Source organism: Esox lucius, chromosome 19 (assembly GCF_011004845.1).
Source record: "Esox lucius isolate fEsoLuc1 chromosome 19, fEsoLuc1.pri, whole genome shotgun sequence".
Taxonomy (NCBI): Eukaryota; Metazoa; Chordata; class Actinopteri; order Esociformes; family Esocidae; genus Esox; species Esox lucius.
The window spans coordinates 29,838,114-29,942,110 of record NC_047587.1 but is presented as its reverse complement, the minus strand read 5'-3'; the positions used below and the strand labels follow the sequence as shown (position 1 = coordinate 29,942,110).

Here is a 103,997-nt window from a genome sequence, read left to right as displayed (position 1 = left end):
GTCACGACTGAGCTTTGCCAAAAAACACCTTGAAGATTCTAAAGCCACGTGGAAAAAGGTGTTATGGTCAGATGAGACTAAAATTGAATTATTTGGCCTCAACGCCAAACGATATGTCTGGCAAAAACCCAATATAGCTCACCATCCAAATAACACCATTCCTACAGTAAAGCATGGAGGTGGTAATAATATGTTATGGGGTTGTTTCTCTGCAGCAGGGACTGAAGCACTTGTCAGGATAGAAGGAAAAATGGATGGGGCAAAATACTGTCAAATTCTTGAGAAAAAACTGCTGTTCTTTGCCAGAAAGTTGTCAATGGGAAGAAGATTTACCTTCCAACATGACAATGACCCAAAGCACACAGCTAAACTGACCACACAATGGTTGAAGGAGAAAAAGGTGAAATATCCTTGCATGGCCTAGTCAGAGCCCAGACTTAAACCCCATTGAAAATCTGTGGAATGACTTGAAGACAGCAGTCCACAAACGGTCACCACCAAATTTAACTGAACTTGAGCAGTTCTGCAAAGAAGAGTGGTCAAATATTGCAACGTCTAGATGTGCAAAGTTAGTAGAGACATATCCCAACAGACTAAAGGCTATAATTAAGGCAAAAGGTGGTTCAACAAAATACTGACACAAGGGTGTGATCCTTTTTCCAACTGTTTTTCTGTTTTTTTCTGACATGTTGGTGTTATATCTTTCACTTGGATGTTATAAGTTATAGAGTAAATACAGCTCAATGAAACAAAAACTGTGTCTGTCTTCATTTCAGGCTGCGAAGCAAAAATAAAAATGATTATTTTAAAGGAGGGTGATTCTTTTATATACCCACTGTATGTCATGCAGTAAAATGCAAACTAATTATTTAATTCATTTAATTGCATCTACCTTACTAGCCACCTGTCTTACATGCAGCAACAATCATTGCTAATCTAATAATGCAGGCTATTTACTTCACATGCTAACACTCTGAGTCATTGTTTTTGCTATAATATGTGATTACCATATATTTGTAATGTTGTTGTTTCCTGTGTTGTGCGTGCCATAGAATGAGTAAATTTAGATAAAAGCAGAAAACTCGAGTTTCTTTGAAAATGATTAAATATTGAGAAATAATGAGCTAATTTAAAATGAGTACCTGCTATTTTTTTAAGGTAATTAATAGGTAATTGTATCTTGGCCAATCTATATTTTCATACTTCGTCTTTTTTAGTTATGCAAGTCCGTTTAACACATTTTTGCCAATAGTAGGCTATCCACATTAAGTAATACAAAAAGAAAATACATTTACATGTACATTTAATTGTCTATTGTATTGTTATTATTGTTTGAATAATGTTTGAATTTACAAAGTAGGTACATTTTATACTGTATTTCTGATGCAGATTTTAAATCACCTCCTATGACATTTCATGTAGGAATGAATCATATTTAGCTAATGTTAAGTTATCATTATTTCTGAATAATTTGTGTTCTAATTATTGTGACACATTTCACAAGTATTACTATAGACTATAACTATAGAGTTAATATGAAGCCAATACAATAATACCATTATTTGGCCTTTTGTGTTGTTACAAACCTACGACTAAGATCTTCTGCAAATTGAACTTTGTCCTATTTATAAATTAGATGGTGTCACAGGATGGTGAAAAAAGTATTTGATCCCCTGCTGATTTTGAATGTTTGCCCACTGACAAAGAAATTATCAGTCTACAATTTGAATGGTAGGTTTATTTGAACAGTGAGAGACAGAATAACAACAAAAGAATCATGAAAAATGTATAACTGTATTTTAATGGGTGAAATAAGTATTTGATCCCCTCTCAATCAGAAAGATTTCTGGCTTCCAGGTCTCTTTTATACAGGTAACGGGCTGAAATTAGGAGCACACTCTTAAAGGGAGTGCTCCTAATCTCAGCTTGTTACCTGTATAAAAGGCACCTGTCCAGAGGAGCAATCAATCAGATTCCAAACTCTTCACCATGGCCAAGACCAAAGAGCTGTCCAAGGATGTCAGGGACAAGATTGTAGACCTAGAATGGGCTACAAGACCATCGGCAAGCAGCTTGGTGAGAAGGTGACAGCAGTTGTTGCGATTATTCGCAAGTGGAAGAAACACAAAAGAACAGTCAATCTCCCTCGGTCTGGGGCTCCCTCGGTCTGGGGCTGCAATAATCATGAGAATGGTGAGGAATCAGCCCAGAACTAAATGGGAGGATTTTGTCAATGATCTCAAGGCAGCTGGGACCATAGTCATCAAGAAAACAATTGGTAACACACTATGCCATTAAGGACTGAAATCCTGCAGCACCCGCAAGGTCCCCCTGCTCAAGAAAGCACATGTACAGGCCCGTCTGAAGTTTGCCAATGAACATCTGAGTGATCTTGAAATGATGAAGCTTAGACTCTTGAATATAGGCCTATCAGTAAAACTGTTATGATTTGAAAACTATTTATCAAACAGATCACAATGTGTGCAGGGATTGGGTGTGGGACCACTCCTCTTTACAATTTACATAAATAACATAGGCATAGATGTACCCCAAGCTAACTTTCATTTCTACGCAGAAGATACTGTGATTAACTTTTCGTCACTCTCCAAAATTCAGGCCCTTTCTTTACATTATATTCAAGATTAGGTTGAAGATTACATTCTTAGTTAGTGTGCTTTCAATATTGTTCAACAAAGATTTCATTATCTGAAACTTGTCCTAAATACTGCTTGTTTTCAAACTCAAACTCCATTATTTACTACACTGCATGGTAATATAATTGAGTCTGTACCTGTATACAAATATTTTGGGATTTTAATAGATGACACTCTCCTTTAAGACACATTCTTTATTTGGTAAAAAACTGAAGCTCGAAAGACACTTGTTCTTGCAACTTTCATGCCTGTGTTATTACGGGGATGTCATCTACACGCATGCTCTTTGTCAGTCCATACATGCTCTGGACACCATACCATAGTGCTTGAAGTGCAGGGGCAGCGTTAGGGGCTAGCTTGCGATTCCTCAAGCAACCCCAAGTATTAGCAAACAGGGACATTGCTAGGCCTATATTTAAAATATTAATTAGCCCCCCCTAAATAAATCAATATATCAGTCAATATATTTTCTCTGTGAATTCTTTGTTTCGTCAACCTTTCCATCGCATCTAAACTTCTTACAAATTGTATAGAAATTGTATAGAATCGTGTTCATTTGGCGGCATGTTCGGTTGAGTTTTATGCTTTGAATGTAACTCGCTCATCTGAAGCGACCTGTGGTCAGTAAACACTGTAGTAGCTAAATCCTCTCAAGTTCAAAATGAAAGCACACTGGAAAGCAACGGTACGTTTTGCTAATCAGTACAACCTTTCAGCTAGCCCTCCCAAATTGTTATTGAAATGTTTCTATATTAATAAATGTTAGAATTGTTAGATCTCAGAGATTGAGTCAAGACCACAACCATGGAGACCAAGACCAAGACCCAAACCTTGGAGACCCAGACCAAGACCCAGTGGGTCAAGATCCTTACCAAGACCATTTTGAACACAAAAAACAAGACCAAGACAGAGACCAAGAACTCAGACCGTCCAATGTTTCCCAAACATACAACAATGAGAAAATTAATAAAAGGAAATACATTATTTTTTGTAGGCCTCAGCATAACATTGTTCTATAGAACTAAACATACTTTACTAGATGAAATTATGTTACTGATTATAACAGAAATAATTAGGTTGAAATTAGTTTACAAAGACTGAAATAAGAAAAAATGTGAAACAGCCTTACATGTTATAGATAATTTTCACACTGCTGTGCTTAGCTAGCTAGTGAACACGTTAGCTAACTGGCTAGGTAGTTAACTAGATGGCTCACATTAACTTTGCTCAGTCAGGTTTGTTCTGGATACACATAGTATTGAAATCAATGGCTGTGGGTACTTGTCAAAATTGGTAATGGCATTTTCATGTAAAGTTCCTGGCCAAAATGAAGTTTTGTGTCCATCACATCACATTGTTAACGTTGGCCAAATTAGATAGTGTAGTTACCTAGCCTAGCTAACCAATACCTTAGCTTGGTAATGTATATTAATTTAATATTACAGCAGCCTGTAATGAGTTTTCAGCAGTATAACTGAACAAATCATGACAAGTTAAGATAATGAGGTGCGTATTAGCTAGCTAGCTATGATTTATCTGCAGACATTAGGTGTTGCAGGCGGCTGCGGACCTGTTTGGTGCCAGTTCACATGCAGTTCAACAACACATGATAGAAAATGCCTGGATACAGTACTACAGGTGCGCAAAGGGACTATCTAGCCTATATGAAAAATCTGTCTCATTTGGGGACACTCTGGCCTTGCTAAACTGGTCTGGTTGGTCTCTAATAAACATATACTTTATCAAATTAAATTACTTTTTTTCACATGGACTTGATACATCAGATATAAACGTTAAAGTTAAATTAGCTTAGCAGCAGGTTTCATGATAAATAGGAGCAGCAATATAAGTGCAGATAGTTTGAGTGCAGGTGGACAGCCACTGAGCCATTATGGTTATAGATTATGCATAATCTCACACACCTGGATGAATGACCGGTCAATCAGGTAGCTTATCAAACTAAGTGACGTGCTCAGTTTTGTGAAGACTATGCAAACAACAGCTAATCATAATCACACACAAGCTAGAAACCAGCAAAGGTTAGCTAGCAGGTTAAGTTAATGTTGTTACCTAGCTAGCAAACGTTAACAGTAACGTCAGTAGCTATAGCTAGATGACTAGAAATACAAACGATTACGAAAACTTTTTGAAAAGGAATTATCTGTAGCTAGTTAGCAAACGTTACACTTACCCGTATACATGTAGGAGTGTTTTGCGGACTGAAACATTTATATATCCTCTGATTACATACAAAACCATTGTTTGTGTTTAGTCTGTTGACCTTAAGTCTATTGACAATTGTTTACAACGCGTGTTTTTGCTACCGTTCACACTAAAGGCGTTCAATACTCCAAGAATCTATGCATCTTTCATTGTCGCTATCATAACTGCCATGGTTATCTTTTTCTTGTAAATGTAATCTGCGGACAGTTGTTTTATAGAAAAGGAGCTAGGAGCTTCCTCATGTCGTCCGATTAATCCGAGTCATGGCATCATTGTACTCCAGAAAGTAGTATTTCACAACTACAGATATGTTGATAACACCAGCAAAATTTAGGGCAGCGATGTGATTCACAGCTGTTGCAATGCGATTGTAGCTGTCCATTTTAGAAAATCCAGGGATCACAATAATTTACTGACCAAGCAGTCGCGTTGTTGACAAAAGCCGGTTACTTGATAGACCAATCAGAACTCAGTATGTCTGCATGTCCAGCCTCTTCATTATCTAAGCCCCTTCATTATTTTCCGCTGGTTAAACAAAGATTTTAGTTTTACATTTACACTTCGCATATTAACTCGTTTGCTCGTATGCGAGCGCCTGGTGACCGGGCCTTTCCCCATGGGGCACGGCCAGGCTCAGCCCGAAGGAGCGACGTGGAGCCACCTTCCCGTGGGCTCACCACCTACAGGAGGGACCATAAGGGGTTGGTGCGGAGAGGATCGGGCAGCAGTCGAAGGCGGGGGCCTCGACAACCCGATCCCTGGACAAGGAAACTAGCTCTAGGGACGTGGAACGTCACCTCGCTGGCGGGGAAGGAGCCTGAGATTGTGCGTGAGGTTGAGAGGTTCCGACTAGAGATAGTCGGGATCACCTCTACGCACGTCTTGGGCTCTGGAACCACACTCCTTGAGAGAGGATGGACTCTTCACCACTCTGGAGTTGCCCATGGTGAGAGGCGGCGGGCTGGTGTGGGTTTGCTTATAGCTCCCCAGCTCTGCCGCCATGTGTTGGAGTTTACCCCGGTGAACGAGAGGGTCGTTTCCCTGCGCCTATGGGTCGGGGATAGGTCTCTCACTGTTGTTTGTGCCTACGGGCCGAATGGCAGTGCAGAGTACCCGACATTCTTGGAGTCTCTGGGAGGGGTGCTGGAAAGTGCTCCGACTGGGAACTCTATCATTCTACTGGGGGATTTCAACTCCCACGTGGGCAACGACAGTGACACCTGGAGGGGCGTGATTGGGAGGAACGGCCCCCCTGATCTGAACCCGAGCGGTGTTCAGTTATTGGATTTCTGTGCTAGTCACAGTTTGTCCATAACGAACACCATGTTCAAGCATAAGGGTCTCCATCAGTGCATGTGGCACCAGGACACCCTAGGCCGTAGGTCGATGGTCGACTTTGTTGTCGTTTCATCTGACCTGCGGCCGTATGTCTTGGACACTCGGGTGAAGAGAGGGGCGGAGCTGTCAACTGATCACCACCTGGTGGTGAGTTGGCTCCGATGGCGGGGTAGGAAGCTGGACAGACTCGGCAGACCCAAGCGTACTGTAAGGGTCTGCTGGGAACGTCTGGCCAAGTCTCCTGTCAGAGAGATCTTTAACTCCCACCTCCGGCAGAGCTTTGACTGGATCCCGAGGGAGGCTGGAGATATTGAGTCCGAGTGGACCATGTTCTCCACCACCATTGTCGAAGCGGCCGCTCTGAGCTGTGGCCGTAAGGTCTCCGGTGCATGTCGAGGCAGCAATCCCCGAACCCGGTGGTGGACACCCGAAGTAAGGGATCCCGTCAAGCTGAAGGAGTCCTATCAGGCCTGGTTGGCTTGTGGGACTCCTGAGGCAGCTGACGGGTACCGGCAGGCCAAGCGGACTGCAGCCCGGGTGGTTGTGGAGGCAAAAACTCTGGCCTGGGAGGAGTTCGGTGAGGCCATGGAGAAGTACTATTGGCTGGCTTCGAAGAGATTCTGGCAAACCGTCTGGCGCCTCAGGAGAAGGAAACAGTGCCCTACCAACGCTGTTTACAGTAGAGGTGGGCAGCTGTTGACCTCAACTGGGGATGTTGTCGGGCGGTGGAAGGAGTACTTCGAGGATCTCCTCAATCCCGCCGTCACGTCTTCCATTGAGGAAGCAGAGGATGAGGGCTCAGAGGTGGACTCGTCCATCACCCGGGCTGAAGTCACAGAGGTAGTCAAGAAACTCCTCGGTGGCAAGGCACCGGGGGTGGATGAGATCTGCCCTGAGTACCTCAAGTCTCTGGATGTTGTGGGGCTGTCTTGGTTGACACGCCTGTTTAACATCGCGTGGCGGTCGGGGACAGTGCCTCTGGGATGGCAGACCTGGGTGGTGGTCCCTCTTTTTAAGAAGGGGGACTGGAGGGTGTGTTCCAACTACAGGGGGATCACACTTCTCAGCCTCCCCGGGAAAGTCTATGCCAGGGTACTGGAGAGGAGAATACGGCCGATAGTAGAACCTCGGATTCAGGAGGAACAGTGTGGTTTTCGTCCGGGCCGTAGAACACTGGACCAGCTCTATACCCTCTACGTTGTGGTGGAGGGTTCATGGGAGTTTGCCCAACCAGTCCACATGTGTTTTGTGGATTTGGAGAAGGCATTCCACTGTTTTTTCCACAAGCCCTGTTTTTTCGGGCTATGCCCGACCGGGCTCCTTGGCAAACCCGGCCACCAGGCGCTTGCCGGCGAGCCCTCCCTCTGGGCCTGGCTCCAGACGGGGGCCCCGGGCTGCCTTCGGGCAGGGTAATTCCTCCTCTTCCTCGTTTGTGCATAGGTTTTTTTTTTACCATTCTTAGTTTGCCTCCTTCCCTGAGACCACTTTGCCATGGGAAACCCTACCAGGAGCATTAAGGCTCAGACAACACAGCCCTCAGGTTCATAGGAACAAACAAACCTCTCCACCACGATAAGGCGATGGCTCCCGGAGAGAGCCAACTTGTACTCTTAATGTTCACCAGGCACAGCCAGAAGAGGACTGGTCACCCCTCTGAGCCTGGTTCCTCTCTAGGTTTCTTCCTAAATTTCTGCCTTCTTTTTCCTAGCCACTGAAATGTAATACTGTTGTTGTTTGCTCCTCTGGGTTACAGACTGGGTGTTTTGTAAAACCCCTTTGTGACAACTGCTGATGTAAAAAGGGCTTTATAAATAAATGTGATCATTCGAAGATGACCTCACTTGGTCCAGGCAAGCGAACTCTGCAGTGAATACCCAAAATGCCTATACTCTATGAAGAGACTCAAGAAGTTTGGCATGTCTGTAAAAAATCTCCCCGACTTCTACAGGTGCACCATTGAAAGCATCCTCTCAGGCTGCAAAACTGCCTGGTACGGCAGCTGCTCCACTGTGGACCCCAAGTCCCTCCAGAGCAGTGTTTCTCAATGCTGCTCCTGGGCGCCCCACTGCCCTGCATGTTTTAGATCTCTCCCTGCTCTGACACACCTGATTCAAATGATCAGCTCATTATCAAGTCCTTCATGAGCTACATCAGGTATGTTCGGGCAGGGAGAGATCTAAAACATGCAGGGCAGAGGAAGCAGGATTGAGAAACACTGAGGGTGGTAAAGTCTGTGGAGTGTGTCATCAGCTGCCATCTTCCCTCCGTGCCAGGCATCTACAGTACACGATGCCGGAGGAAAGCACAGAACATCATCATAGACCACAGCGACCCAAGCTTTGGTCTATTCACACTGCTGCCGTCTGGTAGACGTTACCGGAGCATTGGGGCACGCACCTCCAGACTCACTAACAGTTTTTTTTCCTCAGGCCAAAAGTCTCCTCAATCAGAATACTGATCCATAATCATACTGATCACACATGAACATTCCAGATTCTCTGATGTCTTTTCAGGTACTGTCAATGTGCACTAGAATATTCATAAGCATATTACACTCATGTATCTACAAACCCGATTCCAAAAATAGTTGGGACAATGGGTATGAAAAGAGCCTCTCAGATTGGCAGTGTCTCTCAGAAGTCAAGATGGGCAGAGGATCACCAATTCCCCCAATGCTGCAGCGAAAGATAGTGGAGCAATATCAGAAAGGAGTTTCTCAGAGAACAATTGCAAAGAGTTTGAAGTTATCATCATCTACAGTGCATAATATCATCAAAGATTCAAAGAATCTGGAACAATCTCTGTGCGTAAGTGTCAAGGCCGGAAAACCACACTGGATGCCCGTGATCTTCGGGCCCTCAGACAGCACTGCATCACATACAGGAATGATACTGTAATGGAAATCACAACATGGGCTCAGGAATACTTCCAGAAAACATTGTCGGTGAACACAATCCACCGTGCCATTCGCCGTTGCCGGCTAAAATTCTATAGGTCAAAAAATAAGCTGCATCTAAACAGGGTCCAGAAGCGCAGATGTTTTCTCTGGGCCAAGGATCATTTAAAATGGACTGTGGCAAAGTGGAAAAGTGTTCTGTGGTCAGACAAATCAAAATTTGAAGTTCATTTTGGAAAACTGGGACGCCATGTCATCCGGACTAAAGAGGACAAGGACAACCCATGTTGTTATCAGCGCTCAGTTCAGAAGCCTGCATCTCTGATGGTATGGGGTTGCATGAGTGCGTGTGGCATGTGCAGCCTACACATCTGGAAAAGCACCATCAATGCTGACAGTTATATCCAAGTTCTAGAACAACATATGCTCCCATCCAGATGTTGTCTCTTTCAGGGAAGACCTTGAATTTTCCAACATGACAATGCCAGACCACATACTGCATCAATTACAATGTCATGGCTGTATAGAAGAAGGATCCGGGTACTGAAATGGCCAGCCTGCAGTCCAGATCTTTCACCCATAGAAAACATTTGGCGCATCATAAAGAGGAAGGTGCGACAAAGGAGACCTAAGACAGTTGAGCAACTAGAAGCCTGTATTAGACAAGAATGGGACAACATTCCTATTCATAAACTTGAGCAACTTGTCTCCTCAGTCCCCAGACGTTTGCAGTCTGTTATAAAAAGAAGAGGGGATGCCACACAATGGTAAACATGGCCTTGTCCCAACTTTTTTGAGATGTGTTGATGCCATGAAATTTAAAATCAACATATTTTCCCCTTAAAGTGATACATTTTCTCAGTTTAAACATTTGATATGTCATCTATTGTATTCTGAATAAAATATAGACATTTGAAACTTCATTGCATTCTGTTTTTATTCACAATTGTAAAGTGTCCCAACTGTTGGTCCCAGTTGGAACTGGATTTTGTGACGTCCGAACCTTCGAACATCATTGGTCACTGGGTGCTGTACTTTGAAACAAGCTTATGGTACACTGCATCGAAACAGTAGAGCTCGGACAACTGTAGCGCTCGGAGCTTCACGTTCATTCATCCTATCCCTACTGTTTCCTAACACCCTCCTGAGAATGTTAAATTAGTTACAATAAGTTACATTGAGGTTCATTGCCAATTGTAATGCGCTCACTAATCACTGTTTTCTGTACAAAAGAGTAGGCTGTCCCTCACTGTTGACAAGTAGGCTGTCTCATTCGTACTTTTTTTAATTTAAAAAGTCATTCTGGGTTTGAAACCATCCTACTGTGTCTTTGTACACTTATCAACAAAAAACCTTTAAAAGCTATTGCCTGCGATCACAGGACCTCTATTTGCTGTCAGTTCCCACTGTCTGTACAGAGATGGGCAGAAAATATTTACTGAACTAATCTGAAGAAGGCTATTTTTATTGCTTCTTTAATCAGCACAACAGTTTTCAGCTGTGCTAACATAATTGCAAAGGGTTTTTCTTTAAAAAGATAAACCTTAATTAGCAAACACAACGTACCCTTAGAACACAGGAGTGATGGTTGCTGATAATGGGTCTCAGTAGATATTCTCTGTAGATATTCTGTTGAGAATTTGTTTCCAGGTATGATACTAATTTACAACATTAACAATGTCTACCCTGTATTTCTGATCAATTTGATGCAATAAAATTGCTATTCTTTCAAAAACAAGGAAATATCTAAGTGACCTTAAACTTTTGAACGGTAGTGCGTCAATGTAAACTGAAACGTCATGTACATGGTTATGTAAATAAGAAATCTTCTCTTGCACTCATTGTAAAAATTATATGGGTGTCACTTTCAAGATAACAGAATTCAAAGGTTGAGACCAATTGGATAAAATGTGCAATGTGTGTTGTGTTACTGGAAAGAACTCCATAAAACTATTCACCTTTGGTTGTACCAATCTCATTCTCTGGTAAAGTGACAACATTGAGTATTTAATCTCTTGCCATTCTGAAAGGCCTTTATCATTCCAATTTAAATACAGTAACACGCACAGTGAGATTTTATAATATAACTTGATTTTATTAGCTAATTGTTATGAGCTCAGGAACCATAAAGTGCATTATAAAGATTTGTTGCCGAGATTAAGAAGTTAGTTAGATCAAATATCCATCTTATGACAAGAGGTCTGTTTTTGTCATCTCATTCTTGATTACACCTCTTCAGTCTTAAAGGCACACAACACATTTTGATTCTTAATGATTTCTTGTCTATTCACATTTTTTAAACCTTGATTACTCCTTTTCTTTTACCTTTATTTATTTAGTATGTCTGAAACTTACACAGCAAATCACTTTAATGAAAAACACAATATCATACAAATTCTGTTAGTGAGATTCTGTTTGGTTTAGCTTTTGAACATAGCCTGTTATGTTTGGCTTTTGTTCTTATAGGCAGCCTGTCCTTGTCCTTATTGTTTAACCTGTCTTGTTTGCCCCTAGTGTCCCTATATAAGTGTGCCCCAGTGTCTCTTGTTGGTCATTGTTTGCTGTTACTGTTACCTGTTTTTTTCCCCAGAGAGTCCATGTATTAAAAACGGTTTTCTTGAATCCTCCGCGCCGGTGTCCTACTCATACCAAGCCGTGACCAAATATACGTGTTAAAGATTACATTATTATTATAATTTTTTGCCATCAATCCACACATAGTACCTCAAAATGACAATGTGAAAACAAGTTTTCAGGAATGTGGCAATTCATTAAAAAGAGAAATGTATGTAACGCTGACCAATCCTCTCTTATTACTGAATTACAAATACAACCCTGTTTCCAAAAAAGTTGTGATGCTGTGTAAAATGTAGTACATTGACATTTGGTTCTGTTTGATATTTCATTTTAAAACACTGACAATCAATCACAATCATTCTATGGTCACATGGATTTTAAGTTTGGTTTATATATGTAAGAAAAAAGAAAACTCCAATAGCTTGCTTGCATAAGTATTCAATGTCTACATGAATACTTGGTAAAGCTCGCTTTTGAAATGAGATCAGACTGAGCCAATGTAGGAGGATCACCTTTGTGTCCACACTTCTGTCAATTTTAACAAAATGCCTGGTCCTTGCTGACGAAGTGACACCATTACACTTATACCATCTTGAGGCATGGGCAGTGTTAGGTTTACTCTACACACAGAGCTGAGCGTTTTGGCCAAAAAGCACTATTTTGGTCTCATCTTACCATCAACTTTCCCCGCACTTTCCAAGTGATGGTCTTTCTTGTCACCATTAAACTCAGACGAGCTTTATGAAAAGCTCCTGACATGAATGGTGCACCGTTACTCCCCTCCCAACCATCCAACTCTGCAGGTCCGTGGAAGTCATTGGTTCTTTGTGGTTTCTCTCACAAGTCTCCTTATTTAAGAGCTGAGTTTTGAGGGAAAGCCTTTTCTTGACTGTGACTGGGTAATGTGATGCAGCTTCCATTTCCTGATTATTGATCCAGCTGTGCTCATTTGGACATCCCCTACCATCCTTTTTGAAGTTTGAATTCTTTTACATTTTTGTTCTTCATCTGAGCAAGTTATTGTGCATGTTCTGTAATGATTATATGTTGAGTATTTGACCAGCAAAGGGATGTCATGAAATGTGTCTGAAGCCTTGTATGTGAGGATTATTCTCTTACTACTGATATACAAGAATGCATGTGTTGATTTACATGTTAACCTTTAAAGTGTTTGTCATCTTGGTATAATGAAGGGAATAAAAAACAAAGGAAAGCAATGAAACTAGTTTAAAGTTCAAAAGAGCTGGAAAAAAAAGTATTTTATACAATGAGTTGGAGTAAAGGTCTTATTAACAATATATTAAAAATGTTGTTAGACCTTATTATTAAATAATTTTATTAGCGGAGTGGACTCCATGCAAGGCATTGGCGAATATAACTGCATAGATTAATATGGTTGGTTGCATAAATACAAAAAACCTGGGTCTATGACCCTTCATGACACCTGCACGTCTATACCAACCAGATCTGTGTTGTTAATGGGTGAGTTATTTGTCCTGGTGGGAGGAGAGTCTGCAAGTTTACCAGTGTATAAAAAACCCCGCAGAAAACGAATCTTCCCTTTTTGCCCTGTAGTTGTATGCATGTCAGTCATGGGAGGAGGCTTCTACATTAGTAAGGTTGTTGGGGTGGCGGGGATTGTGCTAGGTGCAGGGGCAGTGGCCACCATTATTGCTTTGGCAGTTGTTTATTCTGAAGAGGTAGCCAAAAACAATGAGGTCATTAGTCCAACTAATGAAGGGTCCACTGTCAAGCCAACGCTGACCACAACTGAAGGTTCTTCGGTTTCCACACCTGAAGGTTCTTCGGTTTCCACACCTCTCCTACCCACAGCTCAGCCCTCAAATGAACCATGGGACAAGTACCGTCTCCCAGACACCTTGAAGCCTGACCACTACAATCTGACCCTGTGGCCTCGACTCAAAGTCAACGAACAAGGCCTCTACATCTTCACAGGGGAAACCTATGTGGTTTTCCAATGTGTGAAGGAGACTGACCTGATTCTGATACACTCCAACAAGCTGAACTACACCAAATGGGAAGGTGGTCAACTGGCTAAACTGACTGCACTTGGTAACATAACCGCACCAACCATAAAGAGTTCATGGCTACAAGAAACAACCCAGTACCTAGTCATGCAGCTTAATGGGAACTTAACTGTTGGGGAACTCTACCAGCTGGACACAAAGTTTGTTGGGGAGCTGGCGAATGACTTGGGAGGATTTTACAGGAGTGAATATGAAGAAGATGGAATAGAAAAGTAAGTTATGAGACTTATACTCTTTATTGCTACACTAATATGTACACTACTGTTTAAAAGTGTGGGGTCAATTTGCTTGTTTTCCATGAAAATATATCTGAAATGAGTTTGAATAGGAAATATAGCAAAATGAAAAGGAAATATTGCAATTGACAAGGTTAGAAATGATGATTTTTTATTGAAATGTATTGAAAGTCCTTCGAACTTTGCTTTCGTCAAAGAATCCTCCATTTGTAGCAATCATAGCCTTGCAGACATTTGGCATTCTAGGTGTAAATCTGTTGAGGTTACGTGAAGAGATTTCACCCCATGCATCCTGAAGCCCCTCCCACAAGTTGTATTGGCTTGATGGGCACTTCTTACATACCATACAGTCAAGGTGCTCCTACAACCGCCCAGTAGGGTTGAGATCCAGTGACTGTGCTGGACATTCCATTATAGACAGAATACCAGCTGACTGCTTCTTCCTTAAATAGTTCTTGCATAGTTTGGAGCTGTGCTTTGGGTCATTGTCCTGTTGTAGGAGGAAATGTGAAATGTGATCCTTCTTCAAGATCCCCTTTACCTTGTACAAATCTCCCACCTTACCACCACCAAAGCACCCCCAGACCATCACATTGCCTAAACCATGCTTGACAGATGGTGTCAAGCACACCTCCAGCATATTTTTATTTGGTATGCATCTCACAAACATTCTTCTTTAAACCTTATACAAATCTTTCACCTGAAACTTAGATTTGTCTGTGCATAACACTTTTCCAATCTTGCTCTGTCCAGTGTCAATGTTCCTTTGACAATCTTAATCTTTGCTTTTTATTGGCCAGTCAGAGAAGGCCAGCCTCTTGGAGTCACCTCTTCACTGTTCACGTTGAGACTGGTGTTTTGTGGGGATTATTTAATGAAGCAGCCACTTGAAGACCTGTGAGGTGTCTATTTTTCAAACTAAACAATCTAATGTATTTGTCCTCTTGCTCAGATGTGCACTGGGGCCTCCCACTGCTCTTCCTATTCTTGTTATAGCCAGTTTGCGCTGTTCTGTGAAGGGAGTAGTACACAGCGTTGTACAAGATCTTCAGTTTCTTGGTAAATTCTTGCTTAGAATAACCTTAATTTCCCAGGACAATAATAGACAGACAAGATTCAGAAGAAAGTTCTTGGTTTCTAGACATTTTGAGCCTGTAATCCAACCCATAATTGTTCATGCTCCAGATACTCAACTAGTCCAAAGAAGGAAAGTTGTATTGCTTCTTTAATCAGCAAAACGGTTTTCAGCTGTGATAACATAATCGCTAAAGATTTTCCTAATGAACAATTAACCTTGATAAATGACAAACTTGGATTAGCAAACATAACGTGCCATTGGAACACAGGAATGATGGTTGCTGATAATGAGCCTCGGTATGCCTATATTAATATTCCATTGAAAACCAGCCATTTCCAGCTACAATAGAAATTTCCAACATTAACAATGTCTACACTCTATTTCTGATCAATTTGTTGTTGTTTTAATGTACAGATTTTTTTTTTCAAAAACAAGGACCCCAAACTTTTAAACAGTAGTGTACATAGATTGACATAATGACAGCAATATTTTATTTACCTACATTCTTCTGTTTTTTTCAGAGTTGTTGCAACCACTCAAATGCAGCCCACTGATGCCAGAAAAGCGTTCCCCTGTTTCGATGAGCCAGCAATGAAAGCCGTCTTCCACATCACACTCCTCCACCCCGTCGGGACAATCGCTCTGTCAAATGGCATGGAGAGGGGTTAGTACAGTGAATGTATAAAGCACGCTTTAACCACAATCCAGAAATGCCACATTATGATCCTTATTGACACATCGTCTTTGTGTATTTTTGCTTAGATCCTGTTCCAGTCACTATGGAGGGACCTGAGGGGACTGTGGAGGTTTTGAAGACATCTTTTAGCGAAACAAAGAGAATGTCAACATACCTGTTGGCATTTATTGTCAGTGACTACGACTATGTTAATGAAACAACCAATGATGTTTTGGTAATTACAACGTACTCATTAACTGGAATTAACACATTACAAATATATGTGGACGTAATAATGTCTTTGATATATAATATGAGTTGCAATGCTATTAAATCGTTTGCAGATCCGGATTTATGCTCGCAAAAAAGCCATTACTGATAAGCAAGGAGAGTATGCCCTCAACATAACAGGACCAATTCTGAAATTCTTTGAAGAATATTACAATGTCTCCTACCCTCTCCCAAAGTCAGGTAAGGGTTTAATACAAGATACAAAATTTTTTAACATGTTAATTATATTGAACTGAATTCCTTACCAGACAGCCAAAATATGTCAATTGTTGACTGATAGAATGAATAAATGTTTTGTTCATATGTGATCCATGTTAAGCCTTTATTTGTGGATGTATAGTAGCCATAGCATTATAAATGGTTAAGATTGAGTCATACTTTTCATTTGTTTTATGTATTTCCTCCAGACCAGATTGCTTTGCCTGACTTCAATGCTGGAGCAATGGAGAACTGGGGATTAATTACCTACAGAGAAACAGCCCTCTTGTATGACCCTGAAATGTCTTCTAATTCCAACAAGGAGAGGATTGCTACCATTATAGCTCATGAACTGGCCCACATGGTCTGTGAACTTCAGAGTACATAAAACATCTAATTATTTTCACTAAATAATTTATTGGGCTATGTATTTTGGCAAAGAAACATTACATTTTGTGATTAATTGCAATGAAGAGATATAACCCTATATTTTCTCAATGTGATATTATGCTATCTTTTTTGGATTATGGTCAATCTCTTTGTTTAAAATGATCCGGTGAGTTAACGTGAAGCTCTTCCTTCCAGTGGTTTGGAAACCTTGTGACTCTGAATTGGTGGAATGACCTGTGGCTGAATGAGGGTTTTGCATCCTATGTAGAATATCTTGGGGCAAATGATGCAGAACCAGACTGGAACATTGTAAGTGTTTAGACATCCACCTCAGATCCTCATTTTGGACAGCTGTATGTCATATATTATTTTCCAGTACTGAATACATTGGGATCATTTATTTCAATTGTCCACATGGAGTGGACAATTACACACATGGAGAGGACACATGCATTGTCTCTGTGTACCATCATATCTTTGTCCCTCCACAGAAAGACCTGATAGTACTGAATGATGTACACAGGGTGTTTGCAATCGATGCCCTGGCCTCCTCTCATCCCCTGTCGTCCGAAGAGCAGGCCATCCAGAAGCCTGAGCAAATCAGTGAACTGTTTGACGCCATCTCTTATAGCAAGGTATTCTCTCTGCCATGACCTTTAAAGAAACATCATTAACATGGGTCCTGGATCCTCATCGGCTGAAAGCTATGGTATATTTACCAATACAAAACTGGGTGGTTTGAATCCTGAATGATGGTTGGCTGAAAGACGTTGTACATGTAACTGTACAACGTCTTACAACGTATTACAAAACCAGTTTATAAATATAAACTTCAGAATTCCTGACAATTCCTGTCATCGCTTTTGCTACTCATGTAATATTAACTATGTAATACTAGGTGGACTTCAATTACTAAGTACGAACAATAGTATCTGGGCTAGTAAATAATTGGCTCACTCAGAATTTGAAACCAGCATCAGTTATGTTTAGAAAAGGCTTTAAGAACAGCAGATATTACAGAAATAAATACATTAAGACAAAAATATGAAAACAATCTTTTTCTCAGAGTTGTTCCAACAACTCAAATGCGTTCAGTTACCCCATTTTTATTAGGCACAATAAGGTCTTGCTATTCTCTTAAATACACTGCTCACAAAATTAGGGGAACACTTAGATCACACATCAGGTCTCGATGAAGGTAAAGATCGAAATCTTTACTGTACAATGTGTAATTCGTTGAGAAGAAAATTACCTAATGGTCAATGGAAACCAAAAACACAACAACCGATTGATGGCTGGATTCAAACTCACACCAAAAATCTAAGTAAACAATTTCATCACGGCAACTCATAATGTGTCTCAGTAGTGTGTATGGCCCCCACGTGCCTGTATGCACTTCTGATAAGTTCTGGGCATGCTCCTGATGAGACGGTGGATGGTGTCCTGGGGGATCTCCTCTCAGACCTGGATCAGAACATCAGTAAGCTCCAGTCTGTGGCGCTACTTGGCGGCGTCGGATGCACCGATACATAACCTCCCAGAAGTTTTCAGTTGAATTCAGGTGTGGGGAACATGAGGGCCAGTCAAAAGCATCAAGGCCTTCATCATCCAGGAATTGCCTACACACTCTGGCCACATGAGGCTGGGCATTGTGCTGCACCAGGAGGAACCCAGGGCCCACTGCACCAGCATAAGTGCTAACGATGTCTGAGTATTACATCCTGGTACCTAACAGCAGTCAAGGTACCGTTGGCTAGCACGTGGAGGTCTGTACGACCCTCCAAGGATATGCCCCCCCAGACCATTACTTACTCACCGCCAAACTGGTCATGCTATATGATGTTGCAGGCAGCATAACGTTCACCACGGTGTCTCAGTAATGAGAACTGGGCACCATTGGCGGATCTGCCAATTCTGGTGTTTTCTGGCGAATGGCAATCGAGCTGCACGGTGCTGAGCTGTGAGCACAGGTCCCTCTAGAGGACGTCTGGCCCTCATGCCACCCTCATGGAGTCTGTTTCTGACAGTTTGGTCAGAAACATTCACACCAGTAGCCCACTGGAGGTTATTTTGTAGGGCTCTGGCAGTGCTCCTCCTGTTCCTCCTCACACAAGGAGCAGATACCGGTCCTGCTGCTGGGTTAATGCCCTTCTATGCCTCTGTCCAGCTCTCCTTGTGTAATGGCCTGTCTCCTGGTATCTCCTCCATGCTCTTGAGACTGTACTGGGAGACTCAGCAAACCTTCTTGCGACAGAACATATGGATGTGCCATCCTGGAGGAGCTGGAATACCTGTGCAACCTGAATGGGCTGCAGGTACCGCCTCATGCTACCAGTAGTGATAAGGACACTTGCAAAACGCAAAACTAGAGAAGAATCTGTCAGGAAGGAAAAGGAGAGAGCAATTGTCTGTGGCCACCACCTGCAAAACGTGAGTTCTCCAGCCAATGTTATAGAAACCAGTGGTAGGTTTTGCAGTTTTTAACATAGCTGTGTGAACACTGAATACTACAAGAGAACATGAAGAGTAGCTAACAAGAGAAGCTAACAACTATACAGACGCACAGTTTATATCCTATGACTTCTGCCTTTCTCATATATATCCACTCTATCCCAAGTTTGACCCAAGCCTATGAACAACAGTGTGGCTGATTATCACAAGATGCCATGAAGAGAAGCTAACACACATACATAATTATACACACACAGCTTGTGTACTATTACATCTGCCTCTCATCTCTCTGCTCTCAGTGAAACAATGCCTACCATAACAGATTATTAAGCAACGGTAAAATAAACACACAGTTTAAACAAACAGACTACACTGGACAGCCATGCAGGCGATTCTCCTAGGAATCATCTTTTATTCAGTGCTGGAGTTTGAATGGACATTCAAACTCATGACGCTGCATTGAAAATAAACTTGTGATGCAATCTGATGTGTACTGTTTTCTGTCTATTATTTTTAAAGCACATTTATTGTCCTACAGGAAATTGTCTTAAGGATGAGGAAGCAGGTGGTACATAAAAATTGCCCTGAAATCGTTTTTAATTACCTCCAGTAACCAGAGCATATGGATCTCACAGGAGTAAAGGACCATTTTGCTGTAATGCTCCCTTAAACCCTGCAGATAGTTTTAGTGAAAATATTCTGCTGGATATTTTGAAGATTATTTGCATGATTCCTGCTGGATTTATTTCCTGAAGGAAATACGTACTGGATCCAACAATAATTGTCCTATTGGAAAGTGGACCCAAAATCCTGTAGGACTCCTACATGATTTCAGCGAAACTTTCCTGTAGTACAATTTGTGATTATTTCCATGATTGCTGCAGGATCTATTTCCTGAAGGGCTACCTACAGGATTCCTACAGGATCCTGATATGAAATGTCCTACAGGAAAGTGTCCCCAAAATCCTGTAGGAATCCTGTGGGTCTTTTGTGTAAGGGCTAGTAACCAGTACATATCAACAAGGTACCTATGGGGGTTTCTGGTATATAGTCATTATACCAAGTCTTCTATTTTGGCATTGTTTTCCTTAAATGTTTTTTATTAATGGAATAATATTTTTCTTGATTCCTTTTTGAGAAACATTATGCTTTCACCCTTTTCTTTTTACTTGTTAAGCAAAATGGAATGATGTTCCATAATTATTTAATGTGACTGCTGCATATGATAGACACACATTTAATTAAGTTGGATCTCTACCATGTCCCTTTACTCTATTACTTCAATATAATAAACAATCATGATAAAGATTCAACTGATTCTATGTATTTATAAATGAAATTATTTATTTGCTATGTGTGTTTCTACAGGGAGCATCTGTGCTGAGAATGCTTTCAGATTTCCTGTCTGAAGCCACCTTCTCTAAAGGCGTTAGCGTACGTACAGTATTACCATATTTTAGAATGAAATCCTGAGCCGCCATGTAGATTTTCAAATGTAATCTGACAGTTGGATGTCAGATTCCACATGCGATGACAGGGCCCATGTAGTCAAATGTGTCAGCAAATCTGAGAAGGAACATTGTTCTTTTTGTAAGTGTATTGTAATGTCTGTGTTTGCCATTTTCTCCAACAGACATACCTGAAAGCATTTTCCTATAATAACACTGTGTATTCTGACCTCTGGGATCATCTGGATTTGGTAAGTGTTCTTTTGTTAACATTGAATCAACAGAGCATTGAATACTTGACTTCTATCAACTATTAAAAAACAATTATATGTATTTATTTATAACATTTCATGGTTTTCTCTTCTAGGCAGCCAATTCCAGTGGTGTGTCACTTCCTACTGGCTTTAATGTGAATAGCATCATGAACCGCTGGGTCCTTCAGATGGGCTTCCCTGTGATTACAATAGACACAGCCAATGGACATTTCTCCCAGGAGCACTTCCTTCTAGACCCTGCCTCTAGACCGGATGTACCAGAATCTGAATTCAAGTATGAAATTAATTTAGTAATTGCTATCTAAATTGAGAATTAACCAAATTACAACACTTCACCATAAGGGGCAACTTTCCATAACCCATCAGAACACCTTAATTTGAGACAGTACCGTTCATAAAAACCTTAAAGAATAGAAATTTAATTCTCTACAGGTGCTGGTCATAAAATTAGAATATCATCAAAAAGTTGATTTATTTCAGTAATTCCATTCAAAAAGTGAAACTTGTATAATGTATACATTCATTCCACACATTCTGATATATTTCAGGTGTTTTTTTCTCTGGAAAAGTCTATGCCAGGGTTCTGGAGAGAAGAATACGGCCGATAGTAGAACCTCAGATTCAGGAGGAACAGTGTGGTTTTGGAACACTGGACCAGCTCTATACCCTCTACAGGGTGTTGGAGGGTTCATGGGAGTTTGCCCAACCAATCCACATGTGTTTTGTGGATTTGGAGAAGGCATTCAACTGTGTCCCTCGCGGCATCCTGTGGAGAGTGCTTCGGGAATATGGGGTCCTGGGTCCTTTGCTAAGGGCTGTCAGGTCCCTGTACGACCGAAGCAGGAGCTTGGTCCGCATTGCCGGCAGTAAGTCAGACTTGTACCCAGTGCATGTTGGACTCCGGCAGGGCTGCCCTTTGTTGCCGGTTCTGTTCGTAATTTTTATGGACAGAATTTCTAGGCGCAGCCAGGGGCCGGAGGGTGTCAGGTTTGGGGACCACACGATTTCGTCTCTGCTCTTTGCGGATGATGTTGTCGTGTTGGCCCCTTCAAACCAGGACCTTCAGCATGCACTGGGACGGTTTGCAGCCGAGTGTGAAGCAGTGGGGATGCAAATCAGTACCTCCAAATCCGAGGCCATGGTCCTCAATCGGAAAAGGCTGGCTTGCCCACTTCAGGTTGGTGGAGAGTGCCTGCCTCAAGTGGAGGAGTTTAAGTATCTAGGGGTCTTGTTCACGAGTGAGGGAAGGATGGAACGGGAGATTGACAGACGGATCGGTGCAGCTTCTGCAGTAATGCGGTCGATGTATCGGTCTGTCGTGGTGAAGAAAGAGCTGAGCCGCAAGGCAAAGCTCTCGATTTACCGGTCAATCTACATTCCTACTTTCACCTATGGTCATGAGCTTTGGGTCATGACCGAAAGGACAAGATCCCGGATACAGGTGGCCGAAATGAGCTTTCTCCGCAGGGTGGCTGGGCGATCCCTTAGAGATAGGGTGAGAAGCTCGGTCACCCGGGAGGAGCTCAGAGTAGAGCCGCTGCTCCTCCACATCGAGAGGGGTCAGCTGAGGTGGCTTGGGCATCTGTTTCGGATGCCTCCGGAACGCCTTCCTGGGAAGGTGTTCCGGTCCCGTCCCACCGGGAGGAGACCCCGGGGAAGACCTAGGACACGCTGGAGGGACTATGTCTCCCGGCTGGCCTGGGAACGCCTCTGTGTCCCCCTGGAAGAGCTGGAGCAAGTGTCTAGGGAGAGGGAAGTCTGGGCATCTCTGCTTAGACTGATGCCCCCGCGACCCGGCCCCCGATAAGCGGAAGATGATGATGATGATGATTTCTTTTCATTTTGATGATTATAACTGACAACTAATGAATACCCCAAATATTTGTGAAAAGGTTCAATATTGAAGACACCTGGTGCCACACTCTAATCAGCTAATTAACCCAAAACACCTGCAAAGGCCTTTAAATGGTCTCTCAGTCGAGTTCTTTAGGCAACACAATCATGGGGAAGACTGCTGACTTGACAGCTGTCCAAAAGACGACAATTGACACCTTGCACAAGGAGGGCAAGACACAAAAGGTCATAGCTAAAGAGGCTGGCTGTTCACAGAGCTCTGTGTCCAAGCACATTAATAGAGCGAAGGGAAGCAAAAGATGTGATAGAAAAAAGTGTACAAGCAATAGGGATAACTGCACCCTGGAGAGGATTGTGAAACAAAACCCATTCAAAAATGTGAGGGAGATTCACAAAGAGTGGACTGCAGCTGGAGTCAGTGCTTCAAGAACCACCACGCACAGACGTATGCAAGACATGGGTTTCAGCTGTCGCATTCCTTGTGTCAAGCCACTCTTGAACAAGACACAGCGTCAAAAGCGACTTGCCTGGGCTAAAGACTAAAAGGACTGGACTGCTGCTGAGTGGTCCAAAGTTATGTTCTCTGATGAAAGTACATTTTGCATTTCCCTTGGAAATCAAGGTCCCAGAGTCTGAAGGAAGAGAGAAGAGGCACAGAATCCACGTTGCTTGAAGTCCAGTGTAAGGTTTCCACAGTCAGTGATGGTTTGGGGTGCCATGTCATCTGCTGGTGTTGGTCCACTGTTCGGAGGTCCAAGGACAACGCAGCCATCTACCAGGAAGTTTTAGAGCAGTTCATGCTTCCTGCTGCTGACCAACTTTATGGAGATGCAGATTTCATTTTCCAACAGGACTTGGCACCTGCAAACAGTGCCAAACCTACCAGTACCTGGTTTAAGGACCATGGTATCCCTTTTCTTAATTGGACAGCAAACTCGCCTGACCTTAACCCTATAGAAAATCTATGGGGTATTGTGAAGAGGAAGATGCGATACGCCAGACCCAATGCCACGCCGCATTGCTGCAGTACTTTAGGCAAAAGGAGCCCCAACTAAGTATTGAGTGCTGTACATGCTCATACTCTTCTTGTTCATACTTTTCAGTTGGCCAACATCTCTAAAAATACTTTTTTTTTATTGGTTTTAAGTAATATTCAAATCTTCTGAGATACTGAATTTGGGATTTTCATTAGTTGTCAGTTATAATCATCACAATTAAAAGAAATAAACACTCGAAATATATCAGTCTGTGTGGAATGAATGTATACATTATACAAGTTTCACTTTTTGAATGGAATTACTGAAATAAATAAACTTTTTGATGATATTCTAATTTTATGACCAGCACCTGTATGTTGTTAAGTAACCTAATGTCATGTCTCCCCAGGTATGAGTGGATTGTACCCATCAGGTGGATGAAGACAGGAAAAGAACAGTCACTGACATGGCTGAAAACCCGAACTGGTATGTACATGTATTAGAACAACCGGTACATAGACATATTAGAACAACCGGTACACAGACATATTAGAACAACTGGTACTTAGATATATTAGAACAACTGGTATGTTCATGTATTTTGATCAACTGGTATGTACATATATATATATATATATTGAAAATGACTGGTACATACATGTATTTACAAAAACTGGTATGTAGATGTATTACAACAACTGGTATGTACAAGTATCGGAACAACTGATGTGTACATGTATTTTTTACAACTTGCATGTGCATGTATTAGATCAACTGGTGGTATATGTATTAGAACCAGGAGGATGTGGGAATCTATCAATGGAAATGTTCTTGTTATTGGAATTATTATTTGAAGATAATGAACAGAAAGGTGTCAAATAATGAACATTATTTGAAGATAATGAACAATGAACAGTTACTGGACTGAGTTAAACAAAAGCTTAGGATTACAATACTAACAAAATAATCTTATCAAATAGGATTGTTTTTGCATACTTTGTCATATATCCCTGGTGATGGTTTGGGAACAAACGTTACATTCGTCCCTTTATATTAAGCTAATATGACTGACATGAAAGTCATTGAGAATGAATGGGTCCTGGCCAACCTCAACGTCTCTGGATACTATCGGGTTAACTACGATGTGCCCAACTGGGAAAGACTTCTCAATGTACTGAACACCACTCCAGAGGTAACCCACTGATGATGCACAATGTACTTCCAAATGAAACATCTTATCAGACACAATTCCCAGAGAAATTGTTTGCTAATATTGGTGGTGTATTGTTGTGTAGTCTATTCCAGTCATCAACAGAGCTCAATTGATTGATGATGCTTTTAACCTTGCAAGGTGAGTAAGCTACACGCTTGTGGTTAAATCCAAGTGTGATTTTAACGTAAAGTAACACTTCACTTTCTTGTATTAAAAAAAGTAGGCCTAGGAGAGCATTTTCAATTAACTTGTATTTTTTTTCTATATAGGGCAAAATATATAGACACAATACTAGCCTTGCGGACAACAAAGTATCTCAAAACAGAAAAGGAATATATGCCATGGGAGTCAGCTCTTAACAACTTGGACTTTTTCTACCTGATGTTTGATCGGAGTGAAGTTTTTGGGTATATGCAGGTAGATTTCTCTTTTTGGATAGCCAATGTTCTAAATTATACAAACATGTTACGAATACTAAGCATTTTTTACTCATGTTTATTTGTTTTTAGGCTTACCTCAAAATCCAAGTTGAAGAACTATTTGGCCACTTCAAGAATATCACTGACAACTGGACAAAAGTACCCAGTGGACATATGGACCAGTGCGTTAATCAATAATCTTATAGTTCTGTATTTAATTTTCTGGCATTTTATACTTTTGCTGTGCCACATCCAAAACAAACACCCAGCGTCAATCCCACAGGCAGCTAATCTTCATGTCCCTTGTCACCCTCAGGTACAACCAGGTCAATGCCATCAGGGTGGCTTGTAGCACTGGTATTGACGAGTGCCTGAATCTGACTAAAGGCTGGTACAAACAGTGGATGAATGATCCCACCAAAAATCCGTGAGTTAATTAGGGCTTAAATTAAATTCTTATGATTTCAACAAAATGTTAGATTACCCAAATGGTGTAACCATTGATAAGATAATCAATGCTGACATAAAGTATATCAATATTTGATTCCTTCCAAGGATACACCCCAACCTGAGGACAACAGTGTACTGCAGTGCTATAAGTGCAGGAGGGGAAGCGGAATGGGAATTCGGTTGGAATCAGTTCAATGCTTCCACCATCGCTACTGAGGCAGACAAACTTCGATATGCTCTGGCCTGTACCAAGCAGCCCTGGCTACTAAACAAGTGAGTTAAGCGTGCTAAATAGCGTATCCAATCAAAATATCATCCTTGTGCTGTGTGATTAGCCCATCCCTGAGCATCAGAGAGTATTCAATAAGCAGCAATATTCTAAAACAATAAATATTTGGAGTGCTTTTAAGAGACGAGTGTGTGCTACATGAACATGGGGGGCTTCAATGTCATACACTGGCTTTGTATGTCCCATATCACCTTTAGGTACCTGGAATACAGCCTTAATCCAACCAAAATTCGCAAGCAAGATGCAACCTCAACCATTGTTTATATTGCAAGCAATGTGGTGGGGCAGCCTTTGGCCTGGGACTTTATTAGAGACAGATGGCAGTACATCTTTGAGCAGTAAGTTTCAGCTTTCAATATATTTTATTGACTGTGTCCTTTTCAAAGTCATTCTTTCACATTCGGTGAACTGGTATTTAATTCAGTAGATTCTCAAACCTGACATCTCATTCTTTCAAAGGTATGGCGGTGGATCTTTCTCCTTCTCCAACCTCATCAATGGTGTGACCAAGCGGTTCTCAACAGAATTTGAGCTCCAACAGGTACAAGTACAGATTATGATATTCATTAACACATGATTGAATTGCAGTGTGATGCGGAACTTGAATATTGAGGTTCTATACAGTTAATGCTTCTCTTTTCACAGCTCAAGGACTTCCAGGCGGAACACAATGACTTTGGTTCTGGTAACTTGGCAATTCAACAATCCATTGAGAGGACATCAGCTAACATCAGATGGGTGGCAGAAAACAAGAAAAAAGTGCTGGAATGGTTTGACGGAGAGGTTCCTAAACCATAATGAGCACATGGACAAACAAACACCTTTCTGTTTATTTATTGTTTAAGACCTATCCACAATACATGTACCCTGTTATTATATTAGAGGTCTAACTGTTGATGACTTTACATTTTAAAGATATCCTCAGCCATAGCCAGAAATACTACATACACTGCTTTAATGTTTTGGGAAATAACATTATCTTTCCATTAAATAAAAAATAAAATCACTTTAATCATGTATTTAGCTTTAGTCTAAATACTTATGTTGATACTGTTGAGACAAAACGGGTCCCAAAATTGCTTGAAATGTTATGGGTAACTGAGGTATGACATTGATTCTAATTTTAGGTTATGCACACAAACAATGTATTACACGTCAAGCTCAGAATGGAGGGTTTATATATCAGTTTATACCAGAAAGCATCTTTAATAAAATGACAATCAGAGAACTAGCATAGTGAAATGAACCCTGGATGAGGATTAGAAACTGTATTTTTATCTTTGTTATTACAGTATTTTACAGTACAGTAACAATTTTCATTACAGTACCATTGTACTCCTCTAAAGACTGTACAGTATACTGTATGGACAGTGTTCTGGTGAGCAAGTACAATGCTTGTTTAATATTTAATGTTTCTGTACTGTAAAGATACAGTAATATACAAAGATAATACATACAAAGATTACCATAAATTTACAGTAATATACAAAGATAACCCTTAGCTTAGCCAAACCATAATTCAGAGCAGGTAGTGTCATTCAGCCCCAGATTGGACAATATAGATATTACGATTGTTTTTACACTGTACAGTGCACCAAAAAAGTATTTCTTATGGGGAAGTTCAACCATTTTTACACTTTGTCGTGGTTCCACATTAGCATGGCCCCTTCAATTAATGATTTGAATGCCTTATGAAGCATATGTAGGCAATAGACTAGATTAGATTAAACTTTACTGTCACTGAACAGTACAACAAAACGCAGTTAGCAAATAGAAGAGGGCAGAAAATGCACAGGTATAAGTATAATAAGTGGGCTGAATAAATGTGCAATGAATGCAAATGCAAGTACAAATGGCAATACTAATTGTGCAATTAAATGAAATTGAACGATGTATGTGCAACTGAAACGCAGGGATAGCAGCAATGAGGTTCCCAAGGTAGCAATTGAAAAACGTCATTTATCAGCAAAGCAGTGTCAGAGTGCAGTATTACAAGGAGAGTGGTGCAACAAGGTCCCTGAGAGGCAGTACTAAGCGGTGGGCAGGGTTAGTGCTTGGGTACAGAGTTCAGCAGGGTTACAGTAGCTAGGAAGAGACTGTTCCTGAGCCTGCTGGTGCAGAGACGAAGAAACCTAGCACTGCTTGCCTGATGGTAGGACGGCAACCAGTTTGTGGCATGGATGTGAAGGGTCCATGATGATGCCACGCACCCTATGCAAACACTGCTTGCGCTGGAGGTCTACGTAGTAAAATGGTTGGTAGCTGGGCACTAGTGATGTGCTGGGCTGTTTTCACCACCCGTTGCAGGGCCTTCCAGTCGACCACAGAGCACCCGCAAAAACCACACTGTGGCGCAGTCAGAATGTTCTCGATTGTGCAGAGATAGAAGTTCACATTGGGATCTTAGAAGACAGGCAGGCCTTCTTCAGCCTCCTCAAAAAGTACAGCCGCTGACTTATGGAAAATTAAATATGTCAATACTCCGTGCAATTGTGTCACAAAATGTGTGGTCGTATATTGAGGTCTGAAACTGCGAGGAGTGGGTCGGGGGACTTCTAGCCAACCGCAGAGTTTTTAGCCGAGTCTGCGGGGTTGCGGGTCCGATATGGAGTGGTCAATCGTTATTCTACCCTAAACATGCAAACAAATCTTTTTTCAGCAACAATGTTTGATGATTAGCCATGTAAATGACATTACCATTTGATCCAAGCCAACTCACAACCTTAACCCACCTGGATGGGTACTGGAGTAATTGTTATATAGCCAACGTCTGTTTGAACGTTATAGGCCAACATGTTCATACGCGATGATACGTTCTTGGTATTCATTTAGATTGTGTGTGCTTGTACTTTATTGGGGCACATAGGTCCACTACTGTGTACAACAGTATAGAGAACGACAGGTCTGTGCTATCGGTGACACTCATTACCTTAGCAACCAGCATGAAGGGTAAAGTAAGCTTCAGTATGTTGGAAAACAATGTGTTTTGCTTAAAACGAACATGCTATTTTTTGTTTTTAAAACGTATATGTTCTAACTAGCTCCATAAATAATTATAACATAAGATACATCTTTCACTATCAAATATTTAGCTATATATCTGCTATAGCCAGATAGTCGGTGGCAAAGCGAAGCAGGCTGGATAGCTGTCGTGTGAACTGCTTTAGCACCAGTCGCAGAGTGCCTGTAGCAATAAAACTATTGCTTGTGTTATAGCTAGGAAATACAGTTCCCTCTATAAGTATTGGGACAATGGCTGTACATACAAAATGTACACAATAGATGAGAGCAGCTATACGTCGCTTTTCTCTCGTCCGAAAGACCACGCCCCTTTTTGAGGGGAACTCTAGCTCTGTACAAGTATAGAAGACAACGATGCAAAGTTGGAAATGTTACTGGAACCTTGCCTAAAAGCTGCAGCATTGTGTTATGCGCGTCGAATAAGATGAAAAAAACATAAGACAGCAGAAGAGATTTGTGGCTTCAGGCCATCCGCAGAGGGTGAAAATGGTCAACTATGGGACCTGTCCAGTCAACACGTTTAGGTCTGAGGCAAACACTTCAGCTCAGGTTAGTTAATGTTAAAAGTCAAATAAGTGAATTTTTATGCTGCATTGAAAAGGCAGTACATAGAACATTCTAAAAATGCACTTCCCTGAAGTGATTTTATGTCATGATAATAGTAATAATAATCCCAATTCAAAGTGTCTAAATGCTGCATTAATGCCATGATAAGAAAATAATAGGGAATTGAATCTTCAAAAATTTAATTAGGTAACAGATGTAATTGTTCATTGCAAATTATTGTAGCAATACACATCATTTATTTGTGAGATATGATCAATTGTATAGTCCATTATTTGGTGTGACGCATCGATAATCAGTACATTCATGCATGTGTATGTGAACTGTATCTGACAGGGGTGAGGATAGAATTATTGTCAACTGTACGTTGTAGCCTGCCTTATAGTTACAGGGTGCTAGCTTCTTAGCTTGCTAAACATGTTAGCGATTTAGTTTACATTAACGTCTCATTGGACAGACTACCAAAACAGCGAAAATAAAGTGACAGATGTCTAAATATATTACCTGGTGTGACAACTGCGCCCTCTGCTGGTTCACCCCCCCCTGCAGCGGGCGGGCTCCAGCAGTCGACGTCACCGGCCTTCTGACACCACCGTTCGTCTCATCATACATTTCACCTGTGTCCTGTTTAGCGCACCTGTTCCTCATCATCATTAATATTACCCCCGGTATATATGTTCCCTCTGCTCCCCCTGTCTTTGTGTGTGATTGTCTCCGACTGTGACAAAGAGCTGTGCGACGCTTCGTACTATATATATATATATATATATATATTGTATATTGTATATTTCTCCTGGATACCATTAAATATCCTTCTACCACGCCTTCTCCTGCTCCTCCTTGTTCCCAAACCCCGAAGCCGTGACACCTGGAGATTCAATAAGATAGTTGTATTGTCTGCTTATGCACTACACAGGTATGTTTTCCTTTGTAGTTTTACACTTTGTTTTCTCATTTTAATTTTTTTTTACTCCTTTAATGCCAATGCGTGGACTCCCTTGCTTGTCACCAACTAAGAGCTGGGTTGTGACAACATAACCTTCAACATGCATCCAATCCATTTTCCTTTTAATGAAGTGATCACTGATTAGGATTGGATTTAGAGTTTGTTGATAATGTTAATTAGTTGAACATATGCAGATGTACTGGTTATCTAAGTATCCGTTTATTTTTACTAGTTATTATTGGTTAGATCAGAGGTGTCAAACCGGTTCCACAGAGGGCAGAGTGTCTGTAGGTTTTCACTCTCACCTTCTACTTGATTGATTAATTAGGTCTCTAATTGTTTAGTTTCTACCCTTACCTGGTTGTTTAGGTCTGAACTGGGAACCAATTTAAAGGAAAAAACGAAAACCTGCAGACACTCTGCCCTCCGTGGACCCAGTTTGACACCCCTGGTTTAGATGCTAACTGCATTTAGTTGTACTGTACTTGTTCTATGACAAAGTTGAATCTAATCTATTTAAGCAGCATATTTCAATTTCTGTATGGGCAACAATTATATTTTACCCCACTCAGATGCAGGTAATTCCCTGAGAAGTACAAGTTAAGTCCCAAAGCATTGACAGTCTCACTGCTGGTTTAACTATTTCTGCTTGTTTAGAGGCCAAAGTCAACAATTGAAGTAAACCCACAGTGTAAATTCTCTCCATGATTTCTGTTTCAACAATTCCCCAGGTTTTACATGCCCATGCAATACTGCTGAAACTAACAGTAATTTATTATTTTCAAGTAAAAATGTAAGAAACTGGTAACTGACTGACCATTCATAATTATTCAGACCTCAGTCCTTTATTAAAGACTGGGGATGGTCTTATTAGGTGTCATTCAGAAATGTAATGACATGCACATTTGTATGTGATTATTTGATGCTCATCATACCTCTATCAACATCATGTACAACATCAGTTATACCCCATGAAGCGACCATAGTCTACACACCCACAACAATGGTTCTGTCGCGTTACATACAAGGATTATGTAGGTACAATGCTGTGAAATATATTTGTCTAGACTTTATTTATCCAAGTTTTTGTCAATTATTTTAATGTCTTCAACTTTTCTTTTAATAAAGTGAAAATGAATGAACAAAATTTTTTTTATGTTTGAAAAAAGATGCAACACAAAATACATGCTCACTTACAGGGATGTAAACAAATTTGCACACAATTTTACATCTGTATAGGACATTTCTGGACACTGATATCAAGTCATAAACATGTTACCAACCCGTAAACATAGAGATGGGTGACAAATTAAAGGAAAAACCTAAACAAATGAGTGGAGGAACATTATGAATTCAGATGCTTCAATACAGGTGTACTGATACAATTACCAAACTATCAAGCCTCGAGGCATGTATAAAAATGCTGTGCAGGACCAGTTAACCTCGATTTTGGATCAGGTGGGCAAGAGACAAGGATCTAAGTCACTTTGAAGGAGGGTTCATTAATTGGATGGTACAGATAGCAGGGGCTTCAGTCACAAAGACTGCTCAACTGGTTAATGTTTCAATAGGAAGAGTGACAAAAGTTAGATCTGCATTTAGATCCATGGGACAGACATCACTAAATAGGGTTGGGAATGTGTCGTAAGCACACACTGAATGACTGTAATGCTCATGCACACCATTCATTCAAAATATATGACACAGAGCATAACAGAATGTTAATCGTATCATTCAGTACACCTGTATGGTAGGGTTGTATAATCCAGTACACCTGTATGGTAGGGTTGTATGATTCAGTACACCTGTATGGTAGGGTTGTATAATTCAGTACACCTGTATGGTAGGGTTGTATAATTCAGTACACCTGTATGGTAGGGTTGTATAATTCAGTAAACCTGTATGGTAGGGTTGTATCATTCAGTACACCTGTATGGTTGGGTTGTATAATTCAGTACACCTGTATGGTAGGGTTGTATAATTCAGTACACCTGTATGGTAGGGTTGTATCATTCAGTACACCTGTATGGTAGGGTTGTATCATTCAGTACACCTGTATGGTAGGGTTGTATAATTCAGTACACCTGTATGGTAGGGTTGTATAATTCAGTGCACCTGTATGGTAGGGTTGTATAATTCAGTACACCTGTATGGTAGGGTTGTATCATTCAGTACACCTGTATGGTAGGGTTGTATAATTCAGTACACCTGTATGGTAGGGTTGTATAATTCAGTACACCTGTATGGTAGGGTTGTATAATTCAGTACACCTGTATGGTAGGGTTGTATAATTGATTTCTTTAGGTTTTCCCTTTAATTTGTCAATTTGTCATCTGCATGTACTAGGTGGGTTGTGTCTCTACATTCCTCCTATGTGGCCTTAATGAATAATAACAATGTGATGACTAATACAGAACAAGTTACTCTACTTAAACATACATGGGGCATTTTGGTAAAACATTTTCAGCCCAACTCATGATGGTCTTACAGAAAAGGCCCAATAAGTAAAAGCCTTTCAGGATCTCGTGAATTTACTCTGTATGTGAGCTTTTTTTTATGATTCAAGGCATGTTGATATTAGTGGTTTGCCCTGTAACTCTGCATAAATACAATGCAAGTAACTATCCATCAAATACAAATCCATGACTAGTAGCTTAGAAATACATGGGCTTGTGTATTTCAGAGACAAAAAGATCAACCCACGTTGGATAGCCTTAGTTAGATGGCCAGATAATAATATGCTGGTAACGCATCCAATGCAACCTACAGAATTGACTTGTACACCATGTCCAGTGAAGATTAACTGAATGACTGCGTTAACCACACTACGTAGACTTCAATTAAATAAACAATGTACACTAAGTAGCTAGCTACCCAGCCTCTTACACCTGAATCTAGTGCACGCCACGTTCCAGGGGCATTACGAGATGAGACTCACAGTAATAGTAGATAAAACATTACCACGCTACCTGTTCCACAGCCCCTCCCCTTTCCCCGCCTACGTTTACTATGCTCATTTTCTGTTTTCCGAGTAAAGAACAGGGAACGACACTTGCGGAAATCTGTCAATGTTTCCCTTACAGAATACGGATAAAGAGCAGGTTAAGTCAAAAAGTGATGATTCGTTTGCCTGTTTAGGGTAAAATAACGGTTTTGCCACTTCATACACAGACCGGCAGGTGGATACTACTGGCATTCTCTGACCCTGGACCGCGAACACCAGAACAGTGTGTTTTGCTTTGCTGCACGCTAAATAAATCACTATTGTCCAATCAGAAATCTTCCGTGTTTTCACGTCACCTTTGGGTATAGCCTCCGCTGGCTTGGAACGTCGAGCGAGCAGGTAGCCTACTAAAAAAGTATCTGGTACCAGGTACTATCCTAACTTTTGACCAGTAAAGCAAAAATGGCGAGGCGTGTAGAGCCGAATCGAACTGGTACCATGCAGTGAAAAGACTCCCAAGGCGAGTAGAGTAGGTACCATGCAGTGGAAAAGCGCCACAAGTGTGATTTACTTTCGGACCTCTTTGAAAGGAGCATATATGTTACTTGCAGATGATAAATCGGATAAAGCCGTGGACACGAGAACGCGCTGCACCTAGTGATGGCCATTCGAGGCTTCATTACCGTTCACTCAGATTTTCTTTTTCTAAATAAAAGCCATCATTGAAATATATAAGGTAATATAGTTAACAATCTAGTGAGAACATTTTATGTTTAATGTCTTTTCCAATGTCATTATTGCCTGTTGTTTTTCATATTCTAGATTGTTAACTATGTTGCCTTATACATTTGAATGATGGCTTTTATTGTGATAAAGAAAATCTGAGTGCAGCCAGCATAATATCCTGCTGCTAAAATAACGCTAACGAAGCCTCGAATGGCCATCACTAGCTGCACCAGTCCTTTTTTACATATAACACACGTAATTTATGCGGGTGTGCCGATCAATCACCAACGAATTGGCAGCTTTCAGCAAAAAATAACGCCTGAAACGGCTTAACCCTTCGTCATTCTCCATGACGAAATCAGCGCAGCTACGGAGCACTCTTTCGCGTCTCAGGCCAGAGGCGAAGTCTTTTAAAGAGAGCAAGCTCTGCCATCATTAGGGTAACTGCTCCAATCAGAACTGGTCTATTTATACTGTCACTAGTCAATTTTAGACCGGTTAGCTAATCAAGATGCCAGCCACCGAAATTATAATGACCATTTATGATCTCGTTATGTCGATTCTAGACCTGAGTGACTTAGGGAAAACAAGGTAAAGCATGTTAATTTGTCTAGCGCATTACATACACAAAGACAAATAAAACCTTACAAACACATGAACAACAGAATTAAGAGATAGAAAATGCTAAATAAAGTCAAATAATACATTAAAACTGTAGTGATACAATATTTTATATTACTCGTCGTCTTAATTTATATTACTTATTATTATTGTGTTTGTTGTTAATGAGGCTGTTACGATTGTTGTTTTTCATGATAAAGACGGTCTAATTGCGAATCAAGCATCTTTTTTTAACGGTGGTTTAAGGTCTCCCGTGCAGACGCGAGTTTGATCGTAAGGATCGACCAAGATAATATTAATAAATACTAGCTCTGACGGTGAAAGACATTTCATGAATGATGGCCAATGTTTTAAACAAATGTTTCCAATATGCCTGTCTGTGATTTTATGTGTGGTCAAACCTGCAATGGTGTGAATGATCGATGTATGTGTAAAGATGTCAGTGACTTACGGAACTACATAATAAAAGGTTATTGCTCCCAATTTCCCGCTTACAAAAGCAGTACTTAATAGATGATTCATTAGTTTTGTCTCTAATCACTGCTATCAGTTGAGCCCTCTCACTTCCTTCATATATTCAAGTAAGACAATGGAAAAATCCAGAAAAATCAGCAAGCTGTGTATTCTCTGCATTGTACTCGGAATGCTTTCTGTTGCCACCATTGTTACCTTGTGGTCTATTGCACTGACAGACAGCAGAGTTGTCACTGCGCCATGGGACATTTACCGTCTCCCAGACACCCTGAAGCCTGACCACTACAAACTTACCCTGTGGCCTCGACTCACTGCTAACGAACAAGGCCTCTACATCTTCACAGGGAAATCCTATGTGGTTTTCCAATGTGTGAAGGAGACTGACCTCATTCTGATACACTCCAACAAGCTGAACTACACCAAATGGGAAGGTGGTCAACTGGCTAAACTGACTGCACTTGGTAACATAACCGCACCAACCATAAAGAGTTCATGGCTAAAAGAAACAACCCAGTACCTAGTCATGCAGCTTAATGGGTACTTAACTGTTGGGGAATTCTACCAGATGGACACAGAGTTTGTTGGGGAGCTGGCTGACGACTTATCAGGTTTCTATAGGAGTGAATATGAAGAAAATGAAGTTAAAAAGTAAGTAAATATAATATTTGCCTTAGTAATTTTTGCTTTAATTTTCTCACTGCATATCCAGTGTTATACTATATTGGAATCTCTAATAGGTTAGTGATTTATTTAAATAACCGAGACTTGTCGGCAGATTTGCTTCGGAGAGGCTAAAGATTTCTTTACAGTGTAAACAGATCAAAATCTTAATTGTCAGCATGCTACCTTCCAAGGTAACGTGGCTAGTGTTGTCTAAAGACAACGTGTCGGTTAATGTGTATTTAAGTAGTATAAGCGGTAGGAATATGGTTCTGTTAGTCCTTACACTGTAGCACCACAAACAAAATCTGAAATATAAATGTTGTAGAGAAACCACAGAAAACATCTAACATTGGCACTGAAATAATTCTACTATCACCAGCAACAGCGCTTGTTTGACAGAGAGCGCCATGTTAGTTACCTAGTAAACAACATTGTGAGTGAGTTTACACACCTTCCAAGTCAGTGGTCTAGTCCAGTGTCTCCCAACCTTTTTCAGTTTCTGTACCCCCAAAATGTTTTTGCACTGCTTTCAGTACCCCTGAAGTACCCCCTCATGTTAATTTCACTAGTAAGTCTATGGTGTCATGAGTGTTTTCAAGTACCCCCTGTGGAGAGGCCAAGTACCCCCAGGGGTCCTAGTACCCCTGGTTGGGAACCACTGGTCTAGTCAATGCACTGCTGGCGCATATGTTTTACCTTACCGCGCAGCAATAGTAAGTAGTGGAGTGTCCAAGATTTTAGACAGGGTTGCAAGAGCACAATATGGGGTGACATAATCTAATTTATTAATAGGACAAAGTTCAATTTGCAGAAGATATTCGTAACATTGTTGAATGGTAAAATAATTATAGAATTGTACTCGCTTCATATTAGCTCTATAGTTTGTGAAATTTGTCACAATACCTAGAACACAAATTATTCAGAAATAAAGATAACCTAACATTAGCAAAATATGATTCATTTATCCTACATGAAATGTCATAGTTGGTGATTTAAAATCTGCATGAGACATACATTATAAAATACAGTAACAATAATCTCAATACAATAGACAATTAATTTGAACATATACATTCATTTTTTATATTACATGATTTGGATAGCTTAATATTGGCAGAAATGTGTTAAACGGACTTGCATAACTAAAAAAGTAAAAAAGAAAATATAGATTGGCCAAAATACAATTACCTATTAATTACCTTAAAAATGTGCAGGTACCCATTTTTAATTATCTCATTATTAATCAATATTTAATCATTTTCAAAGAAACTAGATATTTCGGCTTTTCTCTAAATTCGCGCATTCTATGGCACACACAACGCAGGAAATAACAACATAACAAATACAAGATTATCAAGTTGTAAATAAGTAGCCTGCATGATCAGATAAGCGATTATTGTTGTTGCATGTAGGACAGTTAGCTAGTAAGGTAGGTGTGCTAGTGCTTTTAGTAGCTAGTCTAGTCACAAGTGTTCACAATTTTATATTATGCAATGAACAGTCTGTTTACACTGAGAATGATAACTGCAAAGATAGCTGCTAGATGTAGGCTAACTATACAGCTAACGTCTAACCGGTGCCAGCTTGCATCCACACAGTAATGTTAACCCGTTACACTGCCATGTCAAGATTTAACTGCAGCTAACAGCAATCATTTTAACTATACTATGAAGAATACATACATTGAGTTTTGGACCCTTAGCCGCGCTAGCCGCGACAGAAACACTTCATTGTTAAAAAAAATAAATTATACACTTTAGCATGAATATGAAATGTGTATTAACATACATATGCATATCTAGAGAATGGATGTCATCCTTCATTTCCCCCCCTTACTTTTCCTACATCAGATTCAGCACTTTACTACTGGGAGCATCCAACAAACAAGTCTGAAGTACTCTTCCGTCCATACATGAGCCAATCAGTGCATCAATGTTTGAGAGCGTGGTAGTTTATTATTACGTTTTGATAATATTTTAATAGACAATAAAGAGCTACAATTTTATTATTATTATCATTTTTGGTTGATTTTGGCGTGGCAGTTACGGTGGCAAGACTCAGTTCAAGGGTGGCAATTGCCTCATCCCTCTGGCCATGCCCCTGCAAGTGTCTATATGTCCTGTCTCTATCTTGACCTGTCTTGTCCTGTCTCCCCCCATGTAACCTATGTGGCCACGCCCCTAATTCGTTGATAGTGTGAATGGAAAATTTAATTGACATTTTATGTTGAAGTTAATTAAATGAAATTATTTTCTGTAAAACTGATATAGTTTAAAACCCTTCTTTAGGATAATTTTATCTTGTGCTTTATCCTCTGTCGTAATGTAAATATGCTCTTAGATAAATGATGTCATATCTAATCATTTAAATTATTCAACACAAGTGAATTGACAGGTAGTTTTCCACTGAAAACAAGTATCAGTGGCATATGGCGTTCCAGTGGTCTGAGCCACTGACTCCAGAACACATGTTCTGCTGCAGCATTGGTTCAGGTCTGGCCCACTGCTTTCAGTGGGAACTCTGCACTATCTTTCAACACTTTCCTCTCAAATAAAGCATAGGAATATTTAAAAATATCATTACTAAAATAGGAACCTGATGTTTTTCCTCCTAGAATAAAACAGGAAGTAGCTTTAGAGGAGTGATTGATTGGGCTTCATTTTACATGTCCCCAATTGTTTGTTGGGACAACCTTTGTATAACTTACAGTAAATCAGGCAAATCATAAATCTGTTCTCCATATGTGATAATTTTACAGGGGTCTTCAACCTTTTCTTATCCAGGAGCCACCACCCAAGCCATTATTCATTGTCCCATGTAGCTCACTAGGTTGATAATGAAAATGTGTGTGCTCACTAGTGTAATTCCCTCTGGATAAGAGTGTTGGCTAAATATAATATGATACTATTTGTAAATATAAATATTCATTTTTGAATGAATAAATCACTCCATGTAACAATTTAGAGGCAAAATACACTCACCTAAAGGATTATTAGGAACACCATACTAATACTGTGTTTGACCCCCTTTTGCCTTCAGAACTGCCTTAATTCTACGTGGCATTGATTCAACAAGGTGCTGAAAGCATTCTTTAGAAATGTTGGCCCATATTGATTGGATAGCATCTTGCAGTTGATGGAGATTTGTGGGATGCACATCCAGGGCACCAAGCTCCCGTTCCACCACATCCCAAAGATGCTCTATTGGGTTGAGATCTGGTGACTGTGGGGGCCATTTCAGTACAGTGAACTCATTGTCATGTTCAAGAAACCAATTTGAAATGATTCGAGCTTTGTGACATGGTGCATTATCCTGCTGGAAGTAGCCATCAGAGGATGGGTACATGGTGGTGATAAAGGGATGGACATGGTCAGAAACAATGCTCAGGTAGGCTGTGGCATTTAAATGATGCCAAATTGGCACTAAGGGGCCTAAAGTGTGCCAAGAAAACATCCCCCACACCATTACACCACCACCAGCCTGCACAGTGGTAACAAGGCATGATGGATCCATGTTCTCATTCTGTTTATGCCAAATTCTGACTCTACCATCTGAATGTGTCAGAAATCGAGACTAATCAGACCAGGCAACATTCTTCCAGTCTTCAACTGTCCAATTTTGGTGAGCTCGTGCAAATTGTAGCCTCTTTTTCCTATTTGTAGTGGAGATGAGTGGTACCCGTTGAGGTCTTCTGCTGTTGTAGCCCATCCGCCTCAAGGTTGTGTGTGTTGTGGCTTCACAAATGCTTTGCTGCATACCTCGGTTGTAACGAGTGGTTATTTCAGTCAAAGTTGCTCTTCTATCAGCTTGAATCAGTCAACCCATTCTCCTCTGACCTCTAGCATCAACAAGGCATTTTCGCCCACAGGACTGCCGCATACTGGATGTTTTTCCCTTTTCACACCATTCTTTGAAACCCTAGAAATGGTTGTGCGTGAAAATCCCAGTAACTGAGCAGATTGTGAAATACTCAGACCGGCCCGTCTGGCACCAACAACCATGCCACGCTCAAAATTGCTTAAATCACCTTTCTTTCCCATTCTGACATTCAGTTTGGAGTTCAGGAGATTGTCTTGACCAGGACCACACCCCTAAATGCATTGAAGCAACTGCCATGTGATTGGTTGATTAGATAATTGCATTCATGAGAAATTGAACAGGTGTTCCTAATAATCCTTTAGGTGAGTGTAGAGTGGATATAAAAAGTCTACAAACCCCTGCTAAAATGCCAGGTTCTTGTGATATAAAAGAATGAGACAAAGATAGATAATGTCTCAAACTCTTTGACCTATAACGTGAAAACAAAAACAAACTGAAATCTTTGAGGGGGGAAAAAACTCACAATAACCTGGTTGCATAAGTGTGCACACCCTTAAACTAATACTTTGTTGAAGCGCCTTTTGATTTTATTACAGCACTCAGTCTTTTTGGGTAGGAGTCTACTAGCAAGGCACATCTTGACATGGCAATATGTGCCCACTCTTCTTTGCAAAAGTGCTCCAAATCTGTCCGATTGCAAGGACATCTCCTGTGCACAGCCCTCTTCAGATCACCCCACAGATGTTCAATTGGATTCAGGTCTGGGCGCTGGCTGGGCCATTCCAAAACGTTAATCTTCTTCTGGTGAAGCCATGCTTTTGTGGATTTGGATAAGTGCTTTGGGTCGTTGTCGTGTGGAAAGGTGAACTTCATCTTCAGCTTTTTAAAGGACGCCTGAAGGTTTTATGCCCAAATTCCCTTGTATTTAAAACTGTTCATAATTCCCTCCACCCTGACTAAGGCACCGGTCCCAGATGAAGAAAACCAGTCCCAAAGCATGATGCTTCCACCACCATGCGTTTCTGTGGGTATGGTGTTCTTTGGGTGATGTGCAGTGTTGTTTTTGTGCCAAACATATCTTTTGGAATTATGGCCAAAAAGTTCAACCTCGGTTTCATCAAACCATAACAGATTTTTCCATGTGCTTTTTGGGGACTTGATGTTTGTTTTTGCCTCCCTGACCAGTTTTCTTCTTGTCTTTTCATCAGTTTTGGAGGGATGTCCAGTTCTTTGTATTATCTCTGTTGTGCCATATTTTCTCCACTTGATTATGACTGTCTTCACTGTGTTCCATGGTATATCTAATGCTTTGGAGAATTATTTTGTACCCTTCTCCTGACTGATATCTTTCAACAATGAGATCTCTCAGATGTTTTGGAAGCTCTGCGGACCATGGCTTTTGCTCCGATATGCAAGAAAAATGCTTTGGAAATTCTTTTGTACCCTTCTTCTTGACTGATATCTTTCAACAATGAGATCCCTTTGATGCTTTGGAAGCTATCTGCAGACCATGGCTGTGGCTCTGAGATGCAACTAAGAACAGTTCAGGAATGTCCTACTAGAACAGCTGAACTTTATTTATGATTAATCAGAGTCACTTTAAATGATGGTAGGTGTTTATTACATCTATTTAACATGATTTTGAATTTGATTGGTTAATTCTGAACACAGCCACATCCCCAGTTATAAGAGGGTTTGCACACTTATGCAACCAGTTTATTGTAAGGTTTTTATTTTTCATTTTTCCCCCTCAAAGGTTTCAGTTTGTTTTTCAATGGAATTGTTCACATTATAGGTCACATTATAAGTGGAAAAAGTTCTGACATGATTTGTCTTTGTCTCATTCTTTTACATCACAAACCCTGGCATTTTAACTGGGGTGTGCAGACTTTATATCCACTGTAATACTATTTTTATTATTTGTTTTAACCTCCTGAGACCCTGTGTCCAGATATAAGGACTCTATGTTTTAGGCTTCCTGCACCATGTTCTTCATTGTGCTGTGCTGGTGCATGTAACATGCCTTACTTATTGATCTTTGAATGCCTCTCTGGTACTGACAAATGCAGTATACACTATGATGTACAGTATATAAATAAAACACTGACTATATGTCATTAGCAATTGTGCCCTTATTTGTTGCCATGTTCAGGCATTGAAATGCACACACAATTAGTGCACTTAATGCATACATATACTCACTCACACTGTTTGCAAATGTGTATATGTTCTGTTCTGATGAAAACTGTTGTAATGAACAGTTTTCTACTTTGTTACACATTAGTGACTTTATTGTGTTATTTAGTAAAATAAACCCAATGTCATCATCATTTTCTTTCAAAAAGTACTTCCTGTTCAAAGACATTTTATACTTATCAGGTCCTACCAATCCCAAATAGCTAAGAGAAATTACATTTACTTTTGTATTCCAAAATATTCCCATTCTCCCGTACTTCCCCAAACTATCATTATCTCTGAACCCTCCCGAATTTATTTGGCATTTACTTTAAGTTATATTTCTGTTTTCCCATTATCACACTTAATCCAAACAAAATAAACACAAATATGCATAATGGTCTAAATGGTATAACTTTACACACGTGCAGATTATACCCTTGAGTTGAATATTTTATATCTTTTTTTGATGGTCAGAATAACAATCCAAACTTTTGTGTGCTTTACAGAGTCTTGGCAACCTCTCAGATGCATCCTACTTACACTAGGAAAACCTTTCCCTGTTTTGACGAGCCTGCGATGAAAGCTGTCTTCCATATCACACTGCTCCATCCCAGGGGAACTGTGGCCTTGTCAAACAGCAAACAACAATGTTAGTTAAAACAGCTTTTCTTTTTTTTTAAACATACAATACATTTGGAAAGTATTCAGACACCTTGACTTTGTCCACATTTTGCTGTGTTGTGGACTTAATAATTGGTTAAATATACATTTTTCTTTTCCATCTATCCACACATAGTACACTATGACAACAAACCGAAAACGTTTTTTCTTAAATTTGTGCCAATTTATTGAAAATGAAAAAGTTTACATTAGAATATCTAATATACATATGTATTCAGGACCTTTGCCATGAATCTCCAAAATGTGTACAGATGCATCTAGTGTTCTTTGGTAATTGTTGATATGTCTCCAGATCTTCATTGGGCATGATGTACGAAGGCACACACCTGTCAGTATATAAGTCTCACACTTCACAGTGAATGGCAGAGCTAAAACCAAGCTAAATCCAAAGCACACAGCCAAGACAATGCTGCAGTGACTTGGGACAAGTCTGTAAATTACCTTGAGTGGCCCAGCCAAAGGTGCTTGTTTAAAATACTGAATAAAGGCTCTGAATACTTATGCAAAGTAGATAATTGGCAAAATCAGCTTTGCTGTTATGGTGTATTAAATTATCAATATTGTGTATTAAATAATCAATACTAAATTAAGTTCTTAAATCAATAAAATGTGGAAAAAGTGAAGGGGTCTGAATACTTTCTAAAGGCACTATAAAGGCTAGTTTCTAGGAATACCCAGTGATAAAAAATCTAATCCTGTACTTACTTGCCCTAAACCTGAATTTTTGTTTTGCTAACTTTTTTGTGTATATCAATTTGGTAGCCCTTTTCTATGTCTTTTCTCATTTAGACATAGTTAACACCACAGTCAAATCAGAAGCTGTCAGCCAGACTGGATTTGAGCCAACCAAGACCATGTCAACATATTTGCTGGCCCTTATTGTCTGTGACTACGCATACATCAGTGCTCAGGAGGGAGATATTCTGGTAATTGAATCAGCTGGATTTTTACAATTCAACAGAAATGACCATAAAAAATTACTCTTCCTTATAGTCAACACTGATGTATCCAGTGGCATTTCTTGTCCATGTTGTGATGGTTTTTACACTACAAACTGTAACATAGTGTAATGTTTATATCAGAAAGAGCTATTTTTAGAATAATGCTCCTGGTTGTCTGTCCAGATTAGGATCTGGGCTCGAAGAAAAGCCATTGGTGAAAGGCATGGAGAGTATGCACTCAATCTAACAGGACCAATCCTGTCATTTTTTGAGGTGTATTATAACACCAGCTACCCTCTTGCTAAATCAGGTAAGATTTTGAATTGATCATAAGATGTGCAAATCATGTAATTGTAACATCTTAAGAATATACCATCAACTGACTACACAGCTATCTTGAAACGTCCCGATGGGGTAACTCAATTGGTATGTTTTGTATCCAAACCTGTTTCCAAAGAAGTTGGGATGCTGTGAAAAATGTAAATAAAAACAGAATGCAATGATGTGCAAATTATTTAAACCCTATATTCAATAGAAAATAGTACAAAGACAACATATCAAATGTTGAAACTAAGCCATTTTATTGTTTCTTGAAGAATATATGCCCACTTTGAATTTGATGCGAGCAACATGTTTCCAAAAGGTTGGGACAGATTCATCAAAAACTGTAAGTTGTGTAATGCTTAAAAAACGAAACCTGGTGGAATATCACACTGCTTATTAGGTCAGTTGGTAACAGGTCAGTAACATGATTGGGTATTAAAACGTAATTCCAGAGAGGATGGGTCTGTCAGAAGTAAGTATGGGAAGGGGTTCACCACTCTGTGAAAGACTACACAGATGGCCGTGAGATTAGGGCCCTCAGGCAGCACTGCATTAAAAACAGACACGATTCTGTACTGGACATCACTTCATGGGCTCAGGAACACTTTCGAAAACTGATGTCTGTGAACACGGTACGTCGCTGCATCCACAAGTGCAAGTTAAAACTCTACCATGCAAAAACGAAACCATATATAAACAAGATCCAGAAATGCCGCCACCATCTTTGGGCCCAAGCTCATTTAAGATGGACTGAGGCAAAGTGGAAAACTGTCCTGTGGTCTGACAAATCAAAATGAGAAATTATTTTTTGGAATCTTGGAAGCTGCGTCCTTTGGACAAAAGAGGAAAGGGACCATCAGGCTTCTTATCAGCGCAAAGTTCAATAGCCAGCATCTGTGATGGTATGGGGGTGCATTAGTGCACATGGCATTGGTGACCTGCACATCTTGTGAAGGCACCATTAATGCTAAACAATATATACAGGTTTTGGAGCAACATATACTGCAATCCAGACAATGTCTATTTCAGGAAAGGCCTTGCTTATTTCAGCAAGACAATGCCAAACCACATTCTGCACATATTAAAACAGCATGGCTCCATAGCAAAAGAGTCTGGGTGTTAAATGGGCCTGACTGCAGTCCAGACCCTAAGGACATCTTGCACTTGGGCCCGGCATCACCACGCTACGCCAGTGCTTCAAAACCTAAAAATAAGTTTTTGTTTCTTGATGTCTGTCTTGGCCAGGACACTCCTGTAAAATAGATTTTGAATTACAGTGAGTCATGATTTAATAAAGTTTAAATAAATACAATAAAAAAAAACATAGTATAGAAGATTGTAACTAAGTTTTATTTGCTGTGTGCTCACTCCACACAGCAAATTGAAATGTCTTTCATATGGCTATCCAGTTGGTAACTTTTATACAGCTCAAATCTTGTAAACTTTGTCAAGGGGAACGGTCACTGGTGCCAAAGTAAATTACAATTGATTTCCACCCTGTGTGGTGCAGGCGGAGTTCAAGTAAAGGAAATTATACATTTAGCAGCTGCACATTTGACGTCAGTCTCATCATCATCTGTGAAAAAGATTACAAAATATTGTTTATTTTCCAATAACCCTCTATAGACCAGATAGCTCTTCCTGACTTCTATTTTGGAGCCATGGAAAACTGGGGACTTGTTACCTACAGAGAAACCAATCTGCTTTATGATCCCTTGATATCATCCAATAGCAACAAGGAGAAAACAGCCACCATCATTGCACATGAACTGGCCCACATGGTAGGATGCTGTACAAAACATCTGATTCAGACTGATGTTGTAAGAAGATTCTAAATATTATTTAACATCTTTCATATTGTTTGTTTATTTCAGTGGTTTGGAAACCTAGTGACCCTAAGATGGTGGAATGAAGTTTGGCTGAATGAGGGCTTTGCAACCTACGTGTCTTACCTAGGGGCTGATTACGCTGAACCCACATGGAATGTGGTACAGTTTCCATTAGTTAGAACAACTGACTAATAATGTTCATTTCTGTACACAAGCAGTGACTAAAAGTCATGATATGTTCAATTCACAACAGTTAATTTTACTTCCCTGCAGAAAGACCTGATAGTTCTTAAAGATGTACACAGAGTGTTTGCAATCGATGCCCTGGCCTCGTCTCATCCCCTGTCCTCCAAAGAAAATGAGATCATAAAGCCTGAACAAATCAGTGAGCAGTTTGATGCAATTTCTTACAGTAAGGTAAAAATTACACAAAATTAACTCTGCAGTAACTAGGTAAAATGTCTGACATAATAGAATGAATATAATACAATATGTGAATGGATGATCTCCAGCCTATGTAGAATATTATGTTCTGAAAACCTTTTATTTTTTATACATTTTGTACTCTCTCTTTCTCAGGGGGCATCTGTACTGAGAATGCTGTCAGATTTTCTAACTGAACCAGTCTTTGTCCAAGGACTAAGTGTAGGTGTTTTTCGCCATCTCAATGGCAATGCCGCAATGCTTATGTGCTGTACAAGGATATATAGTATATAGCCTGTAATTAATGATTCTAAATGCAGATTTCTTTTTTCTTTAGAGCTACCTGCATCACTTTGCCTATAGTAACACTGTGGCGACAGACCTTTGGAATCATCTACAACTAGTAAGTTACTTGGAAACATATGAATACAGTAATTGAATATTCCTATTTGAAGCTAGCATTCTTAATGCTAGTTTGAATTATTATTTTGTGACAGTGCTTCAGAATCCCTCAAATATTATTTTTGATTTACAGCAGCAAATTAGACTGTTTTTATTTTGAGAGTAGTCATTGGGCTGAGAGAATGTTATTCATGTTTAAGTTGTCTTTAACTAGCCATTACAAACTTTAGCTAACTACACACACCTGTAGCAAAACATAAATGTCCGTAAAGAAGCAAGTGATTGTCTTTATGTCTTTTTAGCCGTTGATTGTGAGCTAGTAGTAGCTAGAGTTAGCTGAAATTTGTATTGGCTATTTAAATAAACCTGTTCAATGAAAACTAAATTACGCAAACAATTTTCAGTAGTGACTGTAGGTCTGGAAATAGCAAGGGATCTTACAATACAATATTAACACAATGTTTAGGTATTTAGTATGATTCTCACAATTCTTACACTTCCAAAGAAAATATTTTACCAAAAACATTGAATACTATAATAAACGGCCATCATTTGGAATCCGTGTATCATTCGTTCTTTTCATATTCAATTGAGATTTCAAAATCGGAAAATGAAAAAATGGTTCCTTATTTCGTTATTCGTTTACGAATCTGATACCAAAAAACGAATAACGAGTCATTTCTCGTACTTTCGATTTAATGCTCAGATCAAAAATAGGAAATTAGGAAACGGGCCACAGACCGATTTTGATTTTGATATTTAATTTGTTCGATTTGTGTGAACCGGAAGTTACGGTCTTCTTCGTGTGTTGCACTTGGAAGTTTCCGAGTTTTTGTTATATACTGTCTATGGACGTTTCCCGCAATTTGGAAAACAGTTAGACGAGGCCTGGAAAACATCAATTATGCAGTGATTGTAAGTTAATGACTCAGTATTTCTTAAGTAATTTCGTATTGACACCATGGCCGCACTGGAACCATATGCTGATTTAATTAAAGATTTATTTGAAACTGGCAAGACACATGTAGAGATTTCCACAACGCTGCAGCAGATGGGTGTCCAGCGATGTTCTGATTAAAAAGAAGAGAGATGTCAGGGTAGTTTTCTACATCAATTATGCAGTGATTGTAAGTTAATGACTCAGTATTTCTTAAGTAATTTCGTATTGACACCATGGCCGCACTGGAACCATATGCTGATTTAATTAAAGATTTATTTGAAACTGGCAAGACACATGTAGAGATTTCCACAACGCTGCAGCAGATGGGTGTCCAGCGATGTTCTGATTAAAAAGAAGAGAGATGTCAGGGTAGTTTTCTGCAAAGTCTTGTTCTGCATGACATCTATCCTCCTCAGATGAAAATGGGTCAGTTCCAAAAACTGACACCCAGCATATGGTTCCAGTGCGGCCATGGTGTCAATACGAAATTACTTAAGAAATACTGAGTCATTAACTTACAATCACTGCATAATTGATGTTTTCCAGGCCTCGTCTAACTGTTTTCCAAATTGCGGGAAACGTCCATAGACAGTATATAACAAAAACTTGGAAACTTCCAAGTGCAACACACGAAGAAGACCGTAACTTCCGGTTCACACAAATCGAACAAATTAAATATCAAAATCAAAATCGGTCTGTGGCCCGTTTCCTAATTTCCTATTTTTGATCTGAGCATTAAATCGAAAGTACGAGAAATGACTCGTTATTCGTTTTTTGGTATCAGATTCGTAAACGAATAACGAAATAAGGAACCATTTTTTCATTTTCCGTTTTGAAATCTCAATTGAATATGAAAAGAACGAATGATACACGGATTATTTGGGCCATTGTAATTTTTTATAACATTTTAAAACAAAACAACAAGAAATTATTATTCCTTTGAAATTAGTTTTTCCGATTCAAAATGAATATCGGCCAAACAGAAAACAGCAACAAAAATGTTTTTGGTTTCTGAATTTGAATCAAAAAATAGACTTGATTCATCTGTTGAAATAGATGTGGATAAAGGGTAAAGAAAAAACAGAAATGTGTCAATTTGTCTCCTAATAGAATATTTATAGGGCTGTCACATAATATTTGTCAGGCTTAGTAGGGTGAAATGTAGTTCCTCAATCTTCTACAAGAGGTAGCTGACTGGAGATACCTGCTGGTGAAGGGTTACTGTTATGTTTACAATCATGAACCCTCGAGCTATTCAAGCTCAAGAATCCATATAAACATTGTTTTTCATGTTTAGACCATCCCAACATAACATTTGTTTGTATGTTTGTTGAGGTTCCCTGAATGATGCAGTGGTAGTGTCAGTGTCTCAAATCGTTCTAGTGGATTGACCCAGGATCCCACAGAGGGTGCTGCAATTGACCAGTAATGTCCTGGTTTGGGAAGAATTAAAGTAAAATGTTTATTACTATTGAATTGAAGTCTCAATTCGGTTTGAAGGCCGGAGAGCGTGTTTCTTTCCGCTTGTTAGCACTCCAAACTGGGACAGATTGCAGATGGAAAGGGGACCTAGTTGCAAGTAAAGTGCAGGTAGCCCACTGAACATTGGTACTTTTTACTTTGCCAAAGGATGTGCAACTGCATATTTGGTCTTGGGCTCCAATCTTTCACCCAGGACATTTACACTTAATTTCTGAATTACATAATAAACATACATTTCAGTAAGATTAATACATTAATTCATTAAAACTTCCTTGATAATGTGTATAAGGTTCTAAATTTGTTACTTATTTTTTATTAAATAATGGAAATTTAGAGCAAGGATGTGAATATTTTTTACCACTGCTGTACAATGCATCACATGTTGCACAGTAGGTCTGAACTACTGTCCTTTCAAAAAATGTTCTAGCCTTTACCACTTTTCTGTCTAATAAAGTATGTGTCATCAAACCTCTCCTGGGGTTTCCTAGTATTAGATGTAATCAAGAGTTAGCACAGCGGTATCAACTTCTCAACTAACTATCAGGCCTTCGATCACTTCGTTCCGGTGAGTTAGTTCAAGGGTGCCACAAAATTGTGAGATGGGTTCCCATAAAAGGTTGAACCACTGCAATAAAGCGTAGTGTCTTGAAAAAATATATCTTAAACTTCAGTGCTTACCCGTACAACTGCTTCATTGCAGCCAGGGGTTTGAGTTCTGGTCCAGGTATACCAGCAATGCCTGGGAGTCAAGCATGGCCGGTGGAATCTACAGGTTGTTGGCTTGGGATTTGCATTGTGAACTTGGTTGAGCAAGAAGTATGATAAAAAAATTTGCTTGATCTCAATCAATAAAGTTTTTAAACAACGTTAATGGTTCAAAGGTTACTAAAAATGGGTTAATATACTTTATGCAAAATATGTAAATATTCAGTCATAGTCAATAAACACTAAATGTGAAAGAAAAATATATTTGGTTTCTCTCTTTTTACAGTAGGTAGCTCTGGCTGGGAAACTTCATCTTATAGCAGGTTGAGGAACTGACTTCCACTAGCTATTAACTGGCATTACCATAATCATTAATTAGGTGGTTCTTGCTAGCCAGCCTGCTAGCTAATCAGTAGCCAGCTTACAAGCTATCCACTTGCGTTGCTGAGTTGGCTATGTACCCATAACAAGTTCTGAATCTTATTGTTCTGAAGCATTTTTATCTCGTTACACTAAAACAGACTAACCTTTTCTTTTTACTGCCAAAGTAAGTTGTTAACACACACCCTGAAAACACTACACATATTATATTGGAGTCCTATCAATATCCTATTAAAAGGCCTGCACTTCCTGGTATGAACCAAATATAACAAAAAGTTACAAATATAATAATCTTTACCATTTTTCAATATCTAATTTAAAAGTTTTTAACAAGAATCCATAAAGAGGCTGTTCCTGCACAATATTTATGCTGAATCAGAAATGAAATGTGAGATTTAACTGCGTCATTTCAGTGCTTCTAGGGTCCAGCAACATCTCTCATCCCATGCGCTAGACTGTACAGTTGTCCAACCAGTACCCTTTGGCGATCTGGAATGGGTAGCTTAACCATTTACTAGAACATTGTTTTAGAACAGAAGGAATATTTTGATATTTCATGGATATATCATGGATTTCTTTCTCCATCATTGGGTGAAGGTATGTACTCTAATAGTATTTCATTACAGCTCCCAGTGGTACTTGGATCGCAATCATAAAGTTTTACTGAGTTCTATGTAGCCCATAAACCTCTTCCAGGGAGAGGACCATAGTCTCAAGTTTAATTCTTTGTAAATGTGTAGTTATATCAATGACAATGTGAATTTCTGAATTCACAGTTATAACAAAATGCCCTCCAATGGTTCAGTGTTCCAAATGTTGTCTGTAGTTCTGTTAAAGGACTTCTCATCTCCCTCTCTAGGCAGTAGATGCCAGTGGTATGGAGCTTCCGAGTACAGTGAATGACATCATGAACCGCTGGGTCCTTCAGAGGGGCTTTCCAGTGATTACAATAGACACAGCCAATGGACATGTCTCCCAGGAGCACTTTCTTCTAGACCCTGATTCTGTTGGGACTGTACCTCCATCTGAATTCAAGTATGTCCGACTAGTCTGAACATACAGTATGTCTGTCATGAGAATGAACACAGTGTTACCTATTACACATTTATGAATGACATTGTCATATAGAATATACAGGATAAATTGCTTCATTTGGTGTCTAGGTACGAGTGGATAGTACCAATTAAATGGATGGATGCAGGAGTGGTTCAGGAGGAGATATGGCTGCTAGAGAAAGAGGGTACAGGAAACCTGTTTACAAGTGTTCTCTGGAGAAAACAATGGACAAATATGAAAATGTACAGATTAGATCTACATACACTCCTTATCTTCACTGTCTTGAGTCCTTTTATTTTTCTCACAGCCTCTAACAAAAACCTGAAGAGCGATCAGTGGGTACTAGCCAACATCAACGTGACTGGATACTACAGGGTTAACTATAACATTAAGAACTGGGAACGTCTCCTTGTCCAACTGAGCACTGATCATCAGGTACAAAGAAAATCCTAATCGTCAGATGACAGTTGAAGGGTATGATGTAATTGTCCATGTTATTTTGTTTCAGTAAAATGCCGATTGAGTCTTGTTGTTTTCTTGCAGATCATACCCGTTATCAACAGGGCCCAACTTGTGGACGATGCTTTTAATTTGGCAAGGTTTGGGTTTTGCCTTGTTTTACCAACACAAAGGGGATGCGCATTATATTTTGATGATAGTCTTTTGTAACATTTATTTCCTTAACCAGGGCTCAGCTCATCCTTACAACATTAGCTCTGAATACAACAAAATATCTCTCCAAAGAAAGGGAATATATGCCGTGGGAATCGGCTATGGACAACTTGGATTATTTCTACCTGATGTTTGATCGTACAGGTGTCTATGAGGCAATGCAGGTCGAAATTTAATTCTATCATTTCTAAAAACAGAGCAATACAATGATTTCGAATGAAAATACTGATAATGTAATATACCAGTCAAGAGTTTGGACACTTTTACCCATTACACACATTACCCAAGTGAAACTTCAGAATGGCACTATATAAACATACTGTAATAGGCATCTTATTCTCTGTTTTTAGGATTATGTGAGAAATCTAGTGACACCCCTTTTTCTACACTTCAAGTCTATGACATCAAACTGGACTAAAGTACCTGAAGGGCATACTGACCAGTAAGTGGAATGGCCCAGGGCGGTGATTCACTATGGTGCATTGATTTGCTATGTTCTTAAAGGAGGATCTGGGTCCATGATAACAAAGAATACCTTTTCTTCCCCCAGGTACAATCAGGCCAATGCCATCAGGGTGGCCTGTAGCACTGGACTGGAGGAGTGCCTGAATCTGACTAAAGGCTGGTATAAACAGTGGATGGACAACCCTGACATCAATCCGTAAGTTCATATTAGTTCACTAATAATATATAAGCTGTAGGAGGTATCTGGTAGAAATGCACAAGCCTGTAGAAACATCTGGAATGTTTGCTCTGTTTTCAATGGCACAGAACACTACCTTGTAACAATGTTTAAAATGTGTGGGTTCATTTTCCTTCAGGATTCATCCTAATTTGAGGACGGCAGTGTACTGCAGTGCCATTGCAGCAGGCGGGGCTGTGGAGTGGGATTTTGGTTGGAACATGTTAAAAAACGCCACCATTGCCACAGAGACAGACAAGCTGATGTCAGCTCTGGCTTGTACTAAAGACAAAAAGCTTCTGAATAGGTAGGTGTTTGCGCTGTAGTTTGGTCTGAATACATGTTTGTTTTGGCATTCCTGCGTCTTCATATTGATAAATCAGTCAAGTATATTATACTGTTAAATCTCCACTGATTGTCTATCTGTTAAGGTACCTGGAATATACTTTGGACTCAGATAAGATTCGTAAGCAAGATGCAACTTCTGTTATCGTGTACATCGCCAATAATCTTAAAGGCCAGACTCTGGCTTGGGAATTTGTGACACAAAACTGGGAGTACATGTTCACACAGTAAGTTAGACCTCATGGAGGCTCTTTAATGAGTACATTTGTTTCCGTGTTTGGATGTAGTAACTGGTCACGGTCATATTTTCTAGGTATGGTGTCGGATCCTTCTCATTTGCCAACCTTATAAGTGGTGTGACAATGAGATTCTCAACTAACCCTGAACTTGATCAGGTAATTTCCGGATCATTCTCATTGATATACTGTACAGTACTATCTTTATGTGCATGGTTCATGTATGGTGTACTTACATTTTAAAGAATTGTATTGATTAAACTAAGAGTAAAATGGAATCTTGTTTTTTATTTCAGCTTTACACATTCAAGCAAGAAAATTCTGATATTGGCTTTGGCTCGGGAACCATGGCATTGGAGCAGGCCATCGAGAGAACTAAGGCCAATATCAAATGGGTTGATAAAAACCAGAAGGAAGTGTGGGACTGGTTCTTGAGTGAAACAGAGTAATTCATGGTTGTTCAACTCAGTGAAGAATGTTGGACATTATCTCAGTGAAGAATGTTGGACATTATCTCAGTGAAGAATGTGCAGACATTATGTTATAATTGTATGTTGCTACCAGGTTTGGGGTCAACTCCAAAGTCATTTTCAGTTAATTTCGGAAATGTTTTGCAATTACTTACTAAAACATTTTCCAGAACACTATACTCTTATGATTGGTCTATGAAGTTTGTTATATTAGAGCAGGTTTGTCAAACTTAATATATAAATATATATACTTTACTCTAACCACCCACAGGCCAGATAATACCTCCTCAAATCCCCCTGTATGTTTGACATGTTAGTTTTAGAGATTTATAGGGTTAATATCTGTCCTGTTTGGTTATAAAACATTAAACCTTTTCCTAAATGTATAGCTGTGGGCATCAGTGTGTTATTTAGAGGAAGTGGATGCGACAGATTTAGTGTGTGACATTCCTTCCTGGTATGGAGGGCTACCTGTCACCTTGATTGATCCAAAGTACATGCAGGGCTATTAAAAGTCCTGCCTAATCTCGCTATAAACCACTCACAGTGGTTTATAGCGAGAGTTTGTAGGCTACTTATTATCAGTCTAGGGAAAACCATGTTTCACCTAGACGAAAGCAACTCATTGTTTTTGTTAAACTGGTTCTGTCTGGACTGAATGAATAACAGAGGAGGGCTCTTGCTGGGCTAATAGGCTTCATTTGTTTGCTCAGGCCAGGAAGAAAGGAAACTTTAGTGACAATAAACTTAATGTCCTGCCCCAGAGTGTTAAATAGCCTACCACCAGGATAATCCCCTGAAAGCCTTACAAGCCCCATGATGGTTCAATTAACACTCCTCTGTAATGATGATAGGACATGTTTTTGATGTACCATCCGCTAGACTACATGTAATTAGTCAGGACTACAGCATATATACATACTTAACACACTCAAGAGATTTTTTGGGCAGTTCACATGTACAAAATAATTTTGTATTACCTGCTGTAGTGCTAGCTTCTGTAATTTTGATCAGCTTCCACATAACAGTAGATATTATAGTACATTCATTTCAAATTAACTATAACATTTTTTTTTTATGATTGCATTGGAGAACAAAAAACACGAAGCAATCATATTTTCATATTTTTTATTAAAAAATATAACCACATAAATTAGATTTAGAAAAATATAATCTTATAAATAGCTATTGAAACAATCAACAATGGGTCACAGTTCATAAATAGATATTTAAGGACAAATTTTGTCCATAATGTTGGTGATTTAAGACATGTCTTCTTAAGATGTCTTCAAATCTTCACTCATAATTGAAAATAGGCAAGATCTAATGTCCTGATGTCACTGGAACAACTGAGCCTGTATCTGTAAAAGAGGAAATTCATAAAAGTTTTAGTTCAAATTCAAGAACTACACAAAATAGTACAGAAGATATGTGCTTATATACAACTGTTTTCCAACACTGTTAAAAAGGTGTGTGCCGCTGAATAATGTAAATGAAAAGGTTACAGTTTAATGAGGCAGTCATACCTGATGAAAGGACATGTCTGGATAGGAGACTGCTGATGTCAGGAAATCTGTCTCCATCTGTGGCTCTATGTTCTTGGTACATGTGACAGCTAGCGAACTGAGTTGATTGTGACTCTGGATGTTTCCAAGCAATCTCTCCTGACACCACTGTCCAGACTTGGAGCTTCCCTGAGGGCACTGGAGCATATACTGGCAGTCCTGATGTGGTGTTGTCTCCGGTTCTCTTTTCGGGCATGGTTCCTCTCCACAGAGCCCCAGCTGGGCTGAGAGATGGGAGATGTAGCCGATGGTGAGGCGCAGAGTCTCGATCTTGGTCAGAGTCTGTCCGGCCGGAGCCACAGACGGAGGCAGGTAGGTCCTGAGGTGATTGAGGGCTTTGGTCAGGTCTCTCATCCTCAGCTTCTCCCTCTCGCTGGCAGTCTCCCTTTTCTTCCCAGGGAACTTAGACCGAGAGTGTCTAGGCTTCTCTTGGGCTGGGAGTTCCTCTGTTCTGGGTCTTTTGGTAGGTTGGATGATGCTGCCTGAAGGGTTGGGAGCTTGTTTTTCCAGCCCTGCTCCCCACTGGAGACAAGGGGGAGAGAGGCAGCCAGAGTCAATGGAGGAGGCAGGCGACAGGCTACTACAGGCACTGTAATAACCAGGGTCTGAGCTGGGACAGCTGGTCTCCAGGAAGGCACTACAGTCCAGCAGGTCCCCAGCAGGAAGACGCAAGAGTTCAGAGAAAGCAATGGCATCCATGACTGCAGTTTTTCTTTCCGAGCAAGTTGAGATCCACAGTTCTTTCCTTGGAGAGATTGTGAAGACTATTTGAGGACTTCAGGGATGCTCCTGCATTTATCCTGGTTGCAGAGGTGTGATGTGGCACCTTTAGTGGTCACCTCAGGATGCATTGAAACTTCAAAGTTCCCAAGGAAAGATCACACCAGAGGCAGGGGGTCCCTGGGAAACACACCCTCCTATAGCCAGCTGTGAGGTGGCACTCAGATTATAGTTAATTTAGTGTCAAATTCATGAATTTATGGGAGGGATAAATTGTTGTATTTAAAATGTCAGACAGCATCGGTTAGGATTGCTTTAGTACAAAAAAATACATTTGGCAACTTTTCAATATGGGTATTAATTTGACAACATTGTTTTGCCGAATCCAAATGACGCAAGTAATTGGGAAATATTTGAATACCGTCCTATTTGATTTCCATGTGCCTCAATACTCTGCTCTCACTGGAATCTCAACATTCTCAAAGACCAACAGTCACAGGCTCTGAGCAGACATCAGTGGTAAAAGTGTGCCAGCTGTAATGTGACAAGGGTTCACACCTCTCCTCCGTTTGAATAAGCAGACAACTCCTACAGTCTTGGGGAGCAGAGGTCAGAAATGTTTAGCTTGTTTTTCATCATCCATACTGCAAGTTCATCTCTCCCTCCTGGGTTAGTATATTTAATACAACATAGCAGTTCTGGGGAGTCGTTATTCTGAAGTGATTGGCTCTGTCCAGATCAAGGGAGTGAACTTCTATGCAGCAATTGAATTAGTCATAGGATGTTAAAAGAGCCACTTGTGGTGGAATAATTGCCTGGGATAACTCATTGTGATTTCACACATTCAACTGAAACCAGTTTCGAGGAATTCTTAGTATAATCTGAAAATTGGCTTTTATGATTGTATTGAATAAGATTTACTAAATATTTATTAAAGATTTTATTGTAAACCATGTCCTGCACTCTGTCCATGTTTATAATCCCTGTGACCAGAAATAACATTGTGTATTAGTGGTCTCAGCAGTTTCTTCAGTGTCTGAGGTGCTATGTGTCACCTCTACCTTTCCCAGCCTTGGCCCTGTGGATTGCTGTGGTGGAACTGGTCATAGGTGAATGTTCCCACAGAAAAGAGTGTCACATTTAACCCCTTTCCTCATAGGGTTAGAGCTGTTATGATGAGAACCAGGACATGGTCAGAACACACACACAAACAAAGTGTCTCACAACACAACAAATGCTAAGTCATTTCTACAATGAAATATAACGTCTGCACTCTGCAGTAGAGTGACATTTGGGGGTAAGAAAGGGGAATGGATGGAATGAAACATACTTTTAACCTTAGCTTAACATGTGAATCAAACCCATCGGAATGTATTAAAGATCTAATATGATGGGTGTACTACTATACAGTATTAATACTAATACAGTAGGTTATCAACACATCATGACACAATCTATAGCCATGCCTTCGTTCATTAGTACCTTTATGTACATCGTCTAATTTATAAAAACGTTTTTTAAATGATTCCAAATGTAATCATTAATCAGCTGTGTACATTTTACTTTTTACCACTCTGAAGGGGATTTGCAATGGCACCTTTAACCATAATAAGGGATAACAATTAAACAATCTTTCAGTGTTTAGCATCCAAGGTTGGTTAGCAAATCAATGTGAACTATTTCCTCCCGTCCAACCTCCTTAGTAAATGTTTTATATCAGTAAACATCTGACGTTGAAATGTTTTCTTTTTAGACAGTGTTTTGGGCTTTCCATTACCACATCAAGTGCCCTTGCTAAGCTGATGAAACAGGCACTTCTTAAAGAAAAATCCCCAGATACCCAACACCTCACCTCCCCGGTGACATGCATATCCTAGCTCATCCTCTATCACATTAGGGGATAGTTAAGATAAGGTAGGTCAAAGCCGGGGTTCATTCCTTCTCTCTAGACTGAGAGGTGCCAACACAGTGTCTCTGTTTACCAGAGGATCCGTAATGATCTGGATTTGTTTTTCTCTCTGGGGCTTGATACATAGCTGTTAAATAGGGCATTAGTGGGTATCATGTGACATAGGCAGATTTGATCTTAAATATTAAGCCTCTTCCAAAATGTTGAAGAAAATAAAAAGTCCTGATTGGTGCTAGAATCCGGGATAATCTGACACCAAAAACATAAGGTTAAGAGGTTAATGCTAAAGATTGGACTTTGGCCTTTAGTTCAATTTCTAAATAATCACTTTATATCTAAATAATTGGACTCAAAGGCATTATTCAAAAACATTTTAATGATGAATTTCCCTAAGACTTATTGGCCGTTGAAATGCTCAGTATGTGTGGGTGTTAAGAAACCAGCATATAGATGTTTCACTATAAAGATATTTTCAAGCCCACCCCTTATAATCAGTCATTTATCAAATACAGTCAAATTATTGACCAAAAGTACTACCCAATCAGATTAAAATACTGTTTTCATTTACATTCTGTATATCTGATACATATCTTATTGATTGCATTAACATTGCTTATACACAGCTGAAGAAAAAGAACAACAAATAGGACAGAACTCTGCTAAATAGACTTAAATGAACAGATGTGTATTGCGGCATAAATGTTTTGGGTCTGAACCCTCATTCAGAGAAGACACTGGAAATCAGCAACAGTTGAAATGTTGCAGCAACATAGTCAAGCGCATTGTTTGCTTGTTGTGATGGCTGATACCTAACAGATACATAGCCTCTATATAAATGATAGATATGTGTTACATAGCTCATATAGTACATACTGTATCTTATACACAACTGATACTGAACTGCAACAGTCCCAGTCTCCGCCACATGATGGCAGACTAACCCGTAATTGGGGTGCCACATTCACCCAAACCTTAGCTGCAGAATTTAGTTTTCAGTGACAGCTCTGTAAACAAGTTACTAGGAAACATAGTTTGAGTCCAAATGAAATGTTCTGGATGAGTTCAGGATCCCTTTCCATTCAGGTGCTTTTATGGTCCAGATGTGTTGTTTAGTAGCCCACCAGGACCCTTCTTCTTGACATGGGACTGCTAAGCTTTTTATCAGGACTGGGATCAGAGGGGTCATTAGAATGCTAATTTCAGAAAGGGCTATGGAGGCTGGTATATTTATTTGTTTCCCCTTATTTTACCAATTAAGTATAACTGAGATCACATTCCTATTTTCAGCAATGACCAATTTGGAGCAATTAAGGTAAACTGGCATATTCAGTGACAGAACTTTTCAGGGACTGGCCAGATGCTCTAACCACTAGGCTACCTTACCGCCCCAAACCAGCCTTGCATGTTTGTGTGGTTATAATCAACAACAAAAAATGTATTTATTCATAATAACTATATTTTATGTTTAAGATAGAAACCAATTTGTTTAGGCCTTTTGTTTCATATTTATGTTTCATTGTGTTTGTGTAACTTTACAGCGGGTTTGAAAATTATGTTTTTCACCAGCAGAGGGAAATGTTGCTGGAAATGTTGATGTTGTAATGTTTGCAGGCCGCCGTCAACTATCATGCAAAAATATATATTTTTCATAAACCCATTGTGATTTGCTTCTCTAAAGGTCTTACAGTGTTGGCTGATCTACACCGACAATGTCAAATTGTATAGTAAGAAAAAAATGAAGAATATTCCACTACTGTTTGAACAGCTTTTCTTACTAATTCAGTGTAAAAAAGAAAGGAGAATGCAATTTTGCTTACAAACTTGTTACTGCATTGAAACAAATAATAACAATATGAACATAATTGTTAGTTTTTAAAATATATTTTAATATTTTATTATAAATATTAGAATACGTTTTGTATTTACAATGAGTGTGTATAAAATATATAATTTAAGTTAAATAAACAGTTATATTCACATTTAAATACTCTGTAGATCGAGGTGAACTTTCATTGCATGGACAATGGACATTTTATAGCGAAGGAGTTCTGTTACATCCAGAATTCTTGGTAATGGACATCTTGGTTTTTGCTGTAAACCTGAAAGATAGAAAAATAAATAGTTGAATAGTTCATACAGATATTTGAATTATCTTAAATGAATATGTAAAAAAACGTAAAAATTATAATGAATAATCATTGAAAATAAATACAATCAGTGCATTCACCAATTTTCAATTATTTGGTCATCTACAGTACATACACACTAAGTATGTAAATCAGTCATTCTATGACATGTGGAGTTAATTGTTCATGTAAAGCTACAGTAGAAAAACACATAAATACAAACTAGAAACATTTACAGAAGAATGGCATGCTTGCCAGCTTGTTTACAATAAGCAAGTTTATGACTTAGCAGTTGGGATAGCAAAGCCATGTTAAATAAAATTTGATTTGTGTCCAACTTAAACAGAGATACAGCTTTAGGTCCAACTTAAACAGAGATACAGCTTCAGCTTTATGTGAATTATATTCATAATGTTTATTAATAGAATTCTAATTTAGTATAGCTTGAATGGCCAAGAGGCATGAGAATACTGAACAGAAACCTCTGTCTTGCTGTGGCTTCCATTTAAACCTATGTTAACATATGCAAATCTTCCAAGTTTGTAATTACATAAGTAAACTTAGTATAAAAAATGTCAACTTAAAGAGTCAAAGAGTCAACTTAAGTTGGGCCGGTCTCAACATATCAATGTTGCTCACTTTACAGTTCATGAGCTTTTACAGTGTAGAAAGAGATAGGTACCAATGGGGCTGTCTTGAACTTCATTTGACAGTTTGTTTCGTGGTGATAGCATTTATCATTCAGGCTTTAGAAATCCTAAAGTAATAAGACTACGAAAGACAAAATAGGAAACACACCTGATGAGACTGTGTTGTCTCTATGTAGCCTGGCGACTCCGACAGAGAATCCATACTTGAGTTGAAGGCGTCGTCGTATGCACACGCGTCCGTTTCCCTTGGCTGCGTATCCGCCCTGGTTGTCTTGAGGAGTGGGTACGTGGACGGAACCGTGTGGGTAGTCTGTTGCTCATTTGAATGTCTCCCTAGCTGAGCCTCCTCTCCCCAGCAGTACCCTGAGAAGGAGGCGTTAAACTGGCACTGCCCCGCGGATTCTTGCTGCGGTGACACTTGGTGTCCGGAGGAGTTCAGGTTCAGCCCGTTCCTCCGAAACACAGACTCTCCACCGAGCCCCAGCTGGGCCGAAAGATGGGAGATGTAGCCGATGGTGAGGCGCAGGGTCTCGATCTTGGTCAGAGTCTGTCCGGCCGGAGCCACAGAGGGAGGCAGGTAGGTCCTGAGGTGATGGAGGGCTTTGGTCAGGTCTCTCATCCTCAGCTTCTCCTTCTCGCTGGCACTCTGCCTCTGCTTGCTGGGGTTCTTGGAGCGGCTCTTCCTAGTCCTCTCTCCAGATAGTCCTCCTTCGTCACTGGAGGACAGGGAAGAGGACGCCTTAGCTCCACCGGAGTGCAAGGCTCTGTGGGGTCCTGAACCAGTCCCCTGAGGCAGAGAGGACGGGGAGAAGTCCCTGCAGGTGGACGGGGAGAGGATGCAGGTCTCCGGGGAGGAGACGTTATAGAACTCAGAGTCTGAACTGGGATAACTCCAGTGGTACTGTTCACCGATGCCGTAGCTGTTAAATAGAGGAGATGAAATGTCCATGCTGTCTCCTGTGTGCATAGAGTGGAAGGACTGAACTGAAAAGCTTGGCGTGTGGGCTGGTCAGGAAGAGAGCCCTGGTTTTATGCAGTAGCCTGAGGTGTGAAGTGACACCTCTGCAGGCCCTCTCAGGCCATCAACATGGATTCCCAGAGCTCAGCCCTGCTGGATGGAGCAGAGAGAGGCAGCACCAGGCAGTCCTCTGCTGGGAAAAAAATACAACTACTGTTGCTCAGAGAGAGACTTGTCAAATTTGTCCCCCTGACTAAAACAGTAAAAAAAAATCTGATAATTATTTTCCCATTGTGGCTTCCACAATCAAGCTGACAATAAGTAAAGTCAAAGACATATTTATATGAAGATGATAAAACTATGCTTTATAGTGAAATCCATTGACTGCCTACATTTTTCATGAGATAGAAACAATTTAGTCTGAATATAATTTTTCTGAGGCTGATTGAAAGATGTTTATTGGAAAATCAATCCATTATTGAACTGACTACATTAAACACAAAATGTAATGACAGTTGTCAATCAGTTGGCAGATTTTTGCCGAGAGGTCATGGTACTACTGATTTGACATTGATTCCACAACAAGTGGTGAAGCATAGTGACTGCTAAAGAATATAATGTCAACAAGTCAATAACAGTTCAAAAAGCTCATGGTGAGGGTATCAGGCAATGCCTGGTGGCAGTACAGTCTGGTTTCTAAGTTCGGGCCCACTATGAAAGGCATTCACTATGTTTGGTTATCTCTTCAGTCCTGGTCACACGTGTGGTGTGACTTTCCATTACTGGTTCACACCACGTAGAGAACAGTGGCTGTGTCTTTAGCTGAGCTCATTACAGTTGCCTGATGACACCTCGGCTGTGAGAGAGTATCCCCTCACTCTTCTCTGGACCAGCGACCACCGGGGCAGTGCACACTGTGACCCGTTGACCTGACATGTTGTCATATCAGGCTGCTGTAGTTTTATATCAACGTATCCTGAAGACCCCGTTATCTTTCTGTGTACAGGGAGTTGTATTTTAAAACTTCAGAGAAGAAAAGTGTGTGATTTTCTGTGGAAAGTTATAGAACCACCACTGGTTCTCCAAAGGAGTTGTCCATCTGATGCCCTGAGACATGGAGGAGGTCCATGGGGGTTCATGTGACACGTTTGTGTTTATGCTGAAGCCTGCTCGTGTCAACTCGTGAACATCTTCATGTGAAACAGCGCAGGATTGGGACTTACAGTGGGGAGAACAAGTATTTGATACACTGCCGATTTTGCAGGTTTTCCTACTTACAAAGCATATAGAGGTCTGTAATTTTACACTTAAAATTACACTTAAGGTACACTTAAAAAATCACTACACTACAAAAATCCAGAAAATCACATTGTATGATTTTTTTATAATTAATTTGCATTTTATTGCATGACATAAGTATTTGAACCAGTAAGAATTCCGGCTCTCACAGACATGTTAGTTTTTCTTTAAGAAGCCCTCCTGTTCTCCACTCATTACATGTATTAACTGCACCTGTTTGAACTAGTTACCTGTATAAAAGACACCTGTCCACACACTCAAACCTCTCCACAATGGCCAAGAACAGAGAGCTGTGTAAGGACATCAGGGATAGAATTGCAGACCTGCTCAAGGCTGGGATAGGCTACAGGACAATAGGCAAGCAGCTTGGTGAGAAGGCAACAACTGTTAGCGCAATTATTAGAAAATGGAAGTTTAAGATGACGGTCAATCTCCCTCGGTCTGGGGCTCCATGCAAGATCTCACTTTGTGGGGCATCAATGATCATGGGGAAGGTGAGGCATCAGCCCAGAACTACACAGCAGGACCTGGTCAATGACCTGAAGAGAGCTGGGACCACAGTCTCAAAGAAAAACATTAGTTACACACTACGCCGTCATGGATTAAAATCCTGCAGCGCACGCAAGGACCCCCTGCTCAAGCCAGCTCATATCCTGGCCCGTCTGAAGTTTGGATGATCCAGAGGAGGAATGGGAGAAGGTCATGTGGTCTGATGAGACAAAAATAGAGCTTTTTGGTCTAAACTCCACTCGCCGTGTTTGGAGGAAGAAGAAGGATGAGTACAACCCAAAGAACACCATCCCAACCGTGAAGCATGGAGGTGGAAACATAATTCTTTGGGGATGCTTTTCTGCAAAGGGGACAGGACGACTGCACCGTATTGAGGGGAGGATGGATGGGGCCATGTATCGTGAGATCTTGGCCAACAACCTCCTTCCCTCAGTAAGAGCATTGAAGATGGGTCGTGGCTGGGTCTTCCAGCATGATAACAACCTGAAACACACAGCCAGGGCAAATAAGGAGTGGCTCCGTAAGAAGCATCTCAAGGTCCTGGAGTGGCCTAGCCAGTCTCCAGACCTGAACCCAATATAAAATCTTTGGAGGGAGCTGACAGTCCGTATTGCCCAGCGACAGCCCCGAAACCTGAAGGATCTGGAGAAGGTCTGTATGGAGGAGTGGGCCAAAATCCCTGCTGCAGTGTGTGCAAACCTGGTCAAAAACTACAGGAAACGTATGATCTCTGTAATTGCAATCAAAGGTTTCTGTACCAAATATTAAGTTCTGCTTTTCTGATGTATCAAATACTTATGTCATACAATAAAATGCAAATTAATTACTTAATAATCATAATGTGATTTTCTGGATTTTTGTTTAAGATTCCATCACTCACAGCTGAAGAGGACCTATGATAAAAATTACAGACTTCTACATGCTTTGTAAGTGGGAAAACCTGCTAAATCGGCAGTGTATTAAATACTTGTTCTCCCCACTGTAGATGACCAATCTTGACCTTTGATGTTCAGGTCAAGATCACTCAGTGTACCTCCAAGATCCTTCAGTGTCCCTCCAAAAATAGACCTACACATCTATGCTTTGCAACTTTGCATTTCTTTGTGACAAAAAACCTCCATGTAACTATGAAACTATATCTCTATCAAATACTCAAAAGGCTTTTCACAGCTGAATCATCATTGGTCCGATTTCTAACTAGAGTGAATACTATAGCTACCACGGTTCTATGTACCAAGCATGTTGTTCTTCTAACACCTATTTTGGGCAACGCGGTATTAGTGTAGCTCTATTACAGTATTTGTGAAACCTTTAACATTACTTTCCCTGCGGTATTTTAGTCAAACTATATTAAGTACAAACATTTATCAAATAACAATATCAGTAACAATAAGAACAGGACATTTTTCAGCTTTTCTGGACTAGACTCTATCCCCCCCCTCACACACTAGACTCTACCCCCCCTCACACAATAGACTCTACCCCCCCCCCCCCCACACAATAGACCCTACCCCCCCTCACACACTAGACTCTACCCCCCCTCACACACTAGACTCTACCCCCCCCCACACAATAGACCCTACCCCCCCTCACACACTAGACTCTACCCCCCCTCACACACTAGACTCTATCCCCCCCCCCCTCACACACTAGACTCTACCCCCCCTCACACAATAGACTCTACCCCCCCCCCCACACAATAGACCCTACCCCCCCTCACACACTAGACTCTACCCCCCCTCACACACTAGACTCTACCCCCCCCCCACACACACTAGACACTACCCCCCCTCACACAATAGACTCTACCCCCCCACACACACTAGACTCTACCCCCCTCACACACTAGACACTACCCCCCCTCACACAATAGACTCTACCCCCCCTCACACACTAGACTCTACCCCCCCTCACACACTAGACTCTACCCCCCCACACACACTAGACTCTACCCCCCTCACACACTAGACTCTAACCCCCCACACACAATACTCCACCCACCTCACACAATAGATTCTACCCCCCCCCCACACACTAGACTATACCCCCCCACAAACTAGTCTCCACCCCCCCCCCACACAATAGATTCTACCCACCTAACACTCTAGACTCTTCCCCACTCACACACTAGACTCTAACCCCTCCCACACACTAGACTCTACCCCCCTCACACACACTAGGCTCTACCCCCCCCCCCCCACACACACACACACTAGACCCAGCCACCCCAAACAAGACCAAGCTCTAGACTCTAGACTCTACCCCCCTCACACACTAGACTCTACCCCCCAACACACACTAGACTCTACCCCCCCACACACTAGACTCTACCCCCCCACACACTAGACTCTACCCCCCTCACACACTAGACTATACCCCCCCACAAACTAGTCTCCACCCCCCCCCCACACAATAGATTCTACCCACCTAACACTCTAGACTCTTCCCCACTCACACACTAGACTCTAACCCCTCCTACACACTAGACTCTACCCCCCTCACACACACTAGGCTCTACCCCCCCCCCCCCCCCACACACACACACACTAGACCCAGCCACCCCAAACAAGACCCAGCTCTAGACTCTAGACTCTACCCCCCTCACACACTCGACTCCACCCCCCTCACACACTAGACTCTACCCCCCAACACACACTAGACTCTACCCCCCCACACACTAGACTCTACCCCCCCACACACTAGACTCTACCCCCCTCACACACTAGACTCTACCCCCCAACACACACTAGACTCTACCCCCCCACACACTAGACTCTACCCCCCTCACACACTAGACTCTACCCCCCAACACACACTAGACTCTACCCCCCCACACACTAGACTCTTCCCCACTCACACACTAGACTCTAACCCCTCCCACACACTAGACTCTACCCCCCTCACACACACTAGGCTCTACCCCCCCCCCCCCACACACACACACACTAGACCCAGCCACCCCAAACAAGACCCAGCTCTAGACTCTAGACTCTAGACTCTACCCCCCTCACACACTCGACTCCACCCCCCTCACACACTAGACTCTACCCCCCAACACACACTAGACTCTACCCCCCCACACACTAGACTCTATCCCCCCACACACTAGACTCTACCCCCCAACACACACTAGACTCTACCCCCCCACACACTAGACTCTACCCCCCTCACACACTAGACTCTACCCCCCAACACACACTAGACTCTACCCCCCAGCACACTAGACTCTACTAGAAAAAGACTAGAAAAAACTGGTCAGGGAGGCTTCCAAGAGGCCTACAGCAACATTAAAGGAACTGCAGGAATTTCTGGCAAGTACTGGCTGTGTGCCAATAATTGTGACAACAATCTCCCGTATTCTTCAAATTAATGGGCTATGGGGTAGGGTGGCAAGACGGAAGCCTTTTCTTACAAAGAAAAACATCCAAGCCTGGCTGAAGTTTGCAAAAGCAAAGGAGATGAAATGTCCCCCAAAAGCATGTGGGAAAATGTGTTATGGTCTGATAAAACCAAGGTTGAAATGTATGGCCATAATTCCAAAAGGTATGTTTGGCACAAAAACAACACTGCAAATCACCCAAAGAACACCATACCCACAGTGAAGCATGGTGGTGGCAGCATCATGCTTTGGGGCAGTTTTTCTTCAGCTGGAGGGAATTTGAACATTTTCAAATACCAGGCAATTTTGGCACAAAACCTTCAGGCGTCCATTAGAAAGCTGAAGATGAAGAGGAAGTTCGCCTTTCAGCATGACAATGACCCAAAGCACACATCCAAATCCACAAAAGCATGGCTTCACCAGAAGATGATTAATGTTTTGGAATGGCCCAGCCAGAGCCCAGACCTGAATCCAATTGAACATCTGTGGGGTGATCTGAAGAGGGCTTTGCACAGGAGATGTCCTCGCAATCTGACAGATTTGGAGAGTGGGCAAATATTGCCACGTCAAGATGTGCCAAAAGGTAAAATCAAAAGGTGCTTCAACAAAGTATTAGTTTAAGGATGTGCACACTTATGCAACCAGGTTATTGTGAGTTTTTATTTTCCCTCCTCAAAGATTTCAGTTTCTTTTTCAATTGAATTGTTCACATTATAGGTCACATTAAAGGTAAATAAAGTTCTGACATGATTTATCTTTGTCTCATTCTTTTACATCACAAAAACCTGGCATTTTAACAGTGGTGTGTAGACTTTTTATATCCACTGTATCTACACAAGGTATAAGTTGTAATTCACTGTCGTTATTGTTTACCTTGGGACTAACACGCTGCTCTCTGTCGACAAAGTGATGTTGCTGGAATTGTTTCTGAGAAAAACATTTATCTCCAACACAAATCTAACATCAAGTCTCGTCCATCTAAATTAAAGGATTGAGGTCTAAAATTGCTTTTAAGTTGCAGTGACTGAATATAATGTACATTTCATTATTGTATACTTCATATAATGCAAAGGTTGGCATCAACCTTCAGCTGCCCTAGGCCTGGCTGACCCTGGGTTCACCCTGGTGGTGATGAGTGGGACCAGTGGGCCTGTGGTGGCCTTTGGCACCTCTGAATGACAGCTGGAGACATAGATGGCACCTGTCCTGTCCAATCCCCTGCCCACGGAACCCTCAGCATGCCTGACACGGCACAAACCTTCCCAGGAGCCCACTCTCAACATTCACTAAATCCACAGTTATCCAAAGCAGTGAATCTCTTTTTAAAATCCACTTTGGGCTTTTAGAAAAAAGACCTGTGATGGATTTTCTCCAGATTCATGTTTGTATTGCTGTTGACCTTTATTATGACCTCTATAATGGTTTCAAATACGTGCGAAAATTGCAAACCACATCATATTGTTTAATCGCTGACAGCATTCTGTCCTACTCTACCTATAAATATCCACTGCTCCCATTTTTTCCTTCTGCTTTTGAGCCTGGTGTCCTGTTGTTGTTCTCGATGGAGCTGTTTCACACCTCTAGTAGAGCAAACATCACCACCCACAACCTCAACACCCCTCTCTGCAGTGCCGTGTCGAGATGTATCCCCCCCATCCCCCCAGTGCCCCCCCCAACTCAAAACAGATGAACATTTCACATTCCTTTCGCATTTTCACAATGACGGGATGCCCTGAATGTGTTCTTTGTCTCACTCAAAAACATCTCGACCAGGCGTAGAGAGCATGTTTCCAACCCCAAAATTAATGAGCAATGAATGACATGTGGTTTTATACCGTTCATATCACCGGAGAAACCTAAGCCCACCAGGCTCAGAAATGACCACTGAGTGTCAATCAAAGCCCAAGCAGAACACAATAGACAGCACTGTCAGTACACTGATAGATTGATTTTATTTGTTTAATTTTCCACAGTCACAAAACTAAAATAAAAAACAAAAATTGTATCCCAAGTAAATTCAATTTGTCATGACAGACAATATTTTGAGATAAAAATATAAAAACAATGAACAAATTATGGCTTTTGGTTTACAATGCAGACACAAAACTAACTCAGAAAAATAAAATAAAAAAAACACCCAAGAACTGTATTCACAAGCCATTCCCTTACAATAATGGATAATAATAGTGTTATAGTTCCACAGAACCTTTCTGATCAGGTAAGGTTGATAACTTTCTGCAGCTCCAATGATAACAGATCAGTGCATGTCTTTAAGAGGTACGCTGGGTATTGCACAATGTGTTGGCAATAATGTCATTGTGTTTACCACCAATCGTACAAGGGGTCTATAGATTAACGGAAACCAAACCTGTCCTTTGAAAAAGGACAATTTAACATCACTGTTATTCTTGTATTGTAACTTTCTCTACTTTCAAATATGTTGTGAATATAGTTAGTTACAACATGGATAGTCAAATGCAAAACAGTGTTTCAACACCAAAGGCTCAGTTTGTGTAACTTCTCAATTGTTAGTATTGTAACTGGCTAAAGTCTTTTGTATTGGAAAATAACTGCAATTGGCTCTTCAAGACTTGACAAGAAACAGCTTATGAATGCTTAAACTAAAGTGAATGTTAATTCAAGCCAATACAGGCTACAATCCAGTCAATTATTTACAGTGACACGCAGTTAAACTCATTCAGACTTGCATTTTGAACAACACATGAAAAAGACACAGACATCATCCAGTAGGTAGATAACACAGACATGCAGCTCAGTCAACAATTACCAGTAACAGCACTGTGTGCTTTAGTGAACCTCACAGACCCAACACAAGAGCATTTACCCCCCTAATTATTCACAACTATTTTATTTGTATACCTTCAACAGAGAAACAAACCAAAAGTGGTCACATAGACAACATGTAATCCACAGCCCAAAACAAACTGAACCAGTACAGGACCGTTAGAAAGAGGACTGCTGAGGGTGAGAGCTTTATGTGCAATATCATGGAGGCTGAAACCGATAACATTTACAAGCAAGCACACAAACACACTGTTGGACCAATCAGTTTGCAGAATGAAGTAAACTGGAACGCAACAATCTACACAGAAATATATTTACTGTGATTTTATTCCCGGGTGAATGTTCAGCAGGATTCAGATGTCAGAGTATATCAGAAAATATGATTAGAATAATACAAATATGTATCTCTCAAATTTGATGAAAGAAATCCTGGAGTAAACTATAGTTATATGTTATTCCCTATGTTATGTCCTACTGAATATACCCGTGACTGATGGACTATAAATACTATTGATGGACAATATTCATCTAAAGGTACAAATGCCGAAATACAGCATCAGTGTGGTGAAGAATACTTGAGGTCTTCCCAAACCATACCGTGGGTTAAGGATCATACAAAAGGAGAAACATGGACTCAACAGGGTTTAAAATGTATAGATGGACAACTATTCATTTATGAAGGGCCATACAATAAATCTTTTGTTTTAGCAGTAACAACAACCGAAAAATCCTGGATTTAAAATGGCACTGAAAAAAGATTTGCATGACCAAAGATATTTATCTGGTCCCCAGAAAGAGATATATATTTTTCAATTTATCCTGTTGTGTCTCCAATGCAAATAATCATATGTTAGTGGGGTGAATTATGATTTATAGAATTATGGATAAAGAATTAGAGAAAATTCCCATTTGGTCCCAGACTAGATTTTGAAGCATTTCACTCAAAACACATGGGGACAACAGACAACACAGCGCCATTTGTGTTAGGTTAGCATGTTATTAAAGGTTGTCTATATGCTGTGGAACAAAACCCCAGTTACTCCTGATGGTGACAGCCAATCCTCCGTTACGCCTGCGTGTCTCTCAGAGAAACTCAGCCTGAAAAGGTTACTCCTGTGACATTTGGCCATCACCGTCTCCTCACTGGAGAATCTTCTCCCGGGTATCGGGCAACTTGAGGGCCACTAGCCCGCCGCACACAAGGGCCGTGCAAGATAGGAGGATGGGTACAACTTTGGTGACCCCCACAAAGGAGGCAAAAATGGAGCTGCCCAAGATGGCCGCCAGCTTACAGAGGCCATTCAACACCCCAAACGCTGTGGCTCTATGGAAGGAGGACGAGGACATAGAAGACAACTTTAACTTCACCTAATTATTCAGATTATTCACTGACAGGTTTCAAAAATGACTTTCCCACGTACGATAATGAGTCAGACAAATGTATTGTTATTGTACAGTGCAACATACAATATCATATTCATCATATTAAATAATGTATTTTCCTATCTAAGTAATGCATGTCTGATGGCCAGACTGCCATACTGTACCTTTTGGAGGCTGGATAGAGTTCCACTGTGATAACCTCAATGCCGTTCCATGCCGCGACGCTGACCCCACAGAACAGACACTGCCAGGCTATAATGGCCGCCTCACTGAAGCTCAGGAACAGGAAGAAGGTGCACCCAGCTGAGATGAGCATGGAGAAGCCTGAAGAGAGAGAGAGTCAGAGAGAAAGAGAGAGAGAGGACCAGATTGGCTCACAGTAGGAGTCAGGCAGTTGAGTGGCACATTGTGTGCAGGGAAAGACTGAGTCGTGTGCAGTGTAGTAAGAATCGTTCACACTCTAATGGACCTTGCTCGTATTTCAAGGCTCACAGTCATAGAGTATGAAACCATGCTCACACCCTTTTCTTATCTGACATTGTTGGGCAGAATATTGAGCACAATGTAAAGCAGAATGTAAAGCAGAATGTATGAAAAATACCAGTCTATTGTAATGCCAACCAATTACACCACAAAACACAGAAACCTTTTTACCATTTGGCCAGTACAGAACTACCCACCTATGATTTTGACCCTGCCTATCTTCTCCATGAACATGGCGGATATGATGTTGCCGGGTAAAACAGACAGGGAGCCCAGGAAGCTGACCAGGTAGATGAGGATGTCATTCTCCTCCTCACTGTCCAGGTGACAGCCCTTCTTATTGTGGTGGAATGTGGTGTTCTCAAGCTTACAGTTTATGAACTTCTCCTTGTATAGATCTGGAGGAAAAGTGACAACGATGTAACATTCATAGTATCTATGGAGGAAAAATCATGGCTTTACCTTGCTAAGTCCATTGGTCAATATGGACTGTCTGTTCACAGCGAAACATAGCAATAGTTATTGACGATGTTGAAATGCTTTACTTTATCCTGTATTGTCATCATGTTTCATTCACATTGAGCCGGGACAAATCTCTGTTTAACCTTTTGTTCTTGGAAACGTTCTAAAAGGTTAAACTTGTAAACGGTGTGACACATTCATTAGTCCACTATAACACTCGTATAGCAGCTCCCACCTGTGTTATAGAAAATAGTGGCTCTGATGGTGCAGTTCTCAAAGATTGTTTCAGTGGACTTGATGTCCTCAAAGTAACAATCTTCAAACAGTGAATCCTCAAACTTTACAGATTTCATCTCTATGCTGATGAACCTAAAGGGATGGAACACAAAAGCATGATTTCTGACTTATTTTGACCAATTGGTACACAGCAAGCCAGTGAAGATCCCACTACATGCCAGAACGACCGACAGCACAATCCTTCTTCAAAATTGCCTGGACCATTTTGAAAGAAATACCATGTGCCATATTTACATAGAATGATGATGTGACATTACGACCCAGTCAAGAGACATTACAGTGAAATGATTACTGTATTACAAGTGGTCCTGTGGTGCAGTACTCAGAAGGGCCAGAGGGGGGAGCACGGAGATGACACAGTACGTACTTATCATTGATGTACTCTCCCTCTTTGTGGATCTGATTCTCCAGGGAGAAGTTGAAACGGAAGTCTTCTACTCTCTCTCTGTGGAACACCTTGACTTTGGAATCGTACTCCTCTTGCTGCAGGTATTTAATCATGTCAGGAAACCACACACCCAGTCCATAGTAACTGAAACGTAGAGGTGTCAGAGTTATTTGACCACCCTGAAGAGAACATCATAACAACAAACAATAGAATACAAATACTGTGTCTTTAACTCCTAAGTGGCACCTCATTTATTAAAAAAATGCACACTGTACACATTCCTGTTTCATAGGGAGGACGTATTTACCTGAAGGCCATGGTGAACCAAATGATGGCCATGAACAGTGTACTCAGTCTCAGCTCAGGTCCCAAGAGAGAAGCAATGTTCTTCAGCACCTGTAGGTAAACCCAGCAAATTGATTACATACCAATACCCTTGTGATCACGTGGGTCCCGTTAGTTGGAGACGTTTTGAGGACTGGGCCTACCAGTTTGCAAAGAGTGAGGGTTCGAACACCCCATCGCTGCATAGCCGTCCCTGTGGCACTCTGGATCTCAATGAACTCATCCTCCTGGGTCTTTGGCGCTTTGATGTGGGTCACCTGAAAGGAATCATCACTGCCTTGGTGATTTTACATCCTGCTCTGTGATGACAGTAAAAGGGGAAGCGCCCACTATCTATTGTTATTCTGTTTTGTTGTGTCCATTCACCTGGAAGACCTTCTCAGGCTGTCCCTTTGCCCTCCAGTTAGTGTCATGAACATTCTTTAGGATCATCCAAGCCTCGTCATGTTTGGCGTTCTGAAACAGACAGCAGTATTTTTTTGTGTTTTTGTGTGTGAGTAAGTCTTGCTAATACAAATGGACACAAACTGTGATTTAATCAAGAAAATGTTATTAATGCGAAGGCCATTTTGGATTAAAGTGTTAGGTTTACGGTTGGACCTAAGAATGAGGTGTTAGAGGTAAAGGATTGGAGATAGTAAAAATCAAGACTTAAGGGGAGTTCATTTTATGGTCTCCATTAAGAAAGCTAGTGACCTACTCACACGTACGTTTATTCCAACAACATTCCGATTAACATAACATTTATATAACATAATAAATGTTTTCTATTTACAATGTTCTGAAACCTGTATCACAGATGGAGCTAGTCTTAAGGTTAAAACCATGCTCATTCAGCCCATTGCACTGTCAAAATATATGGCTTTGGCCATGAGGGCTAAATAATTAGTAAGCTATCTTATTTAGTTTGTTAGATATTTTGTTATTTTTATGGACTGGTGTTTGATTTCAATAAAACAACAAGAGACTGTAATCACATAGATTATAAACCTTTAGAATTTCAAAATTACTGCAGTTTCTGGTAATTGTTTTCAGGGTGGATGTAATGGGATTGCATGGTGCTAGCCAGGTGCAGAGCACCATAGCTAAAGCTAACATGAGCTATCGCAAATTAAACAGACAGCATTCTAATATAAAAAAAATTTTTGTGCCAAATAATGTTAATTGATGTGTTCATTTTAGGAAGTAGAGACCCAAATGACAAATGCCAAAGCTACATTGGTTTGTTGACTTTGTCCTCCCACGTTACCGCTCCTGTGTCTAGAATACATATCGAGCCAGGTTTTTCTAGCCACACTGTACTGATTAGACAGTCGACAATGTACATTTTCACCTGTTTACAAATGTATGATGTTTAAATTATATGATGAAAATGTACATCTTCACCTGTATACAAACGTATGATGTATAATATTAGTCTAAATAAAACAATTGCAGTTTAAATATGCCTTGAGTTAGTTGTGTATGCCTGCTTGGGTGCGGTTTGTTTGAACCAAATACATCTGCAAAGTCAGTAGTACACTCCTGCGCAGTTTATCTGTGAACAATCTCCAGATATGTGGAGCGGATCTTACCTCCAGGAGAAACCTCGGGCTCTCAGGCATGAACAGGAGTCCCACAAGGGAGGTGATGGCCGGAAGTGCACAGACCAGCACAAACACTCTCCAGCTGTGGAACTGGAACTCCGTCCCCATGCTGAAGCCCCAGCCTTGAACACAACAGAACCACATCGGCAACAAAATCACAGCACAAACACTCTCCAGCTGTGGAACTGGAACTCCGTCCCCATGCTGAAGCCCCAGCCTTGAACACAACAGAACCACATCGGCAACAAAATCACAGCACAGACACGACGCGGCCACAACATTAATGTTGTTGTTTAAATGTGAAGATGCTTGAGCCTGCAACACATCACACATCACTTACTCTTTAGAGGCAAGTTTAAAGATGAAGATTATGATTGAAAATCAGTCAGGCAGTTAATTAACCCAACACTTACAGTGCCTTAGGACATTTTGTTGTGTTTTGGACTTTTTTCCCTACATTTTCTACATTTCATTCTACACACAATACCCTATAATGACAAAGTGAATAAATTTTTTTTGTAATTAATACAAAACAGAAATATGTACATACCGTAAGTATTCAGTCCCTTTATTTAATACTTTTTAGAAGCGCATTTGGCAGCAATAACAGCTAGCCTTCCTGGGAATGCCTCTACCAGCTTTGCACTCTTGGATTTGTGCAGTTTCTCACATTCTTCCTCTTGGATCTTCCCAAATAATTGAAACCAGTCCGACATTGTCTTGGGGGTGTGCTTTGGTTTGTTGTAATTTTAAAGGATTATCAGCCTCAGTGTTAAATCCTGTGTGCTCTGGATTAGATTTTCTTCAAGAGCGTGTGCTTCCCCTTTTACTGTTAGTGTCCATTGGGTTCTTGGTCACATCTCAGACCAAGGGCTTTCTTTCCCAGTTACTTAGTTTGGCTGCTCTCTGAGTCTTGGTGGTTCCAAAGGTTAGTCCGCTATGATGGAGTCCAATATGATGGAGTCCAATATGACGGAGCCCAATATGATGGAGTCCAATATGACAGAGCCCAATATGATGGAGCCCACTATGATGTAGTCCACTATAATGGAGCCCACTACGACGGAGCCCACTATGATGTAGTCCACTAAAATGGAGCCCACTATGACGGAGCCCACTATGACGGAGCCCACTAGGATGGAGTCCACTATGATGGAGTCCACTATGATGGAGTCCACTATGACTGAGTCCACTATGAGGGAGTCCACTATGACTGAGTCCACTATGAGGGAGTCCACTATGAGGGAGTCCACTATGACTGAGTCCACTATGAGGGAGTCCACTATGAGGGAGTCCACTATGACTGAGTCCACTATGACTGAGTCCACTATGAGGGAGTCCACTATGACGGAGCCCACTAGGATGGAGTCCACTATGATGGAGTCCACTATGACTGAGTCCACTATGACTGAGTCCACTATGAGGGAGTCCACTATGACTGAGTCCACTATGACGAAGTCCACTATGAGGGAGTCCACTATGACGGAGCCCACTAGGATGGAGTCCACTATGAGGGAGTCCACTATGACGGAGCCCACTATGACTGAGTCCACTATGACGGAGTCCACTATGACTGAGTCCACTATGACTGAGTCCACTATGAGGGAGTCCACTATGACGGAGTCCACTATGATGGAGTCCACTATGACTGAGTCCACTATGAGCGAGTCCACTATGACTGAGTCCACTATGACGAAGTCAACTATGAGGGAGTCCACTATGACTGAGTCCACTATGACTGAGTCCACTATGACGAAGTCAACTATGAGGGAGTCCACTATGAGGGAGTCCACTATGACTGAGTCCACTATGAGGGAGTCCACTATGAGGGAGTCCACTATGACGGAGCCCACTAGGATGGAGTCCACTATGACGGAGTCCACTATGACGAAGTCAACTATGACGGAGTCCACTATGACTGAGTCCACTATGAGGGAGTCCACTATGACTGAGTCCACTATGACTGAGTCCACTATGACGAAGTCCACTATGACGGAGTCCACTATGACGGAGTCCACTATGACGAAGTCAACTATGACGGAGTCCACTATGACTGAGTCCACTATGAGGGAGTCCACTATGACGGAGTCCACTATGAGGGAGTCCACTATGACGGAGTCCACTATGACGGAGTCCACTATGACTGAGTCCACTATGACAGAGTCCACTATGACTGAGTCCACTATGACGGAGTCCACTATGACAGAGTCCACTATGACAGAGTCCACTATGACTGAGTCCACTATGACGGAGTCCACTATGATTTAGTCCACTATGACTGAGTCCACTATGACGGAGTCCACTATGATTTAGTCCACTATGACGTTTTACAAAACCGTCCCCAGATCGATCCCGTGCCACAATTCTCAGAGGTCTGGAGAGACTTAAACTTGACAACTTGGTTCATACTCTGACGTGCACTGTGAAGTGTGGGATGTTATATACACAGGTGTGAGCCTTTTGGAATCATGTCCCATCCATTGAATTCGCCACAGGAGGACTCCAACCAGGTTCTAGTGAAATCTCAAGGATGATCAAAAGACGCAGGCTGCATCTGAACTCAATTTGGATTGTCTCGGGAAACAGTGTGAATAAGATTTTCTAAAAAAACGTTTTATAACTTCATCATTGTAGGATGTTGTGTGTAGATTGATGGCAAAAACTACCAATTTAAAATTATTTAAAGTGAATTATTTAAAAAAGTCAATGAAAAACAAAACATGGAGAACAGGAAGGGGTCTGAATACTTTGCTGAGACACTGTGTCCATGCTGTGTCACGTTTATGTTACATAAACACCTGTTATTACAGTAGTTACATAACATCCAGTGCAGACTCTGCTGTCTATTTCAACTTGTTTATGTCAGCCGGGAGGATTATTGATCCCAGGTCGTAGCCCCTACGGTAAACACTGTCCATTGAGGGATTACAGTATTGTATTGTACTGTTACCATAGCGAGGAATGATGCCCCAGGCAGTGAAGGAGGCGTAGATTCCTCCCATCATCCAGAACATACACAGCCAGCTCAGGTGTTCTCCTCTCTTATCCATCTGCAGGAACTCTGAGAAGTAGGAATAGACGATGGGGACGGAGCCTCCGATGCTAAAGGGAATCACGTAAAGCAACAAAGGTTACTTGAGGAACTTAACGCATACAGTAATGACCATTAGCAGAGGGGCTCGGAGGAACACTTCAACAAAAGGTTAAACAAGAGATTGGTCCTTTCAAATATATAAAAGAGAATAGCATTTTATGTGAGCATGTCATGAGTTGGGATTTCAGAAATATGCAAATACTGTACATACATGAAAACACAATAGCCTAATACAGCATGACCTTGCAGCTGAGCTTTTTTACACAACATATTTTGTATTTTTTTGTGGCTGTGACCTGATTCTGGATTCTGTAAGCATAGGCTTACATCCCCGTGGAACAACACTATTCTTAGGCAGCACAATGCTGTGTGGTAGTAGGAGGACGAGGACGAGGAAAGCTCTGAATGTACTGACCTGCTATCCTGCAGTAACCACTTCTCGTTTTAGCTTCTCTAGAGGCTATGTAAGCATGGCATTAGACAGCCCAGATTTAATCAATGTACAGTACACCTTTAATCAATTAGAGAGGATATTCATGTTAGGCCCCCAATCTCAGTTCCAACCCAAATGACCTCTAGTAGCTACTCATCCTCTTTGTTCTGTACTCCCCGTGGTGTTCTCATTTACCCGATGCCGGAGAAGAGCCTAAAGAAGAGGAAGAAGCCGTATCCCTGGGCGAAAGAGGAGAGGAAGGCAAAGACACAGTTGATGGTGAGGGCCCAGATCAGACACTTGCGGCGGCCCAGTTTGTCCGCCATGCCGCCCCAGATGATTGCCCCGACCATCATTCCCAGGAACACTATCAGACCTGCAGGAGAGAGACCAGGCACCGTCAAACACCTGCAAATGTAAAGGTCACCAGCTGTCATGCATCTAGATGGGTGGAATAAGACGTAAGGCCGATTTCCCTCAACATATTGCAGGGACAATGTTACAGTCTGGTTGTGCTTGTAATCACAGAAATGTTGTAGGAAACTCTTTTGATTACATACAGTACAGTAGTTCTGGAATGCAGAGTTATTCTGGAATAGGGAGTTGTTCTGAAATACAGAGTTCTGCAACACAGGGTTGCTGTTAGTCAGCTATTAACAAAGCCTCAGTGGTAGGGTTGAAAAAAATCTGGAAATCAGGATTTCTGATTGCCTGCTCATTCCCTTTCAGATTTAGTCAGGTTCGGAAAAAAGCACCAGATGTTTTTGACCCTACTGAAATGGCAAAATATGAATATTGGAGCCACTTCTGAGGTTGTCCAGCAGGGGACAGGCTTGTCCTTCTGTCCTGAGAGAAAATGGGTGGGAGTATATTGAGAAATGTTCCATTGTTTTACAATATGCATATTTTAATTGAAAATACTAAACAATCAATAACAAAATGTACTGAAATAGTTGTACAACTATATATCACTATATACTACACCACTGTAAATGAATATCACCTTTTCTAGCTCAAAGAGTTACACAGATAGTGTTTCAAAGTTAACAAAAGCTAAAATAAATAAATAAAAACACATATATATATATATATATATATATATATATATATATATATATATACATACACATTTTTGGTAAAATTATAGAAACTTGAATGGCCTTTTGTGAACCTTTACCAATGTTGAAAGGTATGCCATTTAGATTTAACAATGTCTCTTGGTGATTTACTTATCAGTGGGGTGTCTCCTGTATAACCTATTATTAGTTATAATGAATGCCACCACCAAGTATAATTTTCTTTTTGTTCAAATGGTGATACATCATTCTAAAGTTGGCTGCGCCTCAGAAAGCACAGCATTTCAACTTTTGACCAAAGTCCCCGGAAAATGGGGTGACATTGGGGATTTGAAAGTGCATGTTTAAACCACGAGCTTGGCTTCTTGTCTATCGTAGACATGTCAATTTTCTATGCAGCGAATTTGTACACCTACAGCCTTACTTAGCTTAATGCAGACACCCGTGTATAACTAGGGAAGAATCTTCCCAAAATAACTACATTAGTCCGCAGCGACAAAGCCTGGCGTCACACTCCTGGGCGCGATGTCTCTGCAGATGGAGCTGCCATGTGGGGTGTGTGTGTGTGTGTGTGTGTGTGTGAGATCGATGACTGGTGTGAGAGCGAAGGCGTGGGTCTGCGGTCGACGGGAAAAGCATATGGAGAGTAGGACCTATCCTCCGCTCTATGACAGTGACACTCGCTGCCGCTTTGCCCAGTGATTGGACAGCTTGCATTTCATTGAGTCAGAATGTGTGCTGCGTCGATCACAGTGAACGTGTGAGTTAAAGAAATCTCACTTCCACTGCGATGGATTGGTTGTAGTCATGAAGTCGCCTAGTGAACCTTAGTGTGAAACCTTCCTGAGTGTCTGCGATGTGTTCTGTTTATTTAGACTGATACCTTCTGAGGGGCAGAGGTAACGATTACAGATATTGACGATAAAGAGCAGCATCAAGTGCTAAGATGAGATGTGAATAATGGCACACCAAAACACAAGCTTGTTTATTAAAGGGTGTTTATTTTAAAAGGACTCGCTATTGGAGATGCTTAGCTCTGTTCCAGCATATCCTGTTTCATTTGAGTGCCTTAGTTCTCGTCCCCAGCATTCAGTTCAATAAACACGTATACATTATTTATCGCCATAGGCCAATTACTTTGGGAATATAAGTCTGGAACAAAAACAACAGGTCAGTGAATAAACTGTGCTGCTGATTGCGAATGTAGAATTGGTTTTGCCAACAGAAAGTGAAGCAGCAATATGTATTCTAGACGCAAGGTCAGTAGAGTGCCTATTGATCCCTTTTCCTCCGCCACCTGCTGACTCAGTTTTAGCAGTACAGCCTGCTAGCCGCTGAGGCTGGCCAGGAAGAGAAGGTATACATAAGGAAAAAATGCCCTCTCATTTCAGATATTTGTTGCCTTGGAGAGTTTTCACCCACAGGCTTCAAAGTGAATGACATAATGCGGCGTGTGACTCTCTGAATTACAATTCCATCAGTGTTCTAGAACAACGTCTTCAACTCCTTCAAAGGTGGTCAACCGGAATCTTTTTTTTTTTTTTACCTTAAAGTAAAATTTGAGAAGTGGTCTATAGCTAGCTATCCGTTGTATGGTAGAACAAAGAGAGAACCTTGCAACATTTAGACATGGGTCCTGGTCCACACCTGCGGAGTACCTGGTTTGGGGGGCCTGTTGCTGTCCCTGTCCTTGTCCATCTGGTCATACTTTTGACCTAGTCTAGAATCAAATTGACTCTGGATTTAGCCCAGAGAAATGTATTTATTATTCCAATTGGACTCTTAATATCTCACCCGGCACAGCCAGAAGAGAACTGGTCAGAAGAGGCTCTGAGCTTGGGTCCTCTCTAGATTTCTTCCTAAAATTCGGCCTTCTTATGGAGTTTTTCCTAGCCACTGAAATCCAACACTACTATTGTTTGCTCCTTGGGGTTTTAGGCCGGGTGTCTCTGTAAAGCACTTTGTGACAACTGCTGTTGTAAAAAGGGCTTTATAAATACATTTGATTGATTGATTGATCTACCAAATGCTGCATGGTCTTAATCCGGGTGATTGGTGACTGGCTGCAGACCTGCTTCACTTGCCAGAACTTGTGTTATTTTGCTGTGGGGAAACAGATCATTCATTCTCCTCCAGCTTCACCAAACAGGAATATGTTAACGTAAAGTAGAGCATGAAAAGCTGCCAGATTAATCAGGAAATTGACTGTGCCATTAGCTAATTTGAGAGCATTTCTAATTTATGGAGCACTTAGCATAAGTACCTGCGGGCTAGTATTGACTGGAAGGCTGCAATTGGCTTGACCCATCCTAAATCCATTCCAGGACTTAGATTTGATTTGACACAGTAGGGATGTATACCTACAGCAGGTTTTGCAGGGATTGATTTGTGTCCTCGGATCAATTATTTGTCGATATCAGAACTTCAATTAATACTTTTAAAATGTGTATTAAATTGTATTAAATTACATTTCTGCCCCAAATGTAGTCTCTTTTTGCCCTTTAAATAAGTTTAAATAACCCACTGATTCAAATATTGTAAAGAATAAATGACCAGTTGACTCTGACATTGTTAAGTTTAAATAACCAGCTGACCCAGACATTGTAAAGTATAAATAACTAGCTGACCCAGACATTGTTATGTTTAAATAACTAGCTGACCCAGACATGGTTAAATTTAAATAATCAGTTGACCCAGACATAGTAAATTTTACATTACCAGTTGACACAGTCATTGTAAAGTTTAAATTACTAGTTGACCCAGACATTGTAAAAGTGGATGCATGCGTACAAGGTCTTTCAAAAGTTTGTTTTTTTATTTTCAAAACTCACCTAGCATGCCTTTCTCTCCATTGGATAAGCACATGTCCTTCTCGGCACTGGGCAGCACAAAACCCACCACAAAACACTCCACTCCGTCGGCCATGAGGGCCAGGCCCAGCACTATAAACAGGGTCCACTGGAAGCGCCCGTGGCCACAGTCCTCCATGATGTCCTCGTACTGCTCAGCCAGCTCCTCCAGCTCCGTGGCTCCTGACTGGGCCTGCCTGGCCTTGGCCCTGGCCGCCCTCTGGGCCGCTTTCACCTCGTCCGGGTGCGGGATCCCCTGGTACTCTCCCTCGTACATCTGGTCCTCGTCGTCATGGCCCTCGGTGACGTCACTGGCGGCGTCGTCCTCCTGGGGGTAGGACTCGCCCTGGTAGCCGTAGCCGTCTTGCCCTCCTCCCTCGCCGTAGGTGCCGTAGGGGTCGTTCCCTCCGTGGTGGTAAACATTGTTCTGGTAGGGGTCAGCCATGATGGGGCAGCCCAGTTAGCAGCGCTGCGGTGAGATCCTTCCGACGGTTCTGACTAGTTTGACATAATCCTGTGCACCTTGTTACGGTGCTCCTCTCCCTGTGTGTAATTGTATTCCAAGTGCTTGGCTCTAGCTCTTTTTTTTTTATTATTATTGTAATTTATAGAGGGTTACTGTTCAATTATTCTTTTGAATGGGTAGTCGTCCTGGAACAATAGTGATTGTGGTCAAGTAGCTATCTTTGCCTGTTCAGATCACCACAAGTCCTCATGCTGAACCTGAAAGGGAAAGCACATTCAGTTACGCCATCCATTTTTCTTGTGATTGACAGCAAAATCGATTCTCTGCATACACATAATTGATAGATTCTGTTTCAGGATGTTCTGGATCCACACGGGACTGTTTCATAAGTGTTTAGGAATGATATCTGCCAGCACTCCTCTCTGAAAACAATAAAACTGTTATCTTGTACTTTAGGTAATAACATCATTTCTTACCATACAGAAGGCATGCCAATAAGGAGACAGTTTATGCAGTTTGAATGCAATCAATAATGAAACAGCTCAAGTGTTTATTTTTTAGAAGGTCTGAATTTGCATGTTCTTGTCACCAGGGGTTCATTTGTTTACTGCCAGGAGACACTAATTCCTTAAGATGATACTTTTTTGTAGATTTCTTAGAGAATTCCTAGTGTTGATTGAATATGTATTGACTAATAAGCTGCCATTGGCCATAGTCTTTATGTATACTGCAATAACATCTCAGACCATTCAGCTACCACTACAACACAAGCCACTGCAATATCCTGTATGAGATGACAATGATATAGTAACCCATATCTAATAATACGACATACCATTTAGCTGTCCTTGCTTAAACTAAAGCACAACTTTAGAAACTCTGTTCATTCTTACTGCAATTATTCTGATGGAAACTTACAAAAAGCTACTAACACCAAAACAACATTTGCACAGCCGGACGGTTTTCAGTGTGCTTGAAAAAAATTCTCAGTGCATGGTAATGGCCATTGACCTGATTGGGAATTTTTTTCTCATGTAAGTTCTTTTAAGCCATTTAATCTAGAAACGCCATTCAAACTTCAAAAAGTATAGACTGGTCTTGAATATATTTATATTATTTGACCTAGAATCGTTTTAAATGTGCATAAACACTCCACACTTTGGAATGGGAATTATTTAGATTCACCACTGCTCTGTATCCATTGTAGCCACAAAATACCACTGCAAATAAACACAGATTTCTCTTTAAAAGATTCTGAAATTCAGGCTTTAAAAATACGAAATGAGATTCACTGCCATAAAAACTAAACACGCTGGAAAGCTTACTATTCTACTATATTATCCCACTAAAATCCACAATCAACACACAGCCTCTGAAAATCCTGTAACTACAATTAATACTACCAGCATTACCACAACTGTCACTACTACCATTATCATAGCTGTCACTACCACCATTACCGCAGCAGTACCTACCACCATTAACACTGTCATCACAACCACCTTTACCACAGCCGTCACTACCACCATTACCACAGCCGTCACTACCACCATTACCACAGCCGTCACTACCAACATTATCACAGCCATCACTACCACCATTACCACAGCCGTCACTACCAACATTGCCACAGCCGTGACTACCACCATTACCACAGCCGTCACTACCACCATTACCACAGCCGCCACTACCAACATTACCACAGCCGTCACTACCACCATTACCACAGCCACCACTACCAACATTACCACAGCCATGATTACTGCAAGACTAGTAAGCACACTACAGTTATTCATTACATAGTCTTGTTCTCTGTAATTGTGTGTTGTGCATATTTTATTATTTCTTGACTGATTTATCACTTGCCCAATATCTCTTTTCTACAATTCATTTCACAAGGTGTATATTAGAATCCTCTATATCAGTGAAATGTGCTGTAGCTGTTATTATATCCAGCAGGCAAACTAAAATAATTAAACTTTTAACAATTCCTTATGAATCTACCCCACTAAATATTCTATATCAGCAATCTACTATGTAATATCCTAAATGTTCACATATTCATTTGTAGGAACATTATCAAATAAGAAGGAATAACATTGAATTAATATATTAATTGTAATCATGGTTTAATGAGTTGCACTGCAAGGTACACTGGTATGTTCTCTGATTAAATGAACAAATATGGAGACACCCAGGAGGTGTGCAGCTCTGCTAGGATCTGTGTATGTAAGGATCTGTATGTGTAACTCTCCAGTGATGATGATTCCCAGGGTCTCTGTCTTCCTCTTTGACATCTCATTAACGCTTCCCAACCTCATTCACACCCAGCCATTCTTCCCTTCCTGCCTGCCTGCTTTCTGCCATTCCAATTCCCAAGACTTCTCCTACAGCAGCCTTCTCTCTCCATGTACTTCCTTTCTGTTAGTCACACAGCTCATAGCAAGGCCCTTCTCACTACAAAGAGGAAATGAATAGCGAATTGGATGAGAACCGACTTTGTTCCAGAGGAACAAAGCAATACCTGAGACAGATAGGCGGGTTGTCTTGTGCAACACAATCATACTGCAAACATAGAACGAGTTCAATAGGAGACTTATGTGCATATGCCTTAAGGTATAGTATTATTAGTAAAGCCATAGTATCATTAGTATAGGTATAGTATCTTTAGTGAAGTATGTATCATTAGCAAAAGTATAGCATTATTAGTGAAGGTTTAGTGTAATTAGTAAATGTATAGTATTGTTAGTAAAGGTATTGAATCATTAGTGAAGTTATAGTGCCATTAGTGAAGGTACAGTATAATTAATGAAGGCATAGTATTATTAGTGAAGGTAAATTATTATTAGTAAACAGTATAATAAGTGCAGGTAAAATACAATTTGTAAAGGTATAGTATAATTTATGAAGTGTAGCAGGAGCTCCCCAAGGCCTTGCTCCAATTTCATTCTGATAAAAATCGCGTTGTAATCAATTTCAAAGCAGCTGTTCTTCTGCCTAGTTTCATAGGCCTGGAAATCATTGTTTTTTATTTCCTTGCCCACCCCTTCCACAATTTTAACTGTTTTCCTCCACTACCAATTTCATTATATCCGATAACATTATAATATTATATTGTTGGTTCATCACAACAACTCTACAGCAGTTCAAAGAGTCTAAAATCTCACCATTCCGCTCCGCATCTTAACACATTGTTTGCTCAACCAGGAAGTACTCCCTAGCACCAATGTCCTTGAAGGAGTACAGACTCGGCAGCCATCACCCACAATTGAGCTTGGGATACTAAGGCGCTGTAATTCCACATCAGTTTTCCTGCCCTGCTATGCTCTTATGGGACTTCAAACAGCAGGTAAATGGTCTAATCGATGACACATTGAATATATCAATTATCTTTTTAGTGGAAATTAAAACCAACAGCATCATGAGACTTGGCTTTGGATAACTCTGAAGTAGGATATTGACCACGATCGTCTCTATTTCCTTCACTTCAAAGTGTGAAAATGCAACTCTTTAGTTCAATATTTAAAAACCTTGGCTATGTCTCTATGCTACTGCACAAGCTACAGTGCCATTTCCATGTTTGTTGACTAAGACAAGTGAAGGTCATGATGTCCATATGGACTTGGCTCAGGGAGGGAATCACTTTCAGCATGGCTGCCAACTCCACCTGATACCCTGGACTCTTAAGGGCCCATAGAGACCCGTGGCTCCTTTCCCAGATGGAACAGTGTGGGTCAGAGAGAATGAAAGAAAAACAGGGAGCAGTACTAACTAGGATTGGGTGCTATCTGGAATAACACAACGTCCAATCAACCTGCCCCACCAGCCAACTCACATGCCTTGGGCAGCTGAATGCCTTATAATTGCACATACGTTTACTCAACATTTTATTGCTATTACTGCAGTGTAAATGGGCATTTAAGCAATTTCATCATGTGGGAAACCTTTATGGTGTCCAGCAATGGACCCTATTATTTTAGTACAGAAAGCTTTTTTATTTCTGGTGAACAATGCAGAATAACTTTCCTTTCAGGTGGACTGGATTGTTGTAACACGGTTGCATTTTGAGTTCTTCTCTTTTCAAATCTGTGAAGACGTGATGATGAACACCAGAAGAGGACACAGCCCTCCGGAGAGAATCAGCACCAGCGAATCAAGGGTTTGGCCAACTAATTGAATATGCAGCAGCCTGTCGAGATCAATTCTGGCATAATGTGCCACAAGAGGCTTGACACTGGAGGCTGTCCGTGGAAATCACATCAGTCAAGGTTGAACACGTTGTGGGCAAGGGGCAGCAGCGTAGTGGTTACAACATCTTACCAGTGATCAAAAGGTTGGATCGAATCTGGAGCTGGCAAGACGATTGTTCTTTTGCTCCTCAGTTGCTCTGTAAAGAGAGTCTACTAACGTGTGTAAAAATGTAATGTAGCACAGAGATGTCTGACTCCACCCCTGATTCCTTTTGACTAATGATATACAAACAGTAGACTAAATGTGGGATTCAACAAAGTGATACATTATTTATGTTAACAGAACACAGTTAATAATCGCAGTGATATTTATCTGTGGTCCTGCTGCTAGGTCCAATAGAATCTGTCATTTTCAGAGCCCAGTAATTGAAAGCTGAAGGGAGACTGCCTCAAGGCATAAAGTCATAATAATAACAAATACCAATAGTCGATTATATGTTACTAGAGGGACATGTCAGCATATGATTGGTGTATTTTAAGTTAAAGATGACCAAAGATTTCAGTTGCATGGTCTGTGGTTGTCCTGACAGATTACCAGGTCAAGATGCCAGTGCTTTTATTTATGACAGTCTACCATGGTATTATATTAGTGACAGTCTAACATGGTGTTGTAATGGTGACTGTAGCATGGTGTTGTAATGGTGACAGTGTAGCATGTTGTTGTAATGGTGACAGTGTAGCATGTTGTTGTAATGGTGACAGTGTAGCATGTTGTTGTAATGGTGACAGTGTAGCATGTTGTTGTATTAGTGACAAAGTAACATGGTATTGTAATGGTGACAGTCTAACATGGTGTTGTAATGGTGACTGTAGCATGGTGTTGTAATGGTGACAGTGTAGCATGTTGTTGTAATGGTGACAGTGTAGCATGTTGTTGTAATGGTGACAGTGTAGCATGTTGTTGTATTAGTGACAAAGTAACTTGGTATTGTAATGGTGACAGTCTAACATGGTGTTGTAATGGTGACTGTAGCATGGTGTTGTAATGGTGACAGTGTAGCATGTTGTTATATTAGTGACAAAGTAACATGGTATTGTAATGGTGACAGTATAACATGGTGTTGTAATGGTGACAGTGTAGCATGGTGTTGTAATGGTGACAGTATAACATGGTGTTGTATTAGTGACAGTATAACATGGTGTTGTAATGGTGACAGTATAACATGGTGTTGTAATGGTGACAGTGTAGCATGGTGTTGTAATGGTGACAGAATAACATGGTGTTGTATTAGTGACAGTATAACATGGTGTTGTAATGGTGACAGTATAACATGGTGTTGTAATGGTGACAGTATAACATGGTGTTGTTTTAGTGACAGTATAATATGGTGTTGTAATGTAGACAGTATAACATGGTGTTGTAATGTTGACAGTATAACATGGTGTTGTAATGGTGACAGTATAACATGTGTTGTTTTAGTGACAGTATAACATGGTGTTGTAATGGTGACAGTATAACATGGTGTTGTAATGGTGACAGTATAACATGGTGTTGTTTTAGTGACAGTATAATATGGTGTTGTAATGTAGACAGTATAACATGGTGTTGTAATGTTGACAGTATAACATGGTGTTGTAATGGTGACAGTATAACATGTGTTGTTTTAGTGACAGTATAACATGGTGTTGTAATGGTGACAGTATAACATGGTGTTGTAATGGTGACAGTATAACATGGTGTTGTAATGGTGACAGTATAACATGGTGTTGTTTTAGTGACAGTATAACATGGTGTTGTTTTAGTGACATTATATCATGGTGTTGTTTTAGTGACAGTATAACATGGTGTTGTTTTAGTGACATTATATCATGGTGTTGTTTTAGTGATATTATAACATGGTGTTGTTTTAGTGACATTATATCATGGTGTTGTTTTAGTGACATTATATCATGGTGTTGTTTTAGTGACATTATAACATGGTGTTGTTTTAGTGACATTATATCATGGTGTTGTTTTAGTGACAGTATAACATGGTGTTGTTTTAGTGACAGTATAACATGGTGTTGTAATGTTGACAGTATAACATGGTGTTGTAATGGTGACAGTATAACATGGTGTTGTAATGGTGACAGTATAACATGGTGTTGTTTTAGTGATATTATAACATGGTGTTGTTTTAGTGACATTATATCATGGTGTTGTTTTAGTGACATTATATCATGGTGTTGTTTTAGTGACATTATATCATGGTGTTGTTTTAGTGACATTATATCATGGTGTTGTTTTAGTGACATTATAACATGGTGTTGTATTACAGTGGAAGAGGGTTTTGCAGTGCGATCAAGTGCTCTTTTATTGTCTTTTCTGGACTGCAGCATTAAATTGCAAATAAAGGTTATGTCATAAAAATGCAGTGAGCCCAACAAGTACAGTGTAGTTTAAATGATATACTGAATCATTCTGATCTTTTTACCTTTTACTTTAGAAAAAATGCCAAACTCATTATTTTAAGTGTAGCATGACACGAGAAGCCAATCTCTCCTCACAGACATAATTTCACGCACACTAGGACTCCGTCCGGAAATGGAGGGTAAACGGCATTCTGTATGAAAAGATGGACTGGGACATTACTGATGACCTTAATGATGATTACTGTGTACTGTGGTATGGAGGTAATGTGACTGCCTGGTTCTGCTTCATTTAAGAAAAACAGCTCAGGAAAGTGTGCGTACACACGTGTGTATGTATTTGTGTATGGACAGTGGCTAGCTCCACAGGCAACCGAGTACATGCCAGAGTGAAATATTAGATGTTTTATGCATTAATATGTCTTATGATTAATTTAACAGCTTTGGAGGCAGACACTTACATGCTCATATTTTTCTTTTCCCTAAAATGTCTGTATTTAACAGCCCACCACTGTTGAGTGTGTGCCAGCATCCTAGAGTAGTCTCTTCAGGGATAAATGTATCGGCTTCATGGCCTGGAGCAGCAGCAAAAATCCAGGAAGAGATATACTGAGCAAGGCATTCTGGTAGTAGAACACAATGGGCCACTAGACATGACTGAAGAACCCTGAAAAACAACAGGGATAACAGTAGTCTGCCTGGCTCATTGTAATCTTATCAGAGGCACCAGGGTAAGCCTTGGGCAGTATTTCTGATATGCCAGCATCTTCATAATAAACAATTTGTTCTGCCCTCTCATTACTCAATCAGGTAATGAGCTGACGTGATGATTTCATCTTATACCAGATGTTTGTAGTCATTACGTTTTACATTTCTCTTCTGGCTTCTCCAAACCCTTTTATTTAGAAACTCTCCCTTGCTGCCTGCCTACTTGGGCTACATCAATAGGGATTGTAGGTGGTTTGCATGAAGAAGCTGGGTCCAATTTCATATATATATACACACACACACACACACACACACACACACATATGTATATATATACATATATATATATATATATATTTCTTTTTTCTACTGGACCAATTTTATGAATTATTACATTTATTATTTTAATCTCATCATTGTAAAATACTGCTGTCTAAACACTCAAAATGCAAGCTTCAAGGAGATATACCTAGTTTGCTTCCACCTAGTGGACGTTTGTTAAATTACAGCAACGACTGTTCACATTAAAAACAACTTTTTAGCACTCTCTGCATATTAAAATTTTAGTTGACTAACTTGCAAAAGCCTTAAAAAATATATTTTGGGATATTAAAAAAATATATTAAAAAAGCTATTTAGATTGTACTTAGGCTATTTAGGTTTCCTACGATATTTTCTCCTTGTTTTCAAAAACTTTGAATGAAAGAAGTGATTGTCAACAACCGGAAAATGATTGAGGGATACTGTTCACCTGTGTCTGCTATTGTTAATTTAAGGTGAGACGAATGCATGTTTTAGTGACATTAATTGAAGAATAGGAGTGAGCAGCTTTTTTATCAGACCAATAGAAAGCCTAACAAAAGGCACTTTTGTAAGAACCCAAAATGCACCCCAAAAATACTCTGCTAATACTCTATATTGGCCATATACCATACACTCTTGTGTCTTAATGCTTTCATATACCATGGCTATCAGACAGTCTGCTTTTAGGACTAGGTTTGTAACACACATTATAAACTGTCTGGTTTCAGCTCAGAATGTGGATTGGATGAAAGCTGTAGTATATTTAAGTGATAAAACAAGTGGGGTGTGGTATGGTGAATTTATTAGGGCAAAGGATGCAACAATCCCTGCGGTTTACAGTCTCTTTGTTTGAGCCATGAAAGCTGTGTTACCTCCCTCTCACAGATCACAGATCACAGATCAACAGCACTACAATAAACACTACACCAAAGTCTACAGAAATAGTAAGTGCTACAGTATTAGGAAAATGTACATGCAAAAACACTGCAGTGAATGTTATTTAGTATTTAGTATCTCATAATACAGTAATACGAGCATAGTATAGTGTAGAAGTAGTGTTATTTTTTTCTTATACTCCAGGTCCTGGTTTTATAATGTTGTTAATTCTTTGCAGTTCCTTGTTTATTCTTGTATTCCTGCAGACGGCTGGTGCTGTATTTTTACTGGAGGGTCTGATTATGGTGGTGCTTTGGTAGTCGGTAGTACTCTATTTCTGTTTCAGTGATCAAAGGCGCAGAGAGACTGGCATAATGGGCATCAGATAGAATAACACAGAAAAGGAAGCGTCGAGGAACCAGAGTGGGGAGGGCTCTGTGTTAGACCAACGCTAATGATGCAGCAATCACAACCGTCATTATGTCTGACCTTACCATGACATGTCATTATTAAAAGGTGAGTCCGCCAACAGGAGCCGCGGAAAACACCAAACCGTTGACTTTTTCATGATGTACTGTACGAACAGGGAGGGAGGCGTCACGTTTGGTGACAGAGTTTTCTCTTTTGCAGTTCTAACGAGCTCGAGAACCGTGGAGCCGTCGGATGCTACTTGACTGGCAGGCAGTGCAGGTCCAACATCCCTGCTATTTAATCAGACTAAGAAGACATGAGAGGGAGTTTGTCACGCTGGCTGTTGGCCTGCTTGAATGGAATACATGTTGACCATTGGGATTGGTGGTCAGCCAGTTCTAAATGATACATGCTGTACGTGCCGTGTTCAAACAGTCTGTAATCCCCCCGCGGCCAGATTAAACCTGGGCCAGTCCACTCTCAGTGACTGTAGACAGGGCCCTGACTGATCCCCCACTGACGGCCTGAGCAAACCACAGCACCTCACCATCTCTTTGTCTCTCCATCTCTCTCCCTCTGTCTATCCACAGGGAAGGGCCACACCCTTACACTAGAGCAAAGACAGAGAGTGACAAGGAGAAAGAGAGAAAAATCGGCCTCTTGAGATTTACTATCGTCATTACAGATGCAAACTGCAATTTAATCCTGCTTAAGACTGCAGAGATGCTATTCTGTCCAACGTTGCTCCAAAAGCTTTAGATTACAGTTAGATTACAGCAAAGAGGGCCAAACATAAAAAATTCAGAGCTCCATGCTCTCATGCCCTGTTATATTATTTCATTACGACAGTCACTGTGGCAGACAGGACTCAGCGCTGAACTGATAAAGACAGAAGTGAAGAATGCTAGGAGGAGACCAGTCTTTTATTGCTGTGTACCAGAAGGAAATTAATGTCTGGCTGAATGAAAAAAAAACTCCCTCCCTTAATTGGTCTGGCATTCTTCATGTGAATGTTGTAACGAGACAAGGTGGACCCCCTCTGCAACGCGAATGGATCTAGTCTGAACATGAGTGACGAGAGAGAAGGGATGACAGTGTAACGCTCTGTGGGAAGTATGAGCGCTAGATGAGTTACTAAGGCAATTAGTAACTCATCCTGAACCAGATCGCAGCTGTTCACTAGTTTGAATAGTCTCTCGCTGAAAACAAAGTAGAAAACCTATCGAATGAACACTGCCCCCTCTCTCCATTCAGAGGACGGCAGTTCACCCATGAGCTGGAGTGTTTCAGGTCACAGCTTTCCTCCCTCCTGTTCTGCTGTAGTTCTCAGTGCTGACGCCCAACTGAGGTTTACATAACAGTGGTTTGGGTTATCACTCTAGCCGGAGCCATGGTGAGTACACTCTTCTCCTACAGGTAGCCACGGCTTTAACTTCAACTGTCTAGATTTTCCCATGATGTACTTTTAATGTCCAAGCCCTTGAGAAGAACATACAGGTCGCCACATGGAGTTTGTCTTAAGACATCTGTCCTATATCGAACACGTCAGACGATCAGAAACATTTAAACTGATGATGCGACCCTGGTCCACTATGTTACACCTGCGTAGGCTGAAAGAGTTCTCTGGGCGTCAGGGTGTCACTGATGGTCTTTCCCTTCAATCCCTTCTCTTCTTCTCACTCATTGGTGTTTCACTCTGCTCTGGAAGTGAGACATGTGGCTGCCATAGACCATATTTGTATATCTTCATTACAGCTACATGTACTGTATTTCTGTATCTCTGTCTTAATTAGACCTTTTAACAAAAGAGCTTTGTTTCAACCATCTGGTCTGTCACACTGAGATGCGATGCTTGAGTGAATTTCTTATAAAGGGTTTGTTAAGAGCATTGTTATCGCCATGGTGCTGGGTGTTGTTTTATAATTTGTTTTGTTTACTGGAGTTTGTTTTTTGCACATGAAGTCAATGACTCATAGTTTAGTCCAAAACTGAAATCCAGCCAAAACTGAGTCCTTTAGGATCTGCTCTGAAAAAACAATACACTGTAGTCTTAGTGCACAAAAATGACATATATGTCTACAGCTCTGGTAACACCGTTCACAAAACCATTATCCCAGCCTACGTACCTGTCCTGAACCACCTATATGTCACCAGCATCCCCACACAACTAGGATACTGACACATTCTGATACGGCCCGTTAAGATGTCGCCACTCAGCTAGTAGAGTAAATACCAATTACATAAACCTAATGTACCTGTTGTGCCAGTCAGGAGGGATGGTGGCGTTCAGCTCTTTGGCTGTCATCTAGCCAGCAGACAGAGGGATAAATAAAAGTGAAAGGTCCATTAAAAAGAAGGGGGGGGGGGGTGGTGTGGAGTGCTTGGCTCTGCGTACCGCTGTGCTCCAAGGCGCAAAAAGCAGAGCGCACATTCTTTTCAAGAATTTATTGTCATCGATTTACTGTCTGCCCCCTAGTTGAATTGAGGAGACATAGAGAGGGGGACCAATGCAGAGAGGTTGCCGATTGCTATGAGGGTCTTCCAATGGACTCAATTGAATTTACTGGATAGATTTCATAGGCTGGTGTTAATTGAACCCATTGTTCATCTCCAGACAGTGTCTCAGTCAACGTGTCCCCTGATGAGCACAGAAGATTGGAGCCATTGTTAGGGGTCAACCTTGGGTCATCAATGACCCCTATGCCAGTGAAGCAGTTGAAAGCACATGTCTTAGATTGTCCAAGACATGGTAACACCAGTACAGAGAACGGTGTTTTCCTGAGCGGAATGATGATAGCCATGCCTTATACCATACCACCTTATCTGACCTAATGGTCAGACACACAGAGGATGTGGGGACGGACCCTTCACTGGACCCAAACAGGACCTAATGGTCAGACGCACAGAGGAGGTGGGGACGGACCCTTCACTAGACCCAAACAGGACCTAATGGTCAGACACACAGAGGATGTGGGGAGGGACCCTTCACTGGACCCAGACAGGACCTAATGGTCAGACGCACAGAGGAGGTGGGGACGGACCCTTCACTAGACCCAAACAGGACCTAATGGTCAGACACACAGAGGATGTGGGGACGGACCCTTCACTAGACCCAAACAAGGACCTAATGGTCAGTTGCACAGAGGAGGTGGGGAGGGACCCTTCACTGGACCCAAACAGGACCTAATGGTCAGATGCACAGAGGAGGTGGGGAGGGACCCATCACTGGTCCCAAACAGGACCTAATGGTCAGACGCACAGAGGAGGTGGGAAGGGATCCATCACTGGACCCAAACAGGACCTAATGCTCAGAACACACAGAGGATGTGGGGAGGGACCCTTCACTGGACCCAAACAGGACCCAATGGTCAGACACACAGAGGATGTGTTTCCTATCACCAAAATACATTGGTTGCCAACAAACATTTGAATTGTCACGATTAAAAATCCAACGAATCCAGTCGGGAAGCCTGAGCTGTGAGACGTGTCAGTTCTTGTGAGGAATATAACAGCATGGTTCTGAACAGCCTTTGTGACGTGAAGGAGGTGAAACAGAAGGGGGGGGGGTGCGGGAGGTCTGCTGAAAGAGGTTCAGGGGTGGCAGGTGGGCCGTGGGCTGCAGATGAAGTGGAGGAGATGCAGTGTTGTTAGAAGTGGCGCTGTGCTGCTGTAACTCATGGTTAAATATTAAAACACCCACTGGCGTCTGACGGCACATTCTATTTACTGCCTCCTGGAACTGTCTCTAGTAGAACCAGAAATGCTTTCTTTGACATGGATCTCAAGAAAAACATTGCTATTTTCATTACTGGCATTGTTCCGGAAGAGCATGTTGTTGTAATCATTTTGTTATAAATATGTTCTGTCCAAGGACCTTTTGTAGGTCCATGTACTTAAACAAGGAGCACCAGTATGAATGATGTCAGCACATGTATTAAAAATCTAAGCTTCCAAACACACCTTAACAGTGTTTATAATAGCGAGAAAGAGGCTGAGAGAAGGGGGGGGCAGGAAAAGGAAGAGAGAAAGACGAAGGGAGAGACTGGGGTAAAGAGAGATGCTTGAAAGTGCAGAATATTAAAGATTCATACACAGGGACAGTGTGTGCCACAGTATTTTCAGTCCCAAAACCTCTCAGCCTAATAACTAAGCAACAAATGAAATGTAAACAATTACTATGGGAGGAATGCTTTGAAGCAGTGTTAAAGAGATCCAATGATTTACTGGACGGAGACTTTCTAATGTATGACACAGTATCCTGATTGAGGGCAGTGATTCATTCGGTGTACAAGTATTAGCATATTTTACCAGTCAACTTCCTGACTCTGTCATACATTCATGGCTGGGAGGGTACACAGTCAAATCCAGCTATTGATTCTGGCCCTTAACCCACATTAAATTGAACTAAACCAATCGGGTCCCTGTTGCATACAAAAAGCATTGCGTGTGTGTTTGGCTTTTGACTCAGCTATTTGTTTTATAATAGTAAACATGCCTCAAAATAGATTGACCGTTGAATACAAACAGGTGTACTGTAAAGACCAGAATAATTCTGTAAGATTAAATCTGGAGATTAAATCTGGCGATCTTTACATTTTTATAAATGAACATTCACCCTTAAAATCAGGACAAACTGTCGCATTGTAAAAATATTCTCAGGATTGTCTGATTTTCCCCGGGTCATTTGAGTGCTTCATAGGCCTTGTAGCAGCAAATCACTGATGTATTGAAACATCTTATTGCTAAAAATCAGATCTCCTCTCAACCTGTCTGTTTGATTCAACACACGTTTCACCAGCAAGACTCTGTACTTTATTGTTACAAACCATATTGGCCTGTTCAAAGCACTCAGACCAATTCAGGTATCTAATAACCTATGAGACTCGGTCAACATTTTAAGGTTGTCGCTATTGCTCTGATCGGTCTGATTTAGCTGTTACACAATCTTTTACTTGATTTAAAATATAGAGTTGTCAAAGACACTGGCACAACGGAGTGCGGCTCAGCCATAGTGACATCGTGTCCTGTCTGTGGCATACTGACAGTGACAGGGAGTCCCTCGACATGGGTGGGTGAATTGGCAAAGCACCAGCCTGGTTGGTGAAAGGGGTATCTGACAATGTTGCCTTGACACGTCGGGCTCAAGCAACTCCTTGTGGCGCAGTGGGCCCCTAAAGCTCAAATCAGCCAGAGAGGTGTTCTCTAAGTGTGTAGATGACGACGCACTTCCTAACTGAGCAACCAGTGTGCAGATGAGAAACGGAATGTCTTTCCCGGAGGACACATGTCCTGTTTTTCAACTTTCCTGAACGCTCTGGGAGTCACCGTGATGAGGGCCATAATTATTCATTTGGGTTCGGGGCGGGGTTGTAATGGATGGGAGGGTTGAAAAAAACATGACTAGAACTCAATCTGGGGCAACTGGTATACTCTATGACCTGGCATAAAAAGCCCTCGTGGGGGTTCAGTTCCACACCCACTGTCCCATCTGTCCGCACTCTCCTGCAAGGAGGATGACGTGCTGACAGGACGGTGCTGGCCTGCTGATTTAAAGAGAGCAATGCTTTGCTTCTGGCTTTCCTATATCATGGATAAATAATGCATGTGTTCCTTTCCAGTGCAGGAAGCAGCCTGCCCCTCAAACACGCTCACGCACACACGCTTAGTTCAGCCCAGTTATGAAAAGCAATGGAACGCATGCATTCAGCTGCAGAATCCCATCTCTTCTGTGACTTGTGCTCTGCATGAACACAGCCACAAACACTTGGCACATGAAAATGCTCTCATCCAAAGCTACGTTTACAGAACACTGCTGTCATCCAAAGCAATGTTTACAGAACACCCCTGTCATCCAGAGCTACGTCCTCCAAAGCTACGTTTACAGAACACTCCTGTCAAAATAAAATGGGTTTGAATCTATGACAAACCATTTTTCATGTATATTGATGCGATATTATGGTAGATATAAAAATAAGTGAGTAGATGTATTATGCCAAAAGACTTGCTCGCACATCCTTGATATTCTGGTTTAGGTGTTTTGTCTTCACAGTGGAATCAAATACATTCAGGTCAAAGTGTATCTGAAATATGTATCTACTGAACGTATAATACAACCAATAATCTATCTTACAAAAAAATAATGTAATGCATGAATAAATGCATTGTCTTCCTAATTTATTTACATAGTCACATTGCGTAAGGTTTTTTAATAACTACCTATTTAATAACCTATTGATTTAAGATACTAAAAACTTTACTAAAAAGTGCAGGCTCTTTGAGACAGCCTCTCAGGCTTTTTCTTTAGTTACTTTGAAGATCAAAACATAATAAATGATTCTGTCTGAAGCTATTTTAAAATCAAGACAAAAGAATGCATTTGAAATAAAGAAACACCAACAAATCAACAACAAGCACTTCTCTTACCAGAGTTCCTCCTTTGGATAAAGACCAAAACATTTCATAGAAGAGGTTCAAATCCAGGACTGGTTGTAAAGTAACCTCACGCTCCTGTATACAGCTCAGGGACAGATTAGGGTCCGCGCCTGCTATACGCCCCACTCATTAAAGGAGGAGCTCCCATCCCCGATCACGCCCACCCCGCCAAGCTCACAGTGGTACAGTCCGTCCAGCTCACTGCAACAACAAGCTCGCGCCACCTCCCCGGCAGGAGGGAGAATACGCTGCTGATTCTTGTGTGTGTGTGTGTGTGGGTAAGAGAGAGAGATGGAGTGAGTGTGTCAGAATGGAAATGAGGGAAGAGCAGAGCAGAGGAAAGAGATGGGGAGGAGGGATTGAGGCTGGCAGATGGGTCTCTGATGGAGAGGCTGGCGGTGGGGGGGGGCAAGGCACATCTATGACAGATGTGTTGTCTTAAGTTAAAGTGGAAATAGATCCTGCTGCTGTGATGTACAATGGATGGAGAGACGGCTCTCCTCAGAGGTGCTGCTGGTCTTTTGACAGTATATGAGAGGGCTTTTCAGGGGCAGGTGATCTGTCGTGCCACAGCACAGGTAAATTACAATGGACTCTACTCTACTGAACCATTCAAGTTTCAGAATAGCACTTAATACACAGTCATCTTTAAGCACTTCAATAAAAATATGATATTTTAGCTGTTGGTGTGATAACTCCTGACCGGTAATTGAAGAAGCCAAGCCAGTCAATTTCTCATTCACCTTCATTGATAAGAGGTCTCTTGGTGGAACCATACAGGGAATCATAACCTGCTATGGTAATGTGATGAAAGGGTCAGGGAATCATAACCTGCTATGGTAATGTGATGAAAGGGTCAGGGAATCATAACCTGCTATGGTAATGTGATGAAAGGGTCAGGGTTAGATTAAGCAGACTGGCTTGGCCATTTTTTTGTCGAAAGACAAAAAACAACAGCATCTTCAGATTACCATCCTGAGATAAGCAGGTCAAGGCATGGTTTAATTGCGCTCTATTATCTGTCTGTCTGACTTTGGATGAGGAAGTGTGTGCCTACATTACTGTCTGTCTGTCTGCATGTGTGTTTATGTGCATCCATCTGTGTGTGTGTGTGTGTCTGTGGATAAAGCACCAAGGGCAGTCCATATGGTGCACCACCTATTGTGTGCTCATTAAAAGGCAGAGGGACCCTTTCACAGACAGATGATGTGCTGGGCTTTAACTCCGCCAGTGGTACCATGTATTTAAACTGAAGCTAGTCATCTTCCAATATTTAAAGAAGTGTATAATTTACCAATTATTCCATACTATGATCACAATGGTCAAGATGACGCTGCCAGACCAAGTTAAACTACACGATGCACTTTGTTCTATAGAAATATGTTTACTGGAGATGGAAGTAGTTTGTTTCAACTGTGAGAGAAAAATGCCCAGTCTGCCTAAAATGGTGCTGAATGCCTATTTCCTTTTTCCAGTGACATTAATGTGAACACTTGCAGAAAGGACTAAATGGATAGAATCTCTATTTCAGATTAGCCATGAAAAGCACTGAATAAAGCACTGAATGAGATTAAAACCTCTCGCACTTTCCCTCCCCTGACTATGCTCAGCTTTTATATTAACTGTCAGCAATGAAATACGCACATGCTTCTGTAGTCAGGTTACCGGCAGTGTCCTAAAATGGAGTTGGTCCAATACTGATCAGCTATAACATGGGTGATTCCTTCTTAGCTCCTCCCTCTGGGGGAGGGCCCACCACAGGACACACCCCTGCGGAGGGCCAGTTGGTTTGTCCTGCTGCTGCTTGCCAGGACATCATTAGGGAGAGTAGGTGGCCCATACAGCACAGGGGGTAGGACCTCTAATCCCCATGCCAAATAATTCTGCTCAAAAGAGGATTACTTTCAACAGTCAGTCACGCCGAAAAACCATCAACTCAACATAGTTCACAGACTTTGTTTGTCATCACTGACCATTACAGTGATGTGGTACCACAAACGTTTACCAGCTCCATCCTTACCTGCATCAAGGCCTAGACGATCAACGCAATGCAAACTCATTTACTCCATGGTCTCTTGGATTCCTCAACCCGCAAAGATTAGAATTAATCAGTATGCATCCATTACTTACAGCTGTCAATAGCTTGGATTCCTACTGACCCTGGAATTCTGTTTTCAGGGAGGAGGCTCTCTGAATAGAGCTCGGGGGGGGGGGGGGGGGTCTGGAGGCATTTCATTATTCTCATCTGTGTTAACGGGCTCACTTCCTTTGGTGTGGATGGTTTACATTCTCCAGTGGTCATCCATCTTCCTGCATGCACGGCCGCTTTGATTACATCAGCGAGGCTGCATTTACATCAGCGAGTACTACAGTCCCTACAGGGACCTGCCGGCGCTGCCTCAGGACACTCTGTCTTAGAACAGGGGAGTGTTTCCAATGCATTTACAGGTATATGCAGATTAGAAAATGCTGCATTGCTCCAGTGAAGCCCCCCCGGCTCCCCCTATCAGTGACTGGTTAGCCGGGTAGTCAATCACTGTATCTATCGCTCCAATTCCCTGGTTAGGGAGGGGCGGGGGGCGAGGGGGTGAATTGGGCTGTACTCAGTGTGCGCTGTAGGGGAGGGTCCTTGAGAAATGGGCCGGCCTGGCAGGCTGGGTCAGGTGCTGAAACCCGCTCCAGCGGTATCAAATCCCTGTTAACAGATTGGTGGAGCGGGGCTTGATCGTTGACATCAATCACTGAGCTGTCTCCTCACTATAGAGCCTTCTATTCCACAGGCCCTGACCGACCATCATTAAAATCCAAAGAGTGGGGAAGAGCCCCCCCCCCCCCCCGTCTATCACGTTCTTTCCCTCTCTCCATCTATCGACACCTCTGTTTTTCTGCGGCGAATCAGCCGGGACCCATAGGTGTCTCTCCTTTCTGCAGAGCCTGTCATCTCTCCCGAATCCACTGTGTTTAAACAGGGATAATATATGCCATGCTGTCGGCTGCAGAGCACAATACCACTGGCCTGCACCTCCCTCCCGACATATGATAATTACCTCCACACAGATGGCCGTTACCAGAAAACACAGGCTCATTTGGCCTAAAGCCCCCAGCATTAGATAATTACCGCAGAGCATCGTGCTGAACAGTAAACAGCACAAGTTCATTCAGAATGATTATTCACCAACAATGACCAATCACAGACCAGCAGACTTGACACTGCGTGTCCTATGGTATAAATGTTCATACCGTTCCCCCTTTAGAAAATAATCTATTACTTCACCTAACTTTGAATAATTCCCCTGGTCTATAGCCCTCTCTGCACAACAGAAACATAATAATCAGGGCTTGCAATGTCTGCCTCCCCTTGATCCAACCCAGGCAATTGATGGGTATGCTTGAACAGCCTTAAGGAGAACAAAGGCGAGCTGAGAGCTAGCTACCTGCCTGGCAACCATCCCTGTGAGAGAGGCCAGCTGTTGAGGTGTGTGGGTGGAATGCCTATTCTCCTGGTCTTTACACAGCTGAAAGGCACTGGGACAGGTGAATTAATTACATCACCCACTGCATTCACTAGACTGGCTACACACTATGTTAGGAAGCACACACTGGCAATATATCTGACATCCTTATATCTATAAGCCATCTCCGATAGAGGACAGTGGTATGGTTTGATACAGGACAATGAGAAAGTTTGATACAAGACATTTAAATAGTTTGATGTTGCAGAAAGATACAGTTTGACATAGGTCAATGAGGTAGTCTGACACAGGACAATAAGATCTCTGGAAAATTGTACATTAAGTCGTAGTGTCAAATATACTGCTGGATCTCTCACAGACATTTCAATCCATCAAAACGCCTTCAAATACATGTTTTCAATGGTGCCACTCTGCTCTTCTAATATCATTACTCTAATACCTTCATTGTGCTAAGTGTCCTTGGGGCAGCCCTACATCCCACTAATGGGATGTAGTGACATACCACCAAAACGGCTCATTGCGACCACTTCCTGATTGATAATTTCAATAATTATACAGACCGTGGCCCTGGGTATATTACTGATTGACTGTGTATCTCTGTGTATCCTGTTTGTTCTACTGCAGAGTCAGTGTCCTCTGAACTGAGCGATGTTATAATTCTGGACTCTTAGTTCAGCTGGTTTGGCTAGGTCGCAAACACATTATCTGCGCTGGGGAGCCCTCTAAACTATCGCTACGCGGTGCATTTGATTGATTAAATGTAAGCATTTATCTCAATTTTCCTCAGTGTGCGTAACCATCTTAGCACTCTTGTATTCACTATCATCTACAGACTGACCTGGAGGACAGGGTTAACCATGGGAAACTGAATCAGAGCTACACCTGTGCCAACGTCAGCAGCGAGTAGGGAGGGGGAACCGACTCAGCAGACAGAAAACAGAGGGCGTAGTGGTGAATTGGCTGTTTTCAAACCCCACACATTTCATGCGGTGAGCTGCCCGAGCACTGATATGATGTTTGTTTCTCATGAATAATGTGTGTACTTGGATTTATCTCCTCCCAAAACACATTTATTTCATGATTTTCATGAAATTATTTCTTACATTCATCTGAAAAATGCGTGTTCCATTAATTTTCCTTCTAACTGGGACAATGCTGGATGCACTGAGGACATGAAAGCTGTAATGACAAACGCTGATACAGACTCAGGGCTATATCTGTTCCTCAAAAGGATGTGATCCTTGAGACGTCTCATCTCAGCATGTTCTGAAAAAACACTGAAACTTCCCATTGTTTTAATCTAACCATTCGCACCAACACATTGTTATGTGTTATGTAAAAATCAAAACCACATTGTGATCAATATTCATGCAATTCCGCCATATTGCAACTCCAACCTCACTGCATCAGAACACAAACATCACACAACTGAACTGTCAGCGCTGCAAGACTGAAGATTAATCTAGAAATATACTGAATCATAACAGAATCAGCATGCAAAATAGAGAAGACAAACACATCTAAGTTGCAATATGCCACAGGTGCATCCCATCTTGGGATTGTAGTATTTTTCATCTCAGGACCACACTGCACCGAAGTCTACACCATAAAGTCTGCTTTCCAGCATAAAACAACAGCCCAAAATTATATAAAAGCACATTCACTTATCAGTTTATCATGTTACCTTGACTTATCAGTAGTGCTAATAGTTTTACAGGTCAAAGACACCATGTTTTGCTGCAGTATGTTTTATACATGAGTACAGTCACAATCCTATACAGAAATTAAGGATGAACCTCGGCAAAATCATTATGCATAACTTAGTGTAGACTCATTGAGTCAAGTATTGATTTTCTTTGAAATACTGCAAGTTCAACCAAGTTAAGTCCTGTTTTCATTTGTAAAACCATTAATATGTCATTTTGTTTACCTTTATCCTGAAGAATGGAAGACCCCTGCACGGCATTCCCTTTGTATTGGTGGGTCCTCCTCGTCCAGCAGAATGATGCGGAGAGAGAGAGAGAGAGAGAGAGAGAGAGAGTGAGAGAGAGAGAGAGAGAGAGTGAGAGAGAGAGAGAGAGAGAGTAAGTGTAAGGGAGGCAGGGAGGGGGGAATGTGGTGTGTGGAGCAGCAGAGTTTCTTGATGCAGTCTGGGCACTAGCTGAATGCTAATCAGATAGTGGAGGCCTTTCCCCATGAGTGGAGGAGCGCAGAGCCGACTCCCTCCATATATCTTGTCAGGTTCCCTGCAACACCCACTCAACCAGCATCCAGTCCAGTCAGCACTCTCCCCTGGCTGGATCAGACCCCAGACCCACTGCCAGCCTGCCTCTAACTCTGGACTGACTACAACAGTAACAGGATTGTACGCACTGTAAGACACATAGCCAGGGAACCTGCCGTTACAGATCAAACACACTCCATTATCCTGAATGACCAAAGCCACAGACTGTTCCCTATACTCTGGCATTCGCACCACCTCAAGGTTCCTGTACAATACAGCTTCTACCCCCAAGTCATAACTGTGAAACCACACTATCAAATGATTATCAAATGATTATCAAATGGACTCTGTACAATAAAGCTTCTACTCCCAAGAAAAAAACTTTGAAACAACACTGCCAATTATCAAATGGACACCTGGCTGTCCACATTTTCCACCATTTTGTACACGTTAGTTCTGACTATATGCACACACACTATACTCACACACACAGGAATACTTACATTCAAACACAAATGCGCACCAATTACATGAATTCTGACGAAACACTGAAATAAACTTTCATCACATATTTAGCACATACATGATGTTGTTGCTACTGTTGATCTGTATGTTATTACATGAATGTCCATAAATCAAACTTATTTTGTAGCCCTGTACTTTGACGAGTAATACGATTAAT

At 41.1% G+C, this 103,997-nt stretch overlaps 5 protein-coding genes across 6 annotated transcripts; 2 read left to right on the top strand and 3 right to left on the bottom strand.

Moving 5' to 3' along the window:
• The first annotated feature begins 13,241 nt into the window (after nt 1-13,241).
• Nucleotides 13,242-26,976, top strand: anpepb (alanyl (membrane) aminopeptidase b). Its single transcript, XM_010904790.3, has 20 exons — nt 13,242-13,948; nt 15,572-15,714; nt 15,813-15,961; nt 16,071-16,197; nt 16,425-16,579; nt 16,801-16,914; nt 17,097-17,240; nt 20,425-20,490; nt 20,690-20,755; nt 20,872-21,053; nt 24,020-24,096; nt 24,669-24,802; nt 24,906-24,961; nt 25,093-25,240; nt 25,333-25,424; nt 25,559-25,669; nt 25,798-25,965; nt 26,179-26,319; nt 26,441-26,522; nt 26,627-26,976. Exons 1-20 carry the CDS (start codon nt 13,272-13,274, stop codon nt 26,777-26,779), a joined length of 2,985 nt encoding a protein of 994 aa, XP_010903092.2. The 5' UTR covers nt 13,242-13,271; the 3' UTR covers nt 26,780-26,976.
• A 7,906-nt stretch (nt 26,977-34,882) lies between these two features.
• Nucleotides 34,883-53,892, top strand: LOC105030733 (aminopeptidase N). Of its 2 annotated transcripts, none has more exons than XM_010904788.3 (20): nt 34,883-35,925; nt 42,444-42,586; nt 43,408-43,544; nt 43,743-43,869; nt 45,510-45,664; nt 45,758-45,871; nt 45,986-46,129; nt 46,292-46,357; nt 46,473-46,538; nt 50,905-51,080; nt 51,209-51,285; nt 51,409-51,536; nt 51,645-51,700; nt 51,790-51,937; nt 52,124-52,215; nt 52,324-52,434; nt 52,595-52,762; nt 52,887-53,027; nt 53,114-53,195; nt 53,333-53,892. In XM_010904788.3, the coding sequence occupies exons 1-20, from the start codon at nt 35,393-35,395 to the stop codon at nt 53,483-53,485; spliced, it is 2,817 nt and encodes a 938-aa protein (XP_010903090.2). In that variant the 5' UTR covers nt 34,883-35,392; the 3' UTR covers nt 53,486-53,892. The 2 variants fall into 2 exon arrangements, with proteins under 2 accessions (XP_010903090.2, XP_028971052.1); XM_029115219.2 differs by lacking the exon at nt 34,883-35,925 and adding an exon at nt 39,523-39,561.
• Nucleotides 53,893-54,843: 951 nt separating this feature from the next.
• Nucleotides 54,844-55,770, bottom strand: mespab (mesoderm posterior ab). Its single transcript, XM_010904793.2, has 2 exons — nt 55,033-55,770; nt 54,844-54,867 (listed from the first exon to the last, which is right to left on the bottom strand). The coding sequence occupies exons 1-2, from the start codon at nt 55,768-55,770 to the stop codon at nt 54,844-54,846; spliced, it is 762 nt and encodes a 253-aa protein (XP_010903095.1).
• Nucleotides 55,771-60,597: 4,827 nt separating this feature from the next.
• Nucleotides 60,598-61,425, bottom strand: mespbb (mesoderm posterior bb). The gene has a single exon (XM_020056720.1). It carries the CDS (start codon nt 61,423-61,425, stop codon nt 60,598-60,600), a length of 828 nt encoding a protein of 275 aa, XP_019912279.1.
• An 8,919-nt stretch (nt 61,426-70,344) lies between these two features.
• On the bottom strand, nt 70,345-97,723 carry sv2bb (synaptic vesicle glycoprotein 2Bb). The gene is made up of 13 exons (XM_010904787.4): nt 97,610-97,723; nt 81,806-82,546; nt 78,094-78,274; nt 77,322-77,473; nt 74,360-74,493; nt 73,152-73,241; nt 72,929-73,042; nt 72,748-72,836; nt 72,420-72,584; nt 71,991-72,124; nt 71,491-71,691; nt 70,975-71,134; nt 70,345-70,751 (listed from the first exon to the last, which is right to left on the bottom strand). Exons 2-13 carry the CDS (start codon nt 82,266-82,268, stop codon nt 70,568-70,570), a joined length of 2,067 nt encoding a protein of 688 aa, XP_010903089.1. The 5' UTR covers nt 82,269-82,546; nt 97,610-97,723; the 3' UTR covers nt 70,345-70,567.
• Between the last annotated feature and the right edge of the window lie 6,274 nt (nt 97,724-103,997).

Bases quoted from the DNA above. Each gene is read 5' to 3' on its own strand.
- LOC105030733 (XM_010904788.3), top strand. From the start codon at position 35,393: ATGGAAAAATCCAGAAAAATCAGCAAGCTGTGTATTCTCTGCATTGTA. The intron at 51,938-52,123 runs GTCGAAATTTAA...CTCTGTTTTTAG, and splicing joins GTGTCTATGAGGCAATGCAG to GATTATGTGAGAAATCTAGT. The intron at 52,763-52,886 runs GTAGGTGTTTGC...CTATCTGTTAAG, and splicing joins GACAAAAAGCTTCTGAATAG to GTACCTGGAATATACTTTGG.
- mespab (XM_010904793.2), bottom strand. From the start codon at position 55,770: ATGGATGCCATTGCTTTCTCTGAACTCTTGCGTCTTCCTGCTGGGGAC. The intron at 54,868-55,032 runs GTATGACTGCCT...CCTCTTTTACAG, and splicing joins CAGACATGTCCTTTCATCAG to ATACAGGCTCAGTTGTTCCA.
- mespbb (XM_020056720.1), bottom strand. From the start codon at position 61,425: ATGGACATTTCATCTCCTCTATTTAACAGCTACGGCATCGGTGAACAG.
- anpepb (XM_010904790.3), top strand. From the start codon at position 13,272: ATGTCAGTCATGGGAGGAGGCTTCTACATTAGTAAGGTTGTTGGGGTG. The intron at 15,715-15,812 runs GTTAGTACAGTG...ATTTTTGCTTAG, and splicing joins GTCAAATGGCATGGAGAGGG to ATCCTGTTCCAGTCACTATG. The intron at 25,670-25,797 runs GTGAGTTAATTA...ATTCCTTCCAAG, and splicing joins AATGATCCCACCAAAAATCC to GATACACCCCAACCTGAGGA.
- sv2bb (XM_010904787.4), bottom strand. From the start codon at position 82,268: ATGGCTGACCCCTACCAGAACAATGTTTACCACCACGGAGGGAACGAC. The intron at 73,242-74,359 runs GTAAGATCCGCT...TGTCTGTTTCAG, and splicing joins GCCCGAGGTTTCTCCTGGAG to AACGCCAAACATGACGAGGC. The intron at 72,585-72,747 runs GTAAATACGTCC...TCTACGTTTCAG, and splicing joins TGGTTCACCATGGCCTTCAG to TTACTATGGACTGGGTGTGT.